Genomic DNA, 126,884 nt, shown 5'->3' on the forward strand with positions numbered 1-126,884 from the left:
CTACTCTAGCCGTTCTAGGAATATTTACAAACAATAAACATATTACACTCTCGATCAAATAAAGAATAAACATGTATTTCATTATTTACAAGTTTCTATTCGACTTCTACCAGTATAACTATGTTTTAATAGTGTCTTTCCCACTGTGTTACAAAACTATATGGCTGAGGAGTTTTAAATAAATCAATTAGTTTTTTAAGTTTATTTTTTGACAGCCTAATTAAATTTCATGGGTGTGAAAATGATAATGAAACTGTCTTTATTACAGTGCAGTGGAAAAGGTGTAATTTTGACAGTAATTTTGTCAGAAGCACAGTGACTGTGCTTTTGCTTGTCGTAGAAATGGCAATGTTGCTGATTTTTTACAATTCGCAATTTATCTAAAAAAATTGTAGAAAAAATCAAATCTCAAACCATTATATAAATAATGTATTAGGAATTCTTTCCAAATGTATATATTATCCAAATTTGTAAATATTTCGCATAGGTTTTGTATACTCTACATTTGTTCTAAAAGAAAGTCTTACTCTTAAGCAACCACAAAACCAATCCCAATACCATATCAAACTAAATACCATTCAATCAAATGAAACATTTGAAAATGAAATCCACCAAACTAAAGATGAAAAGGAGAAACAATTGATAAGAATTATATTTGATTTTGTTACGACTTTGTTTAAAAAGAAAGAAGGTACAACAAATATTTATTTAAATTTTTTCATTGAAAATGTGAAGAATTTGTTGTCTTTAAAAAAAAGCTAGAACTGTAAAGTAACAAGGATGACAACATCCATAAAAGCGAAGCACTGAAACGGTAGGACAAACGGACATTAACTCTTGTATAGTATCTGAACTGAAAAATCGGAACATAAATGTATAAATGTCGAATCAAAATTGTAGGTAAATTTGTTGAAAAACTGCTTAAAAACAGGATAATGTTTATGGACATACTTACATTTTTGGACTTGATTATAGAGTTGCTTCGCTTATAATATTGTTCTTTGTTGTCCCAGGAATCAATATACCAAAAATGAGATTAAACGGATAATTAAAACACTTGAAAATTTGCTGTTAAAAAAGTAGAAAAATCAACATGTTTAAAATGGACTTACGGACATTCTGGTAATGATTATAGAGTTGCTACGCTTTCTAAATCGTACCCAACTACTACAGGAATCATCATGCAAAGTTTGAAATCGATAGGACAATTCTAACATGCCTAAATTAACGAATAAAAGCTATCTATCTCGGACGGACGGACGTACGGACGGACCGACCCTAATTATAGAAAAGCTTCGCTTTTAAAAATACAAACCACCTTTTTCTAGGAAATAAAAGACTTCTTGGACTGTTGGCTTTTTATCAATTTCAAGTGTTTATTGTTTGCATCATGACCCAAGATTATGATTATCTCATGACTAGGATTAAGGTAATTCAAACGATTGTATGTATATTAATATCTTAAAAAATAATACTGAAATACATCTCCTTTTGTTTTAATTGATCCAATTTTTCTAACTTGGTCTAGCACTCTCCTTTCTTTACTTTTAGTTGTTAAGTTTGATTATGTTTTTATAAATGTGTTTTCAAATACAAGCATAATATAACTTTTCATTTGAATTAAAACACAAAAATTGTATTCTATGATAGTTGGTCTGTTTCCTAATGTTAATATCAATATCTATTACCTAATACTAAATTGGGGTGAGAATCTCCTTCGAAATGAAGTGATCATCTAGAGAACCCAAGGGCATCATCTGCAATTTATGGGATGCAGTATTTATATCTAAGCTCTTAACTCATTTTCTTCTGATCAATAAGCTTTTATTTATTTTGAATAAGCAAACTTTATTTAATTAGTTTAGTTGGGAGAGAGAGGATTTCAGCAACTATTTGACTGTTCAGAGAGTATCAAGACTAATAAGTAAGTTCTTTCAAACCCTTTTCCTGCCAGTTATGATCATAGCAGCGAACTGTATTGTTGATTCATCTTCATTCTCTATTCCAATATTAATGTTTGTAACTTTTTTATTTGCAAACGTTAAGTTTTTCTTAGATATATTATTTGCTTCATCGGTAAGATATAAAGTTAAAAAAAATATATAGTAAAAATAATTGTTATTATATAAGGATTATTGGTCATACTGCCTTTACTATCAAAAGTATTCAAGGTGACTTTTCATTAACTCAGAAATATTTTCTATGAATAGCATAGCAACAAAAACTAGCAATATATATAATAACAATAAATTTAAAAGGAACAACAGATTAATTATTTCAATATTGCTATATTGGAATCATTCTTGCTAAGCTTATTAAAATTTTACAGCCTTCATTATAGTGTAAATTTTGAACTCACCATGGCCTAACTATAGATGGACACACACATACAAGAATGGATGTAGAATTACCTGGATATTACAACAGTGGAAAAATTGTTGTTAATTTAGGATACTAACATTGAACTCACTAATTGGCCAGTTTGATCATCCAATAGGCTGGGAAGAACTGGGGTAAAGGGATTTTAGCCAGCTACTAGTTTAGAGTACACAATAATCTGGTGTAAGATCCAAGTAATAATAAATCCATTCATACGAGCTTGTTTGAATATTAGACTATAAAAGTTTTAAAGATTTTTAATCAATATAATAGATTTGAAATCTGCATAAAATTTTAAAGATTTTTTATAAAATTCGTTTTTTATATAATTCTTTATTTAAAGGCGCAAATACGATTTAAGTTAATAAATTTTGACCAATAGGATAGCTGGATTGGAAACTTTCTACGCTCTAATTGGTTGAATGATGTACGTCACTTAAGCTTCTCTAATCAGAGCGCAGATAGTTTTCAATCCACCAATCACAGATCTCAAAATTATTTAACTTAATTTGTATTTGCGCCTTTAAATAAAGAATTATATAAAAAAAACTAATTTTATAAAAAATCCTTAAAATTTTATGCAGATTTCAAATCTATTATATTGATTAAAAATCTTTCCAACTTTTATAGTCTATTGAATATCTTTTAGAAGTGGTAAAAATCTTAGGTATCTGATCACTACATCATTCATCTTGGTTGTGTGTTGACCTTCCTAAGCTATGTGTTGATGACAGTCAGTGATCTCAGCTGGGGAGGTAGCTGGCCTATCTACCTGGCCAGCACTATTCAACTCAATTCTGTTACAACTTCCAGCATCATGTGAGCATATTATTCCCCTATATAGCAGATTTTTTAAACAGCAGTGAAACTTTATGTATTTGGGTACATCTCAAAGTTTAAATTGGGTGATTTTCTCTAATTCCTTTTATTTTTCAAATTTTTAGCTATTATATTTTGGCAATTAATATACTAAATAAAAATTAATGTCACCTACACGTTTTTTTTATCTTTGGAAGATCTGTTTTGAGTAAGTTGTTTGACCCAGAAGATATTGCCAAGGTAACATAATATATGAATTAAATTATATAAGCACATAAAGCTTACATAAAATAGAAAACTCAATCAGTTCAGTGGCCAGCAAGATCTTAATAGACATACAAAAAATCTGTATTTCTTTATATAGTTATTTAGTTTTTTTTTATAGGTAGTTTTTTTTATGTGAGTGTGGAAGTATATTCCCCCAAAATAACTATGAATTTCATGAATTCAAGAGGCTTCACTGTTAATGAGAACCATATTGGTAAAGCGGTTAAGTTGATCTAAATTATATTATCATAGGTTTATGCACTGATTGGAATAGCACAATCTATTGTTAGTATGACATCACATAGGTATATTTTTTGGAGTGCTACTACTATATGACAAATGGTCAGTCTGTACTTCCATAGTTGATTAAAGTTTGGTTTAGTTAAATTCATGTAACATTATATAAATATACATTATACAGGGTGTTTTTTTTAATAAGACAAAAATATTACTTAATTTAACCCACTTGCCATTGACCGAAGTTAATGATCTATATCTTAATTTCTTCATTGGGTTGGGGAGTTTTGGAAATATATGTTTTATACTTATGCTATTTGTAGTATAAAAGCTACGTTGAAAAATGTCAGAAAGGTTGAAAAGTTTTAAGTCAGTTGGAACATTTTACCACGTAGCTCCTGAACTATGCGTAGCACAGGAATAGTTCTTTAATATCTAAAAACCTGAGTTTATGACGATTCTAACGGTGTGCATAACATTTTTCTACTATTAACACAAGCTGCGCAATTTAGATTTTAAAAATGTATGCATTTTTGCATACCCTTTAAATTTGTCATGATCCAAAAATCTTCCAAAAATAGGTACTTTGGAAAAACCGGTTTTTAAGGCATAATTTGTTGAAAATCTCTAAGTTTTTCTTTATTATACAAAACTCCCCTACCCAATGAAGAAATTAAGATATAGATCATTAACTGCTGTCAATACCAAGTGGGTTAAATTAAGTAAAATTTTTGTCTTATTAAAAAAAACACCCTGTACATGAACATATATTCATATACTTATAAAAAAAAAATATTTCATGATCTTCCCTTTCTTAGTTTGTTAGGAATGGTGTATCATGGTACATTGACTTTCTATCCTTCAATGTATTTGGTTCCTGTGGATATTCTTTTATTTTCTGTTATATTTATATCTATGCTATGTATTTTTAAAATATAATTATTTCAAATATATAATAAATAATAAAAAATTCTCTTTCATAGTTGATAAAAATAGCCATTTTCTGTTTTTGCTTTTCTCATAAAATCAAATACTTAATCAGAATATAAGTAAAGCTCCTGGAGCCTATGATCAGATAAATTTAAATGAAAACCTAAATGCTTTAAATCATAGATTATATTAGATGTTATTGTATAATCAACAAGCGGCTTCACCCCTAATTTCTTGGGGCTTTTCCCCAACAGGTATAATTACATCTTTTATTACCTACTTAGCAGAAAAAAATACGAATGGATTGCAAATTTTTGCAAATAAATAGCGAATTCGCAAAATTTGCAAAAAGAAAATTGGGGGGTGAGATTTTTTTGTTTTTGGGGTATTTGGAGGTGTCCTACCCCCCAAGAAAATAGCCATAACCACCACAGGACCAGTAGGTATATTCTCTGAAAAGTAGAATCCGATCGGTTCAGTCTTAAGGGACAGACGGACATACCTCATTCTTCTTTGTATTATAGATAATAACTTGGAAATATTTTATTAATGTTTTTGTTAATTTCTTTTATTTCTGTTATCATTATTATAACCACATAGTTATCTGTCATTAAGGTTTTTTTATTGCGATACATCAGGAGGAGCACAAGGTTCTGCCCAAGTACATTCAGATTCTGCTGTCTTTGGTCGAGTTTTTACCATTGCCCTGAAAGAAATAATTATATAGAAAGCAAAAATATCAGAGTTATCAATTGATATTTGATATTAATAATTGATTAATAAATGAATCAATGAATCAATATATGAAATAAAAATAAATATTTCAGCAAATTCAGTGGAATAATCAATGTTGCAATCGGCAATCAATCAACAGAAATATCAGTGGTTCATACAATTAATACGAATTAATAAATTATTAAATTGATCATTAATAATTTTAAAAATGACTGGATAGATATGATAAGATATTGATTTTTGGTTAAAACATGTATTAAGTAATCACCTGGATAATCTAACAACAAACCAGTAGAGAATCTCTAAGAAACTAATCAAACTGAATCCAAGGAACAAGGAGAAGAACCCCCCAAGAGCAGAGATAAAGTCAAATATTGTGTATCTGGCAGTTCTTTCATATTCTAGAGAGATTAGGTACAAACTAAATAATTCATTGCTTCCAAAATGTAGCTGAAAACACATTAGTGGTTCATGTTTGAACATTGTAAATTGACATAAAAGTTTAAGTTTTTAAAATTAAATTCAAGCCATATTTTTTGTTATAATGTATTTTCTTTTATAAATTGTTTAATACTTACGGATAATTGTTGGTTCAGAAAAGTAGATGTTGAGAATAGCAATATCCTCTTTGAATGCATCATACAGCATAGTATCTTTATTCTAAAAAAAAAAATAAAGTATAGATTCACAATTGATTATTGCTTAGTTTTCTTTTTGGCCAAATCTAATATTTTTTACATCTAGTATGTTAAACATTTATTTATTTTTCTGACCTGTACTATGTTAGTAAATATTTCATTCTTGATCATTTCATTCCTAGCGTATCTATAAAAAAAGATTAAGATTTTACAAATGTATTATTTTACAAACGATATCTCTACCTTGGTCTCAATTGAGAAGATGTACTGTTGTTATACATATCAATCAGAGTTCCTGGCAAACTGACATTTGCTAACTTGTAAGTCATCTAAGCAGTAGAAGTTTGGTTTTAAATAAATATTTTAAATCCAGAATAACTAGTGTAAATGCAAATCTTTGCATGATTACATGTTATCAATTTAAGAATATTTTACAAGTTTTAACAACGAATAAAATTGTTTAGAAATAAGATTACTTGTGCAGAGTGAAGCCACCCAGCAAACCTAGTTCCAGTTTTACACAATGGACTCATATTCATATTTCTTGAGTCACATCCTCTGAACAGTTTTAGGAGATGTGAAAAAATGTTTCTAGAATTTGAAGGTTTTTTTTCTGATTATCTGTTTCTGCTATAGCTCTTTATATCTAGTAGTACACAGGGCTGTGCAAAACCCAGGTTTTTAAAAAAATACCTCGGGGTCGTGGAAAATAGGGGTTTTACCCGGGTTTTAGGGGTTTCTTGGGGTTTTTGGGGTATTTTGGGTTTTTATAGTTTTTATACTGTAAAAGCTTGAATAATATATTATATATAATATATAATAGACGATTCTTTCGATGGCGCAGCGAGTTTCATAGTATTTTCACAGTAGCCTTTCTCTTATTTCTACCCCTGCGGGGCAATCATTACCCCTTAACTAACCTAACCTAAAATAACCTATTATTAGTTACTATAAAAGTGCAAAGAAACCACTGTGCCATGAAACCAATTAGGTCCATTCTTTTAATATTTAGAAACAGGCTAGGACATAAGAAAGATGAAAAGTTGGCTGCTAAATACAGGAAAAACAGAAAAAATCTAAAGATCCTAAAATTGTTTTCTTGCTGGTATATCTCTTCCTTAGCCCATGACAATGACAGGGATAAGGGATGGGAAACGTAAGAAAATATTATTCCAGGCCTATTTTCCAACTAGGCCTAAAAAACTAGTTTCGGGATGACGCAGTAGTTAGATTTGAAAACTATGAACAATGATGAAATAGCTATTATATGAATGCAAAGAAAAAAAGTATAGAATAGAATTCAGGTAGTTGATTTCACCTATCATAAAATATAATAAAAACTTTTCAAAGAACCAATATGTTAGTGGCTTTAAGTAGAATCCCGTTATTACTTCGCCAACCCCACCCCCCCATTTAAAAAAAAGTTTTTTTTGAGATGGTTAAATCTGATTTATTTTCAAACATTTTAAGGGGGATCTACTTCACCCCAAAATTTGTATATAGAAATAAACACCGCTTTAGCTCCCCAGCTTTAATAAATAAATTAAGTAGAATTGAATAAGTACATGGGTAACATTCTATCAACTAATTGTTCCATAGCAAACATATAAATTAAGAATTTAAAAAAAAAATTTATTTTACGTTAAATATTAACAGAAAAGTTCAATTAAGTGTGCAATAATTTTTACCAAAATTAATGAAATTTTTTTTTTAACAAAACACAGTACACTTTTATTTACATATTGAACTAGTTTTGTATTTGTGATCATTTAGATGGGTTATCAATTCCACATGAAATGTAACTTTTAAATTGTCTAAAGACATGAGTTTTTCACATTGTTCTAAAGTATAAAATGTTGAATCCTACTCAGTCTTCAAAAAACGATCTCTCAATTTATGTTTTGCTATATGGACATTTATTAATGTGTAAATTTAATAATAAGTTGATGTGATTGAACGTCATATATATTGTTGTCATTCTAATAGCAGAAAGTTTCCATTGTTGTCTTTCTAATAGCAGAAATTTATGTTTGGTTGAATTAATTTAGCCAATAATGAACTGGGGGACGCGTTTGTTATTAATTAATTGGTTAATGCTAAAAGCAAGTTTCAGGCTATTGGATATTGGCCTACAGCCAATGAGGAACTGGGGGAAATGAGTTGATTTTATAGGCAAAAAAGAAAAGTTGCCCCATCACTTTTAAAAGGAGGCTGAGACCTAATTTTCGGTCAGGTTTCCCATCCCTTATCCCTGGACAATGACAAAATCAGGCACAAGTAGTAATAGCAGCAGTCTATTCCTTTGTTAAATACAGGGGTCAATGAAAAACATATTTTTTTATATAAACAATGAAAAATAAACTTATTTTTGAAACAATTTTACTTTTTTTTTAATAAAACCCCCAAAACCCCATGGGTTTTTTAGGTGGGTTAAAGGGCAAAAAACCCGGATGGGTTTTGGGGTGGGTTTTTTGTCTGCCAACCCTGGTAGTACAGCATTTATTTTGTACTAAATACCAATCAAAAATGTCAATTTTCATTATGAGTTTGAAAACTATATTTTTCACTACTGCTAATTTTTATTTACCTATTTCTAACTTTCTAACAATCTAATACTTACGTTACAATTCATTATGATTGACATTAAAGTTGTAAAGAAGCTTTGTCATTAATAATACTACCTGAAATCAGCTGCAGTATGAGAGGTAGAATAAACAGTAGTAGAACATGCTGGCAAACATTTACAGCTTTTTACAGAGTTGATGTTTCTCAAAAACTTTGCAGCCTCCCAAGGATCACAAATTTTCCAATCATCATCTATAATTTTAGTTATAAAATTTACAATCTTTAATTTTTAAATGAATTCTGCAGGAAATACTTCACTTCATTGCTTTAACCACTGAAAGACTGCCACAATTTGACCCAATGCCCTAAATTTGAAACCTCCAGCTTCTATACAAATAGTCGTCAGAACGTACTTCCTTTAAAACCTATAGGTAATCTTGACTAATCTAAATGGGTCACTTACTTTTAGGTAAAAACCAAGGCACACATTGGCATTTGTTAAAGGCATTATTAATGCCACACTCCATCATACAATTTCCATATGAATATTCCTATTAATGATTTATCATATTACATTAACATTTCATATTCCAATATTTTTAGAAATTAAGTTACCTTAAACATGTCCAATTTCTTTTCCCCTGGGAAAAAACAATTTCTCTTGATAGGTTCAACACCTTTAATTCCATCATCAGAGTTTATTTGAATTGCAGAAACTTTAAGATCATGCTCTTGTCCAGGAGCCAAACTTTGCTTTCTAAATAATCACAGGTCAACTAGATCTATTAAATCATCCTACCCTGGAAAATGTCAGCCATCAGCCAAAATATGGTTGATTCATGCAAAAAAAATGACCCATGAAAAATACTTTTTCTGTAATGCACAAATTGTGACCACACAAGCACTGCTGATGTCCAGTATCTGGCAAATTACCAGATATCTGGCAGGATACTGGATATCTGGCATAAATCAGCCGGATATCTGGAATCCGGCCTAACTCTATTATAAATGTATGCAATTTTGAAGATTACTTGCTAAACCTTCAAATGTTATAATTGAGACTGCCCCCATTTTTTTTGATTAATTTCAGGTTTACATCGACACACTAGAATTGACATTTTGTAAAAATCTTTAAAATTGAGATCACACAAAAGCTTTAAAAACAGGTCTTTTTGTAGATTTTAAAAACTTTGCAGTGCTTGTATGGTCACAATTTTTGCATAACAGAAAAATATTTCCAGGGTGGGACAATTTAATATTTATGTTAAAAATAATTGAGGACAACTTCCCAACTTAGACAATTCTTGTTACTGAAGATATTACATTATATTTGTTTTTAAATACACAAGAATACAATATCAAACAAAACACTTCTTAAGGGCTTTATAAACATTGAATTTGATGAAACCAAAGTATATTTTATAACTAAATTAGTAAAAGTAAATAATATATGTTTATAAGAAATATGGAAATAGATTTTAATGCAATTAAATTTAAACCTTAGTTTCATCATTGGAAAATCAGTGGGAGGTCCCACATACACACTAAAACTATTTACATCATCAAACACAGTTCCAAACTCCATATTACCATGTGCCTGCAAGGTATTTAATAATTGAACAAAATCTCTTCTCAAAATATATTGAATTTATATTCATATATATCCTTTTCCTTATTCCTTGTGAGATTTATTATAAACCAATAGACCTGATCAAGAATAACTCTAAGACCATGAATTTTGCCAGCACTTGGTGTAATTTTAGTGGCATTCATCTTAACTTCCTCTTCAAGAGCAAGTATATCCCTTAAATAAACAATATTTTTTGAAGAATTGTGTTTATAATAAAAAAAATACATAATATAGAAGAAATTAGAAAAATATCAAACATAACTAATCTAATGTTTTAATTAATTAAAAATTAAATAACTTTTTGATAGAAAGTAAGTAACATAAGTAACCTTGTGTTTGCTCCACAACAAATGCCATAATCTGTGATTACAGGTTTGAACAACTTCTTACAGTCTATTTCTGAACTATATAACTGACAGGATTTCAGCAAACTTACTGTTTTATACTGAGGCATGTCAAAACAAGATTGGGATGATAACTTCATCAGCTTATAAGCCTGATATGTAAATGAATTGATTTATAATTGGTCAAAGTACCAAATTATAGAAATTTTTTTTTATTTACAAATTTCCCTGAATATTTACCTTACTAAAAATTTCTTTAGACATTGATTGAATGTAATCTTTTATAGGCTTAGCCATTGCTGTTTGATATCTCACCAACTCTGCCTTTCGAGTAGGATTCACAAAAAGATCAAGAGTAGGTCTCTTATCATCCTGAAATCCAAATCATAATCTGTAGATATAAGTGTTATGTATATTGTATAATGTAATTTTGAATACCTCAGTTGTTTGATTTTTATTTGGAGTTGATGATGTTGTAACTTTTATACATGGATCTTCTAAAGCAGATACCATTGGTGAAGGAGTTACTGGTGCTAAATTAAAGTCATCATAGTGATATTTAATTTTCAAAACTTGTATGATTAAAGATCAAAACATTAAAATAGGAAAGGATATACTTGAAGCTCCTGATGATGCTGGTATTGACATTGGAGGCACAATAGGCACATTGGCCTCAAAGCTTTGTATTGTGCTTCGAGAGCTATAAGATGATGGGTATGAATCTAAAATATAGTGTTTCATAATTTCTGAAAATATAAAAATGTTCTTTGCTCCAAAATGATAAATTTATAATAGTTATTTTTTGCATCGTATTATAAACAGCTTTTTTGCAGATATAGAATGTACAATTATAAGATTAAAACCAGTTATTTAAGCCCCAAGGTGCTGAAGACACCGGCTAAAAAAACTGGTTTTAATCTTATGATTGTACATTTTTATATTTGTAGAAAGCTGGATATTATACGATGCTAGACATAGTTTTTTCGTATGGATGAGAACCTGTTCTTATCCACCGGATTCGAATGAATACAATAAATATAAATAAAATCATATTTAAAACTGCTTAATAGTATCAATACCTTGCTTGATAAAAGTGACAAAATTTGTGTTTGTTACACATTGATTTTTATCAATACTAAGCAATTTCCAACATGTCATTGGTTTACCAGTACTCATCCAAGCTGCTGGTGTTCTTACTCCTTTGCATTCCTTGAATAATCAATTTAAAAGATTCTTTAAAATTCTTGTCATCAAAATAATCAGAATTGTTGTCAATAAAATTTCTTACCGAATCAAAGCTGCACACAAGAGTACAAACAGCTTTAAAGTCGTCTATTTCAACTTTCATTTTATAAATTTTATCAAGAGGTGGCTAAACAAAAAAATGTATTTATTAAATTTTCATAATCACAACTATGTAATAAGTAAAATACCTTTACTTCTGCCCCGTTGTCTGTGTAGCAATTTAAATGCCTAAACTGAAAATAAAATAAAAATATATTAACTTGTACTATTTTTTTTTCAACGGTAGGGTAGACAAATTCATTTGGTAACGATTAAAGTTAAACCTTATAAAAACATAAAGAAATTTATCTATTCTCTTATAAATTATATGTTACCTCATCAAAATGCAAATTATCAGTTGAATATGGGGTTGTTCTTGTGTTTTGCCAAAGAGATAATTTTGACTCATCACAAGTAGATACTAAATTAAATTCTTGTAAGACAAGTGTATGGTAAGTATGATTTAATTGAAGTAGGATTGATTGACCTCAATCCTTATTTTATAATGCAAAATTTCAATTGATGTTTTATTTCAGGGAATAATGATTTTATGATAATTTGTTTGTCAAATTTTCAAAATATAAATCTGTGTTGGTCTACCCAACTACAAGTTGCAGTTGACTAGTTAACATAAACAGCAGCAGATTTTTTGGTTAAACATTTTACAATTATGTCCCTTACCTTTCAACCTGTTAACTTCAGTCACATCTGCAAAATGCCAACATTTACCATTGCTTTCAAAAATTGCACTTTTGCAGGCTGTCTTAGTGTCACAATAGGCATTACATTCATCTAAAATTATTGTGATTTAATGTTTTGTTTTTCTAAAGTATTTTGGTTTATTCTAATTATTTAATATTAGAAGTAAATTAAAAGGATTACAATCATGTTCCATATATGTGATTAGTTCTCCACCATTTACTCTGCAACTAAAATAAAGTCAATGTCAAAGAACAAATATAATTTTACAAATCTTCCAATCTCTATATTAAAGATTCTTTGTAAATCCAATTGAGACATTCAAAATAATTGATCATAGAATTAATTGGATACTTACTCTGACGTGGTTGCAGTTGCTTCAGTAGTGGTAGTAGTATCACCAGCTGTGGTAGTTGTACTGTTAACAAGTATTTAAGAAAAATTTGAAACATTGAATAATCTGTTCATATTGAGATTAAAAGTGAAAACTTGAGAATACTACATGAAATGTTAGGTTGGGTTTATTTGAAAAGAAACAACTAGTATGGCCGTTTTGCTTTTACACAAAAGAAATGTGATATACATATGAGAGTTTTAATGATTTATATAAATAAATACATCCCTCGGTGTTGGTTGAGGTTTTTGTTTTTCACATGCCAACACATTTGTTCTTACAAGATCCTTAGTAGTCTCTGCTATGTTGGGTGACAAATAGGCTTTAATTAAACTGAGGATGCTGAACAGATAATTATTGTTGTTAGCAAGTAAATCTATTCTACAGAAATAAAATCATGGTCTTGTTGTTTAATTTGATAGAAAATTGATTTTAGATTGTTATATAAATAACAAATTCTCAAAAGGGCATATTTTACCTTATTGTGTTTGGTTCAATACCAAACTCAGCCTTGTTATATTTCTCCATTAGCATTGTATCATTTTTCCTTTCTATTTTGATAGAAATATTAACCGATATTGTAGTCGGATATACACAAAAAAATTATCTATACCTATTGATTTAGGTCTAATTGGAAATTTGATTATTGGTTTAATTTGGTGGATTTTAAAATTTTAATCTGTGTACAAAGTTATTCAAGAAATAAAATTCAGTTTTGAATTAGGTCCATGTGTGTTATCGCCATATTAGATTTGACTTTTAAATTGTTTTACTATTAGTGGATTTAGTCCTAAAATTTTGGAAGATTTTTATTATTTCATAATTTCTAAAAAAAATCCTAGTACGTTTTACTTGATATCCCTTAGTACCTTTGTCCCTTAGTGCTTTGTCCTTAAGTATCTTTGACCTTTATTAGGTTTGTTCCTTTAGGAGGTTTGATGGTGTACAGATTTGATTAATAACTTGGTTGGTTAAATACTTTTTAAGTCAATGAGATATATAAAGTTTTTTTTACCTTGATCTGTAAAAGAAGCATTATTCTTAGTTTTCCATGCATTGAAATTTTGTTCTAATTTCTTGTGAATGACATCAGTTCTTAGGCCAGAGGAGCATATTGTTACTTAAAACAAAATTGATGAACAATCTAGTAACTGTTCTCTAAGAATTAACTTTGGCATCTCAAATGTTGGGAAAAAATGTTATTTAGTTATGAAATCATTTCATTAGTATAAAATATAGAAAATTAATAGATTTATGTTACAGTTTCAATTTTAGTTTTAAAAAGAAAATCTAGGTCGATATCTATTGGAGGGGGTGGGGGTGGTGGTAATTAACCTTACCTGGATCTATAAGAAGTTACAATGTAAAGGAGAACCATATCGAATCAGTGGTTAGCGAAATCCTTCAGCAAATGCATACAGCAAGACATCCTGTTACTTTTATTTAAGGATATGTATGATTGTATTCCAACCTGCAGGAAAATCAATGTTTTCAATGCCATAGGTCGTACTCTTTATACTAAAGATAATTTTTATTATGGATTAGTGATACTTTTTAGTCGTTCTTTAAAAAGATGATTTAAACTTTTTGACTATTGAACCAAACTTTTAAAAAACAAAGGATGAAATTTCAAAATACTATTAGTATTATGAATCAATTTAATTTCCGCATCATTGGATATAAAGATATTTTTTACATCATTAACAACAGAGATTTTTAAAGCCAAATTGCTAAATGTTTCTTAGTTTTTTTATTAGTATAATACATTTTTTCAACCAATTAAAAACACATTAGAAAGAAGAGCAAGTTTACAAAAGATGTATTTTTATTCATTTAAAAATTTTAGTTTTACATATAAAAAATTACTTTTTAAAATTTTATTGGATGCATTTTTCTTTACCCACAAACCTTATAATATCCCCTACTTCTTAATATGACCTTGAACGAACCCCTCCCTAATTTGTGCTTGTGACCGATAGGATTAGCGCAACCTTGACCCAATAAATTCACGCCCACTCCCATAAATCACTTAGACACATAAAAATAATTAAAATTGTTAAATATTAAATAAAAGTTTGTAGCTGTAACTTTTTGGATTTTCAACTTATTTTAATAAAAAGTGTTTGATTTCTGTTTATGTAAACTTTTAATCTGCTACTATATTTTATAGGATTTCTTTGTGTAAGGGTGTTTTTGCAACATACAATATTCTAAAAATGCTTTTTAGAACAAGTGAAAAAGTGCTTTCATCATGAAATATTTTTTTTTGGAAACATCTTTATATAAGTTTTAAAAAGTATTAAAGTTGTGAAGAAAACACGTCATTTCACTTTAAAAAAAGCATCTTTCTTGAAAAGCCACTTTTTCAAAACTTTAGCTGTAAAAATCTCAGCTGTTAATTGATGTAAAAAAAATATTTTTTTATCTACTTATGTGGAAATCAATAGAAAACAAGGATTTTTTGATAATTCATTGAGAAATATGGGCTGCAGATGCTAAAAAAATACTTTTTTGTGGGTCAATCTGTAGAAGAATTCTATCGATATAGTAGTTATACCTTGTAAGAACAGGATTGTTCTTCCAGTCATTGTAGGCTCCAACAGATAACAACACAGAAATAACTAGAGAAAATATTATTTTAAGTGCCTATCCTTCAGCCAAGCAATATTTGTACCTAAAATCTTCCTATCTATCTAACATTCTTATCTATCTATCAACAAATCATTCAATTTATCTATCTATCAATCAATCATTCAATTTATCTATCTATCAATCATTCAACCAATCTATCTAGTTCTCAAATGTACTTATATATCCATATCTATCTATTCTTATCTTTTTTTTTTATCTTGGTAACAAAAATAAGTTGATTAGTATAAGAAATGCATTAAAAGAAATAGATAGAAAAGAAACTAATTAATCAGATTTTATAAGGAAAGAATTGTAAAGAGTATAAACTATTTTTTACATTGAATGGTTTTATTTAAATAATAATTTTAATAGCTCAACTTTTCATTACTAGGATATGTCTGTTAGTCTGTATAAAAGTGACAGTTTGTCTGTCTGTCTCTGTGTACTATTGAATCTCGTTAACCAATTTATACTTTACAGGTTTATAAATATTCAGGTTGTGATTTATCGGTCCTAGAAATAAACTGATCTCCCTTAAAAATTTCTGTATAAGAATAATATTATAATTGTAGTGTCGCCCACCCCCTTTCCCCTTCCTTTTAGTGCCTACAAAAGGGCGAATAACCGCAAGTACATAAATAAGAAATAATTAAAAATTAGACTGGTTCAAAACCAGCTAAGATAAGAAAAGTAAAATATTTTTACCCCCACAATGCCCAATAACACTAAAATAACTTGAATGATATATTTAAGTTAAAACCCTGCCCCCCTCTTATATATTTGTTCTGTGTCCAGTTCTCACAGGCTCACATATATATTTATACAACCCCTTTCCTTCTTAATCACTCAAAGAGTAATTTTTGATGCTTCTGCTTGTTATGCACATAATTATACTGGTTTTGATTAACTTAAATCATATTTCTAAAATCCTAATTTATATATGTTTTACCTCCAAATAGTATAACTACAAGAGTCCAAAGAATTCTGAAATAAGAAATAAATTATATTGTATATCAATTCAACCTAGTTGGGGGTTTCCTTCGTTTTCAAATGATTAACTAGATAAGTCAGAGTGTTATCCATTTGCAATGGAATGTAATACTCTAACGCCTACTATGGGATATTAGGTTAGGTAACATCTAGCAGACAACCAACCCTTTGATTGCACGACCTTTGTCAAGTCCTATCTGTGCGTGGTAAAAAGTTGTACCTGTTTATTGGCTAAGGTATCCCCTTAATCCCCTTATAGTGTCACGTACTAGATATTATAGTGGTATGTTCAATTTTAAAGTCTCCAGTATGACACAGTGTGAACAGACTCGAACCCGACACCTCCCTGACAGCAAGGAGGCATGCTATGATTTACGCTAATGCCGCGGGTTTATTTGATTCATTTGATAAAAAAATAATTATTGTAAAAACGCCCAGAAAAGTATGATTGAATTTCCTTTCTTTACCACAAAAAAAACTATCTTTAATTTCTAATTCTTTACGTCTTATGAAATTTTTGTCCTTGTTATATTTTAAAGATATCTATCTGCTCTATAACCTACCTATCACACAAATATTGGCTTCTCGGGAACACATACGCAAGTCCATGGATGGTGGTTGCATTTCCAAAATCTTCAACTGTTTGGGCCACGGTTTCTCTTTTCATTTTCTATGGAAATAGTTATCTATTGCAACGAATTATAAACAGCTTTCTGCGGATAGAAAAAATACAGTTATAAGATTAAAACCAGTTTTGTTAACCCAAGATGCACGGGAACGGGACGATGGTTGATAAATTGATTATATCACCCTTGATAATAATCCGTCTGTAGATTAACATTCGGAAATCAAAATCAATTAAAGTAACCAAAGTTTTTGAGCCAACAAATAAGATAACGGGATCAAAAAAAAATTTGGTATTATTGCAATTTACAGGTTATTCTCCTTTATCTAGTTAGGGCATAAAATCTGTCATTTTTCTGGATAATTAAATATTATGGATTGCTTTATTAGTGCGTTCTTTTTAAATAACGTAAACGTAAAAGATTTTAATTAAAATAATTCTCTTTTTGTTAAAATAACAATAGATTTTTTGTTGTAAATGATATAAAGGAAAATTACTGACTAAAATTATTACAGACAGCCATTATAAAAATAATTAATAAAATGACGGTCATATAAGAATTTATAATAAGTATAATGAAAGTTTTATGAAAATTTATCTATTATGTGGAATTTTATCATTTATCAAAGTAGACTTAATGTTTGATAGAGTTGCTACTCTTTAGATCGATTTGTTGAAAAAAATCATTCAACATAAGTTATTGGCAACTTTAAGATTTTCATTGCAAGGAAGTCGTCGGGTCCATTTGTGGCAGCTTTAAAAGAAAAAAAATACATTAGACACTTTGATTAAATAACTTTAGGATTAGGCTGAAGCTTACAAAAACATCTAGGCTAGAAGAGAAGTTAGGTTTCCTAAGCCTTAGTTATAAAGGATTATAAGATTCAGAAGAACTTTAACGTTTGGGCTATCCTAACAGTTATCTATGTTAGTTTTGAATTTATTTTCCAGTATGGCTTCAAAACTGATTATTATCCACTGAATTAGAATTGTATTATGATATTATCAACAACTTTCTACAAATAGTAAAATGAAAAATGTAAATATTAATTATATCCAAATTTGACTGTTTCCGTCTGCTAGAAAAAGGGTCAATTCAAAATGAGGCACTTTTCTGGAGTATGATTCTATACTATAAACTTATTCTTGTTTAAATACCTACCATTCTTAGTGTATTGGTTAGGTAAAATTATTCACTCCTTTTAATTAAAAATGTACTCTTTTGAAAATAGACTTCATATGCTTTACACAGAGACAAAAATATTTAAAATCAAATAGTACAGGTCAGTTAAATATAATATACGAAGTATGATTAAATGTAGGTAAAATTCAAATCTTTAATGAAAAGAACAGTAATTCCAACATCTGAGCTTTGAAAAATATCACTTTTTTCTGTTTTAGATTAACAACATTTCTGAAAATAGCATTAAACCTACTCCAGATATCTTAGAACAATAAAAGAAATAAAGTTTTCTTAAGACGTTCCTTTTTTTATAGTAATTATACCTGCCTGAAAAACCTAATGGTCAGCCATTGTTCAAAGCATAGTGTAATGACATTGACCATCCATGCAATTAAACAGGATCATTGTCTTCAGGAAAGCGCAGCTTACTCAATCAATAAGTTTTAAAGTTATTATCCATGACAAACAAGTTGTTTCAACGAGAGTGTAAAGTTTAACTATTCCACTTTTGGTTAAAGTCATGTATTCCATTCGAAAATGTATAACCTAGTCTTCATACTGTTTAAAGTTAGGACTTCATGAAAAGAGTTTTAAAATTAAATACTAGTTTTTTTCTACACTATTGTATCTCCTAGCATTGATGAATTAACATAATAGAAAACGTTGCTTGGCTAACCTCGTATATGACGCCACCTAGAACATACTCTGCCTTAGAATTGAAGTGAAACGCGCTTAATTGCCAAGGGTATTAAGTAAGGTAACACCCATTAGACAACCATCTATTTGATTACACGACCTTTATTCAGTAGTCATAACTGTGCATGGCAATGAGTTGCGCCTGTTTTGGGCCAAGGTATTCCCACCACTCTAAATTTATGTCCCGCACCTGACATAGCAACAGCAGGAACTATTTTTAACGTCTATAGTTATGACGCGATGTCGGGCGAATGCGCTACGTGCTACGCCACAGTCGCTGGTAGAATCTCGTAAATACCTATAAAAAAGGGACGACACTGCTATCAAATGCTTCATTGAAGTCAAACTGCACCTAAATTGAAAATTGGTTTTGTTATTTATTTCAATGTAGTGCCTTAAATTTTATGAAATTAGGTAATATGAATTATTATTAACACGAATAAATGAAAATATATCAGTTATGATTTTTACTTCTAAGTAGTGTTTTTTTTCAAAAAATGTTAGAAATTGGTATTATTCACCTATACTCAAGGTATATTTTAAAACTTATTTATTATAATGAAATTCTTCTATAATTACAAATATCTGTCCGTCAATCTGTTAAAATAATCATCAGGTTGGATGGAGAACCCTATTACTTCAGTGATTAGCAAGATCCTTAGTAACACAAACAGACAGACACAGATCCTTTTGCATTTATACAAGGATCATTATGTTGATGTTATCTTGAAGTGATATCTGTAGTAGCTTTTAAACTATTCTCAGCTTAATTAATCTAACTCATCTGAATTTTGAAAGCTAACTACATATGAATGCTGATCATTCTTGTCATTTTCTTTTATTTTGATTTTCCTTTCTCTCATTTAAACGAACAATGAGAAGTGGTTACTAAAAAATTAATATATGTATTTTATTAATTGTTTATAATTAATGAATAGTTTTTAAACATTTTAAGACTGTACATTTAGAGACAAAAGAATTAACAATCTATGGCAGGGACCTAAATAGATAAGACAATGGTCGATAAATTGATGTTCACCCCCAATGATGAAACACAAAAGTCCCCCTTCTGAGGATTTAGAATAGTGGTTGAAACGTTTGAACACTGAACTTAATAATCAAACCAGTCAAAATTTAATAAAAGTCACGAAAGTTGTTGGGCCAACGAATAAGATAACGGGACAAAGCCTAAATTGTGTAAAAAGGATCCAAGAGACGTCATAAAAATGAGGGATTATCCAATTTTTTTTAGAAGATTTCTTTCCCACTTCTCCTCTTATCTGCCTCATTTTTATGACGTCACAAGAATAATTTTTGACACAATTCGGGCTTTGTCAGATAACGGTATAATTAAACTTTGGGTACTAGCGTAATAAACAGCCCAATGTCCCCTCCCTGCCTGTATCCAATATGTAACATTGAAAATATGAGTAGGAAAATATCTAGGTCTTAAAAAGGCGCAAGTAGTCTTTTGTCTTTAAAGAACGATCAATAACAATATTGAATAGATTTAATTTTTTTCATAGAATGATTAAATTTAGTATTTAATAAATATCTTTAAACGAGAAACAGCATACAGTATTTAGACTAAATATAGAGTAGCTACATCACCTACAAATTAATAAACAAATATTAAAAACACATATTTTCTATGATTTTTTATTTACGATAATACATCTTTAATTATTTGTATTTTACAATTAAAATATCTAATATTTGATGTTATTTAATTATTTGGGACACGACTCTTATTAAAATTATAAAATACAGATAAATAAATTTTTACAATTAGAAATGTTAATTTTTAAAATACACACTAATAGATAATAACAAAATTTTTACTGCCTTTGGGGCTAAAAATTGGCTTTTTAATTTAATTTTTTGTTAGTTTTTTACTTGTTTATATGCAATAACTAAAAATAATACAATATTTTTTTTGAAGTAAAAATAAAAAATAATAAATAAATAAGCAGAAAATGCCAGGGGCTTTCAGTAAATTTATAAAATTAATAATAAATTAAAGAAGACTAGAATTAGTTTATGTTAACAATTATTAATTAAAATAATTTAAACATAACAAACAATACTTTTGATTTAAATAAATTAATATATAATATATTTTATGTAAATATGATATATATATATTGTAATATATTGAATACTTTTTTAATATTAAATTAAGATTTTAATGAAAGGATTTAAATTAATTGGCATGTTAAAAAAAATTTGCATAGATAATTTAATATGGCGACCGAAATATAAATTTTTATTTAATTTGCTACAAATTTTAATTTATCTTACATTAAAATCATTGAAATTTTTATGAAATTTATTTAAATTTTTGCATGGCCCTTGCAGAAAGGTTTGCCGCCCTTGACAAAGAAACTCTGACCCTCCAAATTCTTCTTACACAACTGAAAAAAATAATAATACATAATAACTGAAAAATAATAATTAATAAATTAGATACTTTTATTAGAGTAGGGGACGTCGTAGTTCATTGGTAACGCTTTCAATTTGGGACATCTACACACCTCGGCGAGGGTGAGGTAATAATGAGTAGATCCAATGGGTCAAGTCATAATGTTATACATGAACGTAAAGCTTGAGCTTGTCATAACTACTAAGAAACTATGTCTACAAACACGCATCTTTAACAAATGTCTAAATTTGAGTCCTGTATATGAAATGATTATATCGTAAAAATGTATAAAACTCCCTACCATTTAAAAAAAAATTGTAGTCTATAAATTTGTAACAGTTTTGTTATGTTGATAATACGGAAGCTACAAGTATGACTGAGAGCTTAGTATAAGCTTTTTTATGATGCAACGTATTTTCCCAAAGACCTTTCGAAATATTGCTAATAGTAAAGTCTAAAAATATCTAAGGCGTAAAAAGCCTTAAAGGATCAGAGCAAAAAAGCCTTAGCTAAAAAATATACAGGGATAAAAACGAGAAACGACTATTCTTTAATTCCCAAAAAAATTACCATATTAATAAAAGCAAATTATAATAAAGAAATTGTGTTTTAAACATGATTACTTTTGAGAGATGAAAAATAAAAGTAAAACTTCTCCTATTTTTTTTTTTTAGAATATATGTTCCTGTTCTTTTTATGTAAGAAATAAGAATAAAAAGCCTTTAGAAGCCCAATGTAAACAATAAAGGCCTTTAAAAAGCCTAACAAGCATAAAAAGAGGTTATTTTAACACCTTTTTGCATTGACAATTAACTGTTAAGATGAAGGAAAGATGATAAAAACCAATTTATGACTACGACCCTTTAACTATCCTTCTAATTATTTTTGAATTCCATTTGAAAATATAAGAAAATTCTTAATAAATAAGTGTAAAGGATCTTCAAATTAAAAGATTTTAAATGGTCTTTTCTTATTAAAAATTGCTAAATGGAATATATAAACGAAATTGTATTTAAAATCATCCGAAAAGAAATTCTTGTGTGGTGAATCACCTAAAATAAATACATAAATCTAAAAGGATTCCTCTTTAGGTATTAATACAAAACAAGAAAAGACTGAAACGGCCAATGCTAAAAAACCTGTAAATTGTTTACATCCTTTTTTAGGCGAATGCTGTAAAATTTTAGTTACCACTTCTTTCTTTATAAGTAGTTTTTAAAACCTCTTTTCAACTAGTGGCACACATCCTTTTTTCTTTATTTTATCAGGGCTCGGCAGCCGCGTGTAATCCTCAGTAAAATCGTCATATTATGTCTTTAAAACTCAGCTGGATGTCTAAACCTTTTCCTCAACAGACAATCCATCTGTTCAGAATTTTATTTTTTGGACAAAAGCGGTTTAAAATTTGAGGCTTATGCGAAGCTGTCGAGCCCTGTACTTTATGCATATACTAGCGGCTTCGCCCCCAGCCTGTAGGGGCTTTTTCCCCAAGAGGTAATTAAAAATAAAAATTAAGTATTTTTGGTACTGCCATTTATTTTGAAGTAACTGCCTAAAAACAATATTTTTTCGGGAAGGGGGGGATTTTCATTTTTGGGGGGGTTAGGGGTGTCCCACCCCCAATAAAATAGCTTAGAACCACAACAGGACCAACAGGTATATACCCTGAAGAGTAGAATCGGTTCAGTGGTTACCGAGATCTTAAGGGATAGACAGACTGACTGACGGACGGACGGACAGACATCATTCCACTTTGTATTATAGAAATGCGAGAAAAGTGTGATATTTGATTCTTAATAATGCAATAGCCAAGATCTAAATATGTGTCTCCTATTGGCTATTTTTATAACCAAGTAACATTGTCAGTATTGTATAAACATAAATCTGTTTTATTTGTTTATACTTTGTGACTTCTTGCATACATAAACTATGTTTGCAAATGTGTATTTGATCATTGTAGAACATGGCAGACAAAGATTCTATGAAAGGAGTAACTTTTAATCATCAAAATAAAATTTTCAATGGCATTTTTATACTTCTATGCTACAAAACGTTTTTAAAATGTGACGAGAACGGTAAACCTAAATGAAAGGCTTTCTAGAAAAATGAAATCAAATGTTTCAATTTTTTTCTGGTTTACTTCCATCATTTTTTTTTCATTTTAGTGTACAATAAATTTTGTTGAAATAACAAATTTTAATAAGATTTTTTTATATAAAATATATATAACATTGTACATTAAATAAGATGTGTTTAAATGCACGTTGTATGTTATTGTTGAGAATTTTAATAAAAGAATGTAATGTTTTCAAACCTTGGTTACAAATTTTCATGAATGGTATGTTTAAAAAGCTACAAAATAAAGGTACTTTTGTAAAGTAATTTGTTATTAGTATTTATAAATAATTTTAGATGCAATGTCGACTTAAATTATAGATGTGTGTGTAATGATAGCTAAAATAGCAAATAAACACCTCAGAAATGTGCAAGTTTATCAAACCATGTAATAAATTGCCAATAGGAATTTGATAAAATACACAGCAGTTATATAGTATTTGCCAGTCACTATTTCAATGGACAATGAATGAATACCCGTCTCCACTCCCCCCCCCCCCTAACAAAAAATTAAACTAGATTTTGCCTTTCGAAGCAAATATTTTACAGGAAAGATTGGATGAGATCAATAGAACAATAAAATGTGTTCATAAAATTGATTTTGCTAGAAGAGGATATTTTCAAGGGGGGAAGGGGGTTGGAGGAGGAATTGATTTATTGTCCATACCATATTCCTGAAACCCGTGACTTACCGTACAGTTAAAGCACTGTGAATGGTAGTTATTATTGATGGCCTCTACCCAGCGGTCACCAGCCTCTATGGGGAAACAGCAAGCCACACACTTGGTAGTAAACAACTCATTCCAATCTAAATTATGATATATTTAGTAAATGTAAGGGTGTAATTGTTTGTTAGTTGTAAATAGGACCAGTTAAAAGAATCAGAATTCTTATAAAACAAAAATGACCATTTAAAAAACACTTTTTGCATTGTACTTTTTAAAAGTGCAGCAAAATGCACCGGTGTAAAAATTGCATTTTTTGATAATAAGACAATAAGATTTACAATATCTGATTTTCAAAGAATTTAATTCTTTTGTCTTAGCTGTTAAATCAATAAGTACTTTCAAAATAATATATTAAAAGACTTTTCTTTAAACTAAAAAGAATTCATAAAATTTTAATCTTAGACTTCTGGTTTAAAAAAAAGTGTTTTTGACATAAACAATACACACTTTGATAGCAGCTTAACATGTTATTTTTCATGTATTTTAAACATTTAAATATATAAAATTAAATTTTGTACATTTCATCATAGTTTATGACGCAATATAAATAGATTTTAGAAAAAACACAATTTAAAAAATTTATTGATACATTTAAATTTTTTGTTGTTTATCTATTGTTTACCAATACATTTATTAATTCATCTATTTAAGCATTAATTTGTACTTTCAGCAATTCATATATCATATATCAACAATCCATTCATCTATCCATTTATCTATCAATTCATCTATCAATTCATATATCCATATATCTATCCATTCATATATCCATTCATCAATACATGCATCTATTCATTTATCTATTCATTCATATATCCATTTATCTATCCATTCATCTATCCATTCCCCTATTCATTTATCTTTCCATGCATCTATTCATTCATCTTTTCATTCAGCTATCCTTTCATCTATCATTTCATCTTTAAATGCATCTGTCCATTCATCTATCCATTCATCTTTAAATTCATCTATGAATTCATCTATCTATTCATCTATTCATTCAACTATACATTCATCTATAAATTCATCTATACATTCATCTATTTATTCATATATCCATTCAATTCCCATTCATCCATCCATATTTATCTATCCATTTATCTATCAATTAATCTATAATTTATCACATCAATCATCTTTAAAATTATCTATGAATTCATCTATCTATTTATCTATTCATTCATCTATTCATTCGTCCATAAATTCATCTTTATATTCATCTATAAATTCATCATCAAATTCATCTATTCATTCAGCTATCATTTCATCTTTAAATTCATCTGTCCATTCATCTATCCATTCATCTTTAAATGAATCTATACATTCATCTATTCATTCATAAATCCATTCATCCATCCATATCTTTCTATCCATTTATCTATCAATTCATCTATCCATTCATCTATTAATTCATCTATAATTTATCTAATCAATCATCTTTAAATTTATCTATTAATTCATTTTTGAATCAATCTATGAATTCATCTATACATTCATCTATCTATTCATCTATTCATTCATCCATAAATTCATCTTTATATTCATCTATAAAATCATCTATCCATTCATCTATCATTTCATCTTTAAACTCATCTGTCCATTTATCTATCCATTCATCTTTAAAAGAATCCATGAATTCATCATTTTATTCATCTATCCATTTAACTATCTATTCAACTATTTATTCATCTATACATTAATCTATTCATTCATATATCCATTCAATTCTTCATTCATCTATCTATATCTATCTATCCATTTATCTATCAATTCGTCTATCCATTCATCTATTAATTCATCTATAATTTATCTAATCAATCATCTTTAAATTTATCTATGAATTCATCTATACATTCATCTATCTATTCATCTATTCATTCATCCATAAATTCATCTTTATATTCATCTATTCATCAAATTCATCTATCCATTCATCTTTAAATTCATCTATCCATTCATTTATCTATTCATCTACAAATTCATCTATTTCTATGCGTACCTTCTTCACAATATGGTAGTCCGTCCTCCAGATAGAATGGAGAATTGGAGAAAAGTTTTCCACAGTAAGCACAGTTGAAACATTCAGGGTGGAACTTCTTACCCATGGCCTTCAGGCAGTTCTAAATATACACACAATAAGTCAAATAGATATAGATACATAATATACATTTACATAGATATCCTTATACTAAAGTAACAGGATGTCTGTGTGTTTGTGTGTCTGTACCGAAGGATCTCGCTAACCGCTGAATCGATCTGGTTCTCCTTAACAGGGTAGCTTCTCATAAGTTATAACTATTTTCTTGGGTGGTGAAGTACCCCCAATCCCCGAAATTTAAAAATAAAATTTATCTTAAATTAAAGATGTGGGGGCGGTGGCTCCCCCCCCCCCAAAAAAAAAAATTTCACCCCTCCCCAATTTTTTTTACTTTTTTTAAAAATCTAAAATAAGAAATTGGGTTATGAAATTCGACTCTCTCCTCCTTAAGTGCCCCTAGAGGCATCTAGGGGGCGTAGCCGCTAGTTTATGAATAAAGAGAGATACATAGATGTAAACTATAGATAGCTAATTTTGTTAAAAAATTCACTGGAATAATTATTTATTTCATCGTATTATAGACAGCTTGAGGAAATTGAAATACAAAATTATAAGATTAGAACCAATTTTCCTAGCCCCGAGGGCCGCAGGGTTTTTATTTTGGTGGAAAATTGACTGTAATACGATGCGTTACATGATTTTTCAGTATTGGAAATGCTATTCATTTTATTACATTGTTTAGAAAATAAGATTTATAATTTTTATGTCAAAATTTTTCACACCTGGAAACCATATAATTTTGTTATGAAAGTCCCTTTTTCAGACTTTTGGAGCATCGATTTTAGAATTTTATAATCTAGCTACTATATTGACTTAATAATCGCAGCATTCTTTAGAATTTTAGAAAATATGTTATTTTTCACTTCAATTGGTATTTAGAATCAATGAGTGCAAAAAAAGTTTTTTAAAGTAAATATTATGAAATTTAGCTGAAACCTATCTGCAATGTTTTGGGAAAAAGAGTAAGTTTAAAATTGCATGACCCTGAACTATTGGGAGTTGAAAAACAAGAAAAATATATTGTTTATGTTCAATTACACAAAACCCAGTATAAATAAACAGTTTTGCCACGTATACACAATTTAAGGACAATTTTTTGGGACAAATAAGATTAAATAAAACAGAAATATCAAAAACCTTACAGAAAATTAAGGATTATTCAAAAGAGTAATTCAAATTGCGATGCCTTTATATTGAATTAATTTTTCAAACCGAAACCAATAGTAGGATTCAATGTTGGATTAAGGGATAGATTAATGAAACAAAAACTAATCTCCAACCCAATTATGTTACATTAAATAAATCATTTTTAGAAGAAAAAATTGTTTTGAAAAGTTTGAATACAATTTAATTATGATTCAACCTACAGATTTCAAGCTAGCTAGTTGCAAAACAAGTTAAGAAACATTTATTTGGCGGTTATGAAAAAAAAGCATTTTAATATCGGACTCATAATTTAAAAAAAGAATATGTTTGTAAGAATTATTGCTTGAAGCTAAAAATAAACATTAAGCAAAACACTATAAATCTTTTTTACTTTTCTTTCCACTTGGGCTAAATTTGTCAAATTCACACTGAGTTTAACTAACAACTTTTAAAATAGATTAAGAAAAAAATCTTGACCATAATCCACACACAAAACATGATAAGTAATAGGACAATTATGACCATTTAACATTGGTTAAACCCGCAAAATTTGATGTAATTTGAAAAGCAAAAAGTAAAAAGTAGCTGTGCCCATAAAAAATTCAAATGTAGTTTAGAAATTTTCTAAAAATAGGTGGTATTGTTGAATACTTTTTTTTTTATTTGGGCTAAATTAGGTAACAAATGGCTTAAAAATATAAACTTAACGCTGAATAAGCTTTAATTTAAAAGTGCATACAATTTATATACCACAAAGAAAATTTGTACAGTAAAATAATTCCTGTGCACGCATCAGAGGATAATAATATGCATTTTTGACATATTTCGAGCTGCATTGTTAGTTTAGCTTTAAAGGACATTTTGTTGTCTAAAATTTATGACCATTCAGGTGAAACAAGGACAGTCATGTCCATAAAACGTACAACAAAAACGCGCAAGTATTTTACCATCTACCTACTATGTTCTAAAATTAAATAAACTTTGAAATAGTTTAAACTTCCAATTTAGAAAATATTAATAGTTATTTCTCGCATCGTATTATAAACAGCTTTCTGCAGATATAGAATGTACAATTATGAGATTAAATCGAGTTTTTTTTAGCCCCGAGGTTGAGAACCGGTTCCTGTCCACCGGATCCGAATGAATACGAGAAACTATATTAAGCAAATGTAAAATACAATAATAGAAAATTTCAGATTTTAATTTCGGTCAAGCAAAAAATTTGAGAACTTTGACATCACTGGGTTAATAAATTCAAATCTTTAATGATTTGCAATTTGATATTTAAAATGAAAGATTTCAATTTTTAAGATCAGTTAAAAACATAAAAAATATTATTTTTTTTAAATTCAGTTACTATTTCTATCTATCAAACCCTACTTGTAATGTAGCTGTGCTACTGAAAATTTACAGTAAGAACAACTTTAATTAAGGTAGAAATGACTCGTAAAATTTGTAATGTCAACAAAGATTATTATTATAAATGAAGGTTTAGGTTGCTAATTTATATGACCTTAGATATTCTTATTTTTGTTAAGTATAATTGAGGACTTACCCATTATTACGTAGGCAAACCTGTGTTAGGGTAGGTTTATCTATATACTTTTCAATCTTAGAATATGGATTTACCTTGTAAATTTTCAGTTCAATCAAACAAATTTTTTCCTATTTCATTTTAAAAATGGAGTTTTCTTTTTTAAAAGATGTTTACTGTTTATAACTTTTCTTCCTTTTAGAGCCCTAGCTCTTACCTATTAAAAACATTACCTAACGTTTAAAAGGCTCTTAGATAGAACTGATATAATATGAGAAATATTCATTGCAAATTTGATATAAAAACAATTTAAGATTCTTGACGCCAGAAAAAGTAAACAACTAGGCTAGGAAATGCAAATTAAAATGTCAGGGATGGCGGAATAAATAACTTATTAGAATGTTTCAAAATAAAATACAGCCTAGTGTATGTATGATGCAAGCTAAAGAATTTATGGAACATGGAAAGAAGAAAACGAAGTAGCTGGTGTCATATTTTCACAGTAGCTTTTTTTCTATTCCTAGCCCCTGCGAGGGGCTCTGACCCTGCGGGGTCTATTTCTTCAACCTGCGGGGCAATCATTAACATTTACCTAACCCTAAAACAACCTATCTAAAGCTAATGTGAAAAAAAGACGAATACATCTGCATTGTTTTCTTTCCATGATCTGAATTTTTCTCTCTCTTTCACCCTTAGTCAAAACTAAAGTATTGTATAAGTGTACTTATTTTATTATTTTCATTAAAAATAAAATGTACCAAAATACATTTTGTTCTAATAGTGATAATTTTAGTATCCTTTTATCCTTACTAGTAAATGTAAATAAAGTAGAATGTTAATTAATTAAATAGTAAGAAGCATAGTGAAAGCATATCTAAAATCTAATGCAAATGTTTTATCTATAAAAGTCAGAAAAAAAAGATTTTCAACTTTTATCTAACCTAAATTAAGATAAATGTTCTAAAAAATAGCAGTTTTGTAATGTTAGTATTTATAATTTTAAATTATAATTAGTTGTGTCTGTTTCTTAGCACATACATTCCCTAGGCCTGGCTATTAATACTATTTTAATTCCTTGACACAGCAGCAGTAGATACTATTATTTACGTCTTTAGCATGGCGCGGTGTGGTCAACAAATATATCAATAACCGAACGCGTTGAAATTTGTATTTAGAATACTTTTCTATGGTGTTAGCATTGCAGAAATTTACTTTCTGCACAACAAATTTAGACATTTCATAATCTCTGCAATTTATAAACTTAATTTTTTACGTATTGCAAAAATATTAGGTTGCCTGTTTAAAAAAAAATTATTACTACGAACAATTCTGACTTTGAAAATAAAGTTTTAAGCAAGTTTTTGATATGCAATTATGCAAGGATTTTTATTTTATTTTGAACATATACTTTTAAAACTTTACAAATTACATAACAATACTATATTTTTAGAAATGATTATTAATAGAACTTTTCTTTTTCATTATTTGAAAAATAATTAGAGTAGAAGAAAAAGTAATTTTCGTGTTATTTAAGTAGTTATAATGTCTCATAAATGACGTAATTATATTAATAGTTAGTTGAGAAGCTACTCGAAATATTGGTAGGTAGGGCACTAAAATGAAAGTGCAATTAATAGAAAATTTTGTAATTTAATATGGCTTTTTTATCAAATCTTCTTGTTATTTGTATCTTCTATCCTACTCTTTTTAAATATGACTTAACCAACTTAAAATGTATAGAAAATGTAAAAAAAGTAACAAATTACGAAAAAAATTAAGAACATAAATGTTAACAAGCGTTGCAAAAATAAAACCCAAAATGAACTCATAAGGATAAAAAATAAACCTAAATGAATCTCATAAAGATAAAGGTCAAATATTTGTAAACATTAAATTAACAAGGAACAATAATGTCAAAAGTAGCGAGGCTACCTGCTTATGCTAGTAGAACATTTAATTAAAAAGGGGGGCGGGGGGGGATAAAATTTGAAACCCCTCATTTTAACCCCTAAAATTTTTAAGATATACATTAGATTACCCATCTTGAACCTTTGAAACCTCTCATTTTACCCTTCTCAAAAAAAGCTTGGATGTCCTTGTGTCCAAACTCTTTTAGTTAATTAAAGAGTAGGCCTGCTCAGAAAATAGCTTGTGATATCAGCAAACAAAAATAGCCCGTCCCATAACTTACTTCGAGTAGCCAGGTCCATTATTGTGCAATAATTGTCTCATAAAGCTATAAAAATAAATCAGAGACAGTGACAGACATACTGGTAAAAAACTTCTAGAAAAGCCTACAAACATTTTATTGTATACTTTCAAAAAGTTTAAATACCGATGATACATACATAACATATAGCATTGTCTTTTCCATTTTACTATTTATTTTCTATATAATTTGTCTCTTTTCTGCAATGAATTAAATTTCTATAGTTTGCATTCGTCCATACTTTACTAGGGTAATAAAATTGACAGCTTTTTAGAAATGTAAAAATGTGTAAAATTCTTCTGCAGATTTTCTTATCTTGCAAGTGTAGGATAAAAAAATCTCCCACTTTATGATAAAAATTGCATTTTAAGTATAGCTTAAGTTAAAATGAAGCTCTACTAAAAAGTACCAGCTTTAGCCATTATAGAGCTCTTATGTAACATATGATTAAGACAAGTCAAAATTGTTTACAACTGAGACATATAAAAACAATGTATCAAAAGCGTTGCAAAGGCCAGAGTTTTCAAAGTAAGATTCATGCTGAAACAGACTGCTAAGAATTTAATATCATAAAAACAAATACTAGAACAGAGTAGATAAAAACTGGCAAAAGACGTTAAAAGTATGAGTAGGAGGAATTTCTTGGCCATTCAAAGACCACAAAAAAAATTTATGATAATCCTTTGAGACTACAAAGGGTTAGTTGTTGATGAATACGATCAAGGAACAACAAATACACAACTTTAATGGTTAAAAGAATATTATAAGAATTTTCAATTATTTGTTTTCAAAAATATTTATTAATACCTACGCTATTTTGCGAATTTTATTTTATCCTTGCAAACCTAGCTTGACTAAAGCAATTTAAGTGTTGATACAAAATAGCAAATTTTGAACATTAACATCATAAAATTTAAACATAAGGTTTTTTGTCTGTTGCTTAAGATTTTTATAAATAATTGGGTTTTCCATAAGGGAAGCTTCACATAGGTCCTGGGATGGTTTGTATTTGTATTTCATATTTAAGTCTTGAATTGGTTTCAGGCTATTTTTCTACCCTTCCCTTCTAGATGATAGAGGCGAAACCGCTAGTAGTATAATTGAATAGGAAGCTCATTATGTACTATTTAGTTAAAATCCATGAAAATATCTTATTAAACATTAGTTTGGTGATTTAGCAGAAATACTTTCAATGTTTACTGTAAGTCGCTGTTTTAAAATGTCTTCACAGTGTCTCTAAAAAAAGGTTAAGTAAAATAAAATTATAAGATACATAAGTTTAATTAGAATGTCAGAAAATTGTCAATACAACATTTAATATTACAAAATATTAAATAGTTAGGCTTACTGGGCTTATGATTGTAGAATTAGATGATAACTTAAGTTGTAAAAGTTGATTGAAAGCATTCTAGCTTTAGCTTTGAAGGTCAGCCTGCCACAGACATGCACACATATTCTTATAAACCCTGTCATATATATATATATTTAGAAGTAATTTCTGCCGTTTGGCAATTTCAAAGGTTTACGTCCACTAAAGGGAATAAATAATAGTTGTCATAGCTAAACTCTTGTGAACATTATTTATATCAACAAATAATAAATAAGTTAAGGTTAAAATAGCTTTCCTCTGAAGAATATCTCTTAAACAAGCACAGAACCCCCCCCCCCCCTGATTTTTAAATAACTTTAAAATTAAGGGGGGTTAAGTTATATCGGGAACTGGGTTACTATCATGGTAAGTAGGACGCCGCAGGTATAGATACTGCAAGGTTAGGGCACCCTGCAAGGGATTGGCTCGACAGGGATTTTAATGAAAAGTGACCTTTTAATTCAATTCTATGTCAATGTTTAATAGTTTGCTTTACAGAATTATTTCCCCTATCATTGCTAAACTTCAGAAATTTCCACCAATCTCATCTTTTTTCCCCGTCTCCCTAGGACATGTTTTGAAGTTTTGATATTTTTATGATTTAATGAGATGTTTTACTTACGTTATCGATCTATGAACGTACACATTTTTAGTAGCGGAGTTACTCTTCAACTTAACTGTGATGATATGTCTGTTTGTCCTTTTCATATTGTTCATTTTAAAGATTCCTAAATTTCAACCCCATAGAATATCCTATTATATATTGTAGTAAAGGTTTTTGTCTGAAGCCTAAGATCTCAATAACTGCTGAACCGATTGGGTTCTCCTTTTAGGTAAGCTTAAAATAGCTTGTGTCATGGTTTTAGACTATTATATTTTCAGATTTATGTCTTGGGATTGTTGTACGCTATTTTTCTAGCTCTTTGAATACAGAGACCCTAGAGGCTGGGGGCGTAGCCACTAGTTTTATATATGGCAAAGGCTGCGTATTTGAATAACATTTTCATTCTTGTTTATTTACATCTGTAATGTCATGTTACTCAGAGTAACAAGGACAATTATGTACATTAGTAGTGAAGCAAAAATCTATATTACAAAGTAGTACGATGTCTCCTGTCTGTCTGTCTGTCTATCTGTCCGTCTGTCTGTCTGAAGCTTAAGATCTCAGTAACCACTGAACCGATTGGGCTCTACTATTCAGGGAATATACATATTGGTCCTGGGATGGTTTTAAGCTATTTTCTTGGGGGATGGGACACCCCCAACCCCCAAGAAAATTAAAAATACCCTTCCTCCCCCCATTTTACTTTATCTTTTAAAATCTAAATAACACAAAAAAAAGTTGATTAAACCTCATGCGACAAAACCCCTAGAGGCTAGGGGCGAAGCTGCTAGTATAATATAAGCTACATAATTCTAGATCATAACAAGTGTAATATGGAACTAAAAAAGGATCACAACAGAGTGGCAGACGGACAAAATAATAAAAGATGGACATACAAATCTTCACACAAATTTTGATGCCTGCTGAGATGTATTTAGGAGCATTAATTTCGAACTATAGAATTACTAAAAAGAATAGTAATGATAAATATGAAGAAAATATTAAGACAAAAATATCCATATGAAAAAACTGAAATTTTCTTTCTTTCTCGAATAAAATTATTACATTTTAACATACCTTAAATGTGAATAGCTGCGCTCTTTAAAACATTGGTGAGTAATTTATTTGATTTTATTTAATTTATCAGAAACTGCATTTTAATCAAACATGTTTGACGTTATTTCTTTACTTAGCCTTTTCATGTTTCATTCAACTGCTTTTTTTCTATTAATATTCTACTGCCTTTAAACCTATTATCGGCAGCGCCTTAGCATCCAGGGGTATATATTCCACCCCAGGATCTATGTGAAGCTTCCTTTACAGGGAAAAATCAATCGTTTTAATTGGCACTAAAACCTTCAGCTACAGACAAAAAAAATAGAATTTATTTAAGGAGGATTGAGAGGTGTCTAAACTTTAAAAAAATAGCCAAAAACATATTCAGAAGCTTTTCTGGACAGGAGAATCAAACAGCCAAGACGTTTTAAGATATATTCTACAAATTTTATAGTAAGGTATGCTTTATTTCTTTTTAAAATATTTTAGAATAACTTAAAACTAACAAAATGCTTTACTGAGAAGCACAAATATTTTTGTTTAGCCGCTACAGAGATATTTAGCTACAGCTAACTACATTACCGATTATAGATCATTTATTATTTATATTTATAATCTTTTACTGTCTATCTGTCTATCTTGACCAGATATCTAGAGAACAATTACATCATTGTGGCATACAACAGAGAAAGTCGGGGATAGTAAAACACGAAATCTACAGGGATAGGTTAATTAAGAATAACACCGTCATCGTATTGCAATAACAGACTGTCGACTTAACTGTCAATAATGTCGATATAAATATCAGGAAAATAAAGCATACATACATCATCATGTATATAATACATCAGCCTTGAGCATTTATAACAAATGCCATATACTCAATATAAGAATTGTCAAAAAAGAAAATAAAACAATTGAATAGTACTGTTAAATTTTGAATAAGTTGTTTAGACTTGTACAGTAAACCTATTCTTAAATTAAAACAAAGCATTTGAAAGGGCACAGTGATATTTCATGAAATAAAATTTAAATTAAAATAATAAGGAAATGCTAAAAATAATGTAATTTACGTAGTTTCTTTGTACTTTAAACTTAAATGAATGACTTCGCTCCCAGCCTCTCCTATAACATCGCTCAACTTTTGATGTCACTCTTAGAATACAAGAGTAATTGTTTATCCTTATAAAAGAGTAACAGGATGTTTAGGTGACCGAAGGATTTCACTAACCGCTGAATCGATATGTTTCTCCTTTACAGCGTAGCTTCTCATTGGTCCGTAGAATGTTAATAACTATTGTGGGAGAGGGTGCCGACACCATTCCAAGTTAATTTTATAAAAAATGTGACTCCAAATAATCATAGTACAGTTTTTTAGTGAATTGATATTTTATGATAATATATGTTTTAGACAATATATATGAATTCTAAAGAAAATATTAAAACTAAATTAAAATAGACTTATTGTTAAAGTTTTTATTGTTCCTTTTATAAAACAGGCTCTTTAGTTCTTTCATATTTATTATCAAATTTAATGAACTTGTATATGTATAGAACAACAATAACAGGCTACCATCGTTTTAGCAGTAAAATTAAACTAAATATTTATAGAAGAAATGAGTCGATCAGACGCACGGACGGTTGACCGGTCAAACATGAGATGTAGAGTAGCTTTGCTACCTACAAAATATTTTTCCCAAAGCAATAAATCAAGAATCACTAAAACCGTGGTGATTAAAACTGACAGCATAAAATATAGATAGTCATTGTCATACACATTTATTAAATCATTTAGGCGGCTATAAATCATGTTTTTTATGCAGCACAGCTTATTTTTCAATACAGGCTGTCTGTTCGTTTATCCTACTGTCATAATTTTAATTATTATAATCAGGTCATCATAATAAAAAAATAGTAATAGCTGCGCGCATAACATAATTGTACGTGTTGTCCTTGTTGAAATAAAGGAATTAAAGTGTACATTGTACAATTTCTTGAAAATGTAAAATGCCTGTATAGAAAGTACTTTTTTGAAATGCCTAATATAATGAAGAATGGCAAATTTATGAATAATTTTCTTTTTTAATTGTTAAAGTATTAAAATATGTTTAAAAAATCTTTATACCAATAACCAATTATCCAATTAAGCGTGGATCCTCCCCACCCCTTTGGACTACATTTTACGGATTTCCAGTCGAGAGGAAGTAATGAAAAAGGCGGCTATTACCAAAATAATTAAACACAAAGGCCGAAGCTAATCCGTACTGAAGATTGTCGGCTATCTAGTCAAATATTCCAGCTTTACTCTCAATATATATAAATACGTATATGACTATCCATAATAAATATTAAATATTAAATGTGCAAGACAGTAAATTTTTAGAATATTTATAGAAGCCTAGTTTTTAAAGAATACATTGATAGATAAATGAGAGATAAATAAATCTTTGAAATATTTATTTTCATTTGATTTCACAAATTTCAACTTATAAGTTATAAGATTTTACTAAGCAGTTATACCCCCCTCTCCCACCCCTTTTTTAAAAATTAAAAGTAAGGGATTAGCTTTTTTATTTCTGTAGGTAAGGTTTGGCTGGTTATATTGGGTAGCAGTTAGCCCCGCAGGGTTAGGTCACCGCAGGTGGTATTAAATTAGAAAATTAGAAAAAAATGGGGAGGCCTTTAAATACTGGTCATATTAATTATAGAATGAATAATTGTATTCATTGCAGATTGTATTCATTATTATAGAATACTAGTGACGCGCCTCTAGCATCTAGGGGCTCTGTATTTGAAGTGCTTTTAAAGCACAAATGGACTAAAACTATGGTATCAAAAGACCTGCAAAAGTCTGCAAATAAACCACCCCGAATGGAGAATTCAATTGGTGCAAGAGTTAATGAAATCTTAAGCTACAGACAAAAAAACCTTACTATTGTATATAATAGGATGACAACAGTTTAGAAGGACTGGAAAATATATTTCATTTTTAAAAATTGTCTTGAAATCATTGCACTGCACTGTATCACGATTTTAAAAAATGTTTTTGTTCATTCATAATAATTAAAATAAAAATTTAGACAAACATTGTTGACATAATAAACAATAAATCTTCTTTTCTATCTATAAATAACATTTCACTAAAAATCACTGAATTATTATAATAAAATGTCACTTTTTTCATAAGCTCACCTGTTTATTTATGCCATTTTTATTTTTTACTTCATTATACCTTCATAGTACTATGAAAATATCCCCCCATGCCCCCTACCCTCACCCCATATAAAAAATCAAGCAGCTGCCGTGCAGCCGCCAATCTAGGACTAGGCAGTTGCGAACACCAGCAAAGCACAGCTGTCAAACAAAGCAGCTGCAGCTTTTGCAGCTGCGGATTTAAGGCTGGCCGTCCTTGAATGGGCCGCGGCGGACAAAAGGTGCAGCCGCCATGTTGGAGCTGCCGTCTGGCAGCGCCCACCCGTCCTAGAAGGCTGCAGCAAGCACACTTAGTTGCTTGGGACAAATGGATAGTTAGGGCTTTCTTCTCAACACAAATTTTCAGGGGCCCCAAATAATATAATTTTTAAGAAGAAAATAATTGTGAACAAAAAACTTTATAAAAAAAACGAAACATATTATTAATTAGGTATATATTTTTTCTTTCATAATTGTAAGAATTTTTAATATTTTTGTTTTTTGTAAAAATTAGTGGCCCCTGAAGAGCGCATGAGTAGCAGAGAAATTTGCGGTCAGTCCGAAGGTAGTAGGTAGCAGTAAGGGAGAGAGAGAAAGGGGGGAATTTGGAGAATGAGGAATGGGAAGGAATGGAGAAGACAGATAAACCTCCTAAGAGTAAAATTGTATGTTTTTACAATTCAGGCCATATAGCATATTAGAAATAGTCTAGCATAAGTAGTACTACTACGCTATGATTTTGTTGGTCAGTCAACGTCCGTTCATAAAATAAAATACAATGCCCCAGAATTCTGAATGAACAATACTAACAACAATTTTTATTTAAAAAAATATTTTTGGAGTTTTTGAGTAGTTTATATGTCCTACGGAATATGCCTTAGGGGAAAGCAAATGTCAAAAATAAAAGGGAAGGGGGGAAATTGGGGCAATAGGACATTTAAATCCCCCATAGAAAGTAGCTTTCTATTTATCTATCTTGTTGGCTATCTTTCTATCTTGCTTGCTATCTATCTATACACTCTTTGGGGAGTTTTCATTCAGTTTTCAAAACAAGTTTTTTACCCAATTATCTATCTTTCTATCCTTTGAGCTAAACTTATGTTACTATTCTTCTTATTCGACTGTACATCTATCATTGTGTTTTCTTTAGAGGTTTAATAGAGTTTTTCATCCTTTTTCTATCAATTTATATTTTAAATTTGAGTTATTAGTTTTTCTTTTTAACTTGCCTTTAACTTGGTGAGGTCACATTGTAGCCATTATGGGGATGAGCCCCTAGAGGCTAAGAACAAAGCCATTAGTTTAATATTAAAAAATTACATGTAAGTTATAGCTGGAGAAATAAATAGAAGAACTTTGAAATAATGTAGTAAATAACCAGGGGTCTAAAGGGATAAGTTAATTGATAAAAAAATTATGATCATAATCAAAATTATCACTTCTAAAAATTTAATCTTTGGTTGAAAATTTTGGACACTGCTAGTAGTTTAACCAAGCAATCAAGATTTGATAAAAGTATCCAAAGTTTTAAAGTTGAATTATGAGATAAGGAGTCAAAAAACTTTGGGTACCAGTGTAATTTACAGTCCAATATCCCCTACCTTCCTGAAATAACAAACTTCAGGATTGCTAAAATTCTTTCATAAACAAGGATAATTGGGCACATGAAATTTTAGAATTTTTTTTAAAAATTGCACATTAACAGAGTAAAACTTTACTAAAAACATTCTTCTATCTTTATTTATTTACCAATATTTTTCATATATCTACAAATAGGTATTTATCCATTTTCCTTTATTAAATTAATAAGTTGTGATCTTACTTAAATAGTAACTTAATGAGTAGCATTTCTTTGAGCTTCAACTTTACTTAAAAGGCAAGATCTTTTTTATCAATAAAAATGGATACCCCCCCCCCCCCCTGGTCCTTACATAATGAATTTATTATTCAACAATTAATTTTTGGGTTATGTTAAGAATTGAAGACTCCCTGTTGAAAATAAAGGGTGTGGGATGATGGCCGGGGGGGGGGGTTGCCTAACCTACTTATCAAAGGATTGAGCATATTTAAAAGTTAATCGAAGAGAAAATTCTTTTGTCTGTTAAAGAAACAAAATACCAGGGATCGGAAGCCTCACGTAAGCCGCGTGTAAGCCTCAGTGAAATCGTGATTTTATCACTATAAAATTCAGCTGTATGTATAAAACGGCTCTTTAGCAGACAATCCTTCTTTCTGAAATTTTTTTTTCTGCTCACAAGCAGGTTTAAAACTGAGGCTTATGCGCGGCTTACGTGAGGCTTCCGATCCCTGCAAAATACAGATTAATTTCATGAGTAGGGCCTGGTATTCTATAAAAGCAAATAGTAGAACAGGACTGACAAAGATTACAGATAATACTATAAGCGAGATTGTTCGAATTCTTATGCAGAACATGTTTTTAAAAAGAATGTATAATATTGTTTTTTTTAGGACACTTATTCCTTAAATGTTGTAGATAAACAATACACATCAATTTATCTTTAATAGAAAGACTGCATATCCCTTCAAATTAGTTATGATTAATTAATTTAATAGATAGAAAGATATATAAAGATTTTAAAAAATGGATAAACACATAAAAAGTAGGAAAGTTTTTTTAATTGTCTGAAGCTAAAGATCACAGTAACTTCTGGTTTGAATTGGTTGTAATTCATTAAGCTTCATACGTATCTTGGGATGGTTTTACGCTACTTTCTTGGGCTCCCCCACCTTCTCCTAGAGGCTAGGGGCGAAGCAACTCGTTAAGAAAATTAAAATGTGTAGATATACATTAACAGTAATCTAACCTTAAGAAGCAACTTATTATATAGAATTCGAAAGACAATTTAAATGGTCTTTAATTTAAAGTACGATAAAAAGAAAGAAACAACACGACAGACAGACAGACAAACAGAATTAAAGAATGTCCTCAGAAGTTTTAACTTGCATTTCCTTTATCAGGAAAATTCTTTAGCTTTCCGAAATTAAATTTTTTAGTTACAGGGTGGAAAAAACAAAAAAAAATTCTTTAAAAAATTTTATTTGTTTACATAACGAATATAATTGTACACCAAAAGAAACATTTTTTGGGCCTCTAAATTTTCTGGTGAGTTGAGACCAAAGTAATGTAAAAACTGAAGAAAAAAACAAAAGTTAACTTTTTCCGAACATCATTATATTTTATCTTTAAAAAAGTAATTTGTAACCACCCTGTATGTAAGTTAGATTGACCATAGCCTATTTTTTAAGCTTGGGTGCTATGATATTTTATAAGAATTCAAAGCTACTCTAAAACTAAGGATTAAAAAGATATCATTAATCATATTATAGAGGACGAAAATTTAATGAAAAAAAATATTAGGAGGTTTCATAATTGTAGTTTGGTTGGGTAATGAATATTTTAGAAATATGATTTAAGAACAATTATGCTCCTAAGAACTTAAAATGTATTGGCTATAAAAAGAACACTAAACATAATAAAATAATCATATACGCCAATTTTGCTGAAAGTTCAAAGTTATAATGGTCAGAAAGCCTAGTTGTAAAGTGGCTACGCAACTAAAATATATATTTATACTATTTTTGACGTTGTAAGTCAAATATATGATTGATAGGCGAGTAGAAATTTATTCATGAAATTACATTTATACTTGAACTTATTTCTATTTTATTTTAAAGACTACATATATATACTGAAATTCTCTACAGCAAACTTTTTTTTAAGGAAGCGATAGGTTAGTCCCTATTCGATAAAGTATCCAAGGAGTTTCAATAGTTAAAATCACTAAATAGAAGTTAACTATCTTAAACAATAAAACCAGGTACTAAATCCCCAATTTACTGTCATATAGAAGTATACTACGAGAGTGTTTTTCGGACAAAACAGTAGTTTAATTGGAAGCTTATCTAACCTAATAAGAAGGACGTCATAAAATCAATAATATCAATAATAAAGATCAATGATAGGCCAATATATATTTCACTATTGGTAAATTACAAAGTATACTGGCCTATCATTGGTCATTTGAATTTTATGACATCATTTCTTATTAGACACTACAAGCTGCTTGGATTAATTGTAAAAAAAATTTAAGTCCAGTCGTAATAAAATAGAAATATACTCACCCCAACAATTTTAGTTCTGCATTTGTCACAGTCAGGAGCCAAATATTTAGCATAGCAGTCCTCACAATATAACAAGCCTACCAATATATATAAGTAATGAGATAGCTAGATAGACAACATTAGATAAATAGATATTTAGCATAGCAGTCCTCACAATATAGCAAGCCTACCAATATACATAAATAATGAGATAAATAGATAGATGCACATTAGATAGATAGATATTTAGCATAGCAGTCCTCACAATATAACAAGCCTACCAATATACATAAATAATGAGATAGATAGATAGATAGATAGATGTTTAGCATAGCAGTCCTCACAATATAACAATAATGAGATAGATAGATAGATGTACATTAGATAGATAGAATGGTAGATATACATACCCGTCCTTAGAATATAGCAAGACTAGCAATATACATAAATAATGAGATAGATAGATAGATTTACATCTAGTTAGATAGAATAATAGATATACATACATAGCAGTCTTTAGGACATAAAAAGTGTAGCAATATACTTAAATATTGAATTAGATGGAGGAATAAATTTTTAGTAAATTACATAGATAGATATTAAAATGGATTGTACATAAATGTATGTGTGAATGTTCTATAATCATTTGTACACTCACATGAATGTTTACATTTTGATTCTTATTATGATGGGTTCATAGGAACAATAATAAAAACACTTAGATCACATGTTTTTATAGAGAAAGGTTACACATGACATTATATCATAGACATAATTATTCTTGTTTATTTCTTATTATTGATGAAATAAACTTAGATTCATAAGGGTTCTTAATAAAAAGGTATGATTAAGATAGACAGATAGACTGATGGTTGAGTTGAATATAGGGCTCTTATATATATATAGAGATAAGACAAAACTAAGCTGTTTATAGTGCTTATAAAAATGACATCATACAATACAAATGACCAATGACTAAATTACCAATGGCAAACCAGTATACTTTTTAACTGACCAATGGTAGGCCAGTGTGGTGTCACTTTTCATAGGCACTATAAAAAGCTTCAGATACAACCCATGACTTAAAAGAATATTTTTATTATGAGTTCTAGAAAAATTCAACATAATATAATATCAGACCTGGATAACTATACAGAACATGCCCATTCTTTCCTAAATCCGACCTTATTGTGGCAGATGTCCTACTTTTATCAATCATATCAGAAATGCTTATGGTTATGGGTAATTCAAGTTAAGCTACATAGCTACAGTAATTATATTGTTATACTCAAACAATCTACCCCCAATAAATAATTACTTGCCCTATAAGATATTATCTTAAGCAGTTTTCTTTGAAATAGGTAACTAATAGTTTTCGATAAAAATAAGTTATTTATATAATCATTCTTACATCAGACATAGTTATAATTGTTATTTGTGTAATTTTATTTTAAAAAACAAACATATTTGTAAAATAATTATAAAAAGTTAATGCCAAATATCTAAATGATTATATAACAGGATATATATCAAGTAACTTATCTTTTTTTTACAAATCCATCCATTTATCTATTCATCCATTTTACAAACATCTATTTATCCTTCCATCATTGAAACCATTTCTCTTCATGCAAGACTTTATAACTGACATGAAACATGTCCATCTATCTATCTCTGAACTCCATAAGATATAGAAAATCTATCTACCTATCAATTTAACTACTATCCATCTATCTATGTATTAATCTATCTACCTCCAATCAGTATCCATCTATCTATCTATTACCTTGTTCTTCCACAAAACCAGTTTCTTGCAGGGACCTTCTGCATGACTCCATGTTGCAAAGAAAATGGTTGGGGCACCATGTTTTACCAAGGGCTGTTATAAATGGACCCCTAGGAAATATTTTTTTCATGGATTTTTATGCTAGTTTAAACAATAATTTAGTTTGTCTGATTTTAGAAGCTATTCATAGTGCCTATAAAAAAAATGACGTTATACAATACAAATGACCAATGATAGGCCAATACACAGCCTAAATTAACAATGGCAGGCCAGTATACATTTTGATTGACCTATGATAGGCCAGTATGGCGTCATCTTTATAGGAACGATAAAAAGCTTCCTGATTTTAGATTTAAGTAGTATGAAAAATTAACTAACTGAAAAAAACTTAAATTTAATTTAAACAAAATTTTTATCAAAATTCCTTAACTTACAGAAAAATTACATAACTTGGAAACAGGAGAAAAATGAAGGTTATTTTAAAGAAAACATGCAGTTGCATTTACAGTAAAATTATTAGTCAAGTTGGGTTATTTTAAGCTACACATATCACACAGGAGAATCTAAAAATAACAAAATTTGATCCCTTAAAATTTGAAAAAGTATGCTTCAAATTGGAAAAGAGATAATCATTTTTTAAATACAGGAGAGATAAATTATAATTATTTGGTACAAACTTTTAATTATGTATTTTATAATACTAGGCTTCATGATTGCCCTACTCGAATCAAGGGTATTATCCTCTTAGAAAATTTTTTTTTCAATATTGAAAATTTGAGTACACCCCGTCCCCCCCCCCCCCCCCCCCCCCCGACAGCGAACTATGAACTCTGGCCGCAGCGCTCGGCTCCCTAGCCTGCCTAGCCGCAGCGCTCGGCTCCCTAGCCTAAAACCTAACCTAACCTAAAATAGTTGTTCGTCGGTAGTCGGGGGGGGGGGGGGGGGGGGGGTACAAAATTGAAAAAAGTTGAAAAAAAATTTTCTAAGAGGATAACGCCGAATCAAGAATATTAGACTGTTCTGTTATAAACATTTTTATGAATACTTGTCTCTAGTTTCAAATAAGAATTTGTCTGCACAACATGTTGATGTTGTTTTCTTTGTTTTTTCTATTCTTGTACATTTGAAAAGTTCATGGAAAAATTTCTTAATTTCTTAAGTTTGGCAGGAATTAACCCCTTTCCTACCTCATATTTTTAGGTGAATGCCACCTTAAAAACAAAGTTATAAATCCCAGGAAGGGTCTTAAGCTTAAATTTAGAAAAAAAAGTTTTTTAATGGCAGAAGTTTGCAGAGGGTCTAGCTGCACACTTGTAGAAAAAAAGGAATTTACCAAAAGTTCACCTGTCTATAGACTTGTAGCAGTCAGAACAAATGGGTGCTACACTTTTATCAGCTGCAAAGCGGACACCCTTTTCAAACAGAGATGACGACATTTTGCCCAAAATGCCGCGCAATTTTTCACTGTCCTGTGGTGATATCCCGCCATTTGTTGGTGCAATTCCATTTGCATTTGAAGAGGCGTGTTTTGGAGGTGTGTTTTCTGAAGAAAGAGAAAAAAGCTTTGTAACATAAGAAATAAATAAAGTTTACGTTACTTATCAAAGAAATAAAAAATTGATATAAAATAAAATTATTTTTAACCTTCTTATGTTACCTTCAGATGCAAATAAAATTAAATTATAACATGCACAAACAATGTATTTAATAACCAATATTTTTTTATAATTTGTTTTCATTTAATTTCAGATAATTTTTATCACAAAAAGATTAGTCAAACAGGTGTAAAAATTGTTAGTACAAATACATGCATCACCACAAAGCACACAAAAACACACATTAATTGAAAAACTGTCAAGCTGTTAATGTCCAAATATCCAACCTAATTTGTCCATCACAAGCCCCACACATCGGCACCCTCATACCAGGTCGCTGCTGGGTCAAGACACCTTTTCCACGCTTAGGAGCAGTCAGGTTTTGTCCGCTGCCAGATCCGGGGGCTGACTGCTGGTTGTTCATTGGGGCAGCTGATGGTTGATTCATTGGAGCAGTTGGCTGATTTGAAAACATTTTCTGTTGAAAGCTGTTGCTGTTAGTTGTGACTGTAGATGACATCATCTGAGGTTGTTGTCCAAAGTTTTGATCCATGAATTGTTTTGTGAAAACATCTGCATTTGGAGCAACTCCTAGAGGATGGGCATCCAAGATCTTACTCCATTCTTCCTGAGCAGACTGTTGCGATTGCTGTGGCTGTTGTTGCTGAATTTTCACAACATGAACTCCATTCTGGGCTGTTGCATTGTTATTAGCAGCAGCAGAATGACCATTCTGAGGTCTTCCAAGAGTTGATACTGGAGTTCCATTTCTGGAGGAGTTTCCGTTCATACCAGCTCCAGGGGATGATGTTCTAGCGGGTGACTCCGCGACTCTGAACCTGGGGGCAGGACTCTGGTTCCTGGAGCCGCCAGGATTCATGTACATTGGGGTGGCAGTTGGCCCGGGAGAGCTGGAGTTCTGGGGTGGCCACACAAGGTTACCACCAACTAAATATGCTTTATTGATAAGTAAAAATAATCAAAAAAAAACCATTAGCCATCCAAAAATACATGTATTCAATTAAAAGTCAATAAATAGGTGTATTTTTATGATAAATAAAACCATATATTCAATATATAGTAATTTGGTAACAAATTGAACTTAAGAATAAATATTTTCCAGTATGTCTTATCCGCTGGATTAGATCCAGTTCTCAGCTATACTGTATTACAGGCAATTTTCCACGTATATTAAAATGAAAATCATAAAATAATTACCAGATCTGTTAACCCGTGCAATAAATAACTATACATAATAATAATTAATAGGGACATACAGCAACAGATTATAATTAAGTCTATCTGCAGCCAAATCACACCATAGACCAAAATAATAATGTAGATAATATTTTCAATTTATGTACCTTTCTTGTTTCTATTAGCATCAATAACATCGGTAGATTCTGGTCTGCTATTCCCCTGAATAATAACAATTATGCAGAAATTTTATAAGATCAGAAACTGGAATTAGATTATGCAAAACAGGAAAGCATTACACCCACAGGCTGTTATTATTTAGATCAGTGATGTATAAATGGAAGTAAAATATACGTGGATATTATGACAGGAGAAAAATTGTCACCAATTTTAGTTGCTTTTTTTCTGTCATTTATTGGTCAGTTTGTTCATCCATTTAGTAGGGGAGGGAATGTGGTAATGGTGGAAGTTTCACTCAGGTATTAGGATACATGATAATCTGGTGTTAGATCCAAGTAATAATAAATCCATTGATGTACATTAAGAAAATTTTTTTTTGTAAAAACTTTCAAAAAAATGTTTGTGGATTAATCTGCTTTGTAAATGACAAACATACAGACGTACATATTGTAATGTACTTTAATTTTGCTCTTTAGAAATTTTTTGGAAGTAAAAAGCTATCACATGTTATTCTAAATATTTTACATGTGACAAATTCAGACAAATAAGGATCTTTAGTTTAGTAGAAAAACTATTATCTACAATCTGTCTGTCTGTCTATTTATTTGTAACAACGGATCTTGATTACCGCTTAACCGATCGAGTTCTCTTTAACATGGTAGCATCTCAAAGGTCCCAGGAATGTTTATACCTTCACCATCCAAAGAAAAACATTTTCCCTTCAACCCCCCAAAAAAATTAATAAAAAAACATAAATAAAAAAGGATGACAACATCCATAAAAGCGAAGCACTGAAACGGTAGGACAAACGGATATTAAGATTTGTATAGTGTCAGAACTGAATAATCAGAATATAAAATGTTTAAGAGTCGAACCAAAATTGTAAGTAAATTTGCTTGATAAAGGATAATGTTTATGGACATACTTACATTTTTAGGACTTGATTATAAGTTGCTTCGCTTATAACATTATACTTTGTTGTCCCAGGAATTAATATACCAAAATCAGATTAACCAGAAGATTAGATCACATGAAAATTTGTTGTTAAAAAAGTAAAAAAAAATCGACATGTTTAAAATGGAAGTACGGACATTTTGGTAATGATTATAGAGTTGCTACGCTTTCTATATCGTACCTAAATACTAAAGAAATCAAAGTTTGAAATCGATAGGACAATTCTAAAATGCCTAAATTAATAAAAAAAGCTATCCGTTACGGACGTACGGACGGACCGACCCTAATTATAGAAAAGATTCGCTTTTAAAAATGGTTTTGGGATTCATCTCCCGCCTCCTCAAGTGCCCCTAGAGGCCTCTTGGGTGCGAAGCCGCTAATACATATATAATTTGTGGTAGTGAGTTGGTAAGATCCTGGGATAGAGTAAATGATTTTGCATCAATTTCAACAGAATATGCAAAATTTAATTTTAATATTCTGGACGTGAATATATTGAATGAAAATATAATTGTTCTTGTTTAATTGTTAGACATCTTTATTGATTTTGATATTATTATCATTCTTTGGAACTATTTAAGTGTTTATAACAATAAAACAATATTTGAATATTAGTTCTTAATAAATAATTTGTTTTAAGAATTTAATAACTATCCTATCTATCTATCTATCTATCTATCTATCTATCTATCTATCTATCTATCTATCTATCTATCTATCTATCTATCTATCTATCTACCTGAGATATCTGGGTAGGCGTAGAGATATTCCTTCCATAACCAGATGAATCTCTTCTAAAAGAAAAAATAAACAAGGATGATTATTTTTTTAAAAACACCGCTAACATAAAAAACAAAATAACCAAAATTTCTCTGATGATAATCTACCAAAAAAGAGTCTAAAAGTTTACAGGGAAGACTTTTATAATTCATTAAACTCTCTCTACAAAAAAAAAATATTTACAGATTCAATACTCTTTTCTTTGATTCTTGTTGGAAGGCTAGGACCTTAGAGGCCTCTAGTAGAGCTTGAGAGAATGCGGGAAGCCGATTCTTAACTTTTCATTTTAGTTTTAACAGAAAAAGAAAGAAATATTTCTTGGGAGGGTGTAGGTACCACCCCACAAAGTAGTTTAAAACCTTAGCTGGGCCTTAAAGAAGTTACAAAAGAGGACCATGGCGGTTCAGCAATTAGCGATATTGACATACACACAGACTGACACCTAGTTACTTTTATATTAGAGTTGTATCATTACAAAAAGAAAATAAAACTAAAATCTACTTTTACAGAGAGATATATAAACAGAGAAATGTTATTACTTGTGCAATTAACACAAAAAATATATAATTACCTTTTCCAAGTAAAGTATGTACAAATATTATGTAAAAAGATAATTTGTCATAAATAATATTTGACTACTGAAGTGTAAATTTCCCCCATACTAAAAATGCACATACGGACGAGGCAAATGTAATGCTCGCCAATTGGGAGAATCATAGCAAAAAAATTAGTCATCTATCCGCAAAAGCAGCTAAGAAAATGAAACAACTTTGACTGATAGACGAACAAAATAAGTTGTGGAATTGATGAATTTACAACAAAATTAACTGTCTGCAGCCGAGAAAATAACGTTTCCACAAGCAGTACAGATAGACAGACTGAACAACGTTGAGTAATTTTAAAGTAAAAGAGAAAATTTAGAAGATGAACAAGTTTAAATGCTTAGACAAGGACCAAACACTTGCATATTTGTCTGTTTTGTCATTTTAAAATGCAGGTAAATTACCTGTTCCATGAGCCCCCAGGGCTTGGACAGGTTCTGGGGCTTGCAGTTCCTACATAACAAATAAATTTTAAAAAAAAATTTCATCTTGTTTGTAATAGCAAAGAGAGGTTTTGTGAATAATTTTGGATTACATGAAAGTTTAGATTAAACCATAGACAGTTCTAACTATACTATCTCGTAGTATATGTAAATATATGGTTCTTTTCAACCCCCCCCCCTGGACCGTAAACCCAGCGGGGCTACTCTTAACCCTAAATAACCTAACCTGACAGAGAGTAAATGACAGATATACAAATAAATGCCCCAAGATTTTAAAATTCATATAAATTTTAATCATTACAATCTCCACCCCCCCCCCCCTCAAGAAATTTGGGGGGTTGGGTGATCAATCCTTGTAAATTTTAAATAAAGGAATATAAGTCATAAGCAAACTAACTATATGCAATAATCATGTATACAAAAGCAAGGTTCAAACTACATGTAATTTTTTTTTAGTAAGTGTTTTTGTTTGTTTTTTAGTAAATTAATGTTTTTCTCTATACTTTAACATAGAGAATATTTTTAGAGAACCTATAATTATAAAATTTTAAAAACGATAAATCAATAGTAAGATAAGTATGTAGATAGATAGATAGACAGCTACAAAGATAGATATACCTGTATCACTCTGCCTGCTCTGTACCCTGGGGGCGTGCACCCGTCCTCCAAAAGGATTTCCACTAAGATCTTGTATAAATATTTTCAGTCAATTTTATTTTGATAGATTTTACTTTAAATGTCGTAGTTTTTGGGTTGTTTTTCTTAGAATGTAACAAATTCAGTTTTTATTATTTACATCATCGGCGTGCGTAAAGGGGGTCGCCAACACTCCCTTAATATTGGTATTAGGAAGGTCTACCTACCCCTTTTTCACCCCTAATGGTTTTACAACCCACTGGTTATTCGCTATGCATGCCACTGTATTACAAGATTAACCCCTAACCATTTTGTATCTCTTTCTTGTATCATGTTAAGATGTATCCCTACAGATGTTATTTTCCCTCAATTGCTGAATTATTTTCTTTTTATATTCTAAACTCACCCCACCCCACTCTCCTAAATTCCTCCGCTGTTTTCTCCAAAATCCAAATCTGGTAAATTTGCCTTGTAAAAAATTGACAAATCAAAAACATTTGGGCGAAGTAATCCGTTTGACATTCCCTTCTTATATTAAGAATTCATAGTTTGGCCTAAGGTTCTTTTTTTAAAAAGGCACTTTTAACAGCTTTGACAAGAAAAGAAATGCATTCCTATGCATTTTTTCTTTCTCTAATTTCCTTTTCCCCTACGTCTCCCATTTTTCTCTAGTTAAAATTTTAATTCCCCCACTGAGTCAATCACTCAATCAGAATTATTGTATACCTTCTTCCTCCTCTAAAGCTTTCTGTAGCTGAAGGAAGGATGCGCTCTGAATATTTCTGTTGGCAAGACCTTTAAAGTGCGCAGGGGCACGGCTTGGCTCAATGTCTCTACCTGAAGATTAGATATAGTTGTTGTTGTGTTGTCTGTGTAGTTTAAATGTAAAAGGATCAGATCAAACTATAGGTGACAAGAAAAGATGGACTGTATATCATCTTTCCTAACTATAATCAATTGAACATGACAGTGAGGCATTGTGTCATTTCAAGGTAAATAATAAGTTAAATAACTTTCTAAAATTTTGTAAATTGTTTACATTAGTGATTTATTATTTCCCTTAATTCTAAAAATGCTTATTTGTTTAGAAAATAAGTACATTTAGATAACAAAGCTCTTATTGTCAATAGAATGACATTTATTAATGAGATTAACATTTAAATTTGCAAATACAAACAAATTCTTTTAGATTTTACAGATTTAGATAGAGATTTTAAGTTAATCTATTTTTACTGAATAATTTGTATGTATGAAACTTAAACTTGTTATAGATATAAGATAGTGTATGAAACAGTAGATGAATATGCAGACAAAAGAAATAAAATTAAACATAAACATTTTTTTTCAGGTTTATGATTTATTTGTCCTTGAATCTTAGTTTATACTTTTCTGCTACTTAACTTTACAAACTGCTCAAAATCTGATTAAAAGTGCAAACACAAGATGGCGAACTAACATGTTAGTCCCTACCTGGTTCCGGCTCTGGACCTTTACTATCTAGTTCCTGAACCATCCGCAGCGTGGCGCTATTCAAATAATTCCCGGGCTTTTTGCTGCTGAAAAATCCGGCGCCAGAATTGTCGTCTTTGATCTCAATTCTAGTAACAAAAACAACACACAATCAAACAGTTAGTAAAAAAAAGGCAAGAATTAAGGGAGATGAAACGTGTGAATTTAAATTTTTTTATTAAAGTGAAAAGAAATGTTATGTAGCTTGTTTTAATCCAAATAAACAGAATATTTGTTTAATGGTTTATCTCTAATGTAATGATAAAAAACTGTATTCTTTATCTAATAATAAATAATCCTTTATATAGGGTTTGTGAGTTTTTGTTGATTTTCAGACATTTTGTCCAAAAGTTTTTTTTATACTATTAATATTTTCTATTGGGATACAACCAAATTATGATGTTTTAGTTTAAACAGACAGACAGCTAAAAACATCCTGCCACTTTTTAATTAGATTGCATTGCACATTTGTTTCTTTACCCTGTTATTACTGCAATACTTACTGAATTAATTATCTTAATTACAAATCAAAACTTTTAAGAGTGAATATTTTGTTAATATTTGTATAGTATTTAGTAACATTTTTTTCCGCCAGAGTATGCTAACTTTATTAAAAAAACAAATCTCAAAACGATAAAAATTCAATATTCTATAAGAATCAGTTATTTGTTATCTTTTTATGCCATGTATTTCTAAAAGACTTTATTTTTTCTTCAATTAATTGGTGAATAATATAAACAATATGATATAAAACAGTATCTATGATGTAATAAATATATCAACTAGAGCTTCCTAGGTAGCCCACACAGCACGTTGTTTTCTATGAAAATCTAAATTTGTGTAGGTGTTAATACACCCTGTCCAATTTACGCGCCGGAGAAATTGTAATTTGCGAATGCATTAAACACCTTGTTACACCCCACCCCCTTGGAATTAAACTATATAGGCCCATATTATGTAAATGCTAAAGTAATTAGAGGTATATCTATCTGTCCAATTGTATTATTGTGTATTTTAGGTTATTTCATATTTCGAATTTAATCTTGGCTAGGTTTTAAGCTATTCTACCCCCTTCCCTCCCCTTCAAATATAGAGCCCTTAGATGAATCATTCAAATGTAAATGTATGTGTGTGTGTCTACACGTGTGTGCACGTGCGTGTATGTGTGTGTGTGCGCGCGCTAGATTCTCCTACTTTCTTTTTTCTTTCCCTTACTTTTCCGTACTAAAATCACTTGCGGTATATTTTTGGTGCTTACTGCAGCGTATAGCGCTAGAATAGTAAAGTAGCGACAAAAGTGTAATTAAGAGTTTCTATAAAACTGCAATAGGTCTAAAGTAGCAAATTTAAGTAACAAATATATAATAAAAAACCTTGTTAGTTTAGGGTATGTAATAAGTACATCTTTAACTTTTCTATTAATATAGTATGTACGTCCGCACTTACGTAACATAATTATCCTTTTCATCTGATCTATGATTACTAGGACAACAAGGTATAATAATTTAAGCGAAGTTTTTCTACAATTTTGTTAATATTCTGCTTTTTGTCATTCTGAGATGTTCATATTCGTTTGTTCTGATGTTTGATATCAGAGATTTTATGGATGTTGTCATCCTTGTTTTATTTGATACGAAGCTTAACATTGTTATTAATAGTTCACTAACTTCAATATATAATTTCGCAAAAGGGCTTTAAAATAAGTGGCTATGACTGACTTAGAATTGACATTATATAAATTAGCTAATGTGTCCGATATTTCTATCGATTTTTTATGAGATTATGAAAACGCTATATATGTATAAGCATCTAAAAATAAACAGTTATAAAAAAATTATTGTATGTTTCACTTTCGTTGATACAGTAAGAAAAAGTCAACCATTCAGTGAAAGTTATAATCCTATTATATAAAGTAGTTCGTTTTTTTAAAGATCTAAATAAGCGTTAGATCTCGGAAACTGCTTGTCCGCATTGATTGTACTTTGCAGGGTAGCTGTATAAATGTATAATTGATAGTTTTAAGCTATTTTCTGACATACTTCGCACTCCTCTAGAGGCTAGGGACGAATCAACTAGTAAATTAAATAGCCCAGCTACTCACTAACTATGGTATGTTCTTTTAAATAACTTTTAAACAAAACAGTCAAAGGTTTTAGACGTTTTATGATTTATTAACTATTGAGGGAAAGACAAATTTTAAATAGCATAGCTATGATAAACTTTCAAGTCCCCAAGTTGTTTAGCCAACGAATAAGAAAACGTTATTAAAAAACTTTGGGAACTAATGCAATAGACAGTCACTTCCCTCCCTAAATATTATTATTATGACTTTACCTCAGTGGCGTGCGGTAGGGGTGTAAAGTAGGGTGTCAACACGCCCCTTAAGTTTAAAATTGCAATGCCTGCCTTCCCCTTATTTATCCCCTTAAAGTTTCACATCCCCAAGTGAATTGCTATGCACGACACTGCATTTCTCTATGATGAGATAATATCTTGAACAGTCTTTTATTCAGAACGGGAGGGGACATTGGGCTGTTTATTACCCTAGTCCCCAAAGTTTTATAATTATGTTTTCTTATTCGTTGACTGAACAACTTTTATTAAATAAACATCATGTAATTTTTCATTTCAGAATAATGTTAGATGTAATACCAAAGTTACAAAATATTACAGTAGAACACCCTGTATTTTTAAACCATACAGATGTACTTATAAATAGTACAGCTAATGTACTGCTAAATAGTACAAATAATGTACTAAATAATGGTACAAATTTTGATCTAGGTATATTGAAATATAATATAATTGGTACTAGAAAAATTATATAGAAAAAGATTGAATGGAAAAAAGAAAGAGTCAAAATTAGAAAGTTAAATACAGAGAGAAAAAAAGAGAAAGAGAGAGAAAGAAAGGAAGAGATAGTTAAGAAAGATAGTGAAAATTATAATTTTTACTATATTAGATCATGAAGAAAGTGCTTTTGAACCTGAATACCATGAAAATTACTTAACAAACTTAATAGGTAATAAATTCAAAACCTTAATATTTTTTTAATTTCGAGGTTGCGAGATAATCAAAAGAATCATATTATAATTTCTAACGTCTTTTATCTAAGTATTTATCTTTAGCAACCTAAAATGTCGACAGTTTATTGTATATCCATTATAAATCAATTTTTTAATAGGAAATGGACTGGGACTTCCTTCCTTTCTTCAAAACGTGCTCTATGGAGATTTAGACGAACAAGGTCAGAGTAAGTTACATAGTAGCTACACTTTATGTTATTATTTAGAAGTTAAGTTATTCTATTATAAATTAAAATCTCCGTGCGTCTGTTTTTCCGTAAGTCATTCAACAAAGTAGCTTATTTGGACAACACTTTCATTATTAACTTCATATCACCATATCTTTTGTAATCTGCAATGTTTGAAGAAACAAAAAATTCGATTTAATTTCATCAACAAGGATCTAAACTAATATAATAATAAGACAATATGTATGTTAATTAAGATCATGGAACGGCTAGAAGTGGCTGCAATGATGCGTTCTCAGTTTTTGGATTCCTTGCTTTTCTACTAGCTTTGTTGGATCTGCTTATGGACGCAGGAGGGGCGGTAAGTTCAGTTATATTTAGCTAAAAGGAGACATCAGCTAATAATCTTTTTTTGCTGAAAGACTTTTTTTGCATAGGTTAAACACTTTTTGCTATTAAACTTAAATCTCTCAGACTTGTAAATATTGTTTAGTGGTAGACTTTTTAGCAGGCTTTCTTTAAAAACGGCATAATTGCTTGAACTAAGAAAAAACATTTAGCTCAATGGTTTATTTAAGACATGTTATAAAGTTAAACTTTTGTGCCGTTATTATGTTAACTATTTGCAATAGTCGCTTTAGAACTTAAAATCTCATAAATATTTCATGATTGCTATAAATCTTTAAATAAGTCATCATTTGATTGTAACTCAAACAATTTTCGAGATTTAACATGTAAATTAGCTTTAGAGATGCTTTGTCATTTTGATTTTAGACTTTATAAACAAATTTTGTTTTAAAATTCTCTCTAAGCCCTGTTTAAAGGTATCTCTACATTTTATTTAGACATGAATGATCTTACATTTATACAGTTCCTATGTTTCAATGTAAATTTTTTCAGTTAAAATAATATTTAAGTTCTTGAATTTTCAGTAATTTTACAAAAAATGATAACAATATTTTATTAATAGTGTCTTTTCTCTTTTGAAATTTAATGTCTTCTTTTCTGAATTTTTCTTTTAGAGATGTTTTACACTTTTTGGCACAACAAACCTAAGCTAGGATATTAAGTTTCCTGCACCCAAGTTTTTATTTTCATGCCGAGGGCATTCAAAAGTTTAAAAGGTGAAACATTTCAAAAATTGAGTATTTTTTGTAGAGAAAAAGAAGAGATACAGACTCATGTGAAAACTTCAGTGTTTCCAGCAAGGATAACCCACTACTAAGGGTAGGTTTTATTTTGGTAGTATCACACCATAAAATACCTTAAAAGAGTTGAAATTTTCTTAAAGTTAAGAGCAGATTTGCAGTATCTTATATATGTTATTTTAAATTGATATTGATTTTTTAGTATTTTGCTATCTTACTAGATGTCTCAATTGTATTTTTTTATAGGAAGGTACATTGGCAGCATATTCTATGTTTCGCGGATTTCTAAATGCTCTGGAAAATGAAGATAAGACTGGTGGCTGTGCCAAGTTGGCCATTTGTGAAGCAGCCGGGTAAGTATACCAATAAAACAAACCTTTCAAATAGAAAAATCAAGAAAAAATATCCATTGAAACATTTGATTTTTAGGGAAGCAGCAAACCTTGGAGAGATAGGAGAGATTGTGTCCAGAGTTGCAAGTCTAAATGCTGTTCAGTGGCTCAAGTAAGATTTATAATTACCTTATCTTTAAAGCAGCATAGCTACCATATGATTTTGATATATCTAACTGCACTACTTATGGACATACTTATCCTAATGGCGTATTAAATTTTCCTTTAATTTCGAAATTTTTATATGTAAAATATTTGAATTTTTCAGAAATATTGACCCAAGCCTAGGACGTGGCATCAAGCAGGCTGGTCATTTTGGCGCCAAATATGGTGCGGCAGAGTGTACACAAAGGTACAAGTGTAAAAAGCGCGCCAACCACTACAGATTTCCCGGGCATGCATTCAGTAACGCAACAGTTGCCAATAGTGTTTTTGATATAAATGATGATCTTGCTTTTGCTAATGAAAAGTTTCTTTCTATGATGAGTGGCTTTAAAGACTTTATGTAGAAAGTAACAATCTTCTGGAAACTGATGATAGTACCAAAAATTGACATCATAAAATACAAATGACCAATCATAGGCAGTATACATCTAAATTTACCAAAGGTAGGCCAGTAAGACGTCATTTGTTTAGGCACTATTATCAATTTCAATCTTATATTTTTAACCTTAGTTTTTAAATTTATTTAAAAAATATCGTATCAAAATATATCATGTCTTCCAATTTTCAAAACTTGTAATTTAATTTGATATATTACTGTACATACTGTAATAATATATAAACTAAATAAAGTGTCAAAATAGTTAAATTTGTTTATCAATATAGCTAGTTTACTAATTTTTTAGTATCATATAGGTATTCTTTTTATCCATGATTCCTTCACAGTTCATATAAATACTTTGAATATTGTACTCATATAAACATGTTTGAATGAATGTTTAGTAAATCCCTTTAAATTGATTTTGAACCATTTTAGATAACCAAATGAATCTCCACTATTGAATGTAAATGTTCATGTAATAATCTTAAAAAACAATTATTTTTCTATATTAATATTCCCGACTTGAAGGGGTCTAAAATAATTAGTTAAATTTTCTGAAGATTTTTTCCAATGTTTACAAAAAGGAAGCCTTAAAGTGTATATTTATAAGTCTCCTTTTACCCTAAAGCACTTTTCTTAACAAGGATAACTAAAACCAAAATAAGTGCTGCTAAAATTAATGTAGTATATAGTATATGTTTTAACAAAGATTATATTATCCAAAGTAATAAATAGAACAGAATCTGAAGTCTTATTTTTATATTTCTTATAAATTTCAAGGGAAGACAAAATTTAAGAAAAGGAGTGTAGACGTTATACAGAAAGTCAGATAGAAGCTTTATGCCCAGACATTTGAAAATAAAGTCATGTCTGAAAGCTCTGACCTTTATAAAAATCACTTTTACACACTTACACATACTAACAACATACAAATACACTGTAAATAAATTTATATAAGGTGCAAAAATTATTGATTTCTCGAAAAATTTCATTAGTAAAATATAGACACTAAGCCAATTAAGAGAGTTTCTATGGCTTTTAGTAAATAATATGCTTGTTCAATATATGCTTAAGACAGTTTCTATGGGTTTTAGTAAATGATCTGCTTGTCCTGTATATGCTTAACAGAGTTTCTATGGCTTTTAGTAAATAATATGCTTGTCCAGTATATGCTTAAACAGTTTGTATGGTTTTTAGTAAATGATCTGCTTATCCAGTATATGCTTACAGGTATTACACCTTATTTACTAACGTTTTAGAATACCATTCAAATGTTTCAAAGTGCTTGGCCATGAAAAGGATTTAAAGTGATTTTTAGAGCCTGTATGTTATCTCTTAAATGTTTTAAAAAGAAGGTACTTTCTAAATATTTCACAAGCAAAATTACTTAACAAGCCACTAATGTTCGTTTGTCTTTCATTTATTAAAACTAACCCATGGCACTGTTACCCCTAGGATAAAAAAATCAAAAAAAATTACCCCTGCCAACAGATTTCAGGGGGGGTAATTACCCCTCCCGGCCCCCCAAGCAAATTTTACCCCCGGGGTAAAATTTTTGGGGAGTAAAAAAAATTTGCGGCGCGCCTCTTTTACCCCCACCTCCCCCCCAAACCAAATTACCCCCCCTAAAATTTTTACCCCCCCCCCCAAATTAAAGACCAAAGACCCAAATATAAAATTAAATAGCCTAAAGCCAAACCGGTAACTATGTGAAGCGTTCCTAATATAGATAACTGATTAGGATCAGTAGTTCTAGAAATCTTAAGCTACAGACAAAAAAACGTACTGCTTTATATACTAGGATATCTGTTACTTTTGAATAATAATTTAATTAATTGATGCGTCAATGGAATTTAAATTAGTCTTTACCGGATATTTTGTTATTTTCTAGCTTAGAGATTTAAAAGGTCATTTTAACCAGTTTCCTTTTCTATAAAAATGCTATGGGAGGAAAACTTTTATGAAATTTAACCATGGTTAATAAAACTTTGTCTGTTCTTTTAACATTTTACTTTTCCAAATATTTATGCTATTGACTGCAGTATGTTACCAATTAAGGTATGTCATTTAAAAGACTAAATAAATAAACAATTAAAAGACAAGGACAATTAATGCCCATTATTCTCTTTGCTAATTTGAAAATAAAATGTAAATTTCGGGTGGAAAGTGTAAGGAGAAGAAATTATCCAAGAAACTAATGACGGACAGTATCAATGTAATAAAATGAATGAAATAAGATAAAATTCACAAAAGTGGTAATTTTAGTTTAGTTTAGTCATATATTAAAACCAAAAGTCATAAAATTGTATTTTATGTTGTCTTGTGTATGTTATTATTCAAACTATCAAAAGGTTTTTTATTCAAACTTTGTCAGATTAGAGAAGAATAATATTAATGGGATCAGATCAGCATTTTTATCTTATCTTTGTATGTTAGGCAAAACCAGAAAAACGGGGAAAGAAAAACAGCACAAAACAGTGAGATCAAAATTGATTGTAGCCATTTTAAAATATATTTTTAGACACTTTGACTTAAAAAATTTTTGGTGTATGTAAGCTAAGTTTTAGTTTGATATATTCTGTAGAAACTACATAATTTTAAAAATTAGTTTGGAAAGGCAAAATCATATATGAAAGTAAGTATATCTATCACCTATATAGTTATGCTTATTTACCACTATATTTTAAACCAATAGATAAATAAACTTAGCTTTCATAGGTGCTAACTCATAATATATAAAACCTAATCTTAGCTTTTCTTTTAATTATAGAATATTTTAAAATGGTAACATCAAAATTGATCTAACTGTTTTTATTTTTGAATTACTATGATTTCTGGACTGTAGCCCCGAGACTGATTGCTTTGTCCCATTCTGTTCTGTCTCTCTCAAGTATTTTAAAACCTCAGAATTTCTCAGAATTTTTGGGTCACCCTTGTCATTATACTGGTTGAAGTCAATTCTAAATAATATTTTAGGCTAGAATAAAATAACATTTAGCGAATTAGATGAATATTTTTACAAATTAAGCTATTCATATTTTTTTATTCAACTGATGAAAGATAATCTTAAACCATAAAAATATTTGTTAAACTTCGATTTGTTAACCGTCTACAAATAATATTTGAATATTTAAAAATTTAAAAAGAAATAATTAAAAAATTGGCCCAGAATCTACTCACCCTTTGACTCCATTAGCAAGGACTTCAGCTTGTTGCGTTAACACCTCCTCTAGGTTATCCTTAATACATGAGATACTTATTTTCCCAATGGTTGTTAGTTCTTTATATCCCGTTTAACACACATTTACAGAGCTAAGACATGTCAGGGCAACAAGCATAAATTTCTTTTTTTATTCAATAATATAAATACATATGCATATGTTGAAGTGTTTGTAAAAAAAGTGGACAACCCTATCACTACCAAAATACAGGCAGAGGAATAGACAGTCACACACAATTATAGAGCAGCGTCACTACTACAAATAAGGTTTACAAACATCGTTAAAAAACAAGTATGCCAACATCTAAAACTTAAGGACAGATTGAGGAAAAAGTTACATAGATTACATTTATGCGGTATGCCCGTTGTTTATGTAATCTATCTTTATCATAGAGAAAAAAATAAAAGAGAGGAATCGAAGCAACTAGAAGACGAAAATAGGCAGTGGGCCTAGAGGCCTACTCAGCGCTGTTGCCGCGCTAAAATTTATTGCTGTTCCACTACTTTTCAAATGGGAGGATTAAAAATTATTAAAAAAAATATTTTTTTACTTTTTACTATTTCCATATTTAGGGCAAGAATATTAGATTAGATATTTTCGTTTTAATGTTTTAATTAAAAATTACATAGAATTTTATTTTTATTTAAAAAAAATTTGTTCATGAAAGATGAATCCTTCTATTTCTAAAAAGGGGGAAATTTTTTTCATAATGAACATTCAGCTGATTCTGACCGCCCACGGCTGTTTGCTAAATATCGCTTTTCTTTTTATTCACATTATTATTTATGATTGACTTACAAAAAGCCCTGGGCGGCTTTTGATTTTCGTCTGCTTCAAAATTTAGGGATGGGAAAGTAGTATTTTACCATGAAAAAGGGGTGAGTATTCATCCTCTTATCCTTTTTCCTTATGATCTTTATTAACAGCCTATTAAGTTTCTTTGGCTGAGATGAATGGCTACTAAAATGTGTAGTGCTTTCACTCAAACACATTTATCATCAACCCCCCCCCCCCCCCTAATTATTGGTAATTTTTGAAAGAGAAAATAATTCTAGCACGGGGAGGTGGGGTTCTGACCCTGCGTAGCTCTAGTCAAGGGAGCACCGTCACTGTGTTGCTCTTCTAATCTTTACATAACCTAACCTACAAATGGTATGGTTCAAATGCGATTTAGGGGGAAACCATCAAAGATTTTTCTTATCAAATTAAAAACTTACATCGGAATAGAGATGGTGGGGAGAATTGTACTGCTTAGAATTCATCATGGAAGCTACCTGAAAATGTGAGAAGTTAATCTTAGAATAAATTATTATTAAATTATTTTAATCAATTAATAAGCAAATAGTAAGATCCTTTTATTTGTTATTTTGATTTAAAATATCTCTTGAACCTTTTTTATTATTTAAATAATAATAAATAAAATATTTTAAAATATATGCAGAATTTTTATATATTTAAGCAGACGCCTAGTTATAAAATTATCACTTGTGTGCAAAAAATAGTTCTAAAAAGATGTATTGTCTGTTTAGAAAAAGGCTTAGACATCCAGCTGAATTAAAAAGTTATAATATGACGTTTTTACTGTGGCTTACATGCGGCTGCGGCTGCATGCATTTAAAATTTTACATATTATAACTGGATCTAGCGGTGTAAGTTTGAACTAAAAGTAATAATTAGATTAGTACTTAATAAATCTAATTGTTTCTATAAAAAAAATTTAACTATACTTCTTATATCAAAGAAATGTAAGTTTTAATATATTATTTTATTTTAAAATTTACAAAAATATTTTCTTTTTATTTCTTTTACTTTTATCTTATCACTTATATTGCTACTCTCAATAACACTTTCATGATAAAACTATTTTAGTCAATAAAAGTTACTAATAAATCAAAATTTACTAAATAAAAGCTAAAAATGGGTTTAGTAGGGTGTGGTGATTAAACAGCTTTTAGAAAGTAAAGAGTATTTTATAGGAAAATCCTTTATTTTTAAGTAGCAGCTACACCCATTGATGCCTCTAGGGGCTCTTTAGGCAGGGATATGGAATGGTCTAATTAATATGGAAATAAGAGCATGGAAATTTTTGCTGTTTTATTACCACTACTTCTTATCTTTTTAATTTAAAAGATTAGCAAGCACTGCATAGTAAAGACATGTTAGTCATAAAACAGGGGTATTTATTAAAACAATTGTAGTACAACTAATTTTTAGATAAAGTTTGAAGGTGCATTTGTCCGTAATTAACGAGAAGAAGGCTTTCCAGAAATGAATGACGTCCAAACTTTTCATTTCTTGGGGGAGAGTGAATAGATGTCCCGCTAGGCGTCTCGTTACCTCCTCCTCCCCTTTAACATTTTTACCTTAGAGGTAAAATTTACATTTTGGCAGGTCGGGGAACGAACAATTTTGTGGGGTAATACTTACTAAATATCTATCTAATTTTCATACCATCTTCCTATTTATTAAATTAAAAATCTATCTATCCAACAAGAAATATACCTACACATCCAACAACCAATATATCCTTCTATAAAGCAAAGAATCTATCAATTATCTATATTTATCTATCTACCTTTTTAATTGGAGTTTGCTGCTGTTGATGGTCATTGTTGTTGTTATAAACTTGTTGTTGTTGTTGAATCTGTTGTGGTTGTTGTTGTGGCTTGTTAAATCCTTGGAAGGTTCCACCTGCACTGTTACCTGCAACAAAATAAAATCGTTATTTTAGCAACCATAGCAGCACTATCTGTAGAAGCTCTTTATAGTGCATATAAAAAATGACATCATATAATACAAATGACCAATGATAGGCAAATATACAGACTAAATTATCAATAGCAGGCCAGTCAATAAAAACAGTCATTCACAGACATGCAGATGCTCAAATCCACCTACTTAGTGACCCAAAATATCCCATGAGCATTCTACCTTACTGAATATTTGATTACATAGGTGATGGTAGTTGTTGAACTTTAAATTATACAGAATTTTTAATAAGATAGCCCCTAAGATATGGCTTAAACCATAAATTAATAACCCCCTATCGCTCTTCCCCAACTTCATATATATTGTTGGGTTGCGAGCAATTGGCATTGTACTAAATTTTTAAAAAAATTTGTCTATAGTTCTTTTCAATAAGAAATACACATATATGGTGAATATTATCCTTTTACTACTGTTTTTAAGCCATAAAACACACACTTTTACGGATTTTACCCGCAACCTACTTTTCTTTTTATCAATGAGAACAATGCTAGCATGCTATTGTAAACTCAGATTCTGATAATGTTAAAATTCTTTGCTAAAAAAAGTTGAAGAAAAATGTTCTGAAAAAACACTAAATGCCTATGACATTCAACAATTAATAGATAAAAAAATGTCTATTATACAAAAATTTTCTCAAATATACAAAGTACTTCTAGATCTAACATGTAAAGTTATCCCTCATTGCCATCAAACTTTTCCATGCAACATAACACATCAAATTGCGTAGTTTTTATGCTAGATTTGATCTGGTTAGATTTATTGCATCGACAAATAATTAATTATGCCTTTCTGAGATTAGTTTTTAAAACCAGATAACTACACCTAATGTTTGTGCATCAATTATAACATATATTCTACATAAAATTACTTAGTTTTTCTTTTAAAATGGTCACATAGCTTGGCATGCAGGCATACCTGATTTTTCCACAAAATTATTGTGGCCAATTTGATTGCTAGTATAGGCAAAATCTAAAAGACAAACAGAAATTCAAATTTTAATATTTAAAAATGTAAAAAAATTGATCACTAAGTAAAAATAATTAAAATACATATGCATTTGGTCATTAAGCTTCAATATAAATGATAATGAAATTAAATTTTATAAAGCTAAATGCTGTTAAAATGAGTTTCTTATAGCTGTATCGGGATGAGATACTACCATATGATTGCAGTACATGCTCTAACCTGAGCTCAACATCCAATTTTCAGGTAGGTGAAATGGATTTGAACCCCATTATCTCATCATACTTACTTTTTAATCACAACATAAGCAGTACATTTGTCCAAACTTTCAACAATTTATTAACAGTAACCGAACAAACAATTATAATGTCTCAAATACCTGGACCTATTGGGTTTGGATTGTTCACAACTGGAGGCTCTTGTCCTTGCAGTTGGGCCATAAACATCCTAGATTGATAGGTGAATAGATACTTAGATGGTGGTATGATTGATATAAATATATACTTATAAATAGATGGATAGGTAATTGAGTGATAAAGATATGAATATGGACAGATGGATGGAGAGATAATTGATAGAAATTAGATGGATAGATAGATAAATGGATGGATAGATAGATGTTTAGATAGTTAGTTAAAGAAATGATTGATAGAAATATATGGGGATAGATAGACAGGTCATGGAGGATGGGGAGAAAGAAGGAGAGTTGAGTAATATTTAATGATACAATTCATAGATAGATGGATAGATATATGGAGAGATAACTGATAGATGAAGTTAGAAAGAAGGAAAGTTTATATAAAGATAGAAGATGGATAGATAGATATGGAAATGATTGACAGATAGATAACTAGGGTTCTATTTAAACTATGAGTTTAAACTTACTTAGTAAAATCTTCTGCATTGTTAGCTGCACCAGCTCTGTCAGCCTCTAGGGTGCTATTCCATTCTCTTCCTTCAGGATTAGGTCTACACAAAACATAATAATTATTATAATTGTTATCTGCACCAGCTCTAGCCTCTAGTGTGCTATTCCATTCTCTTCCTCCAGGATTAGGTCTACACAAAACATAATAATTATTCTAATTGTTAGCTGCACCAGCTCTAGCCTCTAGTGTGCTATTCCATTCTCTTCCTTCAGGGTTAGGTCTACACAAACATAATTATTCTAATTGTTGGCTGCAACGGCTCTGTCAGCCTCTAGAGTACGTTTCCATTATCTTCCTTCAGGATTAGGTCTACACAAAACATAATAATTATTCTAATTGTTAGCTGCACCAGTTCTGTCAGCCTCTAGGGTGCTATTCCATTCTCTTCCTTCAGGATTAGGTCTACACAAAACATAATAATTATTCTAATTGTTAGCTGCACCAGCTTTGTCAGCATCTAGGGTGATATTCCATTCTCTTCCTTCAGGGTTAGGTCTACACAAAATATAATAATTATTATAATTGTTAGCTGCACCACCTCTGTCAGCAACTAGGGTTCTATTCCATTCTCTTCCCTCAGGGTTAGGTCTACACAAAACATAATAATTATTCTAATTGTTAGCTGCACCACTACTGTCAGCCTCTAGGGTGCTATTCCATTCTCTTCCCTCAGGGTTAGGTCTACACAAAACATAATAATTATTCTAATTGTTAGCTGCACCACTTATGTCAGCCTCTAGGGTGCTATTCCATTCTCTTCCCTCAGGGTTAGGTCTACACAAAACATAATAATTATTCTAATTGTTAGCTGCACCACTTATGTCAGCCTCTAGGGTGCTATTCCATTCTCTTCCCTCAGGGTTAGGTCTACACAAAACATAATAATTATTCTAATTGTTAGCTGCACCACTTATGTCAGCCTCTAGGGTGCTATTCCATTCTCTTCCCTCTTGGTTAGGTCTACACAAAACATAATAATTATTCTAATTGTTAGCTGCACCAGCTCTGTCAGCCTCTAGGGTGCTATTCCATTCTCTTCCCTCAGGATTAGGTCTACACAAAACATAATAATTATTCTAATTGTTAGCTGCACCACTTATGTCAGCCTCTAGGGTGCTATTCCATTCTCTTCCCTCAGGGTTAGGTCTACACAAAACATAATAATTATTCTAATTGTTAGCTGCACCACTTATGTCAGCCTCTAGGGTGCTATTCCATTCTCTTCCTTCAGGGTTAGGTCTACACAAAACATAATAATTATTCTAATTGTTAGCTGCACCACTTATGTCAGCCTCTAGGGTGCTATTCCATTCTCTTCCCTCAGGGTTAGGTCTACACAAAACATAATAATTATTCTAATTGTTAGCTGCACCACTTATGTCAGCCTCTAGGGTGCTATTCCATTCTCTTCCCTCAGGGTTAGGTCTACACAAAACATAATAATTATTCTAATTGTTAGCTGCACCACTTATGTCAGCCTCTAGGGTGCTATTCCATTCTCTTCCCTCAGGGTTAGGTCTACACAAAACATAATAATTATTCTAATTGTTGGTTGCACCAGCTCTGTCAGCCTCTAGGGTGCTATTCCATTCTCTTCCCTCAGGGTTAGGTCTACACAAAACATAATAATTATTCTAATTGTTAGCTGCACCACTACTGTCAGCCTCTAGGGTGCTATTCCATTCTCTTCCCTCAGGGTTAGGTCTACACAAAACATAATAATTATTCTAATTGTTAGCTGCACCACTTATGTCAGCCTCTAGGGTGCTATTCCATTCTCTTCCCTCAGGGTTAGGTCTACACAAAACATAATAATTATTCTAATTGTTAGCTGCACCACTTATGTCAGCCTCTAGGGTGCTATTCCATTCTCTTCCCTCAGGGTTAGGTCTACACAAAACATAATAATTATTCTAATTGTTAGCTGCACCACTTATGTCAGCCTCTAGGGTGCTATTCCATTCTCTTCCCTCAGGGTTAGGTCTACACAAAACATAATAATTATTCTAATTGTTAGCTGCACCACTTATGTCAGCCTCTAGGGTGCTATTCCATTCTCTTCCCTCAGGATTAGGTCTACACAAAACATAATAATTATTCTAATTGTTAGCTGCACCACTACTGTCAGCCTCTAGGGTGCTATTCCATTCTCTTCCCTCAGGGTTAGGTCTACACAAAACATAATAATTATTCTAATTGTTAGCTGCACCACTTATGTCAGCCTCTAGGGTGCTATTCCATTCTCTTCCCTCAGGGTTAGGTCTACACAAAACATAATAATTATTCTAATTGTTAGCTGCACCACTTATGTCAGCCTCTAGGGTGCTATTCCATTCTCTTCCCTCAGGGTTAGGTCTACACAAAACATAATAATTATTCTAATTGTTAGCTGCACCACTTATGTCAGCCTCTAGGGTGCTATTCCATTCTCTTCCCTCTTGGTTAGGTCTACACAAAACATAATAATTATTCTAATTGTTAGCTGCACCACTTATGTCAGCCTCTAGGGTGCTATTCCATTCTCTTCCCTCAGGGTTAGGTCTACACAAAACATAATAATTATTCTAATTGTTGGTTGCACCAGCTCTGTCAGCCTCTAGGGTGCTATTCCATTCTCTTCCCTCAGGGTTAGGTCTACACAAAACATAATAATTATTCTAATTGTTAGCTGCACCACTACTGTCAGCCTCTAGGGTGCTATTCCATTCTCTTCCCTCAGGGTTAGGTCTACACAAAACATAATAATTATTCTAATTGTTAGCTGCACCACTTATGTCAGCCTCTAGGGTGCTATTCCATTCTCTTCCCTCAGGGTTAGGTCTACACAAAACATAATAATTATTCTAATTGTTAGCTGCACCACTTATGTCAGCCTCTAGGGTGCTATTCCATTCTCTTCCCTCAGGGTTAGGTCTACACAAAACATAATAATTATTCTAATTGTTAGCTGCACCACTTATGTCAGCCTCTAGGGTGCTATTCCATTCTCTTCCCTCAGGGTTAGGTCTACACAAAACATAATAATTATTCTAATTGTTAGCTGCACCACTTATGTCAGCCTCTAGGGTGCTATTCCATTCTCTTCCCTCAGGGTTAGGTCTACACAAAACATAATAATTATTCTAATTGTTAGCTGCAACACCTCTGTCAGCCTCTAGGGTGCTATTCCATTCTCTTCCCCCAGGATTAGGTCTGCACAAAACATAATAATTATTCTAATTGTTAGTTGCACCAGCTCTGTCAGCCTCTAGGGTGCTATTCCATTATCTTCCCTCTGGATTAGGTTTACACAAAATATAATAATTATTCTAATTGTTAGCTGCACCAGCTCTGTCAGCCTCTAGGGTGCTATTCCATTCTCTTCCCTCTTGGTTAGGTCTACACAAAACATAATAATTATTCTAATTGTTAGCTGCACCACTTATGTCAGCCTCTAGGGTGCTATTCCATTCTCTTCCCTCAGGGTTAGGTCTACACAAAACATAATAATTATTCTAATTGTTGGTTGCACCAGCTCTGTCAGCCTCTAGGGTGCTATTCCATTCTCTTCCCTCAGGGTTAGGTCTACACAAAACATAATAATTATTCTAATTGTTAGCTGCACCACTACTGTCAGCCTCTAGGGTGCTATTCCATTCTCTTCCCTCAGGGTTAGGTCTACACAAAACATAATAATTATTCTAATTGTTAGCTGCACCACTTATGTCAGCCTCTAGGGTGCTATTCCATTCTCTTCCCTCAGGGTTAGGTCTACACAAAACATAATAATTATTCTAATTGTTAGCTGCACCACTTATGTCAGCCTCTAGGGTGCTATTCCATTCTCTTCCCTCAGGGTTAGGTCTACACAAAACATAATAATTATTCTAATTGTTAGCTGCACCACTTATGTCAGCCTCTAGGGTGCTATTCCATTCTCTTCCCTCAGGGTTAGGTCTACACAAAACATAATAATTATTCTAATTGTTAGCTGCACCACTTATGTCAGCCTCTAGGGTGCTATTCCATTCTCTTCCCTCAGGGTTAGGTCTACACAAAACATAATAATTATTCTAATTGTTAGCTGCACCAGCTCTGTCAGCCTCTAGGGTGCTATTCCATTCTCTTCCCTCAGGGTTAGGTCTACACAAAACATAATAATTATTCTAATTGTTAGCTGCACCAGCTCTGTCAGCCTCTAGGGTGTTATTCCATTCCCTTCCCTCTGGGTTAGGTCTACACAAAACATAATAATTATTCTAAATGTTAGCTGCACCAGCTCTGTCAGCCTCTAGGTGCTATTCCATTCCCTTCCCTCTGGGTTAGGTCTACACAAAACATAATAATTATATTAATTATTAGCTGCACCAGTTCTGTCAGCCTCTAGGGTGCTATTTCATTCTCTTCCTTCAGGATTAGGTCTACACAAAACATAATAATTGTATTAATTGTACATACATAAAAAGATCTTCTGCATTGTTAGCTGCACCAGCTCTGTCAGCCTCTAGGGTGCTATTCCATTCTCTTCCCTCAGGGTTAGGTCTACACAAAACATAATAATTATTCTAATTGTTAGCTGCACCACTACTGTCAGCCTCTAGGGTGCTATTCCATTCCCTTCCCTCTGGGTTAGGTCTACACAAAACATAATAATTATACTAATTGTTGGCTGCACCAGCTCTGTCAGCCTCTAGGGTGCTATTCCATTCTCTTCCCTCAGGGTTAGGTCTACACAAAACATAATAATTATACTAATTGTTGGCTGCACCAGCTCTGTCAGCCTCTAGGGTGCTATTCCATTCTCTTCCCTCAGGGTTAGGTCTACACAAAACATAATAATTATACTAATTGTTGGCTGCACCAGCTCTGTCAGCCTCTAGGGTGCTATTCAATTCTCTTCCTTTTATAGTTTATAGATTATTCTATTAAAAAGAATTCTTCCCAAATGGCAGTTTCCTAAAAGGTAGGAAGTATGAAGTAAAGTGCATTTACATATTGTTTTCATACAGACCATAAATGGAAAAAAATAAGATAAAAAATCATATTGTAGAGGAAGGAATGATAATTTAGCTATGAAAGACAATTTATTCTTCTCCCATATTATCAAATTTGCAATTTTTTGTGGTAGCTTGAAAAAAATAGATCTACATAATATTAGTGATCTGAGCTGGATCTTTAAATCATTTTAGTGGTGAGCCAACTTTCCACCAATGAGAACACAGCATTTTATGAAATGCCACGCTGTGATTGGCGGAAATTCGGCGCACCCCGATCTGGCTCACCACTAAAATGATTTAAAGATCCAGCTCTGATAGCATTCATGACCTTTTTTTTTTTTTTTTTTTTTTTTAATTTACCTTGGAGTTTTAGGAGTATTTGGAGCCTTGTTTGGTCTAGTTAAGGTCTGGCTAAGCACACCTCCCCTAAAAAATATAAAAATAATGTTTAAACCTTAAATAAACCTTCAGATTTTCTAGTATACTATTAGAGTAAGCATACCTAAAATATAAAGTAGAGTGCATTCCGTCTGAATGTATCAAAAGATCTCAGTTACCCCTTGACAATTTATGTTTTGCTCAAGGAATCAAAAGTTATTTTAATTAAGAAACATGGAAATCTGTTACTGGCGTTCTTTTATAACTAAATATTAAGAACGTCTACCTCAACTAATAGCTTCCTATATTTACTTACCTGCTAACAGTAACATTAAATCTATTTCCAGATCTGATGATCTTATCCTGGACTTGTTTGTGCTTCAAATTATCAACTGACTCACCGTTCACCTGGAAAGATGAATCAATCAATAAATTTATAATCTATGACCAAATAATCTATGACTCTACATACAAATATCAATAAATATAATATTAATATTAATAATATTCGTATTTATCTTTAACATTTTTGATAACGTACATTTTATTTATCTATTTGTATATCCATCTGCTCTTCTCCTCTAGTCTATAAATCTTTCTATCCAGTTGTTTATTCATTTGTCTATCCATTTATTTGTCTATTCATAGGTCTATCCTTCTGTCTATTCATCTGTCTATCTTTCTATCTATCCATCTATCTCTCCATCTGTCTATCCATATGTCTATCCATTTGTCTAGCAGCCTGTATATCCATCTGTCTATCCATCTGCCTATCAATCTGTCTATTCATTTGTACGTTCATTTTTCTAATTATTTGTCTATACATCTGTCTTTCTATTTGTCTATACATCTGTCTATCTATTTATCTATCCATCTGTCTATCCATTTGTCATATCTGACTATCCAACTGTCTATCCATTTGTCTATTCATTTGTCTATTCATTTGTCTATTCATTTGTCTATTCATTTGTCTATTCTGTACTTATTGGTCACTACCTTTAAAATGACGTCACCAGCTTGAAGTCCAGAACATTCGGCAGGTGAACTTGTATTAACCTGAAATTTAAAAAAATAATTTTTTTTTCAACTTTTTTCAGAGATAAAGGGACAATCCGCGCATATTTTTGGTCTCATAACCAAAGATACATGCATAAGACAATTTTTCGCACATCCTAATAAAATATTTCTCCCAGCTGGCTAATATAATGATACCAGCCATCCCCACCCCGTATGACTTTACCTTCCCTTGAACATGGAGTGACGTATTGACCAATAATTGTGGACTATATTAGCAACCTAACATGACGACAAAAATTTCCTTGTCATAATATCCACGTATTTCACATATATCCATTTTACCCTCTCTACTACATGGTAATAAATTTAAAAATAAGTATTAACTGAAAATACTTATTTACTAATTGAGTTTATCAATTACATAATAAAATCACAAAACCTTACACTTAACTGTATCATTAAATTTAATAAAATAATACATGGGAATAAAATAGATAATATGTAACTGTCAGGTTCCGAATTTTCTTGTTTTGTTAAGGCCAAACTAAAAGTAGTATATTGAAATATGGGTCAAAAACTATATTTAAATAAAGCTTTATCTTATCAAATACTGTCTATGTTTACACTTGCTAAAAAGACTAAGATCTTAAAAAGCCATGTGAAGCAGAAAATTGCTCAAAAAAACTTCAAAACAGAAACACTCACATTTTTAGTTTTAAACAAGAATGTGGACAAGAATAAAAAAACAAAATTTTTGCAACTTTATGATTATTTGGTAATTGTTGTGATGTTAAAAATGACAGAATAGTTATTTATCGCATTGTATTATAAACACCTTTATTTGCATCAATTATAAGATTAAACATAACGTACGGGATAATAAAACTGTTTTATTCTTATGATTGTACATTTTTATATTCATAGAAAACTGGATATATTACAATACGATACCTGATTTTTTGGTATGGCTAAAACCGGTTCTAATCCAGGGGATATTAATCGGTTTTGAAGCAATACTGGAAAAACTTTTAAAGTCTTTTTATACCGTTATTGGTTTTTCGCCTTTTTATGATTGTAATATTTTTAGAAAACATAAAGTTATTAAGTTTGACTCCACACATTTTCAATTTTTTTAATATTATCTGTGTCTCTGATATTGAGAAGGGTTAACAAGTGGGAATTTCACAGTATAGAGGGACCTTCAGCCGAAAAGATAATTCTTAGCCAGAAATAAGGAATAGTCAATTCTACTATGTGTCTAATATTCTTGGCAAAAATATTCAAACAACGGGTTGTGCTTTTCAGAGAATATTTGCATTGTTTTGATTTTAGGTTAGGTTTTAGGGGACACTTTTAAACATTGTAATGTATTTGTATAAATGTTTACTGTATACCTATTCCATGCCTATCTAACTTTATCTTTTTTATCTAAAATTAGAAGTGTAGCTATAGTGTAGAACTTTGTTTGGGGTTAGGTCATAGATGAAGGTAAAGATAACAAAGCAATTTTTCAGTCGAGAAATTGTTTCATTCAATAATTAATTTTGTTGTTAATTTCTTGACAAATAAATTGAATAGATTAATAGATATAAAGAAATATAAATAGATTGCGCCCCTAGCTTCTAGGGATATACGAGGGATATGAAGGGTAGAATAAAAATAGTCTAAAATTATCTCAGGACCTATAACAAAATACACTTTAAATGTGAACCATATTGGTATAGTACTTTGCGAGATCCTTCGCTACAGACAAAAAAGCTTACTACTTTATATGAAAGGATAAATGTTAAAATGTATTATCCTTTTATAAAAGCTAAGGAAGATCTCATTTCAACTGCACATTAAGATCTCGCTAACTGCTATACTGATAAGGTTCTTCTTTGCAATAAAGCATTTTATAGGTTAAGGTAATGTTTATAACTATTTTAGATGAGGGAACCTCAATCGATGCTCCATGGGGAAATCGCCCCTAGCTTTTTAAAAGTTGAGAATCGACTTTAAGGAGAGAAATTTTGATGAAGTATAGTTATATAGTTGAATAGACAGACAGAGCAAGGAAAGGATAGATACACAGAGTGTGAGAAAGACAGATATAAGAATAGATAGATAGATGGAAAGAAAATAGATAAATAGATGGATAGTTTGAAAGCTGAAACAAATAGTCCTATAAATGTCTACAGTGCAAAAAACAAACAATTTGTCAAATTTAAAGTTTGTGTTTCGGTCATTTATAATCAACAAAGATTACATTTTCCAGATCAACGAACTTGGGATAACAAAGTGAATCCTCATATAAAAGTAACAGGATGTCCGTATGTCTGTCAATCTGCTTGTTTTTATCGATGGATCTCGCTGTCCGATACTCTAATCCTTTGCATTTACAATGTAGCTTCTAATAGGTTCTGAGGGGGGGGGGGGAGGGTACCAACAACCTTCCAAGGGAAATCATTCCTAGAAAAAATTACCCAACCACTCAAAAAAGGCGTTAAAATAGCATAATACCATCCCAAAGCTAAGATAAATACCCTTCCATAGTTTTTCTTAAAAGGGGAAATAAATTCAATTAGTACTTATATTCAAACCGAACTTTTAATCTACAAAAGAGGTGATTTTGTATAATAACTTTGATTGCACAATGTCCATCGATCTATCTTCGAATTTCAAAGAAGAATGAGAACTAATAAAAAGACTATAGTATAAAAAATAACTTTCTTCAATATTTATTAAAAGTTTTATTTTGTTGTGTCTAAAATATTTTGTGACTCATACCCAATTGATTTTCTTTTAAATTCGTAATATATAATTTTTCATCTAATCAGCAGAATTTTATGATTTGCTTTCAAAATATTATGCTAGTGGCTTCGCCCTTCTCCTTTCTTTTACAATATCTTTTTGAATTAAAAAAGCAGCTCAAAATCATACATAGGTAAAAATGGGTTTAACTACACAGAAGCAGCAGTTACCAAGATCTTATCGGTATATGAATAAAAGAATCAAAACCTTAATGAGATACCCAAAGCTGTTCTTAAGATTATATTTTCTAGCAGATGAATGTAGAAGGAGGTTGTATTCATCCCTCCCATCTCACTTGGCTAAATTGAGGGGGTTGGATAAACCCCACTTTCTACAAGTATCCCCCCCACCTGATACACCACCTAAAACACCCCCTGGCAAAACCCTGTGTACGCAACTTTTTCTGCTCTTTTATCTAAGCTAACAATCTTATGACTGACTGTCATTGTTGTTTTCTTCAAACGACGGGAAATTTAATTTTGATATCTTTAACTGAAAAAAATTGAAAATCGATTAATAAACACCAAAGATATGGAGGAAAATGTAAAAAATATAAAAATAGCCAAAAACCTGCAAAAAGGCAGTCTGACCGTCATTGTTGTTTTCTTCAAACGATGGGAAATTTAATTTTGATATCTTTAACTGAAAAAAGTTTGAAAATCGGACCATAAACACCAAAGATATGGGGGAAAATGTAAAAAATATAAAAATAGCCAAAAACCTGCAAAAATGCAGTCTGACCGTCATTGTTGGTTCTCCAAACGACGGAAAATTTAATTTTGATACATCTAACTAAAAAGATTTTGAAAATCGGACCATAAACACCAAAGATATGAGGAAAAATGTGGAAAATAAAAAATAGCCTAAAACCTGATAAAAAGCCGTCCGACCGCCATTGATGTTTTATAGTTAATTGTGCTCCTTAATGATGGGAATGTTGTCAAAAAATTTCAGCTTTGTATCTTTTATAGGAGCTGAGTAAATCCCATTTCCCCCATAGCGTTACGGACGGACTGACTGACGGACAAAGTGAATTATAGAGTAGCTTCGCTACTAAAAATATATAAATAAATAATTAATAGACTAGACATTTTAATTTTAATAAACCTATCAATAAAAAAAATATTTTGATATACAAATTTATAAATGTGTTTATATAATACAGAATATAAATATTAGAAAAACAAACTAAAAGATATTAATTTTAAAAGTAGATTTTTTCCTCATGCTACCATAGGCATTTTTAAAAGCGAAGCTTTTCTATAAATAGGGTCGGTCCGTCCGTACGTCCGCAACGGTTTGAACTTTTCGTTAATTTAAACAGGTTAGAATTGTTCTATTGATTTAAAACTTTGCATGCTGATTCTTCTAACAGTTTGGCCCGACTCTGTAATCGTTAACAGAAAGTCAATGTTATTAGCAAAGTATCTCTATAATCAAGTCCTAAAAATGTTATTATGTCCTTAAATAGTATCATGTATTTAAGCAGTTTTGTAACAAATTTACACACAATTTTATGTAGACTTATGCATTAATATTCTGCTTATTTAGTTCTGACACTCTACAAGTTTTAATATTCGTTTGTCCTTTCATGTCAGAGATCGCTTATGTAAATTCTAACTACATAATGGAAAGCCTATGATTCAAAAAGTATCATTTTACCAAAAATTTTGAAAACAAATATAAAAAAATATGTCTCAAATTTCACTGAAATTAGATAATTAAACTACTTTCAACACTAGATTTACATTTCAAATATTCAAATTTAAAAATATAATCTTTACTTATTTTGAGAAAAAAATTAAATGAGGAAGAGGTTTCTTTTATTTGTTTATTAAGGTTAGGTTATGTTTAGAGCCTATACAGGGTAATAAATTCACTGGAGTGAAAAAGTTCTTTTCTTCATAATTATTATTAAAAAGGAAGGGTTCGGTGCACGATAGGCACTTTGAAGGAGAGCACCTTTACTATTTGTTAATAGATATCAAATAGATTATGCTATTAATCCTATAAAGGTTTAATGTTTTAGGTTTTAGAGTCTAGAAGTGCTTATTTTAACCGAAAAAAAATGCTTTGCCCTCTAATAAATATTTAATTATATATGGCATCCTTTCCTATGCAGTTAAATTCTTAAAATTATTTAGGGAAAGTGATAAATTCTCTAAAGAAAAATTACACTGCCCTTAACCTTTAAAAAAGAAAAAAGATGCAAATATAGTTTAATTATATTCATAACTAAGTAAAATATATGGTGTTTTTAATAACACACTGAAAAACTGTTACACAATGGCTGGCAGAAAGTTTGAGAAAACAATTTTTCTTTCGAACAAACTTATATTCAGCAAACCTAATCCTTATTTATCCTAAGCCACCCTTAGTCGCAGCTGCAAAATTTTAAATCGAAAGCTTAAGGATCAGCTGCCGAGCCCTAATCTTATGATTTAAGTTGGAATATCGGCAAGTTATATCTTGTCATTACATATATATGTAATATTTTTAATAAAATTTCATACAGTCGACATAAACAATTAAAATTTTTGGTCAACATTAAATCTCTAAGTCTAACAGGTAAACATTACAACTTGATGACATAATTACTATAGGAGTGGAACATTTTTAGACATGAATAATAGAAAAATATACAGGGCAGAAAGGTGGAAACTTTTTTGGGAATACAAAAAGGAGACAGGGGAGGGAGGGGGGAGATTCTTTTTGCATTTCGTTCTATGCAGTATTATGAAAGGGGAGAAGCTTAGATAGGGATAATTAAACAAAATATGTAAAGATTGCATTTTATATTCTAAAGAAACTTGATGTATAAAATATAAATCTATAAATATGGATGTATAATCAGACAACTATCTGGATCTCCCCCCCCCCCTGTGGGAGACCTTTTTTGTCTGCTAGCAAATTGCTTTCTGCTCTTGGCTGTGTTAATATTCCCGACTCTATTGGTTTATTTTCAAATACTTAATTGAATGTCGGCACAATGTTCTCGGAATGGGGACGTACAGTAATTTAACCCCTGTGCCCTCTATTATTTTACTCTAATGTATATGAATACATAAATGTCTAACTAAGATCTCAAAACATACGCCATAACGTAGCTACTCTATAATTAAGATATGTCTGTACGTCAATCTCTTGTAAATACACAAACACACACCTATGCACACACACACATAATTATACCCACACACACACATAACATTCTACCTCACCCCTTCATACTAGTACACAAAACACACAGAACATAAACACTTATTGAATATCTCATATTGGTGCTGAACTTTTTGTTCAATTGTGTTTCTTTTTATGCTGTTTGATTATATTTAAATTATATCTTTCTTTTTTTGGAAATAATTGTCCTTGTGTGTTAATATCATTTATCATGATTTGTATCAGTGTTCCTGGGAGCGACAGAAAAAGGACATACGTTGGCTGAGAGCCAAACAGTTTGTTTATATTATAAAGATAAGAGAAAGGGGGAAAGATATGGATTTTATTTATAATATACTTTAATAGAAAAAGCACAGAGAAAAAAGACATATTAGGAAAGATAGAGAGGGTTTCTGGGATAAACATCAAAAACTTTTTTTTAAATTTAAGAAGTTAAACAAAAACTAAAAAGATAGAAAATTCCTTAAAAGAGAGAAAAAGGTGCTGTTTAACAAGGATGACAACATCTAAGGAAAGCAAAAGAATCATGGATGGAGAAAGTGAATTATAGTGCAGATGTTCTGTTATCGTAGCAAAAGAAAGAAATAATATGCGTTAAATCCTGTTTAAAAAAAATTATGATAATTTTACCAATAATCAAATTTTGTTTCTTGACTCACAGATCAACAGATCAATTAAATTATAAACTAAATGCTAATTGGTATAGGGAATCAACTTAAATAGCAGCCAAGAAAGTCACAATTTCCTCATAATGGTATGGACGGACAGACAAAATGAATTGTAGATACGCAGATAAAAAAAAAGACAATTAAGATAATAGAAAGATGAAGGAAAAAAACGAATTTCTTTAAAGCTTTATGCGAAGCCGCTAATGATTTCAAAAGTGAAAGTAGTAAAAACGTAAAATTCAATTATAAACACTTGAAGAAGCCTGCTATAAAATAGAATACGGTACTTTTACTTTAAAAAAATTACATATGAATCGTAAATGACTTGAAATAATCATGCACTAGAATATTAGCAAGTTTTCCAAAAAAAAATAGAACACAGTCGGTCCAGTGGTGCTGAGATCTTTAGATACAGAAAATAAAAAATCTTATTTTTGAATGTATTTAGGCATGTATATAAATATTTATTGCGTCACTAAGTTCCCTATGATTCATGCATATAACATAGAGTAGGAGATGGGGAGATTGATGTCTACTTAAATGACTTTATTTGTAAAATGCTATAGATCTATGTGGGATTGCGTCAATAAATCCCCCGAAATTCATGCATATAATATATTTAGGGTAGGACATGGGGAGATTGGTGTCTACTTAGGTGGCTATATTTGTTTTCTAGCGATTTCTCATTAGAAATTGTAAACCTTTCCATGACCTATGAGCTCTATTGTAAAGAAGAACCAAATCGTTTCAGCGGTTAGCGGGATCCTCGGGGACACACACACACACAGAGACAGAGATCCTTTTATTTTCTTATAAGGATATAATATACTATAGACCTACATCTGATTGCGTCAGTAGATCCCCAAAAATTCATGCATATAATATAGAGTAGGAGATGGGGAGATTGATATCTACTTAAATGACTTTATTTGTAATATACTATAGATCTATGTCTGATTAGGTCAGTAAATCCCCCAAAACCCATGCTTATAATATAGAGTAGAAAATGGAGAGATTTGTGTCTACTTTAGTGGATTTATTTGTATGATACACTATTGATCTATTTATAATTACTCATTTAATCCACCAATTTTCATGTATATAACATGTAGATAATAGAAGAATGGAAGCTTAAGTAAATAATAAACGACTCAAATACCTTACTGTAATAGGATAAGCTATGCATAGTAAAATATACAAAAATGCCACATTTGTTTATAGAAATAGAAAGTCCTTAAATGCCCTTGCCATAGAAAGAGCGTAAGAGTTTTTTTATAAATAAATATTTCGAAGGCCTTGCAAAATATCATGTTTTTCCCCTTTACTTGAAATTCTTATAGAACAGTTAGCGCATAGAAGTGCAGAAGGGGGTATAGAAGGGTGTATCCACCACTCTGGCAAAATTAATAGAGGCTTATACATCCCTCTACAACCCCCCCCCCCCCTCCCCACCCCTTAGAAATAGTATAAACTTCTCTTGTACATCGCTCTACGCTCTACACCCCTTTTATATAAATCAGAAAATTAAAAAAAAACACCTTTCTTGTTGTTCGTAATACACTCTCTAAATCTAAAATGTCACTAAATTTTTATTTTAAGGGGATGTTAAAAATTTCGGCTGCGCTTAGCGCACCTCCTTGGCAAAACCCTTTGCAAGCCACTTGTTTAGAGTATAGAATTAAATAAGGACACTTATTTCCACATGTACTACACTATAATTTTATTTTATATTTAATGAAATATAGAAAGTAAAATAGAAACTAACATATTTAACTCTTTAATGTTAATATATAGTGAAAACTAGCGGGTTATTGACATAAAACATATGTTAAATGCTATCTTAAAGTCAAGAGTATGTTAAGTAAGCCTTCTATTTAGGGATTTAAAGGGATAAGACAAAGGCCGATGAATTAAACACATCCCCACATAGAAATACCCCATCTGTAGATTACAATTAATGTTTACAATTTTGGACACTCAACCTAATGATCCAACAAATCAGAAGTCCCGAAAGTTGTTAAGCCAAAAAATGAAAAAACGCAAATATAAAAACTATAGAACAGTGTAATAAACAGCCTATTGTCTCTTCTCTCTCGGCTTATATTAGACTTACAATAAAAAATATATTAAAATGTCTAAATATGTTAATCTATTTTTTTGACAAATGTTTGAACTCGATAGGATGATACTATCAATAACAAGATAATCATAAATTGTTAGTGTACTTGACATTTTGAATGTTATCTATACTTATTTCAATAACTATTTTCTGGTAAGGAATTTAAAAGTAGGAACATGAATGAATAAAAAAAAAAAAAATAGTTAGGCTTTTCAGATTTTTTGGAAGCCTAAACAGCAACTTACCTATTTGAAGCTAATAGATTAATTTATATTACAAATAACCCGATAGCAATTGATTTAATCCTCCTAAAGGAGCTGGAGATATGCATACCCTTTCTTTAAAAAAATATAATTAGTTAATTTACAGTTTTTTAGTTTTAAAATTTTTATAAATTTTTGTTATATATTTTTAATATTTTTTGCCTACTCCCTCTGAAAATAGCTCAAAACCACCACTTGACCACTAGATATATAATCTGAGAAGAAAAACGTTGTCGGTCGTGCGGTTACCAAGATGTTCAGCTTCAGACAGAAGGTCGGACAGACATTGTTCTACTTTGTAAAAGGTTATGTTTGCTAAATCCAAATTTACCAATAAACAAGAAATTTTTAGACAACGTTCTCTTATGCCCTAGTTATAAAAAAAGTCGTTTTACTTTTGATGTTAGTTTTTAGAATAAGAATATCCATCCCAAAGTTTTATTCAGGTATGTAGATAATTTTAAATTTTGACCTTCACTTAGTTTAGTGAACTTGTACTTATATGTACATTTGAATATTAATGCAATCTATGTTCATTTAATACAGTTAAAATAAGAAGGTTAGATTTATGAGTAATACACACAAACCTTCCAAACTTTTGTGCAATAGGTAATTTACTTTAAGTTTAATGTTTATAACTATTTTGGGGAGGGTACCACCACCATAAGGAAAAAGGATAAGAGGATGAATACTCACCCCAATTTCATTGTAAAATATTACTTCCCCCTAGTAAAATAATTTGTCTGCTATTTATCTAAACCGTCCGCGGCTTTTTGCATCTTAATCATAACCTATTCTATATATGAAAAAAAAAATTTAAAAAATTTTATCTTATTAATTATTATTATTTTTCTGTGATTTATTATGTTTTAAAAAAAATTTAAAGAAAATATTTAAAATACAATTTGATTTAGAATCTTAAAAAACAAACAGCCGTGGGCGGTCTTAGTGCAGCAGAAAAGTATGTTTCACCTAGTTTAAAAATAGGAGGGTTCACCTTTTATGATCAAAATTTTTTTTTTTTTTAAATTAGCCTAAATGTAATATTTAAATCTAATTAACATGATAAAACTTTAAAATGTTTACTAATAAAAAATTAATAGTTTAGCTCTCAGCCACCAGGTTCGCTAGTTGTCTACTTCAAAGACATACATTAAAACTAAGGCTAAATATTAAATAAAAAATTTCATAACTGAATAATCTAACTAAGTGAATAATCTGTAATGCTATCTATGTTCTTTCTAAGACAATACTCGTTTTTACAACATTTTAACACTTTCAAGTGATGTTATTTACCCCTCAGGGTTTGGCCCTTTAGTGACAAAAATCCAAAACAAGAAAAATAAAGGCAAAATAAAAATTGATGAACGCTTTGATATTCTAGTTCTATATCCAAAGCTAGATGGCACTGAAAAACTGATTATTATAATTTACAATAAAATGTTCATATTAAATTTGTAAAAACGTTTATTTATTAAGAAATAAAAGTTAGATATACTGCAATATAAATCTTATAAGCTAATAATGAATGTTATGATTAAAGTCAGTAGCAAAGTCATGAAAAATTAATAATGATAATTTTATATTCTTTCAATAGATTTCATCAGAATGGATGATAATTCAAAATATTTCTATATCATCCTATAAAAATCAGATGTACGCTTCAAACAGCAACTATAATTGTCTTGAAATTACATTTAATTTTAAGATATTCCCATTTTGAAAAGTGGTGGAATAACATTAAAAATTCAGCGCGGCAATTGCTCAATATAGGCCTCTAGGCCCACTGCCTATTTTAGTCCTTCAAATACCTCGATTCCTCTCTTTTATTATTTTCTCTATGACCACCACCCTCCAAAGAGAAACCATCCCTAGAAAAAATAACCCCTATAATATAAGATTTGCACTTTTTGTCTTCTAAGCTAACTTACTTTTAGTAAAAGTTGATAAGTAGCTAATTTTATTAGCGAAAAATCAAAAGTATTTAACAAACACCTGCAATTGGAAAATACTGCAATATGCTCGCATATTATACTTAAGGGGTGTGAATATTTTAATTAGAAAGCTGTATGTACAATATACATTACAAGCTACATCCCCTGGAATGTGGACATATTTTAGGAAATTTTAATCTCTCAAATCTTCAATGTTTGTGTTAAATTTGATTATTTACTTTTTGAAAAGTAAAAAACAATGCAATGGTAGACGTATAAACATTTAAACAATCTATCAAAAATATTGAACAAATTTAATGATGTATTAAAATTATGAATCGATTATTATTCTTCTATTAATACATCTTTTTGGGGATAACAGAAAAAAGAATAAGAAATGGCATAACATTAAAAATAAATTTCTAATTATCTATCTCTTTCCTGACCCCACCCTTCAAAGATAATTACATTTGCTATGTATAAGATGTATGAAGGTCATATTAAAATTCGTATATCAATTACATATTTTAATAGATTTAAGTAATGCTTTTTTAAAGGTCAAATTTTATTATTCTACAAGGATGACAACATCTATAAAAGCAAAGCTCTGGAACGGTACGATAAACGACCATTAACATTTGTAGAGTGTCATAACTGAATAAGCAGAATATATATGTATAAGTAAACAAAATTGTAAGTAAATTTGTTTAGAAACTGCTTAATTAGAGGATACTGCAGGGATCGGAAGCCGCGCGTAAGCCGCGTGTAAGCCTCAGTGAAATCTTCATGTTATCACTATAAAATTCAGCTGGATGTATAAAACTGCTCTTTAGCAGACAATCCTTCTTTCTGAAATTTCTTTTTATGCTCACAAGCAGGTTTAAAACTGAGGCTTATGCGCGGCTGAGGCGCGGCTTCCGATACCTGGGATACTGTTTAAGGACATAATTATATTTATAGGACTTGTTATTCGCTTATAACATAGTGCCTTGCTGTGATAGAAATCAGTATTAAAAAAATAGAAAATTCCACTATCACATACAAAATGTTTGCAAAAAGTTGCTACAATTTCTAAATGGTAACTAACTATTATAGGAATCATCATGTAAAGTTCGAAATTAATAAGACAATTCTAACCTGTTTAATTTAACGAAAAGAGCTTACCGTTACCGCTTTTAAAAATCGACATTATGTCCAAAATAAGCTGGATAGTATAATTCTTAATTATTTCCAAATATTATTTTCTATTTGATTTTTTAAACCACCTTATTATCATCATTTTCAGAATGTAAATAATATGAAAAAGCAAAAATCTACAAAAATTTAACTCTAAAAATGTATGAAATAAAATTGATGTTGTTTTTCTAAAATATGAAGCTATAATTGACTTGCATTAATGTTTCGACTAGAAGGAGGGGAAAGTAAAGATTTATTAGTTTTGTAGTCCAGTGTTTTTTGAAAGGTTTAGCTTTAGCTGTGCGCGTCTTTTACAAGTTTCATCTGAAAATAGTAGCATATTTACTTTATAACTTACTTTATAACTTACTTTATAACTTATTTCCAGGGCTCGGCAGCCGCACCTCAGCCTCTAATTTAAACCTGCTTGTCTGCAAATAAAAAATCGAAAAGATGGATTGTCTTTTGAGAAACAGATTAGGAGATCCAGATGAATTTTAAAGTTATAATATGACGATTTCAATGAGGCTTACACACGACTGCCGAGCCCGGATTATTTTCCTGCTTTAAACCTAAATTTATGCAAGTAATATTTTATTCACTTGTTTCAACTCCGTCTGAGAGGAAAAAAAGTAAAAACTTCAATTATTGTAAAAAAAATAAGAAACTGAAAAATCTTATTTCTTTTTCAAGTAATTCCTTGTAAAATAATCTTGAAATGCCAGGTTGAAAAATGATGGCCCTTAGGAAAACAAATTAAGTAAACTAATGAGTGTTGACAATCTTAGAAAACATTATCATAACAGAACAACTCTATTCATTCAATCTTTAAGATCAAATTATTTTAGGAAATACAGTCTTGTTACTCAATCTTTTAAGATTATAAGTTTATGGAGCATTTTTCTTTTAAAAAGGAGACAAATGTAAGGTACCAACTTTTGACCAAACTTTTTCAAATAACGTCATATTAGAAGGAAATGTGACGTCAATAAGGATACATAAGCCAAAAGTTTTTTTATTTGTCCCATTACACTTTAACCAGCTTCAAATTATGGCATATTTGATGTTGATAATATGCCTGTCTTGTAAAGGAGCATTGCAACCAAGAGGACAAAAAAGGATGTATTGTTATATGTTGCACAATTAAAAGTTAAGAAATTGTCATTCTTAAATAGGGTATGTCATGCATTATGCCATCAATGGTCACTTTCTAATGCTTTGATGAGGTCATATTTAACATTTATCTCCTTTTATTTTAAAACAATTAAAATAGCTAACAGCAATTTCATAATGTTATTCAATATGTTATTTATTTTTTTTTAATTTGAGAATATTGCTGTACTTGATTAATTCACTAACTTTTTGGCTGTTTAAAACACCCAAAAAAAATTTCTATAATTACTTGTTTTTATCTGATAAAAAAGCTGGATGAGTTAAGTTTTATTTTTCTAAATTAAATACAGAATTTCACCAAAAGATGTTAACAAAAAGAATGCATTTTAAGTTTATAATAAAATCTTTTCGGCACTTTTAATGATGATTAATTGAACAAATTATCAATTATCAATTCTCAATTGTAAATTAAATTTTAGTTTATATAATCTTCCATATATCTTTGATTTTTTCGTTGTTTTGTATGAATGTAATTACATAGAGATTTGTGTCCCATGATGACCCAATTTTTTCATGGCATTTATTTTGATTCCAGGGTTGAGATAATTTGCACTGACCTTAGCAAAGCTTTTGACTCTTTCTTATCTGATGGCAAAGTTAAGCTTTTTAATTACATTTTAACAATAAACAAGAATAGTGATGTTCATATGTAGCTTAGCTTTGAGAAAGATTTGAAAACTTTAAAAGGAGTTTAAGACTAAATATTAAAGGTACCTTTATTCCAGGGATGGAGGGGGGGGGCATTAAGCTGTTTATTACCCTAGTCCCCAAAGTTTTATAAAATCATTTTTTTTATTCGTTGGCTTTACAACTTTTATTGAATTCTGATTAGTTGGTTTATGAAGTTGAGTGTTTATAAGTTTCAACAACTAATAGTAATGTATAGAAGGGGGAAATTTGTGTATAATCTCTAAGAATGTACTTCAATTTATCGGCCATTGTCTTATCTCTTTAGACCCAATGGAGATATACACCTCAAGTTACTTTTGTAAAAAATTAATTTCTAAAAACTTACAGTCATATAAAGCCCAGAGGAACAAGAAGCATTACTTTAAATGAACTTACTGACAAATTAAACTATTATAGCTATGCATATAAAGTTGTGCTTTCTGTTTCTAGGTAAAGAAATTAAATATGACTTTCACTTATAAAGAATTAAATGAATGGATCAATGGGAGTTAAATTTAACTTTCCCTCAAATAAGATGTTACTCGTTTTCAATTTTGTAAAATGAAGAAAATAATTTTTGCCAGATTGACCAACTCTGATAAATAATCTGTTAAAAATAGAATATGAATAAATTATTTTCAATGCTATCCTATTATAATAAAGAAGTAAGGTTTTTTATGTTTAAAGCTTCAAATATCAATACTATGATTGGATACTCAATTATAGGCAAGATTCATATAGGTTCTGTGATGGTTTAGGCTATTTTATTTTCATAGTTAGATCTTGAAATGTAACATTTTTCCTAACCCTTCTTTGCCCCTTCGAGTACAAAGCTTCTAGATGCTGTGGGTACAATCGCTAGTTTTATATGAAGTTCTAAATGTAAATTAAAAGACATTTAAAAATTGAAAATAGAAAATACATGCTATCAATCTTTCAATTCAAATGTAGGTCAGAAAATGTATCACATAAGAGATATATATTAGACTGTTGTCATTAGAGTATACATTTATATGCAATACAGATATTAGACAAATTATTTTGAATAATGGACGAACTTATGGAATTTTATGTCTTTTTGTCTTTATATTAGGTACAGGGTAGCATAGGAGTCCAAGGGGGGGGGGGGGTAATGGGCCATTTGGCACCCCCAAAATTTTGTGAACAATACCCCCCCCCAAAAAAAATTACCCCTACCTTGGGGGTGCCGTAGGCACCCCCAACGATTTTGGGGGGGGTATTTACCCCCCCCCCAAACCATTTTGGGGGGGGTAATTACCCCCCCCCCCCCCAAATAAATGTTCTTTAAAAAAAAATTTTGGGGGGGTATTTACCCCCCCAAAATTGAATGTTCTTAAAAAAACTTTTACTGAAAATTTTTTTTGGGGGGGGGGGAGGGAGTAATCCCCGCCCCCCCCCCCTAAAAAAAGTCATAGTGTGACTCGAGCCTTGAGGTGTAATATATTTTATGTTCCTCGTTTGGTCTCCTAATAGTTAATGAAAAGTATATCCTAAATGGCTTTTGATAGTTTATTTTAGGATAGGTTATATTGGTTTAGGTGATTGCCCCACATGGTTAAGCAATTGGCCCCCCGCAGGGGCTAGAAATAGGAGAGAAGCTTGTGTGAAAAAACGAAGAAACGCCCCTTAAAGAACGTTGCCACAAAAGGGACTATACCCCAATATAGTCCAACCAGTTAAAACAGTTCTTAACCACGATAACAAAAAATTTAATAGTTTGATCATGTTTTATTTGCTTGGGCCTTTATAAGGGCTAAAACCATCCCGGGGATCTATGATGTAATTGTAAAGCACTGAAGATTCCATAAAATAGATACCTAACTAAATTAAATATTTCATTAAATAATGAAAAAGAATTTCTATAGGCGATTTCTTTTGGGAGGATGTCAGGGTGTCTCAAAACTAGTTATAAAACTTACCAGGACCTATAAGACGCTTCACTTTAAAGTATAATCATATTAGTTCATTGGTTAGTGAGTTAATTATTGTATTTTTATGTTCTAAAGAATGAGATACTACTATATATTTGAATAGTAGTGGCGCCCTTAGCATCTAAGAACTCGTGTTTTCTAAAGGGTAAAAAGGGAGGAGAAAAATAGCCTAAAACCACCAGTGGCGTGCGAACCGAAGGGGGCATTTGGGGCAATCGCCCCCCCCTAGCGACCAAAACGCCCCCCCCTGCCCCCCCCTAGCAACCGCCCCCCCTGCCCCCCCCTAAATGTTAAAAAATGCCCCATTTTGCCCCCCCCTGGTCAACAAAAATGCCCCTTTTTGCCCCCTACCCTACAAAAAGCAAAACTATCCCAGTTTCCAAAAAAAAAAGATCAAGAAATACTCCAAAAAAAAATTTTGGCGCTTCGCGCCAAACAGACAGTTACTATTCATTTAACCTTACCAAATTTTTTAATTAGTGTAGAAATTAGGTTATAATCTTTTTTCACTGAACATAACAAACCAGGTTATAGGAAGTATTTTATTTTGTATAATATAAACTTTTTACCAAAGAAATTTTGTACATCCCAATGATGATACACAAAATTACCTTATATAGATTACAATTAGTGGATGAAATGTATGGAAACTCGACTTAATTAACCAACCTATCAAAATTCCATTAAAGTCCCCAAAGTTGTTGAGCCAACGAATAAGAAAATTTTATATGAAATATTGGGGACTAGTGTAATAAATAGCCCAAAAACCCCTCCCTCCCTGCATATTTGAAGAAAAAAATTTGCGCTTTGCGCCCTTCCAAATGGTTTCTGCTATGAAATATTGGGGACTAGTGTAATAAATAGCCCAAAAAACCCTCCCTCCCTGCATATTTGAAGAAAAAAATTTGCGATTCGCGCCCTTCCCAATGGCTTCTGCTATGAAATATTTGGGACTAGTGTAATAAATAGCCCAAAAACCCCTCCCTCCCTGCATATTTGAAGAAAAAAATTTGCCCTTCGCGCCCTTCCAAATGGTTTCTGCTATGAAATATGGGGGACTAGTGTAATAAATAGCCCAAAAACCCCTCCCTCCCTCCATATTTGAAGAAAAAAATTTGCGCTTTGTGCCCTTCCAAATGGTTTCAGCTTTGAAATATTGGGGACTAGTGTAATAAATAGCCCAAAAACACCTCCCTCCCTGCATATTTGAAAAAAAAAAATTTGCGCTTCGCGCCCTTCCAAATGGTTTCTGCTATGAAATATTGGGGACTAGTGTAATAAATAGCCCAAAAACCGCTCCCTCCCTGCATATTTGAAGAAAAAAATTTGCGCTTCACGCCCTTCCAAATGGTTTCTGCTTTTTATCACAATGAAAGGACAAGTAATTTTTTTTTATTTTTTACACAGTTCATTATATCTTTGGTTTTTATGGTACAATAGATTTTTTTGTGGATTATAATATTAAAAAAAAAAAAATTTCTCGCTGTTTCAAGCATCCAGTATGTAATTTACTTTGACTGTCATCACACAACATACAGGAAAAAGGATTTGTGACTTTTTCTACCTAAAATATACATTTATTTCAACAGATGCTCTTTAAATCTACTTGTCTGTATTCTTATTAATGATTTTTTGTGCTTTGCTACTTGAAGATATTGTCATCCTTGTTGTCAAACAATAAAGAAATATTAGATATCATTTTCTCATATTAGGTTAATTTTTGGTAAATTATTTCCAAAATGAGTGTTTTTATCTCCCCCCCCCCAATTTTTTTTAATGGGGTTATTCATCCTTCCTGATGAGATTTTATAACATCCCCTTCCACCCATTAAAAATGTTTTGTGGTGGAGGGGGGGGGGAAAGGTTAATTTATCTTCTGTACTATTTTTTCGAAGATGCTTTCTAGCTCCCTTTCCTTCGGTCATTGCAGGGTGGGAAGAAGGGATGGGGGAGAAGAGATGGGGGAGGGAAGAGATGAGGGGGGGAAGAGATGGGGGGGGGAAGAGGTGGGGGATATAAATGGGAAATAGGGATGGGGGAAGGGATGGGGAAGAAGGGATAAGGACTAGGAGGCCCATAATCAAATAATCCCACCCCTTAAAACGCCCTTATTTAAAATTAGTATATATAATCAAAATGCCCCCCCCCTAAAGCAAAGTGCCCCCCCTTAAAACGCCCTTATTTAAAATTAGTATATATAATCAAAATGCCCCCCCCTAAAGCAAAGTGCCCCCCCGGGGCACTTTGATTTAGGGGGGGGCAAAATTTCACAAAATCATCAAAATGCCCCCCCCTAGACAAAGTGCTTTGCACGCCACTGAAAACCACTCAAAGGATTGACCTATAATAGTGTGGAACCATCATGGGATCTATGTGAAGCTTTCCTAAAAAGGAGAACTCAGTATTAAAAGTAATGAAATCTGAAGCTATAGTCAAATAAACCTTACTTTCTACTTTATATAGGATAGTACTTATTAACTTAATAGATTAGGTAGGTGCTTTTTTTACATAATTAAATTACCCCCCCCAAAAATTTTACCCCCTGGGTAAATTTGTTTTGGGGGGGGTAATTACCCCCCCCCCCAACAGATTTGGGGGGAGTATTTACCCCCCCCAATAGACTTTAGGGGGGGTAATTACCCCCCCCCAATCAAATTTTACCCCCGGGGTAAAAATTTTGGGGGGGGGTAAAAAAAATTTCGGCGCGCTTTGCGCGCCATTTTACCCCCCCCAAACACGAATTACCCCCCCCCCTAAAATTTTTTACCTCCCCAAAAAAAAAAAGCTTGGACGCCCCTGCAGGGTAGCTTTTGAGGCGAAATAAAAAAAGATATACAAGTTAAACAATGATGAATGTTAAGTCTAAATTACGTCAAATACCCTGTGACATAGAATGTTAATCTAATTTATCTCTAATGTAATGCAACATTATAAATTTAGCAAAATAGAATATTATTCTAATTTATCTCTATAAATTTCTCAACCTAGAATATTATTCTAATTTAACTCTAATGTAATGCGACATTTTTTTTACCCCCCCCAAAATTTTTACCCCGGGGGTAAAATTTGATTGGGGGGGGTAATTACCCCCCCCAACAGATTTGGGGGGAGTATTTACCCCCCCCAACAGACTTTAGGGGGGGTAATTACCCCCCCCCAATCAAATTTTACCCCCGGGGTAAAAATTTTGGGGGGGGTAAAAAAAATTTCGGCGCGCTGTGCGCGCAATTTTACCCCCCCCAAACACGAATTACCCCCCCCCCCTAAAATTTTTTACCTCCCCAAAAAAAAAAAGCTTGGACGCCCCTGCAGGATAGCTTTTGAGGCGAAATAATAAAAGATATACAAGTTAAACAATGATGAATGTTAAGTCTAAATTACGTCAAATACCCTGTGACATAGAATGTTAATCTAATTTATCTCTAATGTAATGCAACATTATAAATTTAGCAAAATAGAATATTATTCTAATTTATCTCTATAAATTTCTCAACCTAGAATATTATTCTAATTTAACTCTAATGTAATGCGACATTATAAATTTTGCAAGCTAGAATATTGATCTAAGTTACATATAATAGTATGCGAAATATAAATTTTGCAAGCTAGAATATTATTCTAATCTAACTCTAAAGTATAATGCGACATTAAAATTTTGCAAGCTAGAATGCTCAGGAGAAAAACAAAACAAGACGAATGGAGTAAAAAAAGAGGTATTACAAAATTTAATATTTCTTGTAATTTTAGTCAAAAATCATGAAAAGCACAACAAAAGTATTGTCAAAGATTTCATTTATGACAATAAAATGTTTTAATATTATACAGTTTTTTGGTATATTCCCTCAAACAAACGAGTGAAGCTTAAAAAACTCCCCTCCCCATATAATGAAAAGAACTTTTTAATCCTTTAGATTTGTAGCACTACTAAATTTTAATGCAAGGTATGTAGGATTAATGTTAAAGCTATTTCTTTACTCTTTTCTTCTGAAGTCATTCAAATTAAGATTTAAGCATTTTCTTTTTGTTAAAATATTAATCATTACAGGACTAAGATAGAATGTATGAAATTTGTAACGCAGTAATGACTACACTGAAATCTGTAATAGATAGTTCAGATAATAGTGTTAAAATCATCCAATTCCTTTAAACCCCTAATAATTTCAAGAAAGAGGTGAATTTTATTGAGTCTTAGCCTAATATTATGTATATTTTTTTTGTCAAAAGCGCTAGTGGGGGGGGGGGGGGGGCGGTTTTTAATGGTCGAGTAGCAGATTTAGGGTAAAGCCACTCATTGTATAGTCCTAGAATTATAAATTATTTTCTTACTTGCTAAGCATTACTTTTTTGGAAGTTTTCATGCTCGTTTTAATTTCCTTTAATCATATAAATTTTATGATATTTATAACACGGAAAAAGTTATGTAATATTGTAAAAATATGCAACTGATTTTATTATTTATAGTTCCAGAAAACTTATTTTATGTTTCCAATTTAAAAAATATAAAAAGATTTGCAATTTTTATAAAATAAAACATTTCATATCCCTTTTTTAACAGCCAAAGGCTAAAATACGCTAAAATTGTCTTTTATTTTATCCTTAATTCATAATTTATATGTCATTGTAAAAGTAAAAATATACCTCTAAAATCTTTTCAAATAACAGAAATTTTCACAATAATTAATTTAAAAACACTTGTTGAATACTAAGTACTAACACAACTAATCAAAATTTTTAACATGATACAATTATGAAGAACAACACTTAAACAATATATAATTGTACATTATGTTTTGTGAAAATTTTTTAAAACCATCTTTAACAAACGTTTCATCAGGCACTTATCCTAAGAGATAAGGCAATAAACGATAAATTGATATAAAACCCCAATGATGATAAACAAAATTACACCTTCTGTAGAATAAAACTAGAGGGTGATAAATTTGTAAACTACTAGTTTAAAATCACACAATCAAAATTGTTTAATGTTTTTGCGCCAATGAATATAAAACTTTGGGCACCTGAATTCAATGACTCTTCCCTCTCTAAATAAGTTTTCTTTTTATGTCTAGAAAAATCATAATTTCTAAAAAAAAATTGTGAATGAAAGATAAATTGTACAATACTTTAGTGTTTGATATTGTTCTTTGATATATCAATTTATAGAGAGGTGTTTTTCCATATTGGATACATTAAACATGGACCTATATAATACAAACCTATCAAAATATTATATTTTATAATTCTCCATCTTTTAAATTTTTTGAATTTGTGTACATTTTTTTTGTCTTAATATACATATAAACTTATCTTACTCTATAGTATATCTGTAAACACTTAAATTATGTTCATTTTCAATGATTTATTGGCATTTAACTATCTTTCTTACTTTGTTTACTATCTCATTGCATGAATCTTTCTTTCTACATGGTTATTTTGGCTTTGATTTGTCCTAAAATAAAAAATACCCAAATAAAAAATATGTGTCTATTCTAATATGTACATGTAAAATTACAATATAGTACCTACAATGATATAGGTATATAGATACATATATGCGTAATATAATATGTATGTGAGATAGGTAGTTAGGCATATAAAGGCTTGTTTGTATCGAAGCTACTCTTCAATGTGGAGTTGTTCGATTTTTGATATGCTTATGCACAAATGACGTCAAAGAAATTATCGCTCTTCCTTATATGGCTTTAGCTTGTTTTTTTCTTTAACTCCTTAATCTAAAGCATGTATGGCCGTAATGGTATTTGGGTTTAGATTAAATCTTATTAATGCTAATTCTATTTTTTTTTGTTTTCGCACAAATGGAATGTTATCATTCTTGTTACGAAATTGAAACAAAATTGATAAAGAACGTTAATTTATTAGGCGTATTTCATTTCATATATAAATTCATCTAAAATATTGGATTTCAAAATTTACAATTTTCCAGTTATATCCTAACAATTAAAATTCGTTACCCTCCCTAGGAGATATGCCCCCCCAGAAAAATTTACATAAATAAATATGTGGTACCTCTAATGGGACAAAGCCTCTATAATTGTTTAATCACATCTTTATCAAATAAAACAAGAATGACAACATCCATAAAAGCGAATCTTTTAAACAGTAGGACAAACGGACATTAACACTTGTATAGTGTCTGAACTGAATAATCATAATATAAAAGTATAAGAGTCGAAGCAAAATTGTAAGTAAATTTGTTGAAAAACTGCTTAATACAGGATAATGTTTATGGACATACTTACATTTTTAGGACTTGATTATAGAGTTGCTTCGCTTATAATATTGTTCTTTGTTGTCTCAGAAGTCAATATAAAAAAAATCAGATCAATTGGATAATTAGATCACTTAAAAATTTGTTGTTGAAAAAATAGAAAAATCAACATGTTTAAAATGGACGTACGGACATTCTTGTAATAATTATAGAGTTGCTACGCTTTCTAAATCGTACCTAACTACTACAGGAATCACCATGCAAAGTTTGAAATCGATAGAACAATTCTAACATGTCTAAATTAACGAATAAAAGCTATCTGTCTCGGACGGTCGGACCGACCCTAATCATAGAAAAGCTTCGCTTTTAAAAATCACTGACTAATCGACAGACAAACACACCAATTACATCTAACAAGTAACACACAAGAATATTCGCGGACAAAACGAGGTGTAGAGTAACTTCACAACAAGCAAATGAAAACACAAAAGCTGCATTTTTTTGTAGATTAAAATATATAGGTTTGAAATTTCATTACATTTTTATGCGTTTTTTTGTAAATTCGAATGAAAATGAAATGCATCAGTTTTTTGACGGGTGTTGAAAAAATTATTTATGTAGGTACTAGTTTACTTTTAGTAGTAGGAGGTTTGTTTGTCAAGTGGTCTATCTGTTGTATTGCTTGCCTATATATCTCTTATCTTATATGTTAAAACTAGAAGCTTCTGGTGTATATTTAAGCATATGAAGGGAAGCTGTTTTTAAATATAGCATAATTGTATAAATAAAAATATCCAATAACCCCAATAATAGATTAGGTTTAGATCAATTTATCTATCCTTTTCCTACTGCTGTTTCCCTGAATATTTCAAAAAAAGTTGCGTGACTTTTCAATAAAAATTTGCATTGAAAAAATATGCAAAACACATTTATGTATATTTTAATTTTAGTTTGTAGTATAAATAATTTAGTCTTCTATTGACAGTGATTAAAAGGTTACAGAGTATTCGATACTTTGAAATATCTATAATACAAAGTAGAACGATGTCTGTCTGTCCGTCTGTCCGTCTGTCCGTCTGTCCGTCTGTCCGTCTGTCTGTCTGTCCCTTAAGATCTCGGTAACCACTGAACCGATCGGATTCTACTCTTCAGGGTATCTACCTATTGGTCCTGTGGTGGTTTTAAGCTATTTTCTCGGGGGGTGGGACACCCCCAACCCCCCAAAAAACCAAAAAATCCCCCCCCCCATTTTTTTTTTTTTTTTTTTTTTTTTTTGAAAGAGATTTCCATGGTCCTTTACGATTTTCGCAATAATTTTTTTTTATCACCTCTTGGGGCAAAGCCCCTAGAGGCTAGGGGCGAAGCCGCTAGTATATTTATATAAAGACAAAGATTTGTTGGAGGGTTGGAGGTAACGGTGGATGGTGATGTCTATGTTTTTAATTATATTTTCAGGGTTACCATACATCCCCCCCCCTAAAAAAAACAAGATTAAAATAAAATCAGAAACAACAATAAGTATGTAATAATACCCCACCCAATTTTTGGATTAAAATTTAAATTTTTATGGGGGTAGTAAAATCTAATGTAATATGATTTTTTTGGGGTGAAAGTTGTAAGACATGTTGAAAACTTACAGACTACTACAATATATTTACATAGAAGCTTCACTTCTAAAAATGACTACTTACCCTTTGGATGAGCAAAGGGGTGCCAAAGTCAGTTCCACCCTGGAGCCTGAACCCCCAGGGGCTTGCATCCATGCGGGCAAGCTGAAGGTCAACCACCTGCGCCATTTTATTTATCACTTTTTTAACTGATTCTGATATTTTTTGATGGTTATTTTTTTGTTTTTGTTAATTGTAAAGATGTGTTTTTGAAGAAGCGTAGCTTTTAACAAACCTTTTTTGGCCAATATTGTTAGTTGCTTGTCAATACACTAGTTGCTTCGCCCCTAGTCGCTAGGAAAAGGTGTAGAAGGTCTAAGAAGATAGCTAATAATTCACCCAAAGATATTTTTAACGCTTCTTTATAAAGATTTTTAGTTTCAGATAAAATATGAAGAAAAAAACGTTTAAAAGAGACAACCAACAATTCAACACCAGTAGAGTAGCTACGATACAAAATAAGACTTCATGTAAAACATGAAATATAAACGAAAACACCCAAAACGCATTTTAAAGTTTTTTCCGCCGAAGTAAATACGTAATGGATGGAGAAAGCTGATTTTTAATCTCTCAAAACCCGGGTTTATGTGAATGAGTAAGAATTTTTAACATGTAAATGGAAAAGGTATAGAATCATATAGAATAACAGGACAGACATGGATTATTTAACGCTCTTTTTCCAACATATGATATTTTAGTTTAATATCATATTCAATTTTAGGCAATATATGTTGTCAAAAATAGTCAATAAATAAGAAAACTGCAATACATTAATAGATAATGATATGTTATTTCTTGGATTCTTTACCAGATTTTCATGTTCTCTAATAAAGTGAAACTTGCAGCGGGCTAAAATGCCCAAATCTCCCTCTTAAATTAAACATGGTGATAAATTAGACTTATAGGGATAGAATACATCTAAAAATTATATTAGTAATGTATTTTGTACTACAACACTTTATGTACTTTTAAAACTTTCTTAGTTAGTAAGAACTGATTAACATTGTTATATAGAGATGCTACGCTCACAAAACTAAAGGGATAATGTATGTTTTTACTTCTGCACATTAAGCTCACAACTATTGCTTTGCTCTCTTTTTTTCACCTAAACCCAAACTGACTGTTCGTTCATCGCACAGGAGAAATATCCTCTATTCGCTCATTGCAGTGATAGGGGAATAGGTATTCCACTATGGCTTCAAAACCGATTAATGTCCGCAGGATTAGAACCGGATCTCAGCCGAACTGAAAAAAAAAATGATATATAGCTTAGTATTACAGACAATTTTACACGAATATTAAAATACTATACTGACTTTAATCTTATAATTTTTTATAATTTCAATATTTGCGAAAAGCTGTCCATAACACGATGCCATAAATGATTATTCTAGTAAGATTTTGGTATTATTCTCTTAGAATTTTTTTTTCAATATTGAAAATTTGAGTACCCCCCCTCCCCCCCGACAGCGAACTATGAACTCTGGCCGCAGCGCTCGGCTCCCTAGCCTGCCTAGCCGCAGCGCTCGGCCCCCTTGCCTGCCTAGCCGCAGCGCTCGGCCCCCTTGCCTGCCTAGCCGCAGCGATCGGCCCCCTTGCCTGCCTAGCCACAGCGCTCGGCCCCCTTGCCTGCCTAGCCGCAGCGCTCGGCTCCCTAGCCTAAAACCTAACCTAACCTAAAATAGTTGTTCGTCGGTAGTCGGGGGGGGGGGTAAAAAATTGAAAAAAAATTGAGAAAAAAATTTTCTAAGAGGATAACGCCAAGATTTTTATTATCTGAAGTAAAGATCTCGATACTTTACAGGGAAGCTTGATGAATGTATTTGAATGATTTTCCTAACTTCTCCTGTTTTCCCTATGGCTAAGAGCAAAGGAACTAGTTGAAATAATATTTTTAGGACAATTATTGAAATGCTATTATTCAAATATGTATAATTTAATCTTGGTATTAAATGACATTAGAAATCCAACCCCCATCCCCCATCACAAAGAAATATAAATCTAATTTTCAGATTTCAAATTCCATTGGAAATCTTAAGCAAAATTAGTAAAAAATCTCTCTTTTCATATCCTTTTTCCCTGATTCTACGATCTCCACCTGATTTTTGTGTTTATACAATTATGCAACACTTTTCCCGTAAAAAAAACACATTATATCTCTTAGGATTGGCGAACTCCATGAAATGGCAAAATAAAAGGTGAAGTTTTAGAGATCTAAAGGGACACACATGAAAATTAATAATGAGACCTGAATAACAATAATTTGAGAGTAACTTCTTATAACAAACATTCTTAACAGCAAAAAAACTATTTTGGATTTAAGGTGTTTTTGAGGAACTCCCATTACTACGAATCAGGGGGGAATCCTAAGGGTGTAAACACAGGAGCAAAAACAGGAGTATTGAGGAGTCGTGGGAGGATATCACAAGGGGGAAATGTTAAAGGTGTAAAAAGAGAGCTTAGAGGGTTCAAAATTTTAAGGAGTAAAAGCGAATATATTAGGAGGGTGAATATTAAGAATGGTAAAAAGGGTGGGGGAGCAAAAAATGAGTCATTTCACTGGCTAAGGAGATATAGGACAGGGGAGAAGAACAGGTACGTCTATGATTTTAGTAGCGTAGCAACTCTACAAATCATAGTTTATGCGGACAAACGTAGCACAGTAGAAAAGGCAAGATGACAGAATCTTTAATTCTAAGTCTATTGTTTAATTTCAAAAATTGAAAAATATGAATTAGACATTTATTAGTAAAAGTTAATATATATAGTTTACAAGCAGAGTTGTACATAGGGATTTGCCAGGGGGGGGGGAGCGATTGCAAGGCAATTGGCAAATTTTGACAACCCCCCTCAAACCATTAAGTCGATGGGGTGTACTGTTTTCCCTACTACACCCTTAGCTGCTTTAAAGGGAGCGTATTGGGATGGAGGGGGGGGGGGGGGTATAGACACTTGACAATAAAACTTTTGGAGGGTATATAGAGTATAGACTAGGGTTGGGCCGGATATCCGGTGTGGCCGGATATCCGGCCATTTTCAATATCCGGCCGGATACCGGATATTGAAACTATCCGGCCGGATATCCGGCTCTATAATTTTTTATACTTTACACCAACAATCTCTGCTTTTTAAAATCCTAAATGGCTATAATTTTCTTATTATTGAAGCTAGAAGAACATTTTTCTGAATAAGTTTAACTTTATGTAAATTTATATAAGATTTCTGAAGAAATTTTTTTTTTACTACTTTAATATCTGGTAATTTGGCCGGTTATCCGGCCGGATATCCGGTAATTTGGCCGGATAACCGGATATTTGCCGGATATCCGGCGTTGGCCGGATATCCGGCCGGTTACCGGATATCCGGCATTTGAAATCAGCCGGATATCCGGTATCCGGTATCCGGCCAAAAAAGTATCCGGCCCAACCCTAGTATAGACCCCACTTAATTTTGCCAAAAGGAGGATGCACGCCTCCGTTTACAAGCCTGCTAACAATAGTAATAAGGCAGGAAATTATTCTTCTAAAATACTTTTTTCCCTCTAATTTATAATATATTAAGTGATAAGTATGCATTGTATCAACATTAATCATTAAAAAAATTAGTTTGTGTGATTACTCATCGCATTTTTTTTGGGTGGATATTGCTGACTGTCTATCTAAATTTTAGATCTATCTATTCATCTATCAATCTATCTATCTAACAGCCGTTCTATCTATCTATCTTATTGTCAAAACTTATTTAGGAATAATACTTTTAGAGGATATAACTGCTAAATGTCTATTTAAATTGTATAAATAATACTTATCTTACTAATCAGTGGCTGATACAGGATTTTGCTAAGGGGTGTTTTTATTGAAGGGTTTTAAAATTGGAAAGACAAACCTTCCCAATTTGTCTAACCACTGAGTCGATAATTTCTCTATTTCAGTCAAGCTTCGCATAGGTCCCGGGAAGGTTTAATGCTGTTTTACTGCACTCAATCACATAGATAGCAAGGGGAAGGGGCATAGCCGCTAGTGCTAAATTATTTTATATTCTGTAAGTGATTGCACAAATGTACATCTAAGTCATTATTTGAACTACAAAATCTCAAATGTGGATGGTTGGGATTTTTCTACTCCACCCAAAATTGTATAAAGGAGTATAAAAAATAAAATGGTGTATAAAATGTCTCAAAAAACGCGCGGCTAAAGCTATCTTACACAACAAAAACACACTTCTTAGTAGAAAATATATTTCGTTTTATTCAAGCCTTCTCAATAAGATATATAAGTTTGAAAGAATTTTAATGTTAGAAAGAGATTTGAAATCTGCATCAAATTTTAAGGATTTTTTATAAAAATTTTTGTATGATTCTTTATCTAAAAGCGGAAATACAATTTAAGTTAATTAATTTTAACATCTGTGATTTGTGGATTGAAAATTATCTGCGTTCTGATTGGAGAAGCTTAAGTGTCGCTCATCATTCAACCAATTAGAGCACAGGTAGTTTCCAATCCACCTATTCTATCAGTCAAAATTTTTGAACTTAAAGGGCGAATATAGGTTCGATATGATATGAGCTAATATCAAAGGTGCCATTACATACTTTTAGAATATCTATGCCAAATTTAAAAATTCAAAAAAATCCTTAAGTAGATTTTGCAATTTTCTGTTTCAATTGAACATATAATAAATCAGATTGCCGACAAAATCGTTTATTTTAGCCCTTTACAAGACTTTTTTTGACTATTTTGCTTATGTTTGATTGACTATTACATTGGCACGCATCTTAAATGATAATTTAAATGTTTATTATTTTAGATTATATACTATTTTATTTAATTTTTAAAAAGCGTAAAAATAATTTGCGTAGAAGGGCATCAGGACTATTGACTAGGGTAAATAATACGTCTTAAAGTTTATTTTCTGTACAAAATTCATTGATTAATTCTGGATGAAATAAACACCCTTAAGTTCGCATTTTCAACACACACACACACGGCCACAAAAAAAAACAGGGATTTGAAATCATTCTTCCTCCAAGAAAATTTTATCGATTATTTATTTTTGATTTTTTACATTATTTGATGTTTTTTTAACTTTTAAATAATTTACTTTATGAAGGTAGAAGGAGGGTATATTTACCCCTGATTAATGTTTCCACGTTATTACGACTATCATTTAACAAAAGCTTTTTAATTCAATCTTGCCACTAAGCCTTGTGTGATGCTAGGGTGTTTGAGTTCTTAGGGAACCACACTAATTACATAATATTGTCTTCAGATTGACAGGTTTTAAGCTATAAACAGACTTATACAATTGGATATGTCAATATCTTTAAGTTATTTATAATCTATGGAATTGCACTGTTTTTTTGAGCCCATATCATATTCAACCTATATTCGTCCTTTAAATTGTATTTCCGCTTTTAGATAAAGAATTATACAAAAAAACGAATTTTATAAAAAAAAATCCTTAAAATTTGATGCAGATTTCAAATCTCCCTCTAACATTAAAATTCCGTCCAACCTATATATAATCCTACTTCTCAATACTAATCGTTAGAGAGTTTCTGTTTATAAAATGTAAAAAAATCACATGATTTCTATTCAAAAAAGTTGAAGTTTCCTCCACAAAATTCAGTTAATTATAATTGGCATTGGAAGATGCACAAAGATACCATATTTTGGAGTAACTGTGTTATTATTGAATACCAGAGAGAGAGGGTCAATGGTCTGTTTATTAAACTGGTCCTCAAACTTCAATAAGAACTTTTTTTATTCGTTAGCCTAACAAGTTTGGGGAATTTTGATTGGTTGATTCATTAGGTTGAGTATTCAAACGTTTCAACCACTAATTTTATTGTATAAAAGGACAATTATATGTATGACCGTTTGGGATGTACATCTATTTATCGGCAATTGTCTTATCCCTTTAGATCCCTGATTGATTACCTTTTCAAATGCGTTGCTTAAGTCATAATTTCAAACGAGCTAAGCAATGATATATTTCAAATATTGAATCATCAAAAGACGACAATTAAAGGAATCTTTACATTTTTATGAATGTTCTGATATCCTATCATAACTCTCTCCTTTTTGCTTCACATATTTCAAATAACGTGCAATTTTTTTATCAAATAGATAGCAGCACTATCTATTTATACTTTTTAATTTATCAACTTATATTATATTCATTATATAACCAGAGTTTTGGGTTTCTGTTTATATCTAGGCTGCTTGTTTAATTTCTAAGATATTCCTTTTTGAGTTTATGAGATTTTGTTATTATTTGGTTTTGTTTTTTACAGTAACTTAATTATATTTGACATTTCTTGAAAAAGACCAAGCAAATATATTTTTTAATAATCTTGTAAAAAAAACTTGTTTTTGGTTATCTAATACAAATTTCTTAACTTTTTCTAGCTTTGCTAATAGGATATCAGAAAATTGAAAAATTACATTTATGTCTTTTTTGTTACTCATAATAAAATTATTCATAGAAATCACAATATTTTAAACTCGCAGTTTAGCTTTTTTTTAAAAAGCACAAAGGCAAGATTAGAAAGATAGGGAAAATTGCCTTTAAAGAAATGATTTCAAATATTTGAATAAAAATAATGTCAACCAACCCTACTTAACATAATATTTATTTAATATCAAAAGTGTCATAAGGGAAGAATATGTTTCTAGGGATGCTACGCAATTATAAAGGTAATTGTTTAAAGGTTTTAGTTGGATTTACCAGCCATCAATTATTGTTTCTTGATTAATAAGTCTCCGCAAACCAGTCGTAACCTCTTTGGAAAATACATGGATATAGATATAAATATATATAAATTGTAGATAAATCAGGGATAGAGGAGGCATTGTATTGTTAATTATACTATTATAAAAAGCGTTCACTCATTCAAAGCTTTGGTCAGTGCAATTAAATCTTGATTGGATTGTTCAAACTAGTGGTTTTCAATTTTTTCCGCCAATAACTCTAATCATTTATTGTCAATTGTCCTATCCCTTAAACAGTCTGAGAAAACCGCATATTATTATTACAGCACAAACACATTTTCTTGACAATTTTTATTTTTTTCTACTGTTTCCCTATCCCTCATAGTTATAATAAAAGCATGGTGATAAAAAGTATGTCAGAATAGTTATATGTCGAATTGTACCATAGACAGGTTTCTGCGGATAGTAAAACGTTAAATTATAAGATTAATTCTGGTTTTGTTAGTCCCGAAGGGCCGTATAGGCCATGGCCAACAAAATCAGTATTAATATTATGATTTTTCATTTTACTTTTCACAGAAAACTAATTCGATTCTATGTATGATTTTCAGTATGTCTCAAAACCGGTTCTAGTCCAGCGGATATTAATCGGATTGGAAGCCAAACTTGAATATAAAATTCCCGGCCTGGGAAAAAAACAAAGAGAAAAAGAAAGGTAGTGTTGGGTTGCTATGGCTTTATTACAAATTGGTACAGCACTTTTATTAACACACACACACACACAGACTCAATCACACACACAAAGACCAACGCCGTAAATACCAAAACATTAGAGGTAAAACAGACACCTTTTTAGTAATGATTTTGTGATAATTAATTGTCAATTTACAAAATTTCAATTGATCAACTTTTAAATTCATGATCAAATTTTCTTAGATATTTTCAATCCGTATTTAATGCAATGTGCATGTCTGTATGAATCGGAGGATCTCTTTAACCTTTGAACCGAAATGGTTCTCCCCTCTTTACAGTGGGGCTTCTCATGGGTCCCGGGAAGGTTTTAAACTATTTTGGGTGAGGTTATCACCACCCTCCCAAGAGAAATCACCTTTAGGGAAATAACCACTCGTCATCATTGTCTTTTAGTTCTCATTAGAACGTAGGCAATGCACAATGGTTATACAATCTTCCTCCCCAAAAAATAGTATTTTTTTTCGCTTTTACTGCCCAAAAAGCTCTAATGTCATTTTACAAATGTTTCAAGAACTAATACGTCTAATACCAAGCTACTGCTTTCTACAAACTTTTATATTTGTGTTTATTAAATAGTAATCAAAAACCATTAACATATTTTAATAGTTATATTTTAGTTATTTGTGAATTTTTAAGTCATGCTTTTTATTATTGGTATCTGTATGTCTACTAGAAACTTAGCTTCCATTTCAAATATGGCATAAACAAAATTACACCTTCATTAGATAAAAAATGGTTGAAAAGTTTAGACATTCTCCATTTAAACCGACCAATCAAGGTTTTATCAAAGTATCAAAGGATTTTAATTATATATTTAACCTTGGGTATCAGTTTAGTTTAAACCTTGCCAATTTATTATTTATTTAAATTTTAAATGGTTATATTTAATTAGAACTATACAACTATCAAAGTTAAAAGATATTTTGTAAAAGATTAATAGACAAATGTACACAATTTATTTGATTTTTACCAAATTCCCAATAACCAATAGTTGGATATAAAGTCTCGTATTATTTAGTTCAAATCAGATGTGTTCTGCGTTATAGGGTTGTCAACACACTCCTTTTTTACCCTCTAATGTTTTCACACCCCCATAGTGAATCGCTGTGCACGCCAATGGTTTAAATGTCAATAAAAAAATATGATATATTGCTATAAATTAATCGAGCTATTTTAAAAACTTATTAAGGAAATGTATTGGCTATAATTTTACTGATATCAAAGTTGCTGTTAGCTTTTCATTGTTATTGCTACACTACGTATGAACAAAATTGTCCTTGTGTTACTTTCAAATTCTTTACAATATGAATTTGAAAGAACAAACCACAATGTACAATGTATTACTTCCAATCTGAAGCTTTTTTTCCAAATACCATTTGATAATTTTCTGTAGCTTGCATTTTAGTAGCGAAGTTGCAGTGTAATTTCATATGTCTGTCTTTCTGTTAGTCTGTCTGTTCGTCTAATTGTCCGTCGGAATTTTTTTTGGGTAAAGGTGATTTTCATAGCTCCTGTTTAAAGTAGATGGATTTTTTGGTGAAGATTCCCTATACCAATGTTCTATTATATGACTTACTTGTTCGTTGGTCTGTCGGTTATGCATCAGGGAATATTGAATTTCTGAATTTCTTTTCTTTTATGACCATTAAACATATATTGTATTTTGTCTATCCATGATTTTTATGTGTTGCTTATGGATGTTGTTATTCAACTTTTTGTCGTTTGATACAATCAGTTTTTAAAGATTTTCTTAAAGGTTTTTAAAAATATTATTTTATTATATTATTTTAAATCATGTTAAGCTTTTTACTACTACTACTACATGTTTTAAAATTTGTAAAATACATAAACTTATAATAATCACGAGAAAAAAAAAGATATTTAATTTTGAATCATTTTTGAATCTACAATAATGAAACAATAAGTTTATGGTTTCTGAAGCGTATCTCTCGCGCGTAATTCATTCTTTTAGTCATTACATCATATAGAATTACAGCATAAAATCACAATATCAAATAATAAAATATACTGTGGCAGTGTGGTTTTCGGTAAAAAAGAAACCGCAATTTTGTTTAGTAAGCTATAAAGCACAAGCTTTCAGCTGCTTGGCTAGTAGAGTGACTTCAAGAGTGATTTTATTCATTTTAAGAAAAATATACATTTTAAGATATGCTTCATAAACTAGCAAAATCAATAGAATAGAAGCAAATCAATTTGTCCTCGCCTTTATTTTTTAGGTGGTATATTTTTTCTGTCACTTCACATCCCCTTTCCAATAGCCTTAAACCTTCATTGGACCTTTACTAAACTTCCCTAAAAAGATTTGAAATGCTCGGTACAATGAAATTAGTTCTTTCAGGCTGTACATTATAGAATAGGATTACTCTTACCCAAAGAACTGTATATAGTTGGCTTAGAATTCAATTTCAACTGAATATAACTGCTAATAAATAGGCTCTACAGTAATTATTCTAATATTATGAAACACTTGTGATATTTAATAAGCCAGTACTGAATTTGTTCTCTGTTCCGCTGTTTCATTTCATAATAGTTATTTATCGCATCGTATTATAAACAGCTTTCCGCGGATATAAAATGTACAATGATATGGTTAAAATCAGTTTTGTTAGCCCCGAGATGCCGAAGGCACGGGCTAACAAAACTGGATCTAATATTATGATTGTACATTTTATATTAGTAGAAAATTGGATATAATACGATGCTATATATAATTTTGTTTAGTATGACTGAGAACTGGTTCTTATCCACCGGATATTAATCAGTTTCGAAGCGTTACTGGAAAAAATGTAATACTTTATCAAAATGATATCAAATTATCTAAAAATTTACAAATATTAGAAATATTTGAAAATTTCAGTGAAAATTTAATTATTTTATGTATTGTCAATATTAAAGCAATGACATTTTTAATATAATTTTATCTGACAATAACTCTTTATCTAAATTAAAATAGGTATAGCTTCCTTTCTTTTATTTAATCATTAAATTTTCTGCGGTTTCCATCAAATTGCTTAGTCAAGCAAAGAGCCCCCCCCCCCCTTTTTTTATTTTGATTTTTCTGTGCTTGCTTTGAAATTTGAGGAAAAGCACCTATAAAAAAGCTTTGAATGTAATGAAATAAAATAAACTATTTTTATGAAGCCTCTGGTTCGAGCTTTGTTATATTTGTCCCTTGTTATGATTAAATTATGAATGTAATTTCAGGTTAAAATGAATGCAAACAGATATGCTACAAAGAAAACAGTAGCACAGGTATTGTTTGGAATGAAGAATAGCTACTCTATAATTTTACCTGTCTGTTAAACAATATCCATAATTAGGCATTATATTTGTTTGCACGGATCTTAAAGGAAAGATAAGACAATGGACGAAAAATTTATGTATATTCCCAATGACGAAAGACAATGAAGATTCAATTCTATTTTATTAATTTTGTTTATTTTTAAAAAGAGACAGCGTTATGTCACTATAAAGTGTATCTATCTACAAAATAGATTAACCTACTTTCTCTAGTGGTTTTTAAAGTATCTAATATTTGTTTAGCGAATCTAATGTATAATTCTCTTTGTCTGTCCGTCAGTCAGTCCGTAACGATATGGGGGAAATGTGATTATCTCCGCTCCATTGAAGATAGACAATGACAATTTTCTGTATAACATATGCGCATCTAGTCTTTTTTGTCTGTCTTTCTGTCGGTCAGGCTTAAAAAGATATACACTTTTTTAAAGCGTTATTATCTTTATCTTTAAGGTTTTGCAAATTCCATCTTTCTTCTTTGTGTTAGGGCAACTGAACATCTGATCTATAACTCAATTTGACCGTTCCAAGAATTTAAAGTGCTTCGCTACTTATTAATGTTGTCATCATTATCATATCCTTTTTTTTCTTTGTAGGGAATGCTAGATATAGCACTGCTAACATCAAATGCCTCACAACTCAGATATCTACTAAAGGTGATAATTTAATATAATATCCTAAAATCAGCTGTGACTCTAGCATCCAGGGGCTCTAAATTAGGGGTAAGGAAGTGGTAAAAAAACTGAAAACCCAAAAAAAGACTTAAATTTACAAATAAAACAGCCAGAAACCTATTCTTCTGAACCTTAGCCAAAGATAAAGCATTACCATTTTTCAGTGATTATTGAGATATGAAGGAATAGACAAATAAGACTTTCTACTGTATTTAATAGTACTAAAAGTTTTAGACACTCTTCCGCAACTTTCAATTTAAGGTTTTCAAAGTAAAGTCAAGAATTTTTCTAGGGGAGATTTGAAGAACTGGATCATGGAAAGAAAACAAAGTCATTCCTAATTAGGACAGAAGTCACTGGAAATTGATCTAAGGAAGGCTACTTATGTCCTTCATCTAACAAAATCTAACTTAAGGGAGGTGACTTATGTCCTTTGTTTGACAAATTCTTACATTAGGAAGGTTGCTTATGTCCTTCATCTTGGAAAACATAGCAAATTCTTGGACAACTTAGCGTTTCTGTCCTTCACATAGCTAATTCTTGCAAAACATAGCAAATTCTTACAAAACATAGCAAATTCTTGCAAAACATAGCAAATTCTTGCAAAACATAGAAAATTCTTGCAAAACATAGCAAATTCTTGGAAAACTTAGCTTTTCTGTCCTTCACATAGCTAATTCTTGCAAAACATAGCAAATTCTTACAAAACATAGCAAATTCTTGCAAAACATTGCAAATTCTTACAAAACATAGCAAATTCTTGCAAAACATAGCAAATTCTTACAAAACATAGCAAATTCTTGCAAAACATAGCAAATTCTTACAAAACATAGCAAATTCTTGGAAAACTTAGCTTTTCTGTCCTTCACATAGCTAATTCTTGCAAAACATAGCAAATTCTTACAAAACATAGCAAATTCTTGCAAAACATTGCAAATTCTTACAAAACATAGCAAATTCTTGCAAAACATAGCAAATTCTTACAAAACATAGCAAATTCTTGCAAAACATAGCAAAGTCTTGCAAAACATAGCAAATTCTTGCAAAACATAGCAAATTCTTGGAAAACTTAGCTTTTCTGTCCTTCACATAGCTAATTCTTGCAAAACATAGCAAATTCTTGCAAAACATAGCAAATTCTTGCAAAACATAGCAAATTCTTGCAAAACATAGCAAATTCTTGCAAAACATAGCAAATTCTTGCAAAACATAGCAAATTCTTGGAAAAATTAGCTTTTCTGTCCTTCACATAGCTAATTCTTGCAAAACATAGCAAATTCTTACAAAACATAGCAAATTCTTGCATAACATAGCAAAATCTCACAAAACATAGCAAATTCTTGCAAAACATAGCAAATTCTTGCTATATGGGTTCCAAACTCAAAAACGAATTTTCAGCGCGATCTGACCACCGGTTCTTGAGATACGGTGACCTGGTGTCCTTGTTACCGACTGTAAGATTTGGGAAATGGTTCGAATCCTTAGTAAATTTGGCTAAGTCCAAAAATATTTTGACACTTAGTCAAATTTTTGAAGAAAAAATACCCAGGTGACACCAAGCGTACCTACTGAGAGGACACCAGGTCAAAAATATTCTAAGTGTCAGAAAATTTTTGGACTTAGCCAAATTTACTAAGGATTCGAACCATTTCCCAAATCTTACAGTCGGTACCAAGGACACCAGGTCACCGTATCTCAAGAACCGGTGGTCGGATCGCGCTGAAAATTCCTTTTTGAGTTTGGGACCCTCATTGTATGAATTTGCTATGTTTTGCAAGAATTTGCTATGTCTTGTAAGAATTTGCTATGTTTTGTAAGAATTTGCTATGTTTTGTAAGAATTTGCTATGTTTTGCAAGAATTTGCTATTTTTTGTAAGAATTTGCTATGTTTTGCAAGAATTAGCTATGTGAGGGACAGAAAAGCTAAGTTTTCCAAGAATTTGCTATGTTTTGTAAGAATTTGCTATGTTTTGTAAGAATTTGCAATGTTTTGCAAGAATTTGCTATGTTTTGTAAGAATTTGCTATGTTTTGCAAGAATTAGCTATGTGAAGGACAGAAAAGCTAAGTTTTCCAAGAATTTGCTATGTTTTGTAAGAATTTGCTATGTTTTGCAAGAATTTGCTATGTGAAGGACAAAAAAGCTAAGTTTTCCAATAATTTGCTATGTTTTGCAAGAATTTGCTATGTGAAGGACAAAAAAGCTAAGTTTTCCAAGAATTTGCTATGTTTTGCAAGAATTTGCTATGTTTTGCAAGATTTTGCTATGTGAAGGACAGAAAAGCTAAGTTTTCTAAGAATTTGCTATGTTTTGCAAGAATTAGCTATGTGAAGGACAGAAAAGCTAAGTTTTCCAAGAATTTGCTATGTTTTGCAAGAATTTGCAATGTGAAGGACAAAAAAGCTAAGTTTTCCAAGAATTTGCTATGTTTTGCAAGAATTTGCTATGTTTTGCAAGAATTTGCTATGTTTTGCAAGAATTTGCTATGTTCTGCAAGAATTTGCTATGTTCTGCAAGAATTTGCTATGTGAAGGACAGAAAAGCTAAGTTTTCTAAGAATTTGCTATGTTTTGTAAGAATTTGCTATGTTTTGCAAGAATTTGCTATGTGTTGTAAGAATTTGCTATGTTTTGCAAGAATTTGCTATGTTTTGCAAGAATTTGCTATGTTTTGTAAGAATTTGCTATGTTTTGCAAGAATTTGCTATGTTTTGTAAGAATTTGCTATGTTTTGCAAGAATTAGCTATGTGAAGGACAGAAAAGCTAAGTTTTTTAATATTTTGCTATGTGATGAACCAAAAACCAATTTTATGCAAGATTTTGCTATGTGAAGGATCAAAAAGCTAGATTTTGTGAGGTAAAGGGAGGCTACTTATGTCCTCAATCTTGCAAAATCTGTGTTAAGTGAGGCATGTTATGCCCTTCATCTAACAAATTCTCACTTAAGGAAGGCTACTTATGTCCTTCCTAGGAAGGTGACTTCTGTCCTAATTTAGGAATGACTTTGTTTTCTTTCCATGATCCGAAGAACTTAAATAGGAACAACCTCCCCTGGACAAAAGATAACCTTTTCAGTAAAAAGTACCATATCGTTTTAGCGGAAGCGAGAGCATTTGTTACAGACGGACATCCTATTACTTTTAGATAAGGATAATGTAAATAAGTTTTTAATTTTGTTTTTAGGTTGGCGATGCCCACGAATATTATGAACCAATGCTGGCACTTATTATTTCATCTATTGTTTTACAGGTATACATAGAATAGTTTTTTTAGTGTTGCTACTCTATAATTCACTTGTATGTAGTGTCAATCAGTACGTTCTTTAGGTACTTGGCCAGTCCATAACGTTGTTGGGGTATTTGATTTTCTCAGATGCTCTTCAAGATAAGCGGCTTAAGGTTTTTTCGTGAAGATTCACTTAACCAATAAGCATCCATTGCATAATTTACTATATCCTTCGGTCTGTCGGTCATTCTAAATACAAAATTGAAAATGGAAAAATATAAAAAGACATGAGAAAGGTTTTTTTGATTTTTTACTTTTACTCCAATAAATTTATTCGTGATTTTAACAAATGGCCTTTCATGTCGTTTTGTCATGATTTTTGTGCTTCGCTACTTTTGGATGTTGTCATCCAAGTTGTAGTTTAGTTTATAATTTGTTTGAATGATCAGTATTTTTAAAAGAATTTTATTTAAATCTAGATAGTTGATTTTAATATACTATTTAATAAATCTTTATGTAACAAAAGTAAATCTGAGATCCCAAATATCATCTACTATAATATTCTGTTAGAAATATAAAAAGTCTTTATAATCAAAATTTGAAAAGTTAATTCTTCCAATATCAAATTTATTGGTTATTGGACATCTGATAGATTTTCTAATGTACTAGATTCAATCTAATTTTTATATATTTTACATTCACATATTTTTATACATTAGCTTTATGATTAAGTCAAAATGTAAAAAAAACAGTATGGATTTAAACTGGTTCTAAGCTATACTGAAAAATCGTGTATAGTATTGTACTCTAGACAATCTTAAACGAATATCAAAATTCATACTATTTTTGTTAGCCCCGGCCCTCGGCCCCTCGTAGATAACAAAACTAATTCTAATATCCGCAGAAAGCTGTCTATAATACGATGCGATAAAATGTATGATAAAATCAAAATATAAAAAATAGTTTTTCTATTATTTGGGTATTCAGGGAAAGACAATGGAAGATAATTTGATATGTCCTGTACATATATGAGAAACAAATTTTACCATATGTAAATCAGAATTATTGGTGAAAAAGTTTAGGCATTGATAAAAGATTATTTTGTAACTAAGCTTTTAAATTCAGTCTATAAATAATCTTTTTAAAAATATAAAATATAAAAATATATATTAATAAAAAATAATAACAAAGCAAATATTCTTTTTGAATTTATTCCACTTCCAATATTTACTTAATTAAATTGTCCTTTTTAGTAGTGCTGATTCTCTATACCTAGTTAATTTCTCTGTGCAGAGTCTTTTGTAGAATTAATCCTGATACATAATTTCAGGTGTTGAACGGACTATTCCAGCTTATTATGGGACCTCTTAATCTTAACAAGGAAAATATTGGCCAGAGTTTAATGCTCAGTTTAGATAAACTCGATTTAAAGGAATAAAAATATGATTAAAGAATATTTGCTTTGGTTTTAATTACATTTCTTTATAATTCTGTATTTAATCATCAACATCAAAATCGAAAAGAAAATAGCATACAAATAAGATTCCATTAAGTATTTTTTGGGGAAGATAAGAATTTCTTTGATTGGCTTATCCCTTCCAACAAGGACAATATTGTTACGAGTAGGATGAATGGCGTACAACACTGAACGTAGTCAACTATTTGAGCACTATAAGCGCGGCTGCCATTGCCCTAATTGATGTTATTAAAAGTGCTTTTAGCCCAACTGGCATCTATGCTTTGTAAATTTTAAAAAGAGAGCTTAATTTTGTATTGTATTTTTGTATATTTGTAACACAGGCAAAGAAAATTAAATCAATTAAAAACCTCGAATATATATGAAAAAACCTATTTTAAATTACTAAATGCTCTAATAAATCTTTTTTATTTTATGATATGAAATATAGAATTGCACACCAATGTCTATTTAAAGCTTTTAAGTTTTTTTTGCTGTCAATAAAAGTTATACCCAAGAATATGGTTACCTATGACCACTGTTTCCCAAAAAAATATTTTCGTACAAAATAATACACATAAAATTCTATGTACCTTTATGTTTTTGTAACACATATTGTATTTGATTGAATAAATTTCAAGAAAAATAGTTAAATTAGAGCTTACTATAATTGTAAAAAATTAAAACCAAGGGCAATTTTATACATAACTAGCTCAGCTAAAAATATAGATAATAAAAGTTAGTGGCTTAAATGTTATTTAACTACCTAACTTTTCGCTCACTGAAAAATCTTTAGTTATGAGTAAAGTTAAAGTTAAGGAAAGGAAAAGCACAAAAAATAATATACATACATTGAATATATGAATATTTTTTTATTCAAAATAGAAATTAAACTAAAAAGTCCCTGTTTCATTTTAGCTAATAGTTGCCGCGCTTTTTATGGCTCTTGGATTTTTGGACATTGATGACAAACATCAACAAAAGGTAAAAATTACACATTTGTTCCATAAAATGAAAATCTGTTCGTTTGTCTTTTGCTTTTGTGTTTGTTTTTAGTCTATCTATGTTTTATCCTCAAAGTGCCTTGAGCACTGGAACCCCTTCTTTGAAACATAATTTGAAAATGAGTGGAGGGAGTGGTTTTTCTCATTCCTAATCCCTGCGGGGCCCTTATTCCTTGTTGCTTTAAGACAGCGGGGCTACCCAGTACCCAATATGACATAACCTAACCTAACCTGACCATACCCAAAGAAATGAACAAAATCAATGAAAAGCTTCTCCTCCCATTAATCCCGAAATTGCCGATCTATCAGTTTCTTTTATATAGTCTAATAAATTTTCAAAAATTTACTCATTGAACCAAAAGTTTACACAAAAAAATAAGTAAAAATATCATTATGACTGATTTGATTTATTTATTTTTTCTTTAAGGCAGCAGATGCGATAAACAATTCAACTCTAATACTTGTCTTTGGAATTACAGTCAGTAAGTAGTTTTTAAAGAGCCAACAAACTCTATTATTATTTGTGTCTGTCTGTCTGTAATGGTAGCCTGGTTTGATTCTTACCTTCCAGTCCTATCCTCATCTACTACATAAATCTTTTTTTATGAAACGTTCGTTTTCATATTGTTTACCTTATCGTTTTAACCTATCTTTTATGGTGTGATAGTTAAACTACTTACGGAATTGTCTAATACTTGTTGATTTGTAATCATCAAAAACTTTTATTTCAGTCAATGCAATTATTTCTGGTTTTGGAATAAGACACACAGACACAAAAGTTGGAGGGCTACCAGCGACAGAAATAAGATAAATAAAGTTGTTGAATACAATAGTTTTTCCTTGTATAAAAGTAACAGGATGTTTGTCCACCTGTCTGTCTGTAATGTAACTACTGAAGCGATATGGTTCTCCTTTACAGTGAAGTTTCTTTTAGGAGCAGGTACCAACATTTTCCCAAGAGAAATCGTCCCCTTGAAAATATGGCCTACCCTCCCCAATTTTGTGTTTGTTTTACTTTATCTTTTAAAACTAAAATTCAAAGTGGAGGGTCGACTTTAATCTTCTCCTTCCCACATGTGCCCCTAGAAGCCACAAGGGGGGCTGGGGGGGGGGGGGGGGGGGGTATCCGCTAGTAAAGAATAAAAACAGTAAAACCAAACAAAAAATCTAAATTAAATTTTTAAATATCTGACTGCTCTGTTTTGCCTGTTTACAATACCTGTATTCACTGTTAATTCAAAGATACCTGAAGTTTTTAAGATCTTTAAATGTTGATTTTGACCAATATTGTATGTGATTGTTTGATATTCAAATATATTTGTAGTTTTTATTTACCTTGTTTTTTTACCTAAAGCTACTCTAACTTCTTTAAACTTTCAAAGATTTTAAAACAGATTTTTCATGCATAACAAGGAGGACAACATCCATAAAAACGAAGCTCTGAAATGTTAGGATAAACGAACATTAACACTTGTAGATTGTAAGAACTGAATAAGCAGAATATTAAGGCATAATTTTAAACAAAATAACCGAATAAGCAGAGTATTACGGCATAATTTTAAACAAAATTGTAAATAAATTTGTTGCAACACTTTTTAATACAGGATACTGTTTAAGGACATACTTTAAAATTGTACCTTGTGAAATTAGGAATCAGTATTCCAAAAATCAGATGAATAGGAAAATAATAACATACAGAAATTTGATATCGAAAAAGAAAAAAATCAGCAAGTTTTAAATGGACATACGGACTTTCTGGTAACGATTATAGAGTTGCTACACTTCCTTAATCTTACCTAATATTGAGTCATCATGCAAAGTTTGAAATCGATAGTAAAATTTTCACCAGTTTAAATTAACAAAAGCTGCTTTTAAAAATGTATTTCAAAAAGTGTAAAATAGTACAAAATAAAATTTATATTATTTTATTGTTGAAAATGATTAATACTGAAGCCAGAAATTACTGCATTCACTAAATATAAAACAAAAATAAACTAGAATATTAAACCTAGAATTTTTTGCTTTCAAAATAGATTTATTTTTTGATTCGGTTCACAATAGGTAAAAAATCTTATCAAAAACCTTTTCATTTACAATGATAGGTATTTCAACAAGTATAATAATATCTATTAGAAGCAAAGCCCAAAAATTATATGGACAAACGGACAAAGGGAGTTAGTTATAGAGTAGATGAACATTAAGTGGTGATAAAAAAGAGGGGGAGGGGAATACAAAAGATAATGCTAAAATATTTAATAGAAAAACACGAAACCTTTACATATCAACATATTTGTGCCTTTTTTTTCATGACTGACATCTGACGGAAAATTAAATTTTTTACTGGATGCTCTTTTGAAAAGGTTATCTTCACTAAAAAGAAGCAGTCTATCCTTAATAGCAGCTGTAAAAACACATATACCCTCGGGCGGACAGACTTTGTGAATCAAAGAGTTGCTTCGCCACGGAAAAGTGAAAATTTTACCTACTGTTATGAAGAAAATTAGAATCAAAGTAATATTGTTCAGGATTTCTGCTCTCTAAAATAATTTAAGTAATATTAATATCAATTGCAACCAAATTACTACGAAATTTAGATAAGAAATAACCTTTTTAACACGCTGACAAGAAAATTGAAGAATAATTATTCATCGCATCGTATTATAGACAGCTTTGTTTTATTGGCCCAAAGTGACCAAATCTAGTAATGTTTTTATTATGATTCTACCTTACTATTCGTGAAAAGCTGTCTATAATACGACGTTATAATGATATTTCAACATGTCTGAAAAACGGTTCTAATCCAGCGGATATTAATTGTTTTCGAATTCATTACTATTTTTACCTTTTGATGTCCTTCCTCATTTATGTTGAAAAATCCAAGTGCCAGAAAAAGTGCGGCTACCAAAAGCTGAAAAAAATGGGTTTTATTTTGTATTTTTTATTATGGATGGTGAACCCCCTTTTCATTGACTTTGAAACATACCCATACACCCCATGGCCATGATTCAACATACTTTTAATTGTCTATATTACATCCTCCTTGATTTTGTATCAAAACTTACTACGCAATTTTGTTGGCCTATTGAAACTTGTGATTTTTATGGATAAAATTTCCTCGTTTAATTTTTATTGTGATTTTTCTATGATATAATTTTATGGTTTGTTTAAAAGTTTCAATCATTGCAAATAAACTCTGGCAGTTTCCCTCAAAGTTCTATGATGGGCACAGAAACCCCCTTCCTATTATTTTTGAAATAGACGAAGTAAATTCATATGTATGTTTAGGTGATTTACTGGGTAGCCTGACAGGGATAGGTCTTCGCAGGTATAGAATCGGTTAGGGTCCGATGCAGGGGTTACGCATCCCACTTAACTTTAGAGAAATAACCTAAATTATCAGAGACAGTTCAGTTCTTATTTTTTTTGATTCTTATTTCTAAAAGCAGGCATTTACGTTTAATTTAATGGCATTAGAACCAGGTCAGACGTGTGAATGACCATAATAACAGAGAAGCTTCCTACTAAAAACCAAATGAATATATTAAAATCTGAAGTTTAAAATTTATTTATAAATAGTAAATAATAATAATTTTCATCAATTTCACAGAACCATATCTTCAAGTTCAAAATTGATGAATCCAATTTTGATAATATCAATGAATACAATTGCTGTAGCGAACACTGTGCTGAGATAATTCACTACATCCAAAAAATGTTTCCATTCCTCCTGTGAAGTTTAAAATAGTTGCATTTTGTCAAGAAAAATGTTATATTTTGTTACTTAGGAAAAGACTATTTTCAGGGATCGACAGCCGCGCTTCGGCCACTACGAAGCCTGAAATTTAATCCCATTTGGATGCTTTCCAAAAATTATTTCAAAAGGAGGGATTGCCATATTTGGGTCAGGATAAGACTACCAGCAGATTTTTATAATTGTAAAAGGTTGATTTCCCTGGAGCTTGTAGTAAGCAAGACTGCCGAGCCCTGACTGTTTTCTTAAATTCAGTCAAATACATTAAATTTATCTTGGATATAATGAGTTACACAAAGGATGATTTACCAAAAGAAGACAGAATTGGGTATTTCATTATGTATTAGAATGCTGTTTAAAATAAGGCAATCACAATTTTTTTGATATATTAACCTGTTCCATTGAGCTATGCTTTTACAGATGTTGCTACTCTTGTTTTTACATTTTAAAAAAAATTATTAAGATAAGATGATTTAAATTATAGAATTATAAAATAATAGCTAAACATTAATTAAAATATCAACTATTCTTCCTTGTTCAGGTTTAGAGGCCCCATAATTATTTGAAATATTCCATTAATAACCTAGTAAAGAAACAAGGATAGCAACAGCAATAACTAGCGTAGCTCAGTCACATTTAATATGAATAATAGGATATTTTTAATCATAATTATGATTTAATATAAAACTTTGGATCATTTCATCCAAAAGTAACAAATTTTCTTTAAATATATTCTACTGACTTAAACAAATATTTAAGATTTTTTGAATGTCAAAAATAAACATTCCATGACCAACATACAACTTTCTTAAAGATGATAGGTAGTTTCCCTGGTCGAGTAAAACCTGTCCCTTTATTTTAATAAAATGAGGGGGGGGGGAATTTTCATGCGTTATACTTTAGGGCAGGATAGGTAAGGTTAGCCCCTAAGTGTTAGGGCACCGTAGACATGCGAGAGGCATGAGTTATCAATAAATACCCTTTCCTAATTTTTAATTTATTGAAAAATAAGGTTGGAAGGGTTTCTGTGCCCGCTAGGCACTTTGAGGGGAAGCACCAAATAATACTTTTTGGATCTAGGGGGTTTGGAAATCTACTAGACGCTCGGAACCACAGACAGACAGATAAATAGGACAGCATACTTATTTCTATCTATATAATTTTTACCTGTAGAATAATAGAAATAATGATTAGAGCCAACATCCCCGCATAGAATTCATGCTTATCTCCAATCTAAATGCAAAATTTCAATAATGTAGCTAATCTTTAATTAACTATTTCTCCTGGATTTATCTTATTAAAAAAAAAATGTCAAAATTATATTTACTTTTTCAGTTCTTTCTCTCAAAGTTCCTAGAGACCACATAAAATAAAAAGGGGTAATTTTTTATGAGAATCCCCTGCGGGGTCCCTTAATTTTTTGGGACTACCATGTAACCAATATGACCTGACCTAACCTAACCTGGTATAAAGTAAAACAAACTCGGCACCCCTTATTTTCCAGTTATTTCTCAACAAATTTGGAGTGGGGTGAGGTTTTGTGTTTTTTCTCTATAATTATACTTTTGTTTATCTTTATAAAAATGTATATATGTACATTACCCTGTCCCGTTTTAGAAAAATTTTGTTAAAATTTTTGCCCCCAGCCATAATATGGTTGATTTATGCAAAATAATGACCCATGCAAAATTAATTTTTCTGTAATGCAAAAATTTCGATGGTACAAGCACTGCAAAATTTTTAAAATTTGCAAAAAGACCTATTTTTTAAAGCTCTTGTACCATCTCAATTTTAAAGATTTTAAAAAAATTTCAATTCCCGTGTGTCAAAATAAACCTGAAATTTACCAAAAAAATGGGGGCAGTCTCAATTCTAACATATGAAGGACAAAGGTGTAGCAAGTGATCTTTCAAAGTAAAAATTGCCAGATTTTATACACAAATAATAGGGTTAGGCCGGATTGGATGGATACAGATATCTGGCTGATCTATAATTCTGGATATTAAGTATTTAGGTTTATATTGACACACTAGAATTGAAATTTCATAAAAATCTTTAAAATTGAGATGAAACAAAAGCTTTAAAAACGGTCTTTTTGCAGATTTTAAAAAGTTTGTACCATCTCAATTTTAAAGATTTTTACGAAATTTCAATTCTAGTGTGTCAATATAACCCTAAATACTTGATATCCAGAATTATGAATCAGCCGGATATCTGTATCTATCGATTCCAGCCCAACCCCATTATTTATGTATGAAATCTGGCAATTTTTACTTTGGAAAATTACTTGCTACACCTTCTTCCATTATATGTTAGAATTGAGACTGCCCCCATTTTTTTGGTAAATTTCAGATTTATATAGACACACTAGAATTGAAATTTTGTAAAAATCTTTAAAATTGAGATGGTAAAAGAGCTTTAAAAACAGGTCTTTTTTGCAAATTTTAAAAACTTTGCAGTGCTTGTACCATCGCAATTTTTGCATTACAGAAAAAATATTTTGCATGGGTCAATATTTTGCATAAATCAACTATATTATGGCTGGGGGCAAAAATTTTAACAAAATTTTTCAAATCCGGGACAGGCTAATGTACATTCAGATTCAATCCTTTTTCTAATATGCAGTAAATAAGAGCTTGTTTGGAGATACTTTTTAAATTTTATTCTAACCGGAATATAAACATTATTTTTTTCTAAATATGTTATAACCTTTAGTAAATATCTTAGTTGAGATGCATTTGAAGTTAACAAAGCAATATCCAACATTCCCTAAAACAACAAAAAGAAAATCATCAATAAATTTCAAAACATATATCGCTATTTATCGCACTCTTTCTGTTTGTTTGTACTGAAAGAATTCACCGCTGGACTAATATAGATCTTGGTTTAAGAAAAGCTTCTTACAAGTATCAGAGAGGTTTCTATTTATTTCGGTGCTGATTGCTACCAGTGTATACAATTATAACAAGAATGGTAACTTTCATTAAGGGGTGAACCAAAAAAAGATAAAGGAAATATAGACAAAGTGATGTAATGAGAAGATGTTTAGTGGTCATAAAACAAGAATAATTTTATAAAAATTACGAAACCTTTAAAAAAAATTTATTATTTATATTTTTGAAGCACGACTGACAAACCGAAGGTTGGAGATGTTAATCGGTACTGGAAATCTCGTCAAAAATTCAGCCGTCTTGAATAGCAGTCGAGAAAAACACAATTCCCCCATAACGTTAATGAAAACACACAAAAATAGAATACCTGGGCAATAGTTTTCTTTGTAGCATATGCATTGGGATCCAGTGAACCTCTCTAGGAAAATTATAGTATAATATTATTTCAGAAAAGACAATACTTCTATCAGTCTGAGGCTTAAGATCTCGGTAACTCCTGAACAGATTGGGTTCCATTAAACCACCAAAACAAAACATAATACAAAAAATTAACGAATTTATCTGTTTGTCAAAAATCTTAATACTAAAAAAATTGCCTAAAACCATCCCGGGATATATGTAAAGCTTTCCTATGAAAATTCTCAATCTTAATCTTCAGACAAAAAAAACCTTAAAGGGATATATTATTATCAACTAATTTTTTTTTAAAAACTAAATCTAAAAACCTCAATAAGTATCGACATTTCTTTCATTTCATAACACACCAAAAAAATATATAAAATCAAAGTAGAAAGAACTAACAACTACTAAATGTTTAAATGCTTATCAAAAATATCGAATGTCGAATTTGAATAAAAATCATAAATGCATAAAAATAAATCCTTGTTTTAATATAATGTAGATATATTTATGATTTTTGAAATTTTTATAATTAATCCGTTAGAAACGTAGAAAAAGACTTCTTTCATCTGGTCCTAAGGCACTAAAATCCCAACTTTTGCAAAAAAAAAAAAAAAAAACACATTGATTGCACGGCCTTTGTCTAAACTGTGCACGTGAGGAGTAACTTGGACAAAGGCATTCCCCATATTTTAAATGTCACACATCTGACACTGCAGCAGTAGGTACATTTTATGGTGGTTTTAGTTTTAGTTTGTATTGCAGGATCGCAACCATGGAACCGAGGATCTTAAGGGATAGGACAATGAAATATAAATTGAAGTGCATCTCCAAATACAATACACAAAATTACCCCTTCTGTAGATGAAAATTATTTTGTTTTAACGATGCTAAATTAAACCACCCAGTCAAAAGACCCCGAAGTTGATTCCATTCATAAAACTTTGGGATAGAGTATAATTTAAAGTCCAATGTCCCCTGCCTATCTAATGAAAGTACATAAAATAAAACGTGTACCTGTTTGTCGCCTGACCTAGCAGCAGGTGTGAATGTGTTTGATGATGGGTTAAAGTGAACATCTGGTAGGACAGCAACCCCTAGGTCTTGTCTCTTCTGGAACTGCCCCTGCTGAAAGGTATTAGAAAGGAAATGGATTTATTACAAGGATGACAACATCCATAAAGGCGAAGGTCTGAAACGTTAGGACACTCTTGTAGAGTGTTAGAACGGAATAAGCAAAATATAAATAATGTATAAGATTTGACAAAATTTTACGTATTTTTTTGCTAAACTGTTAAATACATGATACTGTTTAAAGGTCATACTTGCATTATAGAAAAGTTTCGCTTTTAATATGAAAAGTAGGGAGTGTATGTATGTAAGAACTCGCAAATGACTTGACCAACAGTTCACAAATTTTAAGTATTGTGGTCTTTTGCAGGTCTAAGGCAATAAATTGAGGAGGGGGGGGGGGGGGGGGGAACAAAGCATTTTAAAGATATTTAAAAAGTACATCCTTCAAAATACTTTTTTTTTTGGGGTTGGGGGCAATATCCTAGATACGATGTATTTTAGATAGCTTAAAACTATAAAAGTTAGAAACTGCTTAAATGCATAAGAATAGCGATTGGATAATCACCAAGTTATAGTCTATTTACTGTGCAACTTCGCTATTAAAAATATCTAAATTATACCTGTCTATTATGTCTGTCTCTAACTATATATTTGCTGGGGGTTGATTCTTGCATAATGGAACTATTCTAAATATTATGTAAATCAATTTGTTAATCTATTTATAAATCAATCTAAACTTAGATCAGTGACATGTGGTAGGAGGGTTATAAGGGGGTTCAACACCCTCATTAAAATTAAAATTGGGGAGGCCTGCCTTTTTTCACACCCCTGGTTAATCCACTGACTGTTAGATTTTACTTAGATATAAAGTTATAACCATCCATGGACTTACAGGAACTTTGAATTAGAACCATATAGGTTCAGCGGTTAAGGGCAAGGACGTCCAAGGGGGGTATAGGGGTGATTAACCCCCTCCCCCTCCAAACGAATTTGGGGTAGGCATTTTTTTCATTTTATCCCCCCCCCCCCCTTTAACAAAATTTTACCTCCCCCCCCCAAAAAAAAAAAAAAAGCTTGGACGCCCCTGGTTAAGGGGATACTGTACTGCAGACAGACAAACAAATATATTTTATTTAAATCATCATGCATTATTTGTAGTAAATTAAATTTATACAGAAATAAAGTAAGCAGACGATCTGCGACAAACTTTTTTCAGACTTTCAAGAATTAGGACAAATATTTAGGAAAACAAGTATTCTAGCGTCCACCAATAAATAAAAGCAGCTGCAACATGGTCAGAAAAAGTACAAAATTCAGGTATCTTAAGGTATAAGGCATTAAAGTTATAGAATCAACAATTAAGATAAACTAAATTAATCCTTTTGCAAATTAGAATTATTAGCAGAAAATTGTGGGGATTGCTAGTTTGTACCAACTAATCAAGATTTTATTAAAGTCCCCAAATTTTTTAAGCCAACGAATAAGAGAACGTGTTAATATCTTTAAGGACTAGTATAATTTACAGTGCTATGTTCCCTTCATCCTGGCAGTTTTGTTAACTTCTGGGCCCTACAAAAGTTTATTACAGATATGAAAAAATAGTGTTCCACCACTTACGCACATGTCATACCCACACAGCGTCTTATATGTAAACAGGAGCAAGTTAATTATAGAGTTTGTGTTACTTGTCCTTGATTGCTGCTAAGAAAAGGTTCGTGCATAATTTTAGGTACAGTATCTAATTGTTTAATACTGTTATAAAAATTGCGAAAGTGATTAAACACCAGAGAAAACTAGGTTGAGAATTTAATAAAAAGTTTGTCAAATATTTTCTATACTGCATCATTCATTAAAAAAAGTTTATTTGATATCAGGGAGGGGGGAACATAAGGCTGTTTATTACACTTTATGATAACATTTTCTTATTCATTGGCTTAACAACTTTGGGAACTTTCATTGACTTTGATTGGTTGGTTCATTAAGGTAAGTTCATAATCGTTTCAACCGCTAAGTGTAATATAAAGAAGGGGAAATTCTATGAATTGGTGATGTACATCAATTGTCCTATTGTCTTATTCATTTAGATACCTGATTTGATCTACAGTCTACAAAATAAATCAATACTAGAAGATAGTAATCACGATCTTTATTTAACTAGCACTGGCATCTTTGGGATCTCTATTTGAAGGTAATTAAACCATCTCATAACCAATGTAAGGCTTTCCTTAAATGCAAAACTCAATCGGTTCCGTAGTCATTGAGATCATAACAGACAAACAAACAAAAAATATTCCACTCTTTATAACTAGGGCCACGCACCTAATATACTGAAATATTATTCGTAGACAATTAACTTTAAGAAGATGCTATGCATAATATCATTTTTCATTTTAATATCCGCGGTAAGCTGTTTATAATACGATGTGCTAAATAACTATTCTCGTTTGCCCTGGTTCAATGTTTTTATGTCACGAAGGTGCATTAACTTGAAAGTATAACAATGCATTAATAATTTATACAAAATTTTATTCATATAGTAAAATATATTTATAGCAGCTGCGTCCCTAGCATCTATGGGCTTAGCATACAATGGGAAATACATAGAATAAGGAAGAGAATATGTTTAGAAGAAGTCAGAAAAAGACTAAAACCATAACAAGACCTGTGCAAAGATGCTTTCAAAAGAAAAACAAAATCAGTTTAATAGATATTGAAATCTTAAGCTAATTGTGAAGGAATAATGAATTTCTTAATGTAACTTTTTAAAACATGTTGCCCTTAAAATATGTTGTACCCGTCATTACAAGAATCATCAGGCAAAGTTTGAAATCAATATGAGGATTTTAAAAAGATCAAATTAACAATTTACCGATCTCAGCGAAGCTGGACAAAGATTTTTAAAAATCAGCCATGTGACGTCATAAAAATGAGAGAGATGAGAGAAGAAGTAGGCAAGAAAACCCCTAATAAAGAGATGGATAATCCCTCATTTTCATGACGTCACAAGGCTGATTTTTTGAGACACTTTGTCCAGCTACATCTCAACAGTTTCGGTGCGAACTGACCGACCGTAATGTAAAAGCTATTCTTTCAAAAATTGGCTTTAAAATGTTCTCCCTAAATTTTATTGTACACAAAATATTATATCTTAGTTTGTGATTATAAATAATTAATATTCTATCAAAAGTTTTGCCCCAAAGTTAAAAGTTTTCTGCTAAAGTGTAATAGCTTTTCTAACTAGAAGAAATATGTATTTACCCAAAACTGCCAATCATAAATATATTATCATCTTAATATATCTAATACTGGCATCTAAGGCCTCTATAAAGAAGGGAAATTGAGTTCAGAAAAAAATGTAACAACCTAAACCACAAGACTTTTAGAAAGCTTCCCTAAAATATAGAACTCAATCGGTTCATTAGTTATCAAAATTTTAAGCTACAGACGAAAACCTTACTAATATTTAGGATAGTTTTTATTCATAAATATAATTCCTTAAAAGTAGAATTTAACAAAATCAACTGATTAAACAAAGCAAATAAAATATACAATATTAGTTTAAATGCAATATTTCTTTAAGGAAAGTATTGCCTTTTATTTGATTTTATCAATTAAGTCCAAAATCATAAATTAATCTATGTGAATAAAATAGCTCTAAAGAAAGACCCCTTTAATTTCTTGAAAATGAACAAAAATACTAAATAAAAATGATAAAAAAAAAACAAGACCAAAAGCGTACATAAGTAAGGGAAGAGGATACTTATAAAGATGCTAAAAAAAAGTAAAAAAATAAAAGCTGAATTTATCTACACATTAAACCCAATTTGATAAAGAATTTACACAAAATTTTCTTCATAAATTTTGAGATTCTAAAATCTAAATTTATTAAAGTACTTACTCAATTATAGAAAAGTTGAGCTGCTAAAATGTTTTCTCAAAAGTATTTAATGGATATCTTCTAACTATATAACTATGTAGTTTCAATTAAAAACTTTTTGCTTATACATCATAAACTTGGAAAGTATGTGTATAAGATTTTATCATGATGACACCATTACATAAAGTACTTTTAGTACAGTATAGAATAACTATTTCTCTGGTAAGAGCAATTTGTGCATAGTAAAATCAATCTTTAAGGGGTTTGGTGTCGCTTCAGGTTATAGACCTCGCCACCTATATGAATCATACTCTGCGTCTTAATTGAGATGTAAATGGACAACCAACCCTTTGATTGTATTATCATCGTCTTAGAAGTCCTAATGTTAATGTGTTGCGCCTGATTTTAAGCCAAGGCATTTCCACCACTCTAACTATTTAAGTCGTGCACTTGACATAGCAGCGGTAGGAACCATTTTTAACCTTTACAAATGGCTATTGATTTTGATTGCAAGAGGCTGTTGTTTTAGTTTAAGATCTTTGTGTCAATCTTTAGGATGCCTATTTCTCCCGACTCTCGCCATTTTTATTTAATTACAACATACATAGATTCCCGCCATTTGCTGATGGCACACGATTTCTAAAATGGTGGTATACCTGAAAACTGCAAACAACCCGACATTTTCTAGATTCAAAATGGCGCGGTATTTCCAAAATGGTGGTCTACCTGAAAGCTGCCAGCATACTGTGGATTCCAAAGGTCGTCTTCTAGCTGATTATAGATTCCCGCCATTTTCACAAATTTCAAGATTTTAAAATCTTAAAATATTTGTTATACACTAGATTATTTAACCAATTATTAAGTTTTTTAAATTAAAATTACACGCTACAATAACTTCTAAATATTTAGTAAAAATTAATAGTAATAAAAGTGTATTATGCAATTATATATAGATTAATTCAATATAATCCTTACAACAAAGATAAACTAAACCAACTGTTAAATGTAAATAGTAGAAATGTTTACATACGTACATTATACATGTGCAGTGCTTAGATTTTCCAAAAATCTATATTGACTCACTGCAAAGTCTACATAAATCAGTATCTTATTTAGATGTAATAATAATGGATATAAGTTGAATGTGTTTATTTAAAATGAATAAAACATAAATACACCACGAAACAATTTTGCCCATAAGTAGCGAAATTAAAACATAGGCCATTTCACGCAAAGTATCCTGTTTAGTACCCACTCCCCTAATTAAAATAAATAAAAATAAATGAAATGGTAGTTTTTCGTTTGATTGTTTAAATTGTTTAAATTATCTTGGTCATTGAATATCATAACAATAAGTCAGCTGAAAAGCAGCAAAAAGCAGTCCAATAGCCAGAAGTATGAACAGTCAGTTCGAACTGAAGGACATAATAACATAATAATATATTATTTTATTCACTATATTATTTTTCATTGTTACCTTGCCGTTAGTTTCATTTATCCTTTCTTTTGTGTTGTAAAGATATATATAGATTAAAATACCCCTAGCATAGGACCAGTAGTAAAATTATTAATTAACCTTTAAGCAAAACGTTATATCTCCAGAAGATTGCAATAGAACAATAAAAGACAAACAAACATCCTACCTTTTTTTAAAGAATAACAGGTATGGTTTTTTTTAACTCAAAGGGCCCAACGAGCTTTTTTACTTTGTAAATAACACCGCAGGGCTACTCTGTACCAAATAATCTAGCATAACTTGACCTAGATGAAAAACCCAAACACTTGAAAAAACTACCTAACCCAAATAGACGTCTAAGGGAAGGGATAACGGGATATTTACCCCCCGCAACCCTTGAAACCATCAATTTATCACCTTCAAAATAAAAAGCTTGTACGTACCTGCTGCCCCCTCCCTCTCTCCCTATTTTCATTTATTCTAAAATGATGGGAGTGGTTTTTTTTCTGCTTTGAGAGAAACCATTGAAGATAAATAACCTGCATGATAAATAGAACCCTATAATTATTGATTTTTACATTATTGATATAAATATGTTAAAAGGTGGCAAAATCTTAATTGATGCATGTGTTTAGAGAGGCTACTCTAAAAGTCATTTGTGTCTGGCGGTGTGTATTTGTAATCTGAATATAAGAGTAAAACACTAGAGGAGGAAGGGGTTAAATAACTGTATTTCCCTATCCCAATGACCTTTAGTTGACTATCAATTGGGTCTTTGAAAATCAACCAATGGTAACGGGATTATTAACAAAGCTGAGTAGCAGAAAACAATTTGCTAGGTCATATAAAAAGAGGGGAAGGTAGTTATCTGCATATACATCTATACTATAGATATAATTATCTGAATGACCTTAACTCCTTACCTCGATTTTTTAACAACTTGATCAAAAGGTAGATTTTTTTAGTAGTCTTAATTTTCAAGTTTATCTCTGACACAAAGTAGAACGATGAATGTCCATCTGTCTATCTGCCTAAAGCTTTAGATCTCGGTAACCGCTGAACCGACGATATTTCACCTCTGAGGGAAATTAATCTTAAGCCTTTAGTAAGATCATAATAAAATGTAAATAGATTTAAATTCACTAAACATTCAGAAATTTATTTCTTTTGAACTTTTGGAACATAAATTTCTCATATAATTATACAGTTTATACTCTTTTAATTTTTTAATAGCGCAGAGGTTATATATACTATTAGTTTGTCAGTTTGTACCTCAATCTGTTTATCCTTCTAAATTAGTTAAGAAATGTTATTATTCCTTGTTTGTTAACTTATTTTTAAAAATCTGAGAGCTTATTGCTTATAATAAATTTAATAGATTTAATGAAACACTTACACATACATTCAGACACAAAAACACACCTAGATTCTGAATTTGATTGTATTAGAGCCCAAGGGTAATAACCAAGGCTGGAGGAGATATTGGGCTGTATATTACACCAGTCCCCATTTGATTGATTGGTTTATTAAGTTGAGTATCCAAACGTTTCTACCAC

General features: G+C 30.8%; 7 protein-coding genes across 31 annotated transcripts; 3 read left to right on the forward strand and 4 right to left on the reverse strand.

Annotated features, from left to right (window-relative positions):
- Positions 1-468: 468 nt before the first annotated feature.
- Positions 469-4,676, forward strand: LOC145324250 (uncharacterized). Its single transcript, XM_080166870.1, has 8 exons — positions 469-691; positions 1,329-1,429; positions 1,861-1,924; positions 2,131-2,171; positions 3,047-3,198; positions 3,396-3,438; positions 3,718-3,770; positions 4,521-4,676. Exons 2-8 carry the CDS (start codon positions 1,391-1,393, stop codon positions 4,639-4,641), a joined length of 513 nt encoding a protein of 170 aa, XP_080022996.1. The 5' UTR covers positions 469-691; positions 1,329-1,390; the 3' UTR covers positions 4,642-4,676.
- Positions 4,677-5,173: 497 nt separating this feature from the next.
- LOC145324485 (uncharacterized) lies at positions 5,174-12,941 on the reverse strand. The gene is made up of 22 exons (XM_080167070.1): positions 12,886-12,941; positions 12,711-12,757; positions 12,510-12,620; positions 12,164-12,249; positions 11,978-12,022; positions 11,833-11,916; positions 11,624-11,753; positions 11,162-11,266; positions 10,983-11,077; positions 10,785-10,916; positions 10,530-10,696; positions 10,278-10,374; positions 10,070-10,167; positions 9,186-9,327; positions 9,034-9,121; positions 8,687-8,822; positions 6,482-6,563; positions 6,249-6,334; positions 6,141-6,192; positions 5,946-6,027; positions 5,636-5,768; positions 5,174-5,338 (listed from the first exon to the last, which is right to left on the reverse strand). The coding sequence occupies exons 2-22, from the start codon at positions 12,721-12,723 to the stop codon at positions 5,254-5,256; spliced, it is 2,049 nt and encodes a 682-aa protein (XP_080023196.1). The 5' UTR covers positions 12,724-12,757; positions 12,886-12,941; the 3' UTR covers positions 5,174-5,253.
- Positions 12,942-13,121: 180 nt separating this feature from the next.
- On the reverse strand, positions 13,122-17,209 carry LOC145324486 (uncharacterized). Its single transcript, XM_080167071.1, has 7 exons — positions 17,106-17,209; positions 16,502-16,536; positions 15,479-15,542; positions 14,393-14,439; positions 13,937-14,041; positions 13,400-13,472; positions 13,122-13,263 (listed from the first exon to the last, which is right to left on the reverse strand). Exons 1-7 carry the CDS (start codon positions 17,207-17,209, stop codon positions 13,122-13,124), a joined length of 570 nt encoding a protein of 189 aa, XP_080023197.1.
- Positions 17,210-20,692: 3,483 nt separating this feature from the next.
- On the reverse strand, positions 20,693-95,191 carry Zasp52 (Z band alternatively spliced PDZ-motif protein 52). 22 transcript variants are annotated; one of them, XM_080168117.1, is made up of 23 exons: positions 94,761-95,189; positions 70,893-70,952; positions 70,213-70,304; positions 69,879-69,944; positions 69,117-69,156; positions 64,499-64,542; positions 63,993-64,060; positions 63,566-63,619; positions 62,457-62,584; positions 61,099-61,155; positions 59,841-59,899; positions 59,487-59,620; positions 50,541-50,651; positions 49,797-49,865; positions 49,140-49,188; positions 48,093-48,147; positions 46,387-46,441; positions 45,310-45,970; positions 43,428-43,537; positions 41,663-41,739; positions 26,311-26,431; positions 24,276-24,391; positions 20,693-21,460 (listed from the first exon to the last, which is right to left on the reverse strand). In XM_080168117.1, exons 1-23 carry the CDS (start codon positions 94,863-94,865, stop codon positions 21,380-21,382), a joined length of 2,412 nt encoding a protein of 803 aa, XP_080024243.1. In that variant the 5' UTR covers positions 94,866-95,189; the 3' UTR covers positions 20,693-21,379. The 22 variants fall into 22 exon arrangements, with proteins under 22 accessions (XP_080024243.1, XP_080024264.1, XP_080024246.1 ...); XM_080168138.1 differs by lacking the exons at positions 45,310-45,970; positions 59,487-59,620; positions 69,117-69,156 and adding exons at positions 44,772-44,970; positions 51,285-51,412 and having other exon boundaries at positions 63,999-64,060; positions 64,499-64,582; XM_080168120.1 differs by lacking the exons at positions 59,487-59,620; positions 69,117-69,156 and adding an exon at positions 51,285-51,412 and having other exon boundaries at positions 63,999-64,060; positions 64,499-64,582.
- LOC145325223 (uncharacterized) lies at positions 53,960-56,927 on the forward strand. Its single transcript, XM_080168139.1, has 8 exons — positions 53,960-54,107; positions 54,286-54,345; positions 54,508-54,570; positions 54,834-54,937; positions 55,735-55,803; positions 55,971-56,077; positions 56,154-56,228; positions 56,385-56,927. The coding sequence occupies exons 1-8, from the start codon at positions 53,960-53,962 to the stop codon at positions 56,623-56,625; spliced, it is 867 nt and encodes a 288-aa protein (XP_080024265.1). The 3' UTR covers positions 56,626-56,927.
- Positions 95,192-105,411: 10,220 nt separating the features above from the next.
- Positions 105,412-113,210, forward strand: LOC145324251 (ninjurin-2-like). 2 transcript variants are annotated; one of them, XM_080166872.1, is made up of 6 exons: positions 105,412-105,475; positions 106,117-106,176; positions 109,379-109,444; positions 111,795-111,860; positions 112,308-112,362; positions 112,612-113,210. In XM_080166872.1, exons 1-6 carry the CDS (start codon positions 105,434-105,436, stop codon positions 112,689-112,691), a joined length of 369 nt encoding a protein of 122 aa, XP_080022998.1. In that variant the 5' UTR covers positions 105,412-105,433; the 3' UTR covers positions 112,692-113,210. The 2 variants fall into 2 exon arrangements, with proteins under 2 accessions (XP_080022998.1, XP_080022999.1); XM_080166873.1 differs by lacking the exons at positions 111,795-111,860; positions 112,308-112,362; positions 112,612-113,210 and adding exons at positions 110,751-110,799; positions 111,045-111,301.
- A 519-nt stretch (positions 113,211-113,729) lies between these two features.
- Positions 113,730-124,866, reverse strand: LOC145324252 (ninjurin-2-like). Of its 3 annotated transcripts, none has more exons than XM_080166875.1 (9): positions 124,599-124,866; positions 120,616-120,681; positions 119,939-120,046; positions 118,890-118,940; positions 118,341-118,400; positions 116,799-116,864; positions 114,723-114,788; positions 114,363-114,417; positions 113,730-113,852 (listed from the first exon to the last, which is right to left on the reverse strand). In XM_080166875.1, exons 1-9 carry the CDS (start codon positions 124,662-124,664, stop codon positions 113,806-113,808), a joined length of 585 nt encoding a protein of 194 aa, XP_080023001.1. In that variant the 5' UTR covers positions 124,665-124,866; the 3' UTR covers positions 113,730-113,805. The 3 variants fall into 3 exon arrangements, with proteins under 3 accessions (XP_080023001.1, XP_080023000.1, XP_080023002.1); XM_080166874.1 differs by having other exon boundaries at positions 119,939-120,049; positions 124,599-124,861; XM_080166876.1 differs by lacking the exon at positions 120,616-120,681 and having other exon boundaries at positions 119,939-120,049; positions 124,599-124,712.
- Between the last annotated feature and the right edge of the window lie 2,018 nt (positions 124,867-126,884).

The sequence above is a fragment of the Acartia tonsa genome, chromosome 7 (assembly GCF_053477335.1).
Source record: "Acartia tonsa isolate MP-2025a chromosome 7, ASM5347733v1, whole genome shotgun sequence".
Taxonomy (NCBI): domain Eukaryota; kingdom Metazoa; phylum Arthropoda; class Copepoda; order Calanoida; family Acartiidae; genus Acartia; species Acartia tonsa.

Excerpts from the sequence above, each read along its gene's own strand:
- LOC145324486 (XM_080167071.1), bottom strand. The coding sequence starts at position 17,209 with ATGAAAAGAGAAACCGTGGCCCAAACAGTTGAAGATTTTGGAAATGCA. Across the intron at positions 14,440-15,478 it reads AACAATCCTGTTCTTACAAG|TATAAAGAGTACGACCTATG; the intron begins GTATAACTACTA and ends AATTATCTTTAG. Across the intron at positions 13,264-13,399 it reads ATTGAACCAAACACAATAAG|CATCCTCAGTTTAATTAAAG; the intron begins GTAAAATATGCC and ends TTATCTGTTCAG.
- LOC145324252 (XM_080166874.1), bottom strand. The coding sequence starts at position 124,664 with ATGGCGGGAATCTATAATCAGCTAGAAGACGACCTTTGGAATCCACAG. Across the intron at positions 118,941-119,938 it reads CTAGGTCAGGCGACAAACAG|AGAGGTTCACTGGATCCCAA; the intron begins GTACACGTTTTA and ends TAATTTTCCTAG. Across the intron at positions 114,418-114,722 it reads ATGAGGAAGGACATCAAAAG|AGAGCAGAAATCCTGAACAA; the intron begins GTAAAAATAGTA and ends AAATTATTTTAG.
- LOC145324250 (XM_080166870.1), top strand. The coding sequence starts at position 1,391 with ATGACCCAAGATTATGATTATCTCATGACTAGGATTAAG. Across the intron at positions 2,172-3,046 it reads TACTATCAAAAGTATTCAAG|GTATCTGATCACTACATCAT; the intron begins GTGACTTTTCAT and ends TAAAAATCTTAG. Across the intron at positions 3,439-3,717 it reads ACCCAGAAGATATTGCCAAG|GTTTATGCACTGATTGGAAT; the intron begins GTAACATAATAT and ends ATATTATCATAG.
- Zasp52 (XM_080168116.1), bottom strand. The coding sequence starts at position 94,865 with ATGGCGCAGGTGGTTGACCTTCAGCTTGCCCGCATGGATGCAAGCCCC. Across the intron at positions 70,953-94,760 it reads CCCCTTTGCTCATCCAAAGG|GTTAATACAAGTTCACCTGC; the intron begins GTAAGTAGTCAT and ends TTTAAATTTCAG. Across the intron at positions 63,620-63,992 it reads TCCAAACCCAATAGGTCCAG|ATTTTGCCTATACTAGCAAT; the intron begins GTATTTGAGACA and ends TTTGTCTTTTAG.
- LOC145324485 (XM_080167070.1), bottom strand. Across the intron at positions 11,267-11,623 it reads TGTCACTTTTATCAAGCAAG|ATTCATACCCATCATCTTAT; the intron begins GTATTGATACTA and ends ACTATATTTTAG. Across the intron at positions 5,769-5,945 it reads TTCTGAACCAACAATTATCC|AATATGAAAGAACTGCCAGA; the intron begins GTAAGTATTAAA and ends TAATCTCTCTAG.
- LOC145324251 (XM_080166872.1), top strand. The coding sequence starts at position 105,434 with ATGAATGCAAACAGATATGCTACAAAGAAAACAGTAGCACAG. Across the intron at positions 105,476-106,116 it reads CAAAGAAAACAGTAGCACAG|GGAATGCTAGATATAGCACT; the intron begins GTATTGTTTGGA and ends TTTTCTTTGTAG. Across the intron at positions 112,363-112,611 it reads TGTCTTTGGAATTACAGTCA|TCAATGCAATTATTTCTGGT; the intron begins GTAAGTAGTTTT and ends CTTTTATTTCAG.
- LOC145325223 (XM_080168139.1), top strand. The coding sequence starts at position 53,960 with ATGTTAGATGTAATACCAAAGTTACAAAATATTACAGTAGAACACCCT. Across the intron at positions 54,938-55,734 it reads TTATGGACGCAGGAGGGGCG|AGAAAAAGAAGAGATACAGA; the intron begins GTAAGTTCAGTT and ends TATTTTTTGTAG. Across the intron at positions 55,804-55,970 it reads AGGATAACCCACTACTAAGG|GAAGGTACATTGGCAGCATA; the intron begins GTAGGTTTTATT and ends ATTTTTTTATAG.